The 127,427-nt window shown below is 39.0% G+C and overlaps 6 protein-coding genes and 1 long non-coding RNA gene across 10 annotated transcripts; 3 read left to right on the top strand and 4 right to left on the bottom strand.

The window, feature by feature from the left end:
- The first annotated feature begins 45,756 nt into the window (after positions 1 to 45,756).
- On the top strand, positions 45,757 to 55,799 carry LOC139943880 (developmentally-regulated GTP-binding protein 2-like). Its single transcript, XM_071940756.1, has 13 exons — positions 45,757 to 45,894; positions 49,315 to 49,403; positions 49,702 to 49,773; positions 50,133 to 50,222; positions 50,679 to 50,739; positions 51,359 to 51,449; positions 51,767 to 51,839; positions 52,032 to 52,122; positions 52,546 to 52,643; positions 53,104 to 53,269; positions 53,635 to 53,693; positions 54,205 to 54,258; positions 54,874 to 55,799. Exons 1-13 carry the CDS (start codon positions 45,831 to 45,833, stop codon positions 54,958 to 54,960), a joined length of 1,095 nt encoding a protein of 364 aa, XP_071796857.1. The 5' UTR covers positions 45,757 to 45,830; the 3' UTR covers positions 54,961 to 55,799.
- Positions 55,800 to 56,540: 741 nt separating this feature from the next.
- Positions 56,541 to 73,901, bottom strand: LOC139943881 (transmembrane protein 11, mitochondrial-like). The gene is made up of 2 exons (XM_071940757.1): positions 73,868 to 73,901; positions 56,541 to 60,308 (listed from the first exon to the last, which is right to left on the bottom strand). The coding sequence occupies exons 1-2, from the start codon at positions 73,882 to 73,884 to the stop codon at positions 59,795 to 59,797; spliced, it is 531 nt and encodes a 176-aa protein (XP_071796858.1). The 5' UTR covers positions 73,885 to 73,901; the 3' UTR covers positions 56,541 to 59,794.
- LOC139944091 (uncharacterized) lies at positions 63,504 to 67,821 on the bottom strand. The gene is made up of 9 exons (XM_071941047.1): positions 67,605 to 67,821; positions 67,213 to 67,383; positions 66,761 to 66,786; positions 66,562 to 66,666; positions 66,266 to 66,398; positions 65,762 to 65,829; positions 65,513 to 65,605; positions 64,944 to 65,148; positions 63,504 to 64,623 (listed from the first exon to the last, which is right to left on the bottom strand). The coding sequence occupies exons 1-9, from the start codon at positions 67,804 to 67,806 to the stop codon at positions 64,487 to 64,489; spliced, it is 1,140 nt and encodes a 379-aa protein (XP_071797148.1). The 5' UTR covers positions 67,807 to 67,821; the 3' UTR covers positions 63,504 to 64,486.
- Positions 68,311 to 72,753, top strand: LOC139944241 (uncharacterized). 2 transcript variants are annotated; one of them, XM_071941215.1, is made up of 4 exons: positions 68,311 to 68,952; positions 69,568 to 69,672; positions 69,805 to 69,903; positions 70,293 to 72,753. In XM_071941215.1, exons 1-4 carry the CDS (start codon positions 68,620 to 68,622, stop codon positions 72,540 to 72,542), a joined length of 2,787 nt encoding a protein of 928 aa, XP_071797316.1. In that variant the 5' UTR covers positions 68,311 to 68,619; the 3' UTR covers positions 72,543 to 72,753. The 2 variants fall into 2 exon arrangements, with proteins under 2 accessions (XP_071797316.1, XP_071797317.1); XM_071941216.1 differs by having other exon boundaries at positions 70,298 to 70,471.
- A 409-nt stretch (positions 73,902 to 74,310) lies between the features above and the next one.
- LOC139943887 (TOM1-like protein 2) lies at positions 74,311 to 99,953 on the bottom strand. 2 transcript variants are annotated; one of them, XM_071940766.1, is made up of 15 exons: positions 99,894 to 99,953; positions 97,404 to 97,488; positions 93,823 to 93,901; positions 92,752 to 93,033; positions 92,278 to 92,328; positions 91,371 to 91,751; positions 90,677 to 90,755; positions 90,054 to 90,196; positions 87,856 to 88,033; positions 86,448 to 86,571; positions 85,746 to 85,860; positions 84,845 to 84,874; positions 82,914 to 82,973; positions 82,070 to 82,139; positions 74,311 to 78,394 (listed from the first exon to the last, which is right to left on the bottom strand). In XM_071940766.1, exons 1-15 carry the CDS (start codon positions 99,943 to 99,945, stop codon positions 78,273 to 78,275), a joined length of 1,851 nt encoding a protein of 616 aa, XP_071796867.1. In that variant the 5' UTR covers positions 99,946 to 99,953; the 3' UTR covers positions 74,311 to 78,272. The 2 variants fall into 2 exon arrangements, with proteins under 2 accessions (XP_071796867.1, XP_071796868.1); XM_071940767.1 differs by lacking the exon at positions 84,845 to 84,874.
- Positions 99,954 to 100,126: 173 nt separating this feature from the next.
- LOC139944358 (dynein regulatory complex subunit 3-like) lies at positions 100,127 to 111,233 on the top strand. Of its 2 annotated transcripts, none has more exons than XM_071941361.1 (12): positions 100,127 to 100,215; positions 101,272 to 101,474; positions 102,131 to 102,247; positions 102,763 to 102,929; positions 103,461 to 103,607; positions 104,091 to 104,210; positions 104,869 to 104,981; positions 106,016 to 106,190; positions 106,963 to 107,094; positions 107,986 to 108,056; positions 108,483 to 108,606; positions 109,395 to 111,232. In XM_071941361.1, exons 2-12 carry the CDS (start codon positions 101,315 to 101,317, stop codon positions 109,638 to 109,640), a joined length of 1,572 nt encoding a protein of 523 aa, XP_071797462.1. In that variant the 5' UTR covers positions 100,127 to 100,215; positions 101,272 to 101,314; the 3' UTR covers positions 109,641 to 111,232. The 2 variants fall into 2 exon arrangements, with proteins under 2 accessions (XP_071797462.1, XP_071797463.1); XM_071941362.1 differs by lacking the exon at positions 100,127 to 100,215 and adding an exon at positions 100,461 to 100,599 and having other exon boundaries at positions 109,395 to 111,233.
- A 501-nt stretch (positions 111,234 to 111,734) lies between these two features.
- Positions 111,735 to 116,122, bottom strand: LOC139944359 (uncharacterized). The gene is made up of 4 exons (XR_011786948.1): positions 115,983 to 116,122; positions 115,238 to 115,319; positions 114,505 to 114,631; positions 111,735 to 113,786 (listed from the first exon to the last, which is right to left on the bottom strand). It is a non-coding gene; the product is annotated as an uncharacterized lncRNA (long non-coding RNA).
- Between the last annotated feature and the right edge of the window lie 11,305 nt (positions 116,123 to 127,427).

The raw sequence follows: 127,427 nt of genomic DNA on the forward strand, positions 1-127,427 counted from the left end.
AAACACAAGTTACAACTGGCCAATTCGACCCCAAATAATTGATCAATCTAAATAAGTTTAGCACCATTCGATAGATATGATCAAGGGCTTTGCTCTCGTGTCAAACTTAATGTTGTGGGGATTTTCAAAGCGAGGCTAGAGGTCAGCGAGTGGACCCGACACACACCCCTAAATTCGGGGAATTTAATGCATAATTTACACGGCGCGTGGTGATGAATGGAAAAAAAATATATTCATTGAAAAGAAAGCCCGGACTTTTAAAAACTGTCAGCTATGCTCTTGAATAATTCTGGAACTAAAAATGCTAGAGAGACGCGGTTTGTACCCAAGTCATCCTTGCATGTCCCTGCATCTGAATTTCAAAGTTTTAGGGCAGCTTCCATACTTCTTGATAGCGAAAATGACATGTAGGCGGCTGTGCCCCGAAGCTAACTCAACAAGCCTACCTATGGGATTTTTGTGCACAGAAAATTTAATGCATGATTTACACGGCGCGTGGTGATAAATGGAAAAAAAATATATTCATTGAAAAGAAAGCCCGGACTTTTAAAAACTGTCAGCTATGCTCTTGAATAATTCTGGAACTAAAAATGCTAGAGAGACGCGGTTTGTACCTGATTTATCCTTGCATGTCCCTGCATCCGAATTTCAAAGTTTTAGGGCGCCTTCCATACTTCTTGATAGCGAAAATGACATGTAGGGGGCTGTGCCCCGAAGCTAACTCAACAAGCCTACATATGGGATTTTTGTGCACAGAAAAAAACACAAGTTACAACTGGCCAATTCGACCCCAAATACTTGATCAATCTAAATAAGTTTTGCACCATTCGATAGATATGATCAAGGGCTTTCCTCTCGTGTCAAACCTAATGTTGTGGGGATTTTCAAAGCGAGGCTAGAGGTCAGCGAGTGGACCCGACACACCCCCAAATTCGGGGAATTTAATGCATGATTTACACGGCGCGTGGTGATTTAATGGAAAAAAATATATATTCATTGAAAAGAAAGCCCGGACTTTTAAAAACTGTCAGCTATGCTCTTGAATAATTCTGGAACTAAAAATGCTAGAGAGACGCGGTTTGTACCCAAGTCATCCTTGCATGTCCCTGCATTCGAATTTCAAAGTTTTAGGGCGGCTTCCATACTTCTTGATAGCGAAAATGACATGTAAGCGGCTGTGCCCCGAAGCTAACTCAACAAGCCTCCCTATGGGATTTTTGTGCACAGAAAAAAACACAAGTTACAACTGGCCAATTCGACCCCAAATAATTGATCAATCTAAATAAGTTTAGCACCATTCGATAGATATGATCAAGGGCTTTCCTCTCGTGTCAAACTTAATGTTGTGGGGATTTTCGAACCGAGGCTAGAGGTCAGCGAGTGGACCCGACACACACCCCTAAATTCGGGGAATTTAATGCATGATTTACACGGCGCGTGGTGATTTAATGGAAAAAAATATATATTCATTGAAAAGAAAGCCCGGACTTTTAAAAACTGTCAGCTATGCTCTTGAATAATTCTGGAACTAAAAATGCTAGAGAGACGCGGTTTGTACCTGATTTATCCTTGCTTGTCCCTGCATCCGAATTTCAAAGTTTTAGGGCGCCTTCCATACTTCTTGATAGCGAAAATGACATGTAGGGGGCTGTGCCCCGAAGCTAACTCAACAAGCCTACCTATGGGATTTTTGTGCACAGAAAAAAACACAAGTTACAACTGGCCAATTCGACCCCAAATAATTGATCAATCTAAATAAGTTTAGCACCATTCGATAGATATGATCAAGGGCTTTCCTCTCGTGTCAAACTTAATGTTGTGGGGATTTTCAAAGCGAGGCTAGAGGTCAGCGAGTGGACCCGACACACACCCCTAAATTCGGGGAATTTAATGCATGATTTACACGGCGCGTCGTGATTTAATGGAAAAATATATATTCATTGAAAAGAAAGCCCGGACTTTTAAAAACTGTCAGCTATGCTCTTGAATAATTCTGGAACTAAAAATGCTAGAGAGACGCGGTTTGTACCTGAGTCATCCTTGCATGTCCCTGCATCCGAATTTCAAAGTTTTAGGGCGCCTTCCATACTTCTTGATAGCGAAAATGACATGTAAGCGGCTGTTTTCCGAAGCTAACGCAACAAGCCCCCCTATGGGATTTTTTGTGCACAGAAAAAACCACAAGTTACAACTGGCCAATTCGACCCCAAATACTTGATCAATCTAAATAAGTTTAGCACCATTCGATAGATATGATCAAGGGCTTTCCTCTCATATCAAACTTAATGTTGTGGGGATTTTCAAAGCGAGGCTAGAGGTCAGCGAGTGGACCCGACACACACCCCTAAATTCGGGGAATTTAATGCATGATTTACACGGCGCGTGGTGATAAATGGAAAAAAAATACATTCATTGAAAAGAAAGCCCGGACTTTTAAAAACTGTCAGCTATGCTCTTGAATAATTATGGAACTAAAAATGCTAGAGAGACGCGGTTTGTACCCAAGTCATCCTTGCATGTCCCTGCATCCGAATTTTAAAGTTTTAGGGCGGCTTCCATACTTCTTGATAGCGAAAATGACATGTAGGCGGCTGTGCTCCGAAGCTAACTCAACAAGCCTACCTATGGGATTTTGTGTACACAGAAAAAAACACAAGTTACAACTGGCCAATTCGACCCCAAATACTTGATCAATCTAAATAAGTTTAGCACCATTCGATAGATATGATCAAGGGCTTTCCTCTCGTGTCAAACTTAATGTTGTGGGGATTTTCAAAGCGAGGCTAGAGGTCAGCGAGTGGACCCGACACACACCCCTAAATTCGGGGAATTTAATGCATGATTTACACGGCGCGTGGTGATTTAATGGAAAAATATATATTCATTGAAAAGAAAGCCCGGACTTTTAAAAACTGTCAGCTATGCTCTTGAATAATTCTGGAACTAAAAATGCTAGAGAGACGCGGTTTGTACCTGACTCATCCTTGCATGTCCCCGCATCCGAATTTTAAAGTTTTAGGGCGCCTTCCATACTTCTTGATAGCGAAAATGACATGTAAGCGGCTGTGCTCCGAAGCTAACGCAACAAGCCCCCCTATGGGATTTTTTGTGCACAGAAAAAACCACAAGTTACAACTGGCCAATTCGACCCCAAATACTTGATCAATCTAAATAAGTTTAGCACCATTCGATAGATATGATCAAGGGCTTTCCTCTCGTGTCAAACTTAATGTTGTGGGGATTTTCAAAGCGAGGCTAGAGGTCAGCGAGTGGACCCGACACACACCCCTAAATTCGGGGAATTTAATGCATGATTTACACGGCGCGTGGTGATTTAATGGAAAAATATATATTCATTGAAAAGAAAGCCCGGACTTTTAAAAACTGTCAGCTATGCTCTTGAATAATTCTGGAACTAAAAATGCTAGAGAGACGCGGTTTGTACCTGACTCATCCTTGCATGTCCCCGCATCCGAATTTTAAAGTTTTAGGGCGCCTTCCATACTTCTTGATAGCGAAAATGACATGTAAGCGGCTGTGCTCCGAAGCTAACGCAACAAGCCCCCCTATGGGATTTTTTGTGCACAGAAAAAACCACAAGTTACAACTGGCCAATTCGACCCCAAATACTTGATCAATCTAAATAAGTTTAGCACCATTCGATAGATATGATCAAGGGCTTTCCTCTCATATCAAACTTAACGTTGTGGGGATTTTCAAAGCGAGGCTAGAGGTCAGCGAGTGGACCCGACACACACCCCTAAATTCGGGGAATTTAATGCATGATTTACACGGCGCGTGGTGAAAAATGGAAAAAAAAATACATTCATTGAAAAGAAAGCCCGGACTTTTAAAAACTGTCAGCTATGCTCTTGAATAATTATGGAACTAAAAATGCTAGAGAGACGCGGTTTGTACCCAAGTCATCCTTGCATGTCCCTGCATCCGAATTTTAAAGTTTTAGGGCGGCTTCCATACTTCTTGATAGCGAAAATGACATGTAGGCGGCTTTGCTCCGAAGCTAACTCAACAAGCCTCCCTATGGGATTTTTGTGAACAGAAAAAAACACAAGTCACAACTGGCCAATTCGACCCCAAATAATTGATCAATCTAAATAAGTTTAGCACCATTAAATAGATATGATCAAGGGCTTTCCTCTCATATCAAACTTAATGTTGTGGGGATTTTCAAAGCGAGGCTAGAGGTCAGCGAGTGGACCCGACACACACCACTAAATTCGGGGAATTTAATGCATGATTTACACGGCGCGTGGTGATAAATGGAAAAAAAATATATTCATTGAAAAGAAAGCCCGGACTTTTAAAAACTGTCAGCTATGCTCTTGAATAATTCTGGAACTAAAAATGCTAGAGAGACGCGGTTTGTACCTGAGTCATCCTTGCATGTCCCTGCATCTGAATTTCAAAGTTTTAGGGCGGCTTCCATACTTCTTGATAGCGAAAATGACATGTAAGCGGCTGTTTTCCGAAGCTAACGCAACAAGCCCCCCTATGGGATTTTTTGTGCACAGAAAAAACCACAAGTTACAACTGGCCAATTCGACCCCAAATACTTGATCAATCTAAATAAGTTTAGCACCATTCGATAGATATGATCAAGGGCTTTTCTCTCATATCAAACTTAATGTTGTGGGGATTTTCAAAGCGAGGCTAGAGGTCAGCGAGTGGACCCGACACACACCCCTAAATTCGGGGAATTTAATGCATGATTTACACGGCGCGTGGTGAAAAATGGAAAAAAAATATATATTCATTGAAAAGAAAGCCCGGACTTTTAAAAACTGTCAGCTGTGCTCTTGAATAATTCTGGAACTAAAAATGCTAGAGAGACGCGGTTTGTACCCAAGTCATCCTTGCATGTCCCTGCATCCGAATTTCAAAGTTTTAGGGCGGCTTCCATACTTCTTGATAGCGAAAATGACATGTAGGCGGCTGTGCCCGAAGCTAACTCAACAAGCCTACCTATGGGATTTTTGTGAACAGAAAAAAACACAAGTTACAACTGGCCAATTCGACCCCAAATACTTGATCAATCTAAATAAGTTTAGCACCATTCGATAGATATGATCAAGGGCTTTGCTCTCGTGTCAAACTTAATGTTGTGGGGATTTTCAAAGCGAGGCTAGAGGTCAGCGAGTGGACCCGACACACACCCCTAAATTCGGGGAATTTAATGCATGATTTACACGGCGCGTGGTGATTTAATGGAAAAAAATATATTCATTGAAAAGAAAGCCCGGACTTTTAAAAACTGTCAGCTATGCTCTTGAATAATTCTGGAACTAAAAATGCTAGAGAGACGCGGTTTGTACCCAAGTCATCCTTGCATGTCCCTGCATCCGAATTTCAAAGTTTTAGGGCGCCTTCCATACTTCTTGATAGCGAAAATGACATGTAGGCGGCTGTGCCCCGAAGCTAACTCAACAAGCCTACCTATGGGATTTTTGTGCACAGAAAAAAACACAAGTTACAACTGGCCAATTCGACCCCAAATAATTGATCAATCTAAATAAGTTTAGCACCATTCGATAGATATGATCAAGGGCTTTGCTCTCGTGTCAAACTTAATGTTGTGGGGATTTTCAAAGCGAGGCTAGAGGTCAGCGAGTGGACCCGACACACACCCCTAAATTCGGGGAATTTAATGCATAATTTACACGGCGCGTGGTGATGAATGGAAAAAAAATATATTCATTGAAAAGAAAGCCCGGACTTTTAAAAACTGTCAGCTATGCTCTTGAATAATTCTGGAACTAAAAATGCTAGAGAGACGCGGTTTGTACCCAAGTCATCCTTGCATGTCCCTGCATCTGAATTTCAAAGTTTTAGGGCAGCTTCCATACTTCTTGATAGCGAAAATGACATGTAGGCGGCTGTGCCCCGAAGCTAACTCAACAAGCCTACCTATGGGATTTTTGTGCACAGAAAATTTAATGCATGATTTACACGGCGCGTGGTGATAAATGGAAAAAAAATATATTCATTGAAAAGAAAGCCCGGACTTTTAAAAACTGTCAGCTATGCTCTTGAATAATTCTGGAACTAAAAATGCTAGAGAGACGCGGTTTGTACCTGATTTATCCTTGCATGTCCCTGCATCCGAATTTCAAAGTTTTAGGGCGCCTTCCATACTTCTTGATAGCGAAAATGACATGTAGGGGGCTGTGCCCCGAAGCTAACTCAACAAGCCTACATATGGGATTTTTGTGCACAGAAAAAAACACAAGTTACAACTGGCCAATTCGACCCCAAATACTTGATCAATCTAAATAAGTTTTGCACCATTCGATAGATATGATCAAGGGCTTTCCTCTCGTGTCAAACCTAATGTTGTGGGGATTTTCAAAGCGAGGCTAGAGGTCAGCGAGTGGACCCGACACACCCCCAAATTCGGGGAATTTAATGCATGATTTACACGGCGCGTGGTGATTTAATGGAAAAAAATATATATTCATTGAAAAGAAAGCCCGGACTTTTAAAAACTGTCAGCTATGCTCTTGAATAATTCTGGAACTAAAAATGCTAGAGAGACGCGGTTTGTACCCAAGTCATCCTTGCATGTCCCTGCATTCGAATTTCAAAGTTTTAGGGCGGCTTCCATACTTCTTGATAGCGAAAATGACATGTAAGCGGCTGTGCCCCGAAGCTAACTCAACAAGCCTCCCTATGGGATTTTTGTGCACAGAAAAAAACACAAGTTACAACTGGCCAATTCGACCCCAAATAATTGATCAATCTAAATAAGTTTAGCACCATTCGATAGATATGATCAAGGGCTTTCCTCTCGTGTCAAACTTAATGTTGTGGGGATTTTCGAACCGAGGCTAGAGGTCAGCGAGTGGACCCGACACACACCCCTAAATTCGGGGAATTTAATGCATGATTTACACGGCGCGTGGTGATTTAATGGAAAAAAATATATATTCATTGAAAAGAAAGCCCGGACTTTTAAAAACTGTCAGCTATGCTCTTGAATAATTCTGGAACTAAAAATGCTAGAGAGACGCGGTTTGTACCTGATTTATCCTTGCTTGTCCCTGCATCCGAATTTCAAAGTTTTAGGGCGCCTTCCATACTTCTTGATAGCGAAAATGACATGTAGGGGGCTGTGCCCCGAAGCTAACTCAACAAGCCTACCTATGGGATTTTTGTGCACAGAAAAAAACACAAGTTACAACTGGCCAATTCGACCCCAAATAATTGATCAATCTAAATAAGTTTAGCACCATTCGATAGATATGATCAAGGGCTTTCCTCTCGTGTCAAACTTAATGTTGTGGGGATTTTCAAAGCGAGGCTAGAGGTCAGCGAGTGGACCCGACACACACCCCTAAATTCGGGGAATTTAATGCATGATTTACACGGCGCGTCGTGATTTAATGGAAAAATATATATTCATTGAAAAGAAAGCCCGGACTTTTAAAAACTGTCAGCTATGCTCTTGAATAATTCTGGAACTAAAAATGCTAGAGAGACGCGGTTTGTACCTGAGTCATCCTTGCATGTCCCTGCATCCGAATTTCAAAGTTTTAGGGCGCCTTCCATACTTCTTGATAGCGAAAATGACATGTAAGCGGCTGTTTTCCGAAGCTAACGCAACAAGCCCCCCTATGGGATTTTTTGTGCACAGAAAAAACCACAAGTTACAACTGGCCAATTCGACCCCAAATACTTGATCAATCTAAATAAGTTTAGCACCATTCGATAGATATGATCAAGGGCTTTCCTCTCATATCAAACTTAATGTTGTGGGGATTTTCAAAGCGAGGCTAGAGGTCAGCGAGTGGACCCGACACACACCCCTAAATTCGGGGAATTTAATGCATGATTTACACGGCGCGTGGTGATAAATGGAAAAAAAAATACATTCATTGAAAAGAAAGCCCGGACTTTTAAAAACTGTCAGCTATGCTCTTGAATAATTATGGAACTAAAAATGCTAGAGAGACGCGGTTTGTACCCAAGTCATCCTTGCATGTCCCTGCATCCGAATTTTAAAGTTTTAGGGCGGCTTCCATACTTCTTGATAGCGAAAATGACATGTAGGCGGCTGTGCTCCGAAGCTAACTCAACAAGCCTACCTATGGGATTTTGTGTACACAGAAAAAAACACAAGTTACAACTGGCCAATTCGACCCCAAATACTTGATCAATCTAAATAAGTTTAGCACCATTCGATAGATATGATCAAGGGCTTTCCTCTCGTGTCAAACTTAATGTTGTGGGGATTTTCAAAGCGAGGCTAGAGGTCAGCGAGTGGACCCGACACACACCCCTAAATTCGGGGAATTTAATGCATGATTTACACGGCGCGTGGTGATTTAATGGAAAAATATATATTCATTGAAAAGAAAGCCCGGACTTTTAAAAACTGTCAGCTATGCTCTTGAATAATTCTGGAACTAAAAATGCTAGAGAGACGCGGTTTGTACCTGACTCATCCTTGCATGTCCCCGCATCCGAATTTTAAAGTTTTAGGGCGCCTTCCATACTTCTTGATAGCGAAAATGACATGTAAGCGGCTGTGCTCCGAAGCTAACGCAACAAGCCCCCCTATGGGATTTTTTGTGCACAGAAAAAACCACAAGTTACAACTGGCCAATTCGACCCCAAATACTTGATCAATCTAAATAAGTTTAGCACCATTCGATAGATATGATCAAGGGCTTTCCTCTCATATCAAACTTAACGTTGTGGGGATTTTCAAAGCGAGGCTAGAGGTCAGCGAGTGGACCCGACACACACCCCTAAATTCGGGGAATTTAATGCATGATTTACACGGCGCGTGGTGAAAAATGGAAAAAAAAATACATTCATTGAAAAGAAAGCCCGGACTTTTAAAAACTGTCAGCTATGCTCTTGAATAATTATGGAACTAAAAATGCTAGAGAGACGCGGTTTGTACCCAAGTCATCCTTGCATGTCCCTGCATCCGAATTTTAAAGTTTTAGGGCGGCTTCCATACTTCTTGATAGCGAAAATGACATGTAGGCGGCTTTGCTCCGAAGCTAACTCAACAAGCCTCCCTATGGGATTTTTGTGAACAGAAAAAAACACAAGTCACAACTGGCCAATTCGACCCCAAATAATTGATCAATCTAAATAAGTTTAGCACCATTAAATAGATATGATCAAGGGCTTTCCTCTCATATCAAACTTAATGTTGTGGGGATTTTCAAAGCGAGGCTAGAGGTCAGCGAGTGGACCCGACACACACCACTAAATTCGGGGAATTTAATGCATGATTTACACGGCGCGTGGTGATAAATGGAAAAAAAATATATTCATTGAAAAGAAAGCCCGGACTTTTAAAAACTGTCAGCTATGCTCTTGAATAATTCTGGAACTAAAAATGCTAGAGAGACGCGGTTTGTACCTGAGTCATCCTTGCATGTCCCTGCATCTGAATTTCAAAGTTTTAGGGCGGCTTCCATACTTCTTGATAGCGAAAATGACATGTAAGCGGCTGTTTTCCGAAGCTAACGCAACAAGCCCCCCTATGGGATTTTTTGTGCACAGAAAAAACCACAAGTTACAACTGGCCAATTCGACCCCAAATACTTGATCAATCTAAATAAGTTTAGCACCATTCGATAGATATGATCAAGGGCTTTTCTCTCATATCAAACTTAATGTTGTGGGGATTTTCAAAGCGAGGCTAGAGGTCAGCGAGTGGACCCGACACACACCCCTAAATTCGGGGAATTTAATGCATGATTTACACGGCGCGTGGTGAAAAATGGAAAAAAAATATATATTCATTGAAAAGAAAGCCCGGACTTTTAAAAACTGTCAGCTGTGCTCTTGAATAATTCTGGAACTAAAAATGCTAGAGAGACGCGGTTTGTACCCAAGTCATCCTTGCATGTCCCTGCATCCGAATTTCAAAGTTTTAGGGCGGCTTCCATACTTCTTGATAGCGAAAATGACATGTAGGCGGCTGTGCCCGAAGCTAACTCAACAAGCCTACCTATGGGATTTTTGTGAACAGAAAAAAACACAAGTTACAACTGGCCAATTCGACCCCAAATACTTGATCAATCTAAATAAGTTTAGCACCATTCGATAGATATGATCAAGGGCTTTGCTCTCGTGTCAAACTTAATGTTGTGGGGATTTTCAAAGCGAGGCTAGAGGTCAGCGAGTGGACCCGACACACACCCCTAAATTCGGGGAATTTAATGCATGATTTACACGGCGCGTGGTGATTTAATGGAAAAAAAATATATTCATTGAAAAGAAAGCCCGGACTTTTAAAAACTGTCAGCTATGCTCTTGAATAATTCTGGAACTAAAAATGCTAGAGAGACGCGGTTTGTACCCAAGTCATCCTTGCATGTCCCTGCATCCGAATTTCAAAGTTTTAGGGCGCCTTCCATACTTCTTGATAGCGAAAATGACATGTAGGCGGCTGTGCCCCGAAGCTAACTCAACAAGCCTACCTATGGGATTTTTGTGCACAGAAAAAAACACAAGTTACAACTGGCCAATTCGACCCCAAATAATTGATCAATCTAAATAAGTTTAGCACCATTCGATAGATATGATCAAGGGCTTTGCTCTCGTGTCAAACTTAATGTTGTGGGGATTTTCAAAGCGAGGCTAGAGGTCAGCGAGTGGACCCGACACACACCCCTAAATTCGGGGAATTTAATGCATAATTTACACGGCGCGTGGTGATGAATGGAAAAAAAATATATTCATTGAAAAGAAAGCCCGGACTTTTAAAAACTGTCAGCTATGCTCTTGAATAATTCTGGAACTAAAAATGCTAGAGAGACGCGGTTTGTACCCAAGTCATCCTTGCATGTCCCTGCATCTGAATTTCAAAGTTTTAGGGCAGCTTCCATACTTCTTGATAGCGAAAATGACATGTAGGCGGCTGTGCCCCGAAGCTAACTCAACAAGCCTACCTATGGGATTTTTGTGCACAGAAAATTTAATGCATGATTTACACGGCGCGTGGTGATAAATGGAAAAAAATATATATTCATTGAAAAGAAAGCCCGGACTTTTAAAAACTGTCAGCTATGCTCTTGAATAATTCTGGAACTAAAAATGCTAGAGAGACGCGGTTTGTACCTGATTTATCCTTGCATGTCCCTGCATCCGAATTTCAAAGTTTTAGGGCGCCTTCCATACTTCTTGATAGCGAAAATGACATGTAGGGGGCTGTGCCCCGAAGCTAACTCAACAAGCCTACATATGGGATTTTTGTGCACAGAAAAAAACACAAGTTACAACTGGCCAATTCGACCCCAAATACTTGATCAATCTAAATAAGTTTTGCACCATTCGATAGATATGATCAAGGGCTTTCCTCTCGTGTCAAACCTAATGTTGTGGGGATTTTCAAAGCGAGGCTAGAGGTCAGCGAGTGGACCCGACACACCCCCAAATTCGGGGAATTTAATGCATGATTTACACGGCGCGTGGTGATAAATGGAAAAAAAAATACATTCATTGAAAAGAAAGCCCGGACTTTTAAAAACTGTCAGCTATGCTCTTGAATAATTCTGGAACTAAAAATGCTAGAGAGACGCGGTTTGTACCCAAGTCATCCTTGCATGTCCCTGCATCCGAATTTTAAAGTTTTAGGGCGGCTTCCATACTTCTTGATAGCGAAAATGACATGTAGGCGGCTGTGCTCCGAAGCTAACTCAACAAGCCTACCTATGGGATTTTGTGTACACAGAAAAAAACACAAGTTACAACTGGCCAATTCGACCCCAAATACTTGATCAATCTAAATAAGTTTAGCACCATTCGATAGATATGATCAAGGGCTTTCCTCTCGTGTCAAACTTAATGTTGTGGGGATTTTCAAAGCGAGGCTAGAGGTCAGCGAGTGGACCCGACACACACCCCTAAATTCGGGGAATTTAATGCATGATTTACACGGCGCGTGGTGATTTAATGGAAAAATATATATTCATTGAAAAGAAAGCCCGGACTTTTAAAAACTGTCAGCTATGCTCTTGAATAATTCTGGAACTAAAAATGCTAGAGAGACGCGGTTTGTACCTGAGTCATCCTTGCATGTCCCTGCATCCGAATTTCAAAGTTTTAGGGCGCCTTCCATACTTCTTGATAGCGAAAATGACATGTAAGCGGCTGTTTTCCGAAGCTAACGCAACAAGCCCCCCTATGGGATTTTTTGTGCACAGAAAAAACCACAAGTTACAACTGGCCAATTCGACCCCAAATACTTGATCAATCTAAATAAGTTTAGCACCATTCGATAGATATGATCAAGGGCTTTCCTCTCATATCAAACTTAATGTTGTGGGGATTTTCAAAGCGAGGCTAGAGGTCAGCGAGTGGACCCGACACACACCCCTAAATTCGGGGAATTTAATGATGATTTACACGGCGCGTGGTGATAAATGGAAAAAAAAATACATTCATTGAAAAGAAAGCCCGGACTTTTAAAAACTGTCAGCTATGCTCTTGAATAATTCTGGAACTAAAAATGCTAGAGAGACGCGGTTTGTACCTGACTCATCCTTGCATGTCCCCGCATCCGAATTTTAAAGTTTTAGGGCGCCTTCCATACTTCTTGATAGCGAAAATGACATGTAAGCGGCTGTGCTCCGAAGCTAACGCAACAAGCCCCCCTATGGGATTTTTTGTGCACAGAAAAAACCACAAGTTACAACTGGCCAATTCGACCCCAAATACTTGATCAATCTAAATAAGTTTAGCACCATTCGATAGATATGATCAAGGGCTTTCCTCTCATATCAAACTTAACGTTGTGGGGATTTTCAAAGCGAGGCTAGAGGTCAGCGAGTGGACCCGACACACACCCCTAAATTCGGGGAATTTAATGCATAATTTACACGGCGCGTGGTGATGAATGGAAAAAAAATATATTCATTGAAAAGAAAGCCCGGACTTTTAAAAACTGTCAGCTATGCTCTTGAATAATTCTGGAACTAAAAATGCTAGAGAGACGCGGTTTGTACCCAAGTCATCCTTGCATGTCCCTGCATCTGAATTTCAAAGTTTTAGGGCAGCTTCCATACTTCTTGATAGCGAAAATGACATGTAGGCGGCTGTGCCCCGAAGCTAACTCAACAAGCCTACCTATGGGATTTTTGTGCACAGAAAATTTAATGCATGATTTACACGGCGCGTGGTGATAAATGGAAAAAAAATATATTCATTGAAAAGAAAGCCCGGACTTTTAAAAACTGTCAGCTATGCTCTTGAATAATTCTGGAACTAAAAATGCTAGAGAGACGCGGTTTGTACCTGATTTATCCTTGCATGTCCCTGCATCCGAATTTCAAAGTTTTAGGGCGCCTTCCATACTTCTTGATAGCGAAAATGACATGTAGGGGGCTGTGCCCCGAAGCTAACTCAACAAGCCTACATATGGGATTTTTGTGCACAGAAAAAAACACAAGTTACAACTGGCCAATTCGACCCCAAATACTTGATCAATCTAAATAAGTTTTGCACCATTCGATAGATATGATCAAGGGCTTTCCTCTCGTGTCAAACCTAATGTTGTGGGGATTTTCAAAGCGAGGCTAGAGGTCAGCGAGTGGACCCGACACACCCCCAAATTCGGGGAATTTAATGCATGATTTACACGGCGCGTGGTGATTTAATGGAAAAAAATATATATTCATTGAAAAGAAAGCCCGGACTTTTAAAAACTGTCAGCTATGCTCTTGAATAATTCTGGAACTAAAAATGCTAGAGAGACGCGGTTTGTACCCAAGTCATCCTTGCATGTCCCTGCATCCGAATTTTAAAGTTTTAGGGCGGCTTCCATACTTCTTGATAGCGAAAATGACATGTAGGCGGCTTTGCTCCGAAGCTAACTCAACAAGCCTCCCTATGGGATTTTTGTGAACAGAAAAAAACACAAGTCACAACTGGCCAATTCGACCCCAAATAATTGATCAATCTAAATAAGTTTAGCACCATTAAATAGATATGATCAAGGGCTTTCCTCTCATATCAAACTTAATGTTGTGGGGATTTTCAAAGCGAGGCTAGAGGTCAGCGAGTGGACCCGACACACACCACTAAATTCGGGGAATTTAATGCATGATTTACACGGCGCGTGGTGATAAATGGAAAAAAAATATATTCATTGAAAAGAAAGCCCGGACTTTTAAAAACTGTCAGCTATGCTCTTGAATAATTCTGGAACTAAAAATGCTAGAGAGACGCGGTTTGTACCTGAGTCATCCTTGCATGTCCCTGCATCTGAATTTCAAAGTTTTAGGGCGGCTTCCATACTTCTTGATAGCGAAAATGACATGTAAGCGGCTGTTTTCCGAAGCTAACGCAACAAGCCCCCCTATGGGATTTTTTGTGCACAGAAAAAACCACAAGTTACAACTGGCCAATTCGACCCCAAATACTTGATCAATCTAAATAAGTTTAGCACCATTCGATAGATATGATCAAGGGCTTTTCTCTCATATCAAACTTAATGTTGTGGGGATTTTCAAAGCGAGGCTAGAGGTCAGCGAGTGGACCCGACACACACCCCTAAATTCGGGGAATTTAATGCATGATTTACACGGCGCGTGGTGAAAAATGGAAAAAAAATATATATTCATTGAAAAGAAAGCCCGGACTTTTAAAAACTGTCAGCTGTGCTCTTGAATAATTCTGGAACTAAAAATGCTAGAGAGACGCGGTTTGTACCCAAGTCATCCTTGCATGTCCCTGCATCCGAATTTCAAAGTTTTAGGGCGGCTTCCATACTTCTTGATAGCGAAAATGACATGTAGGCGGCTGTGCCCGAAGCTAACTCAACAAGCCTACCTATGGGATTTTTGTGAACAGAAAAAAACACAAGTTACAACTGGCCAATTCGACCCCAAATACTTGATCAATCTAAATAAGTTTAGCACCATTCGATAGATATGATCAAGGGCTTTGCTCTCGTGTCAAACTTAATGTTGTGGGGATTTTCAAAGCGAGGCTAGAGGTCAGCGAGTGGACCCGACACACACCCCTAAATTCGGGGAATTTAATGCATGATTTACACGGCGCGTGGTGATTTAATGGAAAAAAAATATATTCATTGAAAAGAAAGCCCGGACTTTTAAAAACTGTCAGCTATGCTCTTGAATAATTCTGGAACTAAAAATGCTAGAGAGACGCGGTTTGTACCCAAGTCATCCTTGCATGTCCCTGCATCCGAATTTCAAAGTTTTAGGGCGCCTTCCATACTTCTTGATAGCGAAAATGACATGTAGGCGGCTGTGCCCCGAAGCTAACTCAACAAGCCTACCTATGGGATTTTTGTGCACAGAAAAAAACACAAGTTACAACTGGCCAATTCGACCCCAAATAATTGATCAATCTAAATAAGTTTAGCACCATTCGATAGATATGATCAAGGGCTTTGCTCTCGTGTCAAACTTAATGTTGTGGGGATTTTCAAAGCGAGGCTAGAGGTCAGCGAGTGGACCCGACACACACCCCTAAATTCGGGGAATTTAATGCATAATTTACACGGCGCGTGGTGATGAATGGAAAAAAAATATATTCATTGAAAAGAAAGCCCGGACTTTTAAAAACTGTCAGCTATGCTCTTGAATAATTCTGGAACTAAAAATGCTAGAGAGACGCGGTTTGTACCCAAGTCATCCTTGCATGTCCCTGCATCTGAATTTCAAAGTTTTAGGGCAGCTTCCATACTTCTTGATAGCGAAAATGACATGTAGGCGGCTGTGCCCCGAAGCTAACTCAACAAGCCTACCTATGGGATTTTTGTGCACAGAAAATTTAATGCATGATTTACACGGCGCGTGGTGATAAATGGAAAAAAAATATATTCATTGAAAAGAAAGCCCGGACTTTTAAAAACTGTCAGCTATGCTCTTGAATAATTCTGGAACTAAAAATGCTAGAGAGACGCGGTTTGTACCTGATTTATCCTTGCATGTCCCTGCATCCGAATTTCAAAGTTTTAGGGCGCCTTCCATACTTCTTGATAGCGAAAATGACATGTAGGGGGCTGTGCCCCGAAGCTAACTCAACAAGCCTACATATGGGATTTTTGTGCACAGAAAAAAACACAAGTTACAACTGGCCAATTCGACCCCAAATACTTGATCAATCTAAATAAGTTTTGCACCATTCGATAGATATGATCAAGGGCTTTCCTCTCGTGTCAAACCTAATGTTGTGGGGATTTTCAAAGCGAGGCTAGAGGTCAGCGAGTGGACCCGACACACCCCCAAATTCGGGGAATTTAATGCATGATTTACACGGCGCGTGGTGATTTAATGGAAAAAAATATATATTCATTGAAAAGAAAGCCCGGACTTTTAAAAACTGTCAGCTATGCTCTTGAATAATTCTGGAACTAAAAATGCTAGAGAGACGCGGTTTGTACCCAAGTCATCCTTGCATGTCCCTGCATTCGAATTTCAAAGTTTTAGGGCGGCTTCCATACTTCTTGATAGCGAAAATGACATGTAAGCGGCTGTGCCCCGAAGCAAACTCAACAAGCCTCCCTATGGGATTTTTGTGCACAGAAAAAAACACAAGTTACAACTGGCCAATTCGACCCCAAATAATTGATCAATCTAAATAAGTTTAGCACCATTCGATAGATATGATCAAGGGCTTTCCTCTCGTGTCAAACTTAATGTTGTGGGGATTTTCGAACCGAGGCTAGAGGTCAGCGAGTGGACCCGACACACACCCCTAAATTCGGGGAATTTAATGCATGATTTACACGGCGCGTGGTGATTTAATGGAAAAAAATATATATTCATTGAAAAGAAAGCCCGGACTTTTAAAAACTGTCAGCTATGCTCTTGAATAATTCTGGAACTAAAAATGCTAGAGAGACGCGGTTTGTACCTGAGTCATCCTTGCATGTCCCTGCATCCGAATTTCAAAGTTTTAGGGCGCCTTCCATACTTCTTGATAGCGAAAATGACATGTAAGCGGCTGTTTTCCGAAGCTAACGCAACAAGCCCCCCTATGGGATTTTTTGTGCACAGAAAAAACCACAAGTTACAACTGGCCAATTCGACCCCAAATACTTGATCAATCTAAATAAGTTTAGCACCATTCGATAGATATGATCAAGGGCTTTCCTCTCATATCAAACTTAATGTTGTGGGGATTTTCAAAGCGAGGCTAGAGGTCAGCGAGTGGACCCGACACACACCCCTAAATTCGGGGAATTTAATGCATGATTTACACGGCGCGTGGTGATAAATGGAAAAAAAAATACATTCATTGAAAAGAAAGCCCGGACTTTTAAAAACTGTCAGCTATGCTCTTGAATAATTCTGGAACTAAAAATGCTAGAGAGACGCGGTTTGTACCCAAGTCATCCTTGCATGTCCCTGCATCCGAATTTTAAAGTTTTAGGGCGGCTTCCATACTTCTTGATAGCGAAAATGACATGTAGGCGGCTGTGCTCTGAAGCTAACTCAACAAGCCTACCTATGGGATTTTGTGTACACAGAAAAAAACACAAGTTACAACTGGCCAATTCGACCCCAAATACTTGATCAATCTAAATAAGTTTAGCACCATTCGATAGATATGATCAAGGGCTTTCCTCTCGTGTCAAACTTAATGTTGTGGGGATTTTCAAAGCGAGGCTAGAGGTCAGCGAGTGGACCCGACACACACCCCTAAATTCGGGGAATTTAATGCATGATTTACACGGCGCGTGGTGATTTAATGGAAAAATATATATTCATTGAAAAGAAAGCCCGGACTTTTAAAAACTGTCAGCTATGCTCTTGAATAATTCTGGAACTAAAAATGCTAGAGAGACGCGGTTTGTACCTGAGTCATCCTTGCATGTCCCTGCATCCGAATTTCAAAGTTTTAGGGCGCCTTCCATACTTCTTGATAGCGAAAATGACATGTAAGCGGCTGTTTTCCGAAGCTAACGCAACAAGCCCCCCTATGGGATTTTTTGTGCACAGAAAAAACCACAAGTTACAACTGGCCAATTCGACCCCAAATACTTGATCAATCTAAATAAGTTTAGCACCATTCAATAGATATGATCAAGGGCTTTCCTCTCATATCAAACTTAATGTTGTGGGGATTTTCAAAGCGAGGCTAGAGGTCAGCGAGTGGACCCGACACACACCCCTAAATTCGGGGAATTTAATGATGATTTACACGGCGCGTGGTGATAAATGGAAAAAAAAATACATTCATTGAAAAGAAAGCCCGGACTTTTAAAAACTGTCAGCTATGCTCTTGAATAATTCTGGAACTAAAAATGCTAGAGAGACGCGGTTTGTACCTGACTCATCCTTGCATGTCCCCGCATCCGAATTTTAAAGTTTTAGGGCGCCTTCCATACTTCTTGATAGCGAAAATGACATGTAAGCGGCTGTGCTCCGAAGCTAACGCAACAAGCCCCCCTATGGGATTTTTTGTGCACAGAAAAAACCACAAGTTACAACTGGCCAATTCGACCCCAAATACTTGATCAATCTAAATAAGTTTAGCACCATTCGATAGATATGATCAAGGGCTTTCCTCTCATATCAAACTTAACGTTGTGGGGATTTTCAAAGCGAGGCTAGAGGTCAGCGAGTGGACCCGACACACACCCCTAAATTCGGGGAATTTAATGCATGATTTACACGGCGCGTGGTGATTTAATGGAAAAAAATATATATTCATTGAAAAGAAAGCCCGGACTTTTAAAAACTGTCAGCTATGCTCTTGAATAATTCTGGAACTAAAAATGCTAGAGAGACGCGGTTTGTACCTGAGTCATCCTTGCATGTCCCTGCATCCGAATTTCAAAGTTTTAGGGCGCCTTCCATACTTCTTGATAGCGAAAATGACATGTAAGCGGCTGTTTTCCGAAGCTAACGCAACAAGCCCCCCTATGGGATTTTTTGTGCACAGAAAAAACCACAAGTTACAACTGGCCAATTCGACCCCAAATACTTGATCAATCTAAATAAGTTTAGCACCATTCGATAGATATGATCAAGGGCTTTCCTCTCATATCAAACTTAATGTTGTGGGGATTTTCAAAGCGAGGCTAGAGGTCAGCGAGTGGACCCGACACACACCCCTAAATTCGGGGAATTTAATGCATGATTTACACGGCGCGTGGTGATAAATGGAAAAAAAAATACATTCATTGAAAAGAAAGCCCGGACTTTTAAAAACTGTCAGCTATGCTCTTGAATAATTCTGGAACTAAAAATGCTAGAGAGACGCGGTTTGTACCCAAGTCATCCTTGCATGTCCCTGCATCCGAATTTTAAAGTTTTAGGGCGGCTTCCATACTTCTTGATAGCGAAAATGACATGTAGGCGGCTGTGCTCTGAAGCTAACTCAACAAGCCTACCTATGGGATTTTGTGTACACAGAAAAAAACACAAGTTACAACTGGCCAATTCGACCCCAAATACTTGATCAATCTAAATAAGTTTAGCACCATTCGATAGATATGATCAAGGGCTTTCCTCTCGTGTCAAACTTAATGTTGTGGGGATTTTCAAAGCGAGGCTAGAGGTCAGCGAGTGGACCCGACACACACCCCTAAATTCGGGGAATTTAATGCATGATTTACACGGCGCGTGGTGATTTAATGGAAAAATATATATTCATTGAAAAGAAAGCCCGGACTTTTAAAAACTGTCAGCTATGCTCTTGAATAATTCTGGAACTAAAAATGCTAGAGAGACGCGGTTTGTACCTGAGTCATCCTTGCATGTCCCTGCATCCGAATTTCAAAGTTTTAGGGCGCCTTCCATACTTCTTGATAGCGAAAATGACATGTAAGCGGCTGTTTTCCGAAGCTAACGCAACAAGCCCCCCTATGGGATTTTTTGTGCACAGAAAAAACCACAAGTTACAACTGGCCAATTCGACCCCAAATACTTGATCAATCTAAATAAGTTTAGCACCATTCGATAGATATGATCAAGGGCTTTCCTCTCATATCAAACTTAATGTTGTGGGGATTTTCAAAGCGAGGCTAGAGGTCAGCGAGTGGACCCGACACACACCCCTAAATTCGGGGAATTTAATGATGATTTACACGGCGCGTGGTGATAAATGGAAAAAAAAATACATTCATTGAAAAGAAAGCCCGGACTTTTAAAAACTGTCAGCTATGCTCTTGAATAATTCTGGAACTAAAAATGCTAGAGAGACGCGGTTTGTACCTGACTCATCCTTGCATGTCCCCGCATCCGAATTTTAAAGTTTTAGGGCGCCTTCCATACTTCTTGATAGCGAAAATGACATGTAAGCGGCTGTGCTCCGAAGCTAACGCAACAAGCCCCCCTATGGGATTTTTTGTGCACAGAAAAAACCACAAGTTACAACTGGCCAATTCGACCCCAAATACTTGATCAATCTAAATAAGTTTAGCACCATTCGATAGATATGATCAAGGGCTTTCCTCTCATATCAAACTTAACGTTGTGGGGATTTTCAAAGCGAGGCTAGAGGTCAGCGAGTGGACCCGACACACACCCCTAAATTCGGGGAATTTAATGCATGATTTACACGGCGCGTGGTGAAAAATGGAAAAAAAAATACATTCATTGAAAAGAAAGCCCGGACTTTTAAAAACTGTCAGCTATGCTCTTGAATAATTATGGAACTAAAAATGCTAGAGAGACGCGGTTTGTACCCAAGTCATCCTTGCATGTCCCTGCATCCGAATTTTAAAGTTTTAGGGCGGCTTCCATACTTCTTGATAGCGAAAATGACATGTAGGCGGCTTTGCTCCGAAGCTAACTCAACAAGCCTCCCTATGGGATTTTTGTGAACAGAAAAAAACACAAGTCACAACTGGCCAATTCGACCCCAAATAATTGATCAATCTAAATAAGTTTAGCACCATTAAATAGATATGATCAAGGGCTTTCCTCTCATATCAAACTTAATGTTGTGGGGATTTTCAAAGCGAGGCTAGAGGTCAGCGAGTGGACCCGACACACACCACTAAATTCGGGGAATTTAATGCATGATTTACACGGCGCGTGGTGATAAATGGAAAAAAAATATATTCATTGAAAAGAAAGCCCGGACTTTTAAAAACTGTCAGCTATGCTCTTGAATAATTCTGGAACTAAAAATGCTAGAGAGACGCGGTTTGTACCTGAGTCATCCTTGCATGTCCCTGCATCTGAATTTCAAAGTTTTAGGGCGGCTTCCATACTTCTTGATAGCGAAAATGACATGTAAGCGGCTGTTTTCCGAAGCTAACGCAACAAGCCCCCCTATGGGATTTTTTGTGCACAGAAAAAACCACAAGTTACAACTGGCCAATTCGACCCCAAATACTTGATCAATCTAAATAAGTTTAGCACCATTCGATAGATATGATCAAGGGCTTTCCTCTCATATCAAACTTAATGTTGTGGGGATTTTCAAAGCGAGGCTAGAGGTCAGCGAGTGGACCCGACACACACCCCTAAATTCGGGGAATTTAATGCATGATTTACACGGCGCGTGGTGAAAAATGGAAAAAAAATATATATTCATTGAAAAGAAAGCCCGGACTTTTAAAAACTGTCAGCTGTGCTCTTGAATAATTCTGGAACTAAAAATGCTAGAGAGACGCGGTTTGTACCCAAGTCATCCTTGCATGTCCCTGCATCCGAATTTCAAAGTTTTAGGGCGGCTTCCATACTTCTTGATAGCGAAAATGACATGTAGGCGGCTGTGCCCGAAGCTAACTCAACAAGCCTACCTATGGGATTTTTGTGCACAGAACAAAAAACACAAGTTACAACTGGCCAATTCGACCCCACATAATTGATCAATCTAAATAAGTTTAGCACCATTCGATAGATATGATCAAGGGCTTTGCTCTCGTGTCAAACTTAATGTTGTGGGGATTTTCAAAGCGAGGGTAGAGGTCAGCGAGTGGACCCGACACACACCCCTAAATTCGGGGAATTTAATGCATAATTTACACGGCGCGTGGTGATAAATGGTAAAAAAATATATTCATTGAAAAGAAAGCCCGGACTTTTAAAAACTGTCAGCTATGCTCTTGAATAATTCTGGAACTAAAAATGCTAGAGAGACGCGGTTTGTACCCAAGTCATCCTTGCATGTCCCTGCATCTGAATTTCAAAGTTTTAGGGCAGCTTCCATACTTCTTGATAACGAAAATGACATGTAGGCGGCTGTGCCCCGAAGCTAACTCAACAAGCCTACCTATGGGATTTTTGTGCACAGAAAATTTAATGCATGATTTACACGGCGCGTGGTGATAAATGGAAAAAAAATATATTCATTGAAAAGAAAGCCCGGACTTTTAAAAACTGTCAGCTATGCTCCTGAATAATTCTGGAACTAAAAATGCTAGAGAGACGCGGTTTGTACCTGATTTATCCTTGCATGTCCCTGCATCCGAATTTCAAAGTTTTAGGGCGCCTTCCATACTTCTTGATAGCGTAAATGACATGTAGGGGGCTGTGCCCCGAAGCTAACTCAACAAGCCTACATATGGGATTTTTGTGCACAGAAAAAAACACAAGTTACAACTGGCCAATTCGACCCCAAATACTTGATCAATCTAAATAAGTTTTGCACCATTCGATAGATATGATCAAGGGCTTTCCTCTCGTGTCAAACTTAATGTTGTGGGGATTTTCAAAGCGAGGCTAGAGGTCAGCGAGTGGACCCGACACACACCCCTAAATTCGGGGAATTTAATGCATGATTTACACGGCGCGTGGTGATTTAATGGAAAAAAATATATATTCATTGAAAAGAAAGCCCGGACTTTTAAAAACTGTCAGCTATGCTCTTGAATAATTCTGGAACTAAAAATGCTAGAGAGACGCGGTTTGTACCCAAGTCATCCTTGCATGTCCCTGCATTCGAATTTCAAAGTTTTAGGGCGGCTTCCATACTTCTTGATAGCGAAAATGACATGTAAGCGGCTGTGCCCCGAAGCTAACTCAACAAGCCTCCCTATGGGATTTTTGTGCACAGAAAAAAACACAAGTTACAACTGGCCAATTCGACCCCAAATAATTGATCAATCTAAATAAGTTTAGCACCATTCGATAGATATGATCAAGGGCTTTCCTCTCGTGTCAAACTTAATGTTGTGGGGATTTTCGAACCGAGGCTAGAGGTCAGCGAGTGGACCCGACACACACCCCTAAATTCGGGGAATTTAATGCATGATTTACACGGTGCGTGGTGATTTAATGGAAAAAAATATATATTCATTGAAAAGAAAGCCCGGACTTTTAAAAACTGTCAGCTATGCTCTTGAATAATTCTGGAACTAAAAATGCTAGAGAGACGCGGTTTGTACCTGATTTATCCTTGCTTGTCCCTGCATCCGAATTTCAAAGTTTTAGGGCGCCTTCCATACTTCTTGATAGCGAAAATGACATGTAGGGGGCTGTGCCCCGAAGCTAACTCAACAAGCCTACCTATGGGATTTTTGTGCACAGAAAAAAACACAAGTTACAACTGGCCAATTCGACCCCAAATAATTGATCAATCTAAATAAGTTTAGCACCATTCGATAGATATGATCAAGGGCTTTCCTCTCGTGTCAAACTTAATGTTGTGGGAATTTTCAAAGCGAGGCTAGAGGTCAGCGAGTGGACCCGACACACACCCCTAAATTCGGGGAATTTAATGCATGATTTACACGGCGCGTGGTGATTTAATGGAAAAATATATATTCATTGAAAAGAAAGCCCGGACTTTTAAAAACTGTCAGCTATGCTCTTGAATAATTCTGGAACTAAAAATGCTAGAGAGACGCGGTTTGTACCCGAGTCATCCTTGCATGTCCCTGCATCCGAATTTCAAAGTTTTAGGGCGCCTTCCATACTTCTTGATAGCGAAAATGACATGTAAGCGGCTGTTTTCCGAAGCTAACGCAACAAGCCCCCCTATGGGATTTTTTGTGCACAGAAAAAACCACAAGTTACAACTGGCCAATTCGACCCCAAATACTTGATCAATCTAAATAAGTTTAGCACCATTCGATAGATATGATCAAGGGCTTTCCTCTCATATCAAACTTAATGTTGTGGGGATTTTCAAAGCGAGGCTAGAGGTCAGCGAGTGGACCCGACACACACCCCTAAATTCGGGGAATTTAATGCATGATTTACACGGCGCGTGGTGATAAATGGGAAAAAAAATACATTCATTGAAAAGAAAGCCCGGACTTTTAAAAACTGTCAGCTATGCTCTTGAATAATTCTGGAACTAAAAATGCTAGAGAGACGCGGTTTGTACCCAAGTCATCCTTGCATGTCCCTGCATCCGAATTTTAAAGTTTTAGGGCGGCTTCCATACTTCTTGATAGCGAAAATGACATGTAGGCGGCTGTGCTCCGAAGCTAACTCAACAAGCCTACCTATGGGATTTTGTGTACACAGAAAAAAACACAAGTTACAACTGGCCAATTCGACCCCAAATACTTGATCAATCTAAATAAGTTTAGCACCATTCGATAGATATGATCAAGGGCTTTCCTCTCGTGTCAAACTTAATGTTGTGGGGATTTTCAAAGCGAGGCTAGAGGTCAGCGAGTGGACCCGACACACACCCCTAAATTCGGGGAATTTAATGCATGATTTACACGGCGCGTGGTGATTTAATGGAAAAATATATATTCATTGAAAAGAAAGCCCGGACTTTTAAAAACTGTCAGCTATGCTCTTGAATAATTCTGGAACTAAAAATGCTAGAGAGACGCGGTTTGTACCTGAGTCATCCTTGCATGTCCCTGCATCCGAATTTCAAAGTTTTAGGGCGCCTTCCATACTTCTTGATAGCGAAAATGACATGTAAGCGGCTGTTTTCCAAAGCTAACGCAACAAGCCCCCCTATGGGATTTTTTGTGCACAGAAAAAACCACAAGTTACAACTGGCCAATTCGACCCCAAATACTTGATCAATCTAAATAAGTTTAGCACCATTCGATAGATATGATCAAGGGCTTTCCTCTCATATCAAACTTAATGTTGTGGGGATTTTCAAAGCGAGGCTAGAGGTCAGCGAGTGGACCCGACACACACCCCTAATTTCGGGGAATTTAATGCATGATTTACACGGCGCGTGGTGATAAATGGAAAAAAAAATACATTCATTGAAAAGAAAGCCCGGACTTTTAAAAACTGTCAGCTATGCTCTTGAATAATTCTGGAACTAAAAATGCTAGAGAGGCGCGGTTTGTACCTGACTCATCCTTGCATGTCCCTGCAACCGAATTTTAAAGTTTTAGGGCGGCTTCCATACTTCTTGATAGCGAAAATGACATGTAGGCGGCTGTGCTCCGAAGCTAACTCAACAAGCCTCCCTATGGGATTTTTGTGAACAGAAAAAACCACAAGTCACAACTGGCCAATTCGACCCCAAATACTTGATCAATCTAAATAAGTTTAGCACCATTCGATAGATATGATCAAGGGCTTTTCTTCTCATATCAAACTTAATGTTGTGGGGATTTTCAAAGCGAGGCTAGAGGTCAGCGAGTGGACCCGACACACACCACTAAATTCGGGGAATTTAATGCATGATTTACACGGCGCGTGGTGATAAATGGAAAAAAAATATATTCATTGAAAAGAAAGCCCGGACTTTTAAAAACTGTCAGCTATGCTCTTGAATAATTCTGGAACTAAAAATGCTAGAGAGACGCGGTTTGTACCCAAGTCATCCTTGCATGTCCCTGCATCCGAATTTCAAAGTTTTAGGGCGCCTTTCCATACTTCTTGATAGCGAAAATGACATGTAGGCGGCTGTGCCCCGAAGCTAACTCAACAAGCCTACTTATGGGATTTTTGTGCACAGAAAAAAACACAAGTTACAACTGGCCAATTCGACCCCAAATAATTGATCAATCTAAATAAGTTTAGCACCATTCGATAGATATGATCAAGGGCTTTCCTCTCGTGTCAAACTTAATGTTGTGGGGATTTTCAAAGCGAGGCTAGAGGTCAGCGAGTGGACCCGACACACACCCCTAAATTCGGGGAATTTAATGCATGATTTACACGGCGCGTGGTGATTTAATGGAAAAAAAAATATATTCATTGAAAAGAAAGCCCGGACTTTTAAAAACTGTCAGCTATGCTCTTGAATAATTCTGGAACTAAAAATGCTAGAGAGACGCGGTTTGTACCCAAGTCATCCTTGCATGTCCCTGCATCCGAATTTCAAAGTTTTAGGGCGGCTTCCATACTTCTTGATAGCGAAAATGACATGTAAGCGGCTGTGCCCCGAAGCTAACTCAACAAGCCTCCCTATGGGATTTTTGTGCACAGAAAAAAACACAAGTTACAACTGGCCAATTCGACCCCAAATAATTGATCAATCTAAATAAGTTTAGCACCATTCGATAGATATGATCAAGGGCTTTCCTCTCGTGTCAAACTTAATGTTGTGGGGATTTTCGAACCGAGGCTAGAGGTCAGCGAGTGGACCCGACACACACCCCTAAATTCGGGGAATTTAATGCATGATTTACACGGCGCGTGGTGATTTAATGGAAAAAAATATATATTCATTGAAAAGAAAGCCCGGACTTTTAAAAACTGTCAGCTATGCTCTTGAATAATTCTGGAACTAAAAATGCTAGAGAGACGCGGTTTGTACCTGATTTATCCTTGCTTGTCCCTGCATCCGAATTTCAAAGTTTTAGGGCGCCTTCCATACTTCTTGATAGCGATAATGACATGTAGGGGGCTGTGCCCCGAAGCTAACTCAACAAGCCTACCTATGGGATTTTTGTGCACAGAAAAAAACACAAGTTACAACTGGCCAATTCGACCCCAAATAATTGATCAATCTAAATAAGTTTAGCACCATTCGATAGATATGATCAAGGGCTTTCCTCTGGTGTCAAACTTAATGTTGTGGGGATTTTCAAAGCGAGGCTAGAGGTCAGCGAGTGGACCCGACACACACCCCTAAATTCGGGGAATTTAATGCATGATTTACACGGCGCGTGGTGATAAATGGGAAAAAAATATATTCATTGAAAAGATAGCCCGGACTTTTAAAAACTGTCAGCTCTGTCTTGAATAATTCTGGAACTAAAAATGCTAGAGAGACGCGGTTTGTGTACCCAAGTCATCCTTGTATGTCCCTGCATCCGAATTTCAAAGTTTTAGGGCGCCTTCCATACTTCTTGATAGCGAACATGACATGTAGGCGGCGGTGCCCCGAAGCTAACTCAACAAGCCTACCTATAAGATTTCTGTGCACAGAAAAAAACCCAAGTTACAACTGGCCAATTCGACCCCAAACAATTGATCAATCTAAATAAGTTTAGCACCATTCGATAGATATGATCAAGGGCTTTCCACTCGTGTCAAACTTAATGTTGTGGGGATTTTCAAAGCGAGGCTAGAGGTCTGCGAGTGCACCCGACACACACCCCTAAATTCAGGGAATTTAATGCATGATTTACACGGCGCGTGGTGATTTAATGGAAAAAATATATTCATTGAAAAGAAAGCCCGGACTTTTAAAAACGGTCAGCTATGCTCTTGAATTATTCTGGAACTAAAAACGATAGAGAGACGCAGTTTGTACCTGCGTCATTCTGGCATGTCCCCCAATTCAGATTTCAAAGTTTTAGAGCGGCTTCCAGACTTCTTGATACCGAAAATTAAAAGTAGGCGGCTGTGCTCCGAAACATTTTTGTGCACAGAGAAAATCAAAAGTACAACGGGTCAATTTGACCCAAAATCATTGCTCAATCTAAACAAGTTTAGCACCATTGGATGGACAATTTCAAGGGCTTTCCTCTCGTACAAAAATTACTGCTATGGGGATTTTCAAAGTGAAGCTAGAGGTCAGGGAGTAGACCCAACACACACCGTAAATTGTGGATATTTAATGCATGATACAAACGGCATGTGGTGATTATTGGAGAAAACAAATATATGCGTTGAAAAAAAGCCCGGACTTATAAAAACTTTCAGCTATACTTTTGAATTATTCTGGACCTAAAAACGATAGAGAGACGCAGTTTGTACCTGCGTCATTCTGGCATGTCCCCCAATTCAGATTTCAAAGTTTTAGAGCGGCTTCCAGACTTCTTGATACCGAAAATTAAAAGTAGGCGGCGTGCTCCGAAACATTTTTGTGCACAGAGAAAATCAAAAGTACAACGGGTCAATTTGACCCAAAATCATTGCTCAATCTAAACAAGTTTAGCACCATTGGATGGACAATTTCAAGGGCTTTCCTCTCGTACAAAAATTACTGCTATGGGGATTTTCAAAGTGAAGCTAGAGGCCAGTAAGTGGACCCGACACACACCGTAAATTGTGGATATTTAATGCATGATACACACGGCATGTGGTGATTATTGGAGAAAACAAATATATGCGTTGAAAAAAAGCCCGGACTTATAAAAACTTTCAGCTATACTTTTGAATTATTCTGGAACTAAAAACGATAGAGAGACGCAGTTTGTACCTGCCTCATTCTGGCATGTCCCCCAATTCAGATTTCAAAGTTTTAGAGCGGCTTCCAGACTACTTGATACCGAAAATTAAAAGTAGGCGGCTGTGCTCCGAAACATTTTTGTGCACAGAGAAAATCAAAAGTACAACGGGTCAATTTGACCCAAAATCATTGCTCAATCTAAACAAGTTTAGCACCATTGGATGGACAATTTCAAGGGCTTTCCTCTCGTACAAAAATTACTGCTATGGGGATTTTCAAAGTGAAGCTAGAGGCCAGGGAGTAGACCCGACACACACCGTAAATTGTGGATATTTAATGCATGATACACACGGCATGTGGTGATTATTGGAGAAAACAAATATATGCGTTGAAAAAAAGCCCGGACTTATAAAAACTTTCAGCTATACTTTTGAATTATTCTGGACCTAAAAACGATAGAGAGACGCAGTTTGTACCTGCGTCATTCTGGCATGTCCCCCAATTCAGATTTCAAAGTTTTAGAGCGGCTTCCAGACTTCTTGATACCGAAAATTAAAAGTAGGCGGCTGTGCTCCGAAACATTTTTGTGCACAGAGAAAATCAAAAGTACAACGGGTCAATTTGACCCAAAATCATTGCTCAATCTAAACAAGTTTAGCACCATTGGATGGACAATTTCAAGGGCTTTCCTCTCGTACAAAAATTACTGCTATGGGGATTTTCAAAGTGAAGCTAGAGGCCAGGGAGTAGACCCGACACACACCGTAAATTGTGGATATTTAATGCATGATACAAACGGCATGTGGTGATTATTGGAGAAAACAAATATATGCGTTGAAAAAAAGCCCGGACTTATAAAAACTTTCAGCTATACTTTTGAATTATTCGTAACTAAAAACGATAGAGAGACGCAGTTTGTACCTGCCTCATTCTGGCATGTCCCCCAATTCAGATTTCAAAGTTTTAGAGCGGCTTCCAGACTTCTTGATACCGAAAATTAAAAGTAGGCGGCTGTGCTCCGAAACATTTTTGTGCACAGAGAAAATCAAAAGTACAACGGGTCAATTTGACCCAAAATCATTGCTCAATCTAAACAAGTTTAGCACCATTGGATGGACAATTTCAAGGGCTTTCCTCTCGTACAAAAATTACTGCTATGGGGATTTTCAAAGTGAAGCTAGAGGCCAGGGAGTAAATCCGACACACACCGTAAACTGTGGATATTTAATGCATGATACACACGGCATGTGGTGATTATTGGAGAAAACAAATATATGCGTTGAAAAAAAGCTCGGACTTATAAAAACTTTCAGCTATACTTTTGAATTATTCTGGAACTAAAAACGATAGAGAGACGCAGTTTGTACTTGCGTAATTCTGGCATGTCCCCCAATTCAGATTTCAAAGTTTTAGAGCGGCTTCCAGACTTCTTGATACCGAAAATTAAAAGTAGGCGGCTGTGCTCCGAAACATTTTTGTGCACAGAGAAAATCAAAAGTACAACGGGTCAATTTGACCCAAAATCATTGCTCAATCTAAACAAGTTTAGCACCATTGGATGGACAATTTCAAGGGCTTTCCTCTCGTACAAAAATTACTGCTATGGGGATTTTCAAAGTGAAGCTAGAGGCCAGGGAGTAGACCCGACACACACCGTAAATTGTGGATATTTAATGCATGATACAAACGGCATGTGGTGATTATTGGAGAAAACAAATATATGCGTTGAAAAAAAGCCCGGACTTATAAAAACTTTCAGCTATACTTTTGAATTATTCGTAACTAAAAACGATAGAGAGACGCAGTTTGTACCTGCGTCATTCTGGCATGTCCCCCAATTCAGATTTCAAAGTTTTAGAGCGGCTTCCAGACTTCTTGATACCGAAAATTAAAAGTAGGCGGCTGTGCTCCGAAACATTTTTGTGCACAGAGAAAATCAAAAGTACAACGGGTCAATTTGACCCAAAATCATTGCTCAATCTAAACAAGTTTAGCACCATTGGATGGACAATTTCAAGGGCTTTCCTCTCGTACAAAAATTACTGCTATGGGGATTTTCAAAGTGAAGCTAGAGGCCAGGGAGTAGACCCGACACACACCGTAAACTGTGGATATTTAATGCATGATACACACGGCATGTGGTGATTATTGGAGGAAACAAATATATGCGTTGAAAAAAAGCTCGGACTTATAAAAACTTTCAGCTATACTTTTGAATTATTCTGGAACTAAAAACGATAGAGAGACGCAGTTTGTACCTGCGTAATTCTGGCATGTCCCCCAATTCAGATTTCAAAGTTTTAGAGCGGCTTCCAGACTTCTTGATACCGAAAATTAAAAGTAGGCGGCTGTGCTCCGAAACATTTTTGTGCACAGAGAAAATCAAAAGTACAACGGGTCAATTTGACCCAAAATCATTGCTCAATCTAAACAAGTTTAGCACCATTGGATGGACAATTTCAAGGGCTTTCCTCTCGTACAAAAATTACTGCTATGGGGATTTTCAAAGTGAAGCTAGAGGCCAGGGAGTAAATCCGACACACACCGTAAACTGTGGATATTTAATGCATGATACACACGGCATGTGGTGATTATTGGAGAAAACAAATATATGCGTTGAAAAAAAGCTCGGACTTATAAAAACTTTCAGCTATACTTTTGAATTATTCTGGAACTAAAAACGATAGAGAGACGCAGTTTGTACCTGCGTAATTCTGGCATGTCCCCCAATTCAGATTTCAAAGTTTTAGAGCGGCTTCCAGACTTCTTGATACCGAAAATTAAAAGTAGGCGGCTGTGCTCCGAAACATTTTTGTGCACAGAGAAAATCAAAAGTACAACGGGTCAATTTGACCCAAAATCATTGCTCAATCTAAACAAGTTTAGCACCATTGGATGGACAATTTCAAGGGCTTTCCTCTCGTACAAAATTACTGCTATGGGGATTTTCAAAGTGAAGCTAGAGGCCAGGGAGTAGACCCGACACACACCGTAAATTGTGGATATTTAATGTTTAGAAATTGACGTACACTGTGCGTGTATACAACGAATACAAACACACGGCGCAGTCTGGAATCCAACCAAAAATAATAGTCATTAAAACAATAGGCCCGGACAATTAAAAACTTTCAGCAATGCTCTGGATTAACTCTGAAACTAACAATGCTAGAGAGGTGCAGTTTGTACTTTAGTCATCCTGGTCCGTGGTGCTCAAAAAAACGTCCGAGCAAGCCTACTCAAAATGACGGGGTCGAATATTGCTACCCGGACGTCAACATGAGCCATTCTGGAGAGAAATTCAAAAATTCAAAGTACAAAGGCTCTTATCACCCTCAAGAAGTTACCCGATCCACATACACTATACACCAAAGGAGAGCCCCACTCGAGGGCTACAAGTTCATGTTTGTTTTGTGATTGTGGCACAAGTCTGTGCGACATGGGCGGCGAAAGAGTTACCCCTCACCCCCAGGGACAACAATGCCCAAAGTGTAAATTTCTCTGGAAATAATGATACCACACGGAGGCCCTTATCATACCCAAGACAATTGTAGATTGGCACATACTATACACCACCGGAGAGCCCTAATCAAGGGCTACAATTTCATTTCTTTGTTTGATTTTTTTGGCCTACACCTAGCCGATGCAAGCCGACAATAGAGGGAGCTATTTCGGTCAATTTTGGGCAAGGTTGTCAGCTCATGGCAGGGACAAATCTGGCGAAAATGATCGGCATTACAAGTTCGCTGTGCACTTGACCATAACTCCTGAACTTGGCATGCTAGAGAGAAAATTTGGGTACCTGCGTGTGGCTTGAATATTGCCGAGTCCGATGATCAACTTCCGGGGAGACGGCAATAAGTCCGTGGTGCTCAAAAAGACGTCCGAGCAAGCCTACTCAAAATGACGGGGTCGAATATTGCTACCCGGACGTCAACATTAGCCATTCTGGAGAGAAATTCAAAGTACAAAGGCTCTTATCACCCTCAAGAAATCTGCCGATCCACACATACTATACACCAAAGGAGAGCCCCACTCAAGGGCTACATTTTATAATTGTTTTGTGTATGTGGAACAAGTCTGCGCGACAAGGGCGGTGAAAGAGCAACCCCTCACCAAAAAAGACAACAATGCCCAAAGTGTAAGTTTCTCTGGAAATAATGACACCGCACAGATGCCCTGTTCATACCCAAGACAATTGATTTTTGTGGCCTACACCTAGCCGATGCAAGCCGACAATAGAGGGAGCTTTTTTCGGTCAATTTTGGGCATGGTTGTCAGCTCATGGCAGGGAAAAATGTGGCAAAAATTGTAGGGAAAACAAGTTCGCTGTGCACTTGATCATATCTCCTGAATTTGGCATGCTAGAGAAAAAATGTGGGTACCTGTGTGTGGCTTAGATATTGCCGAGTCCGATGATTAAATTCCGGGGAGCCCGCAACGAGTCCGTGGTGCTCAAAAAGACGTCCGAGAAAGCCTACTCAAAAGTTCTTATCACCCTCAAGAAATCGCCCGATCCACACATACTATACACCACAGGAGAGCCCCACTCGAGGGCTACAACTTCATGTTTGTTTTGTGTATATGGCACAAGTCTGTGCGACATGGGCGGCGATAGAGCTACCCCTCACCACCAGGGACACATTGCCCAAAGTGTAAGTTTCTCTGGAAATAATGACAATACACGAAGGCCCTTTTCATACCCAAGACAATTTTAAATTGGCACATACTATACAACACCGGAGAGCCCTAATCAAGGGCTACAATTTCATGTCTTTGTTTGATTTATGTGGCCTAGACCTAGCCAATGCAAGCCGACAATAGAGGGAGCTATTTTCGGTCAATTTGGGGTAAGGTTGTCAGCTCATGGCAGGGAAAAATCTGGCGAAAAAGGTCGGCATAACAAGTTCGCAGTGCACTTGACCATAACTTTTGAACTTGGCATGTTATTGAGAAAATGTTGGTACCTGTGTGTGGCTTGGATATTGCCGAATCCGATGATTAACTTCCGGGGAGCCCGCCTCGAGTCCCTGGTGCTCAAATAGACGTCCGAGAAAGCCTACTCAAAATGACAGGGTCGAAGATTGCTACCCGGACGGCAACATTAGCCATTCTGGAGAGAAGATCAAAAGTACAAAGGCTCTTATCACCCTCAAGAAATCTGTCGATCCACACATACTATACACCACAGGAGAGCCCCACTCGAGGGCTACATGTTCATATTTGTTTTGTGTATACGGCACAAGTCTGTGCGACATGGGCGGCGATAGAGCTACCCCTCACCCCCAGGGACAACAATGCCCAAAGTGTAAGTTTCTCTGGAAATAATGACAATACACGGAGGCCCTTTTCATACCCAAGACAATTTTAAATTGGCACATACTATACACCACTGGAGAGCCCGCCTCGAGTCCCTGGTGCTCAAAAAGACGTCCGAGAAAGCCTACTCAAAATTACGGGGTCGAATATTGCTACCCGGACGCCAACAGAAGCCACTCTGGAGAGAAATTCAAAGTACAAAGGTTCTTATCACCCTCAAGAAATCATCCGATCCACACATACTACACCAAAGGTGAGCCCCACTCGAGGTCGACAAAATTATGTTTGTTTTGTGTATGTGGAACAAGTCTGCGCGACAAGGGCGGCGAAAGAGCAACCCCTCACCCCAAAAGATAACAATGCCCAAAGTGTAAGTTTCTCTGGAAATAATGACAACTCAAGGAGGCCCTTATCATACCCAAGACAATTTTAAATTGGCACATACTATACACCACTGGAGAGCCCTAATCAAGGGCTACATTTCATGTCTTCGTTTGATTTTTGTGGCCTAGACCTAGCCGATGCAAGACGACAATAGAGGGAGCTATTTTCGGTCAAATTTGAGCAAGGTTGTTAGCTCATGGCAGGGAAAAATCTGGCGAAAATGGTAGGCATAACAAGTTCGCTGTGCACTTGACCATAACTTCTGAACTTGGCATGCTAGAGAGAAATTGTGGGTACCTGTGTGTGGCTTGAATATAGCCGAGTCCGATGATCAACTTTCGGGGAGCCCGCAACGAGTCCGTGGTGCGCAAAAAGACGTCCGAGCAAGCCTACTCAAAATTACGGGGTCGAATACTGCTACCCGGACGTCAACATTTGCCATTCTGGAGAGAAATTCAAAGTAAAAGGCTCTTATCACCCTCAAGAAATCAGCTGATCCACACATAATATACACCAAAGGAGAGCCCCACTCGAGGGCTACAAGTTCATGTTTGTTCTGTGTATGTGGAACAAGTCTGCGTGACAAGGCTGGCGAAAGAGCAACCCCTCACCCCAAAAGACAACAATGCCCAAAGAGTAAGTTTCTCTGGAAATAATGACACCACACGGAGGCCCTTTTCATACCTAAATTTTTTTAGATAGGCACATACTATACACCACCCGGAGAGCCCTAATCAAGGGCTACAATGTCATGTCTTTGTTTGATGTCTGTGTCCTACACCTAGGGAGTTTTTGTGCACATAGCTGTCGGAGAGAAAAACAAAATGTACAACGGGTAATTTCGATCCCAGTATCATGCTCAATCTTCAAAATTTTACCACAACAGGATTGCCATGTTCAATGGCTTTCCTCTCGTACAAAACTTAATGCTCTGACGATTTTTAAGGTGGGGCCAGATGCGACGGCGCGAGCAGGCACCCATTAGAAATTTACGTACACTGTGCGTGTATACAACGTATACAAAGACACGGCGCAGTCAGGATTCCAACCAACAATAAGGGGGTCATTCAAAAAATAGGCCCGGACATTTAAAAACTTTCAGCAACGCTCTGGAATAACTTTGGAACAAAAAATGCTAGGGAGATGCAGTTTGTACCTTAGTCATCCTGGCATGTTCCTGCGTCCATCTTTTAAAGGTTTAGGGCGACTTGCACACTTCTTGATAGAAAAAAACTCAAGTAGGCGGGGTTGCTCAGAAACGATTTCAACAACCTCCACTATGGGAGTTTTGTGCACAGAGCTGTCGGAGAAAAAAAAATGTACAACGGGTAATTTCGATCCCAGTATCATGCCCAATCTCCAAAATTTTAACCACCACATGATTGCCATGTTCAAGGGCTTTCCTCTCGTATAAAACTTAATGCTCTGACGATTTTTTAAGGCGGGGCCAGATGCGACGGTGCGAGCAGGCACCCATTAGAAATTAACGTACCTGTGCGTGTATACAACGCAAAGACACGGCGCAGTCAGGATTCCAACCAATAATCATAGTCATTCAAAAAATTGGCCCGGACAATTAAAAACTTTCAGCAACGCTCTGGAATAACTCTGGAAAAAAATGCTAGAGAGATGCAGTTTGTACCTTAGTCATCCTGGCATGTCTCTGCATCCATTTCTTAATTGTATAGGTCGACTTGCACACTTCTTGCTAGCAAAAAGCTCAAGTAGGCGGTGTTGCTCAGGAACGAATTCAACAACCTCCACTATGGGAGTTTTGTGCACAGAGCTGTCGGAGAGAAAAAACAAAATTCACAACGCGTAATTTCGATCCCAGTATCATGCTAAATCTTCAAAAAATTACCACCACAGGATTGCCATGTTCAAGGGCTTTTCTCTAGTACAAAACTTTATGCTCTGACGATTTTTTAAGGCGGGGCCAGATGCGACGGCGTGAGCAGGCACCCATTAGAAATTTACGTACACTGTGCGTGTATACAATGTATACAAACACACGGCTCAGTCAGGAATCCAACCAAAAATAATAGTCACTCAAAAATAGGCCCGGACAATTAAAAACTTTCAGCATTGCTCTGGAATAACTATGGAACTAAAATGCTAGAGAAATGCAGTTTGTACCTTAGTCATCCTGGCATGCCCCTGCATCAATTTTTTAAAGGTTTAGGTCGACTTGCACACTTCTTGATAGCAAAAAGCTCAAGTAAGCGGGTTTGCTCAGAAATGATTCCTACAACCTCCCAAACCTCAGTAATTTACGTAGTCTAACAATACTCGGAAAAGAATCCGTTTTTGTAGTAGAAACCTTTAAATATCAAACAGCAAATTGTGATTTCAGTCAATATCACAACACTCAACTATTGAAAAAGGGTTTCATTTTCAGTTAAAAGTGTTATTTATCGAAAATACATCTCATTATGGCCAATCGGTACTAGTTTTCCCATTATTATGCAGATTTAATTTCTACATCCACTATAGATCACTTGATCACATGTGAACATTGGTAGCGTAATCTGTATACACTTCATATTGAAGCGGCGCAGCCATGTAAATGGAGAGAAAACGCTTAAAGGCCCTGGACACTATTAGTTATTACTCAAAATAGTTGTTCGCACAAAAAACCTACTTGGTATACGGACAATGGAGAGCTGTTGATAGTAGAAAAAAAATGTGGGAAACGGTTTCATCTGAAGTAAATGGTCGTTTTTTAGCAATAAGTAAATTCACAGTAAAATAAACTATTTTAATTGATTTCGAGACCTCACGCATGAAAAACCCTGATATAATTGCAGTGCGAGAGGGATAGATTTAACTTGAATTTCCCAATCTCATTTTTATTCCCGACTTCATTAAACAAATTCTTCAAGTCAAACACAGCACAGCATAACGTATTGACTATTAATTTGTTGTTGTTAAATAACATTTCCGAGCGTGTGTAAAGCGGAGGGCCTGGTAGTAAGGTACTTATTTAAAATGCCCGGTATGTTTTTTTAACATGCCGGGCATTACTTCCAAGTTGCCTGTGGCAAGAGCAAGACCTGCCGATATGAAGCAGAGGTCGTCCCATTAAAATGGAAACAGGTAGCCCAAAGGCCAAACTCGATTCAAAGTACACAGTTAAACGAATTTTAAAAATTACACCAACATGTTACAAAGTTATTTCAAAAATACAGCAGACCCAATACAAGAGCCAAAAGGCTACAGCGGTGTACAGTAAATTAAAAAGAATTAGGCAAAATAAAACTCTATTTAGGGCGGATAAATTGGTGGCGAGGTGCAGAAAAATATCAAAGAGTTCAACGAAATGTTTTCGTCTGTGGTGTGAAATGAGTTCATATAACAAAAAATAAATTGATGTATGGTTATAATAAAAATCACTTGTCAGTTTCGCAAGGTCCTTAAACATTTTGGATGAAGGTTGGTGCTATGTACAAGGCGTCTTGCCTTTTTTAGATAAAAACTTACCTTGCCAGCCTTACATACATCACCCCTGTAGTCTGGTCACACGTGTAATGCCCATACCCGTCGACCCGTAGAGAACAATCGGGCTGCAGTCCGAGTTGTAATAGTTAATATAACAATATACCTTCAACTAGAACACAAAGCTGTTGAGAAGTGGCGCTTGAACCTGTTTTTATTTCAGCATTCCGTCAAACAGATGTTAAGTCTCTGTTCACCTGCTCTGTTCATGTATGTTTGTTCCCGTAAAACAAATCGCCTGGTGCTTGATGATGGCGTGGTAACCCTCTCCTCTCTCACTGTGTATTCATTGTCGTCTTGGAATTTCGGGAATTCTATGGAAAATGTACGATTGGCGTGCCTCTATACACGAGACGAGGGGAAGAGGGGAGCTCCCTCTTCCACATATCGGGCAGTAAAACAAATGCGAGACTTAGATGACTTTGAATGAGATTTGACAAAATAACAGCAGACTGTTTTCCGCCGATACTTGTTGAACCCTACCATAAAGTACTCATGTGAAAAATGGTTTAACATTGTGCAGAATGGTTTCTTCAAATGAAATAATTGCGTTACTTTCTTCAAATAAATTCATACAGAAATCATGTATGCAATTGTAGCATCCCCGCAACCGTCCGATGTGAGTCGACGTTTGCAACAATGACCAAGTCTCACCCGCAACTGCCTCTTTGGCAATTACCAATAACATGTTGACTATTAAATTGTTGTTGTTCAATAACATTTCCGAGCGTGTGTAAAACGGAGGGCCTGGTAGTAAGGCACTTATTTAAAATGCCCGGTGTGTATTTTTAACATGCCGAGAATTTAACTACTTCCAAGTTGCCTGTGGTAATAGCAAGACCTGCCGATATGTAGCAGAGGGTGTCCCCCAAATGTTCCCATCAAACACCAGTAATCATTTTGTACAAACGAAATGTATCCTCTGACAAATTCCGGAGATTCCTGACAAACTCCCTGAACACCGCAGAGTCGCTGACACAATAGCCCACCACAATAGTTGTCTAAAATGGCTCTCTTTTAGCATCGATTTTATCATAGTTGCCATTTAGACCGATGATAAAGAAGAGCCATCGCCCCAACAATGTGGTCTATTTCACACAAAATATTAAGCACCGGACGCTAAGCACGGGCTCAACAGTGACATGAAGGTGAAACAGAGTTCAACAAATTCAGATGTACATTAAGAAGTCTGAAGAAATGCGTACTACTCTTGGAAACTCTTTTGGACAACTGTCCATATCCTGCTACCAATCGACCAATTGCTCTACGCAATGTTTACATGTGATCACGTGCCCTATAGTGGGTAAAGAAAAACACCGCTAAACAGTAAATACATGGAAAGACTTGTACCGATGGATCACAATTGGCTGTATTTTCAATAAATAACACTTTTAACTCAAAACGGATCCCTTTTTATAAAGTTAAATATTGTGACGTTTATTTGTAGCACATTTGCTGTTTGATGTTTCCAGTATTCTACTTCAAAAGAGGTTTATTTTGAGAGTAGGTTTAGACTACGTTAATTACTGAGGTTTGAGCGAGCTCCTAACGCGCCGTTGCGTTGTGCACGGCGTGAAGTTGGGATGTGATAATGGAGATCGCGAAGTTGTCTGACTCATAGCTGACAGCTACCCCTTCCAATAAAATATTTTGAGGGTGAAAATAAAGTGATTTGCAGCTTCATAATGAGATTTTTTAGTGAAATTGTTGGCAGGAAAATCATAAGAATAGGGGCAATGTAAAAACCACACTTTCCGTGCACAAACACATGCCATCGTGTGAACTTCTCTTGGAATTTCCTTTTTTGGTGGAACTTTGTTTACCCATGCTGGCATTGTTTAGCCATCGGTAAGCGCGGCATCCCGCTAGTATTGATTATGACCATGAAAACACCAGTTTTTAAGTACCAACACTGTAGCGCAGTGCGTAAAGTGCTGGGACTGTTTCAGCAACTCGGATCATCCGGTCCGGGTTCTAATACCGTCTGTCTCTAATATTGATTCAAGGCTTTTGCTGCCCCTGATGGGACAGTGTGATTGGGATCTGCCTTGTTTTCTCCCCTAAAGGGACAGGGCCCGCGTAGTGGCTAGGATTCGAGACGGGGGGGATGTGCTCTGGGTCGGATGCAAGTCCTGAAGGGTTCTATATGGCAATGGGGAGGGGCCAGTGTGTGCCATTAACTGAACCGGCGCCTGAATGCCTAACACTTCCGGAGCGTAACCTTTTACATTTTTCCACCAGACTAAATAATTGGTATGATTAAATTTCTTGATTTAGTTTTTTTTTCCAAATATCTCTTATATCGTTGCGGTAAGCGCTGACAAACCATAGGGTTTAAACTGCCTACAGCTACAGGGAAACCTCGGTAGTCTAGTTGGTAACACACTGCTCTAGAATTGCTAGGGTCCTGGGTTCGAATCCCACCCGAGTAACATGCCCGTTATACTTTTTTCACAGGACTCGGGAAAGTACTGAGTAAACACACATCGGTGTATGGGTAAAAGCCAACATTATTTTTTCGTTATATATTAATTTATTTATTTATTTATTTACTTATTTATTATTGTTGTTATTATTATTCATCACGCATACTGGTATGACTGGTATCTGATCTCAACTGGTGTTCCAACATTTGTTGTGTTTCACTTTTAATGAAGACGGGAATAAATCTGAGATTGGGAAAATCAAAATCTATCTATCTCTCTCGCAAGACGCGCTACAATTCTAGATGTGGTTTTCACTTTGATACACACTTTTGTCCCCAATAAGTTCTGAATTTGCAGTGCGCCGTGTTTGTTTACATCCAATACCCATGGGTCACGTGACGCATGGAGCGCAATCTGTCTATTGTTCACGCAATTTTGCTATAAAGGGAATAATTATCTCATTCGAGTAAATTGTAGGCCCTATACCATTTCTTTCAAACGAATGCTAAACAATTACATTACAAAAACAACAAGGACAGCAGTGCGCGGCAGCAAAACCAACAACAGTGTTAGCACAGCGGCTGCGTCAGCAGCACTTTAAAACAACAATAACAACATGTACAAAAATACCCAGAAATTGCCACACTGAAGAAAAACAAAGTTTCTAGACTAATATAAATTTGGTTTTACAGATAATTGAGTTATGATAAAAAACAGCTATTTATTATGTCGTGTTTTGACAGTTTTAGCCTACTCTTCCGATTTCATCTAAACTTTGGCTTCGGCATGTTGTGTCTGAAACATTTTTTTTTAAGTTCAATGTTTCCTTATCAGAATAAAAACATAAGCTCATAAAAAAAATGTGTACTTATCCGAAACACTTTCTACAAGCATATTCTCAAAAATATTTTTAACCGTTGTTTTTATTTATTAATTGTGTCCCACCACTAGGCAGTATCCAAACATGTACGTGATACTTGAGCTTATGGAGTTCGCATTAAAAAGCAGTGTCACTTTGCACAATGAACATCCGGGCCCTCTTTCATGGCTCTGCTTACGGTTGAATTTCGCGCTTGCGATTACCATTCACCGCTTGCACTGCAAGCAACGAATTTTAAGCACAGGATTCCAAGTATTAAACGTGGAGCACGCACACACACAAGCCGAATTTCCCCGCTAACCTTTGAAATACGCTTGAACTTAGTGCACAATTCGCTGCACCGATTATGTGACAAGCGGTGATAAAGCAATGCGTCACTTAACAACTTGATGACCAAAGTTCTTTAAACACAAGACTAGCTACAAATAATGTCAGTGTTTACAAAAAGAAAAATATAACCTATTTACTACTAGCTCAGTAGGGATTCAGAAAATCAACATGCAGAATTTATTTTCAGGTTACATTTACAATTGATAGCATTTAGAGCACATCATTCCATTGAACAATGTAAACAATATTATTATTATTGTTAATTTTTGAAATTATCAAACAAAGGCAATATGTATCTTGTATCTCAGTGCAGTCGCTGTTTCGTTTTTGCCAACGTGTTTGTAAAACTCGTGACGAACACACTTGACCCTAAAACATTCGATGCTACTAAAGAAATAAAGAAATAAGAATTACAGACCACGTCTCAAAATATATTGCGAAGTACGCATTGTAACGCCCCTTATCATAGTAACAAACCACAAGCATTTGGTTAAAGGAACACGTTGCCTTGGATCGGACGAGTTGGTCTTTAAAGCGTTTGTGACCGTTTTTTTTATAAAATACATATGGTTGGAAAGATGTCTTAAAAGTAGAATACAATGATCTACACAAGTTTGCCTCGAAATTGCGTGGTTTTCCTTTTACTCTGCGAAATAACACGGTCGGCCATTTATGGGAGTCACAACTTTGACTCCCATAAATGGCCGAGCGTGTAAGTGTGGGGATCATTATATTCTACTTTTACAACATCTTTTCACCCATATGCATTTTTATAACAAAAAAAAAGGTTACAAACGCTTTTCAAAGACCACCTCGGCCGATCTAAGGAAACGTGTTCCTTTAACGTACTCTTCATTTATGGCTTTTGGCAAGTGTCGAGCTTTAAAGGAACGTTATAGAATTGGTAAGAAACAAAAATAGTGATGATCACAGATTCACATAAAACTTACACGGTCTAATGATGATGATGATAGTTGAAAATATCCATTGAAACATATCTGTCTGAAATGTCATATTTAATGAGAAATACATAATCTAACTTAGCGTTTTGAGTTTACCGCTCAGTGAGCGTTTTATTCCTTTTTATTTTGGCATCGATGCAATGCAAAATTTGTAATCGGTTTTTAACTTTTCTCTCGTGACCCAGTTGGCCGATCGATCTCAAACTTCTACAGGTTTGTTAGTTTATGTATATGATGGATTACATAAAGTGCTTACACAGCCATCAACTGTTTTGTTAGCAAAAAAAACAGTTCTGTAATGTTTCTGTAAGAGAGACAATAGACCGATTGCGCTCTGTCTGTCACGTGACCTATAGTTGGTATTAGATGTAAACAAACACGGCGTACTGCATGTAAACGTGCGTTAGGATGGCATGATTACTGTAACAATTGTGTGTTCAACAAACCCTAAATTCTCGAAATCACTGGAGAGTATTTACGACCTTACCCGTGGCTGAACAAGGCCATTAATGGTTTGAACCAACAGACCAACAGCTAGGAAATTCCACGAGAACGTTCACACGATGTAGTCTGTATGTGCACGGCGCAAAGTCCACGGCGCATGAGCTTACTCAAACCTCAGTAACATTCGTAGTCTAACAATACTCTCAAAATTATCATTTTTATGTAGTAGAAAACTCAGTGAAATATCAAACAGCAAATTGTGATTTAAATCAATATCACAACATTCAACTTTTGAACAAGGGCTTCGTTTTCAGGTAAAATGGTTATGTATGTCTTTATTGTGTAGATTTAACTTTCTATACCCACTATAGATCACATGTGAACATTGATATAGCGCAATCGGTCTATTCCACATACTAAAGCGGCGCGGCATTGTAAATGGGGAGAAAACGTTTAAAGACACTGGACACTATAAGTTATTACTCAAAATAGTTGTTAGCACAAAAACTTACTTGGTAACGAACTGTTGATAGTATAACAAAATGTGAAAAACGGTTCCACCTGAAGTAAATTTAGTTTTTCAGCAATCACTGCGTGTTTTCGTCATCATCAAAAGTTTATATTTGTTGTCGACATGAAATTGTTCCTTTGTACACAAACAGACAAGAGTCATGTTTTTTTTTTTATCAAGTTTCCCAAAACTAATAATTTAACCATTGCGAATTTTAATATCAATGGCTCCCTTTTTGATCTTTAAACAAGAAGGATACTATTCTATACACAAAGAAGACAAGAGTTACCTACGAGATTTACTACAAAAACTGACCAGCCTTCGTATTGCGGGGTTGCTCATGCTAACCTTCAAAAATCCACCACTACCGGATTGCCATGTCCAAGGGCTTTCCTCGGTGTTGCTCAGAAACGATTTCAACAACCTCCACTGTGGGAGTTTTGTGCACAGAGCTGTCGGAGAGAAAAACAAAAAAAGTACAACGGGTAAATTCGATCCCAGTATCATGCTCAATCTTCACAAATTTAGGGCTTTCCTCTCATACAAAACTTTATGCTCTGGCGATTTTTAAGGCGGGGCCAGATGCGACGGCGTTAGCAGGCACCCATTAGAAATTGACGTACACTGTGCGTATATAAAACGTATACAAAGATACGGCGCAGTCAGGATTTCAACCAACAATAAGGGGGTCATTCAAAAAATAGGCCTGGGCAATTAAAAACTTTCAGAAACGCTCTGGAATAACTCTGGAACAAAAAATGCTTGGGAGATGCAGTTTGCACCGTAGTCATCCTGGCATGTTCCTGCGTCCATTTTTTAATGGTTTAGGGCGACTTGCACACTTCTTGATAGAAAAAAAGCTCAAGAAGGCGGGGTTGCTCAGAAACGATTTCAACAACCTCAACTATTGGAGTTTTGTGAACAGAGCTGTCGGAGAGAAAAAAAAATGTACAACGGGTAATTTCGATCCCAGTATCATGCTCAATCTCCAAAGTTTTACCACCACAGGATTGCCATGTTCTAGGGCTTTCCTCTCGTACAAAACTTAATGCTTGACGATTTTTAAGGCGGGGCCAGATGCGACGGCGCGAGCAGGCACCCATTAGAAATTGACGTACACTGTGCGTGTATACAACGTATACAAAGACACGGCGCAGTCAGGATTCCAACCAACAATAAGGGGGTCATTCAAAAAATAGGCCCGGGGTCGATTTCACAAAGAGTTAAGACTAGTCCTAACTTAGGACTAGTCCTAGGAGATATACAAATTGCATGGATAGTCCTAAGTTAGGACGAGTAACTGGTCCTAACTCGAGATAAGACTAGTCCTAACTCTTTGTGAAATCCACCCCCGGACAATTAAAAACTATCAGCAACGCACTGGAATAACTCTGGAACAAAAAATGCTAGGGAGATGCAGTTTGTACCTTAGTCATCCTGGCATGTTCCTGCGTCCATTTTTTAAAGGTTTAGAGCGACTTGCACACTTCTTGATGGCAAAAAGCTCAAGTAGGCGGGTTTGCTCAGAAACGATTTCAACAACCTCCACTGTGGGAGTTTTGTGCACAGAGCTGTCGGAGAGCGATAGCAAGCCACAATGAACATTGGTGCTACGCCCTGGATCCGAATGCTAGCCAATTGCCTCATCACAGTCGGGCTCTAAGTTTACTTCTTTCGCTGGCAATGAGAGTATTTTTGATAGCTAGAAAAACTCCTCCATCTCTCGCCGTCTCTGTCTTCCCTGAATACCTGGTATTTTGAAGGGAATATTTCGCCATCGGTGATGGTGGTATTTAACCATAATTCGGTCCCGACGGCTATATCAGGATCTTCAGTTTTAATTCCAGCAAGACTTGGAAGCCATCAAGTTTAGATCGAACACTTTGGCAATTCACATTCAAGATCTTCTAAGGGGTATTTTTGGGGATTTCTGGTTGTGTCTCTTGACTCTTGGATTAGTGTTGGTGTTCAATTTTGGACTTGAGCTCGAAGGTGGTTGGAAGTATTCTTGATCTGACAAGCTGAGTCCGGAGGTGTTCGTATTTAATGTGTCGAACAAATTTGAAGTTGTTATGCTTTGCAGGCTGTCAAACAGGGAAGATGCGAAGTTGGGCAGACCACATCCACAGCAGATCCATATGTATATGTATGAAGAATGGCTCTCAAGAGCATTAATTTCGTTGTTCATGTTGATGCAGTCTTTATGGTACCATATGGTACATTCCATATAGTAGACAATATTAATGAAACGGAGGGCGCACTTGTTGGGTTCCTACACTACAGTAAGTTTTGCGTGCACCTTCACAGGGGAAACTTTAGGCCCATGGTGTTACATACATCTGGATCTGGATCGATACTGCAATCAATCTTACACTGTAGGGATGTATAGGTAGCAGGTGTGAGGTGCTGGGGACCTTAATTTATATTATAATGCGCTCTACTTTTTATATTTAACAGGTTTAAGTTGTGTAGGCTTTTTGTGAATGTATCAGGTGAGGGAGCTTCTCTCACAGCAGCTGGGAGGAGGTTCCATTCTGCTGTACCGCCCTCATGTGCTCAAGATAGTCAAGTCGGATTGCTTATCAATGACTGCACTGTGCACCTGCTGGAGGCCAAGCGGCATGTGTGTAAATTCTTAGTGATAAATTGGTCTCAAATTACGGATAAACATGGGGATTTTAGAGAAGATCGGGGAAATAGAGCGGGAGATTGGCCGTACTCAAAAAAACAAGGGTAGGTTTTTGTTTTCTCTGACTCTGAGTCTATGAAATCAAAGGTATTCGTTTTGTGGAGCATTAAAAGTAACACTGCATCAGTTTCGTGAAAATGTATAAAAAAGGTCAACATGTAGCGAGTCTGTCAAAATGGCAGTTTTGTAAAACGTATCTGTTTGTGTGTGAAAAGTAGCTGTGAATAACTCGCCAATTGATAACGTTAACCTTGTCCAAATCAAACAAGGATTCAGTTTTTCAGAAGAATAAAGATAAATGAATCCATAGAAAACAAAATATCTTGGAAAAAGCTGCAGTAAAATTGTGAAAAATTAAGTATACCTTTGCGTTTTTGGGACCAGATATTGACGCGTCTAAATTTCTGAACGTCCATTTTGCCGACTGCCACAAGAAGTATATTTTCAAGAATACTGGAGGGTGCTCTGTCTTTCGAGATAATGTGAGAAACCAAAGTACATGATGTAGAATTTTTTCAGCTTTCCAACGGTACTATTTTGAAATAATTCACACATGTATGTGTAAATAAAAATAAAAACACATGAAATACGGACATATTATGTCGATTTTTCTCCTGAAAATGCTTCAAAATGTCATATTTATAGGTCATTACAGTTCTTTGACAGAACTCTATTTGAAAGATTATACTCTGAACTGGGTGTCTATGCACTTTTTTTTGTTTTATTAACTATCGCAAACAAGCGAAAAGAAAATTTATAGAGAAGGTTCTTCAAAAAAAACCATCGAAATCGGGTCGATGGTTGAACACAGTGCGGCAGTCTGCGTACTCAGACACATAGTCTTGGTTCCAAGACCATTGGTGTTGCGCGATCACACACAGCCAACGTTCGATCTATGCACGCACGGCAAAAACTGTACACGCTCGTGATGAATGAACGTAGCGGGCGCACCGTTTCTCTGATTTCCGGATCCAACCAAGATTATCCGACACACCGTGTCTGCGCAAATTGCCATTTCAATGGTCGTGTCCCCTGACTTAAAAATGCCTTATCAGCAAGCGTTGCCGCGTGAGTGTGGACACCAGTCTTTGAAAGATTGCGCAATTCGCTGATACACAACCAGACCGAATAAGAAACAACGGGCGGCGACGTCCGCCCCGAGATTTTTTGGTTTTAATAATTCAGAATCGGAGAGGGTTAAAACAAATTACGTTCTGATGGCCTTTTTTATCTTCATTCCATTGTTCGAGGTTACATACATGTTTTAAACTTAACTTTTGTTACTATTTGTTTAATAAGATAGAAGGAAAAAAAAGAAGAAAAAAAAATAATAATAATAATAATAATAAGTTTTTTGTGCGGAATTTGAAGACATTATTTGGCAATGTTTATTTTAACTTTCCAAAATGAAAAAAAGGGCTTAAAATTTGAGTCATAATAAACAGAGAAGTAAACAAAATTACTCTAATGAATTGATACTATTTTTAATAAAATACTTGGTAACTATTTTTACACAAAAAATTACCACACAAATTCCCATATTTCTTTATTAGCATTTGTTTATTGGCATAAAGTGCAGTTTTCAAAGGCCAAGGTAGCGGTCAATTGTGCAGCTTATGTCTTAGAAACTGACTTGCTTGAATCTTCAAGACTTGAGTACCTGAAATGGGAAAAAAGAGATATATTCACGCTTCATGTATTTGAATTTGTTTACCTTTTTTTAAATACATAATTAGGCTTTAAAAAATGTAAACGAGACACAATTATCACCTATTTTCCCATTGATGTGAATACCGAGATCAATTTTGTCAAATTTATTATGTCTGGTATGCTCTAATGAATAAATCAGGAGCAGTTTCCACACTCTTTTAATCAGTAAGAAATTGACAGACTCAAAACGCACTTTGCCATGTTTAAATGAGCATAGCTTCTCCATTATACAAGCTATTGAAATAAAATAAACACCATTGATTTGCTTTCGTCGTCCTCTTTCCAATGGTATAAAACTTGTTGAGGTTATGTGAAAAAAGGCAAATTTTGCCGGACTCCCTACAACATGACAAAATGGGATGTGTAGGGCCTATTATGCTTTACTCATATGGATGTGAAATAACGTCAATATGATTAACTCTCTCCGCTCCTTGAGGGGCTAGGAGGGCAGCCCCTCAGAATCAGGAATATCCCCACTTGTGTGGGATGTGGCCACGGATAGCTGAATCAGCTAGCATTTGCAGCTTAGCTAGCCTTTGGTTTTTATGGCCGACACGAGCACAAGCATGACAGGTGTCAATTCAAAAATAAAGTGGGGCTAAAAACATCAAATCAGGAAGTGCGATGATCTTTCGAATAGAGAAACCTATGCATGTTTTACATGAAAATATCATCAAACTAGTTGTGTTAAAAATTAAAAAGCAAACTTCCATCGTTTTGATATAAATATGGGGTCCCATTAAATACCAACAACTCAAGACCCCTCAAGTGCACTTTAACAGAACATTTGAACGTAAGTCAACCGTTAAATATATGCACAAGAGTCATATGCACCCAAATCACCTTCAAACTCTTGAATAAATTGTATTTTTAACTGTAAAAAAGGTGTTTTTTACCCCAAATTAAGTAACGAACGGAAGTATCCGCCATGTTGTCTTTTGACAGACTTGGACGATTCCATTACACCGCAGGGGTGATTAAATATGCCAGATGATTATTACCATTTTTTGTGCATCTCATGGAGTTTAACAAATATTATATTTAAACCTCCCATTTTAACTTCGAATTCCAGAGTGGCGGCTTAGTTACTTACTAAAAAAGAATAAAAAGGCAGCTCAAAGTTCAAACCAAAACTTTAAAAAAGTACAACTCGGCCCTCAGAAATTTTCCCTGCCCCCTGCAGTGTAATAGAATCGTCCAAGTACGTCGAACGACAACATGGCGAATATTTCCGTTCATTTCTAAATCGGGGTAAAAAACACATTTTTTTACAGTTAAAATACAATTTTTTCAACAGTTTGAAGATGATTCAGAAGCTCTGTGTGTGATCACGCGTGAAAGACACTGTATGTAGCACTATGGTCATCTCTCACGACAATGTATAGAGTGCTATGCGGTATGTTCTGACCTTTGATCCACCATTCTTGGTTTATCATCTAAAGGTGGCAGATACAGCGCCCTCTTGCTTCATTTTAGTTCTCTGGAACAAGAGGGTCCTACTTGTATACAAGCTGACCGTTGATATTTCTCAGATTTCTCAGCGCTCAGAGGGTTATCAATTATTTAGCATCCTTCACCACAACCTGAGATAATAATGTAAAACAATTATTCAGGCCAAAAAAATGGCCAACAAAATTGTTCAAAAATACTTTTTTAAATGTCTTGGTTTTTTTTAATCTGTATTCATAAATCGAAACCCCTCTTAACCTCTAGTTATAATTATGTTTGTATTGTTATTTTTGTTTTCACCCAAGCCACTGAATACCATCTTGGGCTACTGAAGGCTAAACTTGCAAAGTATAGGTCACAACTCTTGGAACCTACAACAAAAAGCGGGGCAAAGGTAAGAGACTTGATTCCCTTGAACCAACAGGACTAAGTGAAACTTCCTTTCAAGCCCATTTTAGTTTCTCTTTTCATAGATGTTTTTGCGACCTAAATTTGATTGAAATATTTATGGGAGTATACTCCAGAGGAGGTTTCTGCACAGTATAGGAAGATGATGATGTTCAATGAAATTGGCTTTTAATCTGTGACTAAAAATATTTTATCTAAATTGAGAGAAAATATGGATTAAACCTTTGTCTTCAAATAATTCTTCCTGATATGATACTTTTTGGTTTTAATTTTTTCAACTTTAGGGTGAGGGGTTCGATGTGATGAAATCAGGAGATGCTCGTGTGGCTCTTATTGGTTTTCCATCAGTAGGAAAGGTAAATACATGTAGTGTGTATTTAGTGTGTTATAGACTGGTCCCCTGTCTTAACCTGGCTTTATATGTTTACGCAAGTATGTCAGATTTAACTGTAAATCTCCAGAACCATGAATGCCATGTGATATGAATGCAAGGTCGAAGTTGATTATGGACTAAAAGGCAGATCTCAGGTGAAGATCACGAGGAAAGTCGGTACTCCGTTGGCTGTATATGATCATATCGTTTCTTTATTTGGTCTTGACATTCAAGTCTTTTACTGTAACTCCTAAATAGAAATGTTTGTCAACCGAATTGATATCAGTTTGGATGCAGTTTTTAACACTTGATTAATTGTTGTCTTTGATCTCTCTACAACAGTCTACACTTCTGAACACCCTCACAAAGACGCACAGCGAGTCGGCATCCTATGCTTTCACCACGCTGACCTGTATACCTGGGGTCATTGATGTGAGTTTCAGGCCTGTATTTCCTTCAATTTTTAAAGGGCAAGGTCACCAAGGCATTTTCCCCTTGGTGATGGGCACCCTTAGAGGGAATTGTAAACTTCTTCTGGAGTATTTCAAGGGCACAAGGCGATGACCAGGGCAGGCCTGTATGCATTGGTTTTGAAAGGGCAAGGGCACCAAAGCATTATTTTCTTTTGTAAAGGGCACCCTTTGAGGAGATTGTAAATTTCTACTGGAGCATTTCAGGGGAACAAAGGAGATAACCAGGGGGCATCAAGGCTTTCGCCTTCATTGCCTATGTGAAGTATCAGGCCTATAGTTTATCTCACATTTCAGGGAACGATTTGGTCAAGTAATTTTGCACAGTGAAATATTAAGGATTAGCAAGTTTTGTGCGCACTGAAGCCTAATTATTGACTACCAAGTGTTTTTGATTGTTTTTATTGCCTTGACCCAGTACAACGGAGCCAACATTCAACTCCTTGATCTGCCTGGAATCATAGAGGGAGCTTCACAAGGTAAGGCACGTTGTGGTGAAATACTTTTTGTTTTGTTTTGTTCTGGAATCAAACCTGCTCTATAAGCGATAAAGTGAACATGGTTCTTTAACATCCCGTCCAACGGACTAAAAAGCAATAGCGGTTAAAGGCACTGGACGCTATTGGTTACTCAAAATAATTGTTAGCATAAAAACTTACTTTGTAACAAGCAGTTGGGAGCTGTTGATAGTGTAAAATAATGTGAGAAACGGCTCCCACTGAAGTAGCGTAGTTTTTGAGAAAGAAGTAACTTTCCACTAAAGTATTTGTAATTGATTTCAAGACCTCAGAATTAGATTTTGAGGTCCTGAAATCAAGCATCCTAAAGCACACAACTTTTTGTGGGTGTTTTTTTCATCCATTAGTATCTTGCAACTTTGGCGACCAATTGAGTTCAAATTTTCACAGGTTTGTTATTTTATGTTGAGATACACCAAGTGAGAAGACTGGTCTTTGACAATTACCAAAGGTGTCCATTGTCTGTAAAAGATCGACACTTGAATTGCACTCTGCTGATCAGAAACACCAGAGTTGAGTCCAGTGTGCTTGAACGCTCGGCCATGACATGAACTATTTTGTTTGCTTTTCTTGTCCAAAGGAAAGGGTAGAGGTAGACAGGTCATCGCGGTTGCTAGGACGGCCGATCTGGTTGTCATGATGCTGGATGCAAATAAGGGGGATGTTCAAAGGTAACTTTATGAATATTCATAATAGCTTGATGATGTTATTAAGAGATAAAATAATTATGTAAAAAGTAATTAAAGGTTAACAATTTGTGGGAGGGTGTTGTGAGCACATTGCTTGGTGCGTCACTTTTTCAGAACTTCCCTCAATGAATGTGAGCATTTTTGCTGTATATAATCTTGTGATGTTTATACATTTCTATGTTATTATTATTTTGCTTAGTATTTTCATTACATCTTGATTGTTTTCCCCCCATGCATTTTCAAGTGTCCCTTATTGAAAGGTTTACATAAAAATGTATCTCTCCATTTTTTTTCATCAGAGAACTGTTAACAAAAGAGTTGGAAAGTGTTGGTCTGAGACTGAATAAACCTAAACCGAATATATATTACAAGGTAAGATTTGTAGTACCTCTGACATTCCAAGGATGTTATTGATGAGCTACAAACCACAATCCAATTACTCTTAAACACATATCTTGGTGCAAATTTTACAGAGCTGCTTTCTGGTTGATTTTGTGCATTGGCGCTTACAGTGGACTTGCGCCTTGGTGTTGGTGTAACCTTTTGATCATTTTGTATTTGCAGGTTAAAAAAGCCGGTGGGCTATCATTTAACTCGACGTTGACGCTCACTAAGTGCAACGAGAAACTTATCCAGTTGATTCTTCACGAGTATAGTATCCTTTGCAAATTACTATGTATCAAACACAAGAAATGGTTGTTGGGTATGGGGTGCGTTGGGGAAGGGTTAATGTCATATGATCATAGTACAGACTCCGATACTAGAGTAGTCCATATCACACCCTAAACCGAACCTAATAATGTTTTTATCATACCATAAAACACTTTTATCCCGACTGTGGAAACAAAACAAGGAGAACACATAAATGAAATTTCAATGCAGGAACTGGCTTGTTTACCTGATACCGAAACACCATGTTTGTTAATACAACTTACAAAGTTGCTACGCAACTATACTTTTGCGCATGTAAGGGTATGCAACGGGTTTAGGGGGTATGATGCAGGATTTATCAGGTCATTGATTAGAATTGCCGAATTGTTTGATAAATGTGGTTATCATTCCTTAGTGCCCTTCTCAGAGATTTTCAACGCTGAGGTATTGTTCAGAGATGACTGCACTGCAGATGAGTTCATAGATGTAATATCAGCCAATAGAATACATCTGCCTTGTCTTTATGTGAGTATCTGATACAGAGCATTAAAGAAAGTTACAACTGTTACACTTCTTCAGTACAAATGCAAAGTGCATTCATAAATGATGCATATTACACCTGTTTCAGAGAGGCGAACCGGAGTCGCGCCAAACTAAATTCTGATTTAAGTACATGAAAAGATTTGGTTTTAGATATGACCTTGTCATGAGATGCATCTAATGTAAATGTTATGATAAGAATACCTGTCTCCAGTCTTAAACAAACATTTATTTTATAGCTCGACCTAAAGTTGCTCCAGTAATCTCTTTGGTTCTGCTAGACTCTGGCACGCCTGTCTGAAGCGAGTGTAACTTTCCAACTTCTGGTAATTCATGATTGCAGTCAGTGATTTTAACCCCACTCCTCCAAAAGAAAAATCTGTTCAATTAGCCAATTGTAACTAACATTGATCCCCCTCCTCCCTACGCTTCTAATTACATGTAGGTATACAACAAGATTGATCAGACATCTATTGAGGAGATAGATCGTATTGCTCGTCAACCCAACAGCCTCGTACTCAGCTGCGAGCTGAAGCTCAATCTAGACTTCCTCTTGGAGACAGTGTGGGACTACCTCGGGCTGATCTGTATCTACACGAAGAGGCGTGGAGGTGAGATATCAGTGTTGTACCCTTGGTGGGCAGTACCGGGTCGGGCATGTCCAAAACACACCAATTTCACCCAGCACTCTCAGCAAAATACACTGTGCTGCTCAGCACATATTTCCCCCAGATTGCACATCAGCAATGATGTCCCCAGTATCTAAACATGAATAATTTTGTTGAACCACTCGCCCCTTGATATACTTAATTTAAAGCTTACTTAGATTTAAAGCCTACCACTAAAATTGCTATAGCTACAACACTGATGATTTGGATGGTAAAGAAGAGGACTCAGAAAGATGCACTCCTTTTTTTATCAACATCTATCGTTGTAACTTCTCATTCTCTTGACTTTGATTTTTTTTTTCATGCAGAGCGACCTGATTTTGAGGGCGGCATCATTATGAGGAGAGGCTGCACCGTTGAGCATGTGGTGAGAATATAATTGCTAACTTAAATTTTGAATAGTTTATTTGCCTTGGGATGAATGCACTCTTTAACCCTAACATAGGCCTTGAACTTTGCTCTTGAAGGGGCACAGCAATAGCACCCCGCACTAATGACATTACTTTTGCCCTAAAAAACCCACGCCACACCACCTATGCGAGCCCTGCAGCATCGACCAACAAAATGAAACTAGTAGTGTAGTTAGTCGCTGGTAAACTTACATTTTGGACGTATGCGCGCATGAGTAAAATTTGACCTTTTTGTCTAGTGAGATCCAGGTACTTGGCTTTCATTTTGGACATTAGTGCAGAATACTTTTTTTTTCGCACTTCTATAGGGAAAATGTAGGTTTGTACTGGAGCCTTGATGCAGAAGGCACTACAGCCGAAGCATAGGGCATATTGTTTTGGGCTTGCTTATGCTAAATGTCTTCCCCATTTATCAGGAAATCCACCTGTTTTTCTAATGCTGTTGGTATTTATGTTGTTTACCTACAGTGCCATGCCATTCATAGAACACTAGTAAGCAACTTCAAGTATGCTCTTGTTTGGGTAAGTCATTCTGTAAAAGTTTAACAAGTATGGGCTGCAGCTTTCCGATGGAATATTTTGTGGGAAAAGGCATTACCAAACTACATCAAAACTGACAAGACTGAAATTCAGTTAAATCTCTGCTGCAAACCCATTTATTCAATTAGTCCTCAATTGTTTCTGCTGCTGTACATGTTAATGCTTCATAAATTTATTAGATTTGTATTCCTGGCATTTTGTATTGATTTTTCTTGTTAAACGCTTCGAGACCATTTAGTGTGAAGCACTATATAAAAGCTGTGTATTATTATTATTGTTGTAATGTACAAAGTGTAGAAATGAAACAAAAAGTTGTCAACATAGAGTACGTACTGATGAACATTCACTTGGTGTTTCACAAGTTTACAAAATCAAAAATTTTCAAAAGTAAAAATTGTCTACTGTGTCAAATGATACCAGTGCTCTCCTATTAATAGTGGTGTACTGGCTAGATGCCAGTAAAACACCCAATGACTAGTCAAAATTCTGTTTATAATAAGAATTACAACATTTGTTCGGACCAATTTGCTAGTTGCCAGAGTCTGTACACTGTCCAAGGTATTTATTAATAAGTCTTCTGATCATTATGACCTACAGGGAAGCAGTGTCAAATACAGTCCACAGCGAGTTGGTCTTCAGCATTCACTCTGCCAGCAAGACGTCATACAGATCGTCAAAAAGTAAAGAGGACAGCTTAATGACGCTGTTATTACCAGTCCGCGAAATGCTTAAAGCCATGCCCAACTGTTGGGCTAGTCTTTGCTCAATTCTGAAGTGAATACTTTATGTATCAATTTACACATTCACAACACACACAAGTTCCGCTTGACCTTGCAAAGAAAAGTCTTATTTTACATTGGAGTCATTTTACATCATTAATTGTACAGCCAGTAGCTGGTTAATCTTAAAAAAAATTATCATAAAATTATGAATAAATGTATTAATTAACTGTGCTTCCTTTTGAGTTTTTTTTTTTTTTTTATGCATTTCTGGAGAAAAAAAGAAACAGCTCTCAAAAATGCTTTTTACATCTCACAAATTTGTAGATGTTGTGTTATCCACAGTCACCTGAGGTTATAAGATGTTGTGATTATGATTTTATGGGAACTCATTCGTGTTGAAAGAGCAACAAAGCTAACACTGAATTTATTTAATACATGTATGCCACACAGTTGGTTCTGACTGACACCCAAACAGAATGTATTAACATAATAGGTAGACCCCCCCCCAACATATTCCTTGGCTTCACTAGACTAGAATCTTTATGAGAAAGAGCTCTATACAATGTTCAACTTGTAAATTGTTTTTTTATTTGAAATCAAAATATTAAAGAAGATCTCATTTAATTTTTGAATAAGACACTGCTCTAGAATTGCAAGGGTCGTGGGTTCGAATCCAAGCCGAGTAAATATGCCTGTGATATTTTTTCACAGGATTAGGGGGAAAGTCCGGAGTATACAGTGCTTACACACATTCGTGTAGGTGTAAACACCAAAAATAAATATTCTTTATCCCGATGCAAATTTAACATTTTATAAGATCTCGTTTGTTTTAAGGTTAGCATATTCTTATACTCAATACACCGATCCAGTAGACTCCGCCCACAGTGCACGTGTGAGCCAGAACATAGGAGACTCCACTGCCATTCTACACAACTATGTAACGCGCACCAATATACGCACACGCATGTCAGACTTTTGGTTGCGCAATCAGGGTTGTGATTGGTCAATTTGCAATGGGGGTGGGGGCGGGGATCTTAATGGATCGGTCTCTTGTAAAAATACCAGACTCACATCTGAACACAATTTCTTTCTATTGAAAACTATTACACAGTCATGACAGTGACTTACACTCAACTGAAAAACACAGACCACTGGACTTATCTGATCATTAGTTTAGTGGCCATAGGCTAAAATCACTGGCCTCGGGAAGCAGTCGAGTGTGAAGTTTGAGCCCGAGTTTATTAAACATACAGTTGTCAAAGACACTTAATGTAGAGTGATCATACATGTACATGTATCTCTGTTCTGAAAAACATTATTTTGATTTGTGTGCAGACATAACTGATATTAATGAAGAGTATTGGAAAAATAAACAAAGCATTAACCAAGTATTTCATTGCATTGTTTGTTGTTTATTTTGTTCTATCCAACACACAATTTAAGTCAGTACAATTTTGTTTTTAAAAAAACAGTTACGATCAACCAGTGTTTTAACTGGGAAACTTCCAACAGGATTATTTTGTATTTACAAATCATCAACTTCTTTTCTAATATTAACTTTTTTTTGCATTAAATGCACACACGTTTTGGGGAAAACCTTTAAAGGAAAGTAAATCAAACCTAGTACATTCAATGGTTGGCAACACAAACCATTGCCTTCTTTGACTTGGGCCCAAACTTCATAAAACCCTATAAGCATGAAAGCTTGCTCAGCACCAGCCAAGCACCAGCCAAGCATCAGCCCTTTATGCTTTGTTTTTGAAAGGGCAAGGTCATCGAGACATTTTCCTCCTACGGAGGGCACCCTATCAGGAAATGGTAAAATTGTACTAAAGCATTTCAAGGGCACCAAGGCAATAACAAGGGGGCATGAAGGCAATCGCCTTCATTGCATCCGTGAAATATAAGGCAAGCACAGCTTTGCTAACCCTAGTCACAACTCCTTTTACAGAGTAAGCGCAAACTGTCTGTGGTAGCACAACGAAATGCTTACCATTTTTCTGCTAAGCAAAAGGAAGCATGTTCCCAGTCAACAGATTGTACATGTGGCATGCTATGTTGTGTGGTAATCTTAGGGTTAGGATAACTTTGTGTGTTAAAGACAGTGGACACTATTGGTAATTGTCAAAGACTAGCCTTCACAGTTGGTGTATCTCAACATATAAAATAACAAACCTGTGAAAATTTGAGCTCAATCGGTCATCGAACTTGCGAGATAATAATGAAAGAAAAAACACCCTTGTCACACGAAGTTGTGTGCGTTTACATGGTTGATTTCAAGACCTCAGGTTCTAAACCTGAGGTCTCGAATCAAACTCGTTGAAAATTACTTCATGCTCGAAAACTATGGCACTTCAGAGGGAGCCGTTTCTCACAATGATTTATACCATCAACCTCTCCCCATTACTCATCACCAAGAAAGGTTTTATGATAATAAATATTTTGAGGAATAACCAATAGTGTCCACTGCCTTTAAGCTGATTTTCGTGCCTAAGTAGCTCTATGAAGTTGGTCTCTGATCTGGAAATTAACCAATGTTAAAATCTTAATCAAATTACACATTTGATTGGTGCCATTGTATAAGTAATTTGTATCAAATAAAGTTGTGGCTCTCAAAAATGGGGCAGAGAATAAAAATGCCCGAATTACTGATGGTTTTTTGTATTAGAGACTATTTTGCATGGTGAAACAATTCAATGTGTTCTCTTTATTTAGGCCTACTCTATCGGTAATTAAAGCTTACTCAATTAATTAAATACTAGAGTTATTTAAAACAGCAGTCACTCTCATAATAAACCAATATCCTTCAGAATCTTTCGATAAGATTGTTAACTTTGGTTTTAACCTTATATGTGTACACTGATGTGTTAGCACTGTATTCAGTACTTTCGATAAGATTGTTAATTTTGGTTTTAACCATGTGTACACTGATGTGTTAGCACTGTATTCAGTACTTTTCTGAGTTCTGTGAAAACAAATCAAAGGAGTATTACTCGCTTAAATACCGAGTAAACAATGCTAACACACATCGGTGTATAAGGTTAAACAATGCTAACACACATCGGTGTACAAGGTTAAACAATGCTAACACACATCTGTGTATAAGGTTAAACCAAATTTAATGTTCTTAATCCCAGATGCAAATTTTACATCCATTATGTTGATCTGATGCATGAAACCATGTAGCCTATGCATGGCCATGTTATACATTGATTTTGGACAGAATCACAGTAAAGATTTTGGAGGATCTGTGAGTCAGTAGATTGCATTGCGTTGGTTAATGACAAGTGATAATGTAATTGAATAGAGGTAAAAGATTTGCCAAGCATTTCATCAGCACACGCAATCTAGGAATAGGAAAAAATTACAGTCACAGTATCATATCCAGTGTTGTAGCTTTGGTGGGCAGTGCTGTGCGGGCCTGCCCAGGACTCACACTTTTGCCCAGCACTCTGAGAAAACTACATTTTGCCACCCTGCACAGATTTCAAAATATTCTCCACTGTGAATTGATCTAAAACACAGTTTATGATAAGAAATATCAAATGTCACAGAGAAAGAACACAGTCAAACATGTCAAAAGGCCATTCAATGTTCAGCATGGCCACATAACATGAACAGTTTAGAAACTTGTCTTCACTTTAGCAATAATGGCCCAATTATTAAACATTTTTTTTTATTTATCCAAAGTCGCCTTTGGTGGACTAAAATTAGTCTACATGTAGCTACAACCCTGATCACTCACAGACACAGGGCTCAATTTTAACACTGGGCCGCAAACCTGTTTCTCAATTGAATAATAATTGACTACCTCATTGTGAAGAAATAGAGTCTGATAAATATCTTTTGATTCTGGCAGGTATGGAAGTACACAGTTCACACATACATTTGTAGGAAAAGTGAGATAGATCTTCTCTTAGTGCTTGTTCAACTCATTTTGGTTCTGTTTGTGTAAAATAATTTCTAGTTGGTCCAATAAAAATATTGAGCTACAATCAGCCTTGTAGATATTCCCCCAACTTTGTGCCCTGCAAAAAGCATGTGCCGGATTTTGTTTTTTGTAGATTGTTTTTTGTTTTTATCGTTTCCTGGTTATTTGTTCACATGGCTAATGGAACCTTATCCCTGGCTTTTAATTACTTTAAAGCCAGGCTCATACTTCATGTCAATGCAAACAATTTGGTGTCACAACCCTGTATCGGCAGTAAACATGGTAAAGGTATTGCAAGAGTTTTGCACATTTCAACTTAAACAAACTGTTTGTTGTGAACCACTGCTAGGGGAGAACTTTGCAAAATTCAAAACAAACAACATTTACACTGACACTAACAAATCATGTCACTTTCGAATCATTGAAGAACACAAATTTTTTTCAGTGATAAGCCTGGGCGACTAATGAAATTTACAACTCTACTAGTTGCGCTTCAAATAGTCCTGTTTTTGACACTACTTGTGACTTATGTTTAATTCCCAAAATGCACAGTCGCAACGTCGACACTTAGTCGCTAAAGCTTGTTAGTCAGTGAAACAAACAAGATTATAGTACAAACTTTTGTTGGAATTCCACCATGTCTGAAGAATTCTGCATTCACATCATTACTTCAAACTTTACATTCACTTTTTTAGTACAATTACATCTTTCAAAAACTCGTCAGTAGAATTTACAACACTTTCTGGCAAGTCTGAATGCCACAGGAAAAACACACAAGTTACATGTATTCATAAAGTTTTGAGGTTTGAACTTAGAGCACTCAATTCATAAAAATTTCCTATGGTTAAATTAAATTCTCAAGTCATCATTGGGCACACAAGTGATAGAATTTATAGGTGAGACATATAGCGGCTAGTCCAGCTATAACATTGTGCAGTGTTTTGCGGTATTTATCCTCCCTTCGAACCAAGACCACTGGTGTCGCTGTTGTTAGTGTGTGTAGTGGCAGCCGAGCTAGACTCCTAGTGTCGTATTCCACCTGGTACTTGCAGCACGGGTCAAACTGCCAGGAGATTCCGTACAAGGTAGCGCACGCCACGCTTACCGTTCCGAAGGGAATGCTTACAAAGTTTGTGACTTTACTCGGCAGCATCCAAGGGCTGACTAAGCACGCTACTCCAGCAAGGACGGCCGTCTTGTGGAGGCAGTTGCCCACCGTGATCCAGCGAGCTGTCTCATCACCAAGCCTGGAGGGTTCAATGATGATGATACTACGGCAAGACTCAAGAGCCTGCTCTAGTTCATATTCAAACTGTTCCTGGGCGTCTCCATTGTCGTATATCTCATGGATGATAGCGCAATCAGTTGGCAATGTTTCTCTGAATGAAAAAGGACATTGTAAATATGGTAAGCGCTGCATGACACAAAGACTAACGACAAAGCACAAGGCCAGGTCACACTCACAGGTGGTGGGTACCGCATCATACATGTACCAATACTTGTTCTCTTTTAATGCCAGGGCAAGATGCAAAATACATAGCAGCTTAAAAAAAAAGAATATTGAATGGGCTAGTCAGTAAAATTATGTGTTGTACTAATTCATAAGCCTACATTTTTAATATTTGTTTCCCTTGTCAATGACATATTCGTAAGTTTGATTTCCACCAATCATTGAATCAACAATAGTGCCAATGCAATGGCAATTAATCTTTCCAACTTCTGAAGTCTACTTAGAACTTGCTGATGTTTAGAGGGCCTTACTTTACAATAGTGTCATTCCGTGTCAAATCACCCAATGGGTTAAACCCTACCCTCTTCAAATTTGCTCAAATTTGGTTTATGGGGTAATCGTGGCTCAACAAGCTCAAATTTCAAATTTCAGCTCCATCCGATAAACGGTTTTCGCGCTACGGCATGCTCTTTCTTGTTGATTTCGTCAAAATGCGCCTGACCTCTGACATTCAAACGACGATGAATCGGTAACCTTAGGGTCAAATTGGTTGAAATTGGTGTCTTTGGAAAGAAAATTGTGTAAGCTTTCCAAATATGTCTTCTTCTTTTTTGTAGGAACATGTTTAGGTATGATAACCTTTTGACCTCTACTTTGACCTTGAATTTGACCTTGTGGATCACGTGACCCGGCGATGAACTTCGGTGAAAATTTACCCCTATACGTTTTATAGAAAAATTAGAAATACAATAGTTTTGACTTGCCTTCAGGCTCCACTCAAAGTTGCCCTACTTGCCTATTTCTATGCAAAGTAATGTACATGTACATATACATACCTGTTCATACGCATGTATATCAAGCAAGGCTATTTTTATGGTCCCCAAGCAAAATCATGACATACATACGTATGGCCATGTATCAAATGTACATGTACTTTGCACAGGAAAAGTGAAGTAGGACAACTTTGAGTGGAGCTTGAAAGCAAGCCAAAAATATTGTATCTCTAAATTTTTGATATTGTGGAGAAAACATGTATATATAAGGGTACATTTTCACCGAAGTTCGGGTCAAATTCAAGGTCAAATTCAAGGTCAAAGTAGAGGTCAAAAGGTTATCATACCTAAACATGTTCCTAAAAAAGAAATAAAGACATATTTGGACAGCTTACACAATTTCCTTTCCAAAGACACCAATTTCAACCAATTTGACCCAAAGGTTACCGATTTATGGTCAGTTGAATGTCAGAGGTCAGGCGCATTTTGACCGAAATCAACAAGAAAGAGCATGCCGTAGCGCGAAAACCGTTTATCGGATGGAGCTGACATTTAAAATTTGAGCTTGTTGAGCCACGATTACCACATAATTTTATAAACCAAATATGAGCAAATTTGAAGAGGGTAGGGTTTAAAATTGCCTTTTTTTTTGGGGGGGGGGGGGGGGGTAATTTGACACGGAATGACCCAATACTTGTGCTTAATATAATCTCTATGATTGATGACAATTATATCGTAGGAGGTCCTGTTTTTGAGGTGTCCCTAAAATCATGGCAAATCATTTACCTCTCTGTGCGCGATGTAAACAGTCCCTAGATAAAAATTGTGTGGTTTTATTTGCCAAGCAAAGAGTCTCCTCTCCCTTGACCAAAACTTAGAAACACGTAAGGCTCCACTGGATATTTGCACTTGTAAATGCAAAAAGTTTGGTATTTTAGGCATTTCTACAAGGTACAAAAATATGTCATAATGTTGAGGCCTTATAAGAATATTTGCCCACCGAAAAAGTTTCATCAAACACTATTTTAATTCACAATTCATGATGATCAAATCATGTGACTGAATATTTTGCTGAGCATTCTGGAAAAAAATACAGAGGCTTAAAGAAGCCATGTGCCTTATATTATATCATTTTTCTAATATTTTTTGGAGATTTTATTTTTCACCCTCCGATCAATATTATTATTAATATTAAAATTTAAACGATCAGCTTGTTGATTCAATTATCACTGTTTATTTATACGCTTTATTATAAATTTTAAGAGAAAAAAAAGGGGAAAAAAATAAATAAAAATCAGATTTGAAAGGCAATGATTATTCACACTTTTTATTAAATTATTTATTTTTGTTATTTTTTTCAAATTACCATGGTAATTTTAAATATTCAGTTAAAAATATTTTGAATAAAACGAAGACAACAGAGACAACACAGAGTCTCAAAGAACACTTGTAGTCACTGTAGACGTTTCTTCCATGTATGGCTTCACCGGGAAACCATGCTTTCGTGTTTGCCGTGAAAACAGGAAAAACTCAAAACAAATGGGGCCAGTTGAAGTCATCGAAGATCGGTGTGTAGTGTGAACATTTCAATGTCCATCAAGTTTTAATATTATATGTTTGCATACTTCATAATTAACAAAAGAAGGTACCCTTACAAAAAAGTACCATGGTAAAACCATGGTAAATTTTACCATGGTAATACCATGGTACAAATCGATGGTAATTTGGACACAACCATGGTAGTACCATGGTAGTACCATGGTACTGTACCATAGTTATATCATGGTTTTACCATGATACGGTTTAACATGGTTTTACCATGGTAAACTGTACCATGGTAAAACCATGGTACAATTTACCATGGTATAACCATGGTATATTGTACCATGGTTCTACCATGGTACAGTTTACCATGGTAAAACCATGGTTGTACCATGGTACATTGTGCCATGGTTATACCATGGTAGCTGTACCTTGTACCATGGTTTTACCATGGTACCTTGTTCCATGGTTTTACCATGGTACCTTGAACCATGGTGATACCATGGTACCTTGTACCATGGTTGTACCATGGTACATCTTACCATGGTTATACCATGGTACTTTGTATCATGGTTGTACCATGGTACAAGATACCATGGTACAAGAATGGTACGAGATACCATGATAAAACCATGGTAAGATGTACCATGGTACAACCATGACACAACCATGGTACAAGATACCTGTGATAAAATGGGTACATTAAACCATGGTAGAACTGTATTTACATCTGTCCGCATGCAACTTCCTATAGCCACACACTGAAAATAAATGGAACGTTAAAACTTGTTAAGATTATAGTCAAACATTTATTTAGTACATCAAGTTACTTCATTTAATTTTGTACATGTTACTTCATTGTAATGACTTACTGACAACACGGTTTGATAACTGATATAGATTGTAAGTGTCAATGAATTCCATAGTTGATTTGGCAAGCAAACACAAGTCTTTTTAAAAGACACAAACTATCCTATTAGTAAAGCTCTCTTTTAAACATGGTTATTAGTTGCAGTTCCCAAGTTAAGTAAACAATGTATTCCGTTTTCGTTCTTAAAATGTTTGAGCCAGCATCGGCGAAACATGGAATTTCATCTCACTTTCCAATGGGATAAAGTCAAGTGTATGAAAATGACAAATAATGGTAAAACCAATCGATCGGGCTATCTCCAGTAGTCGAAAAGTGCAACAATTAAATCAACTGAAAATATGATACTAAAACAATGTTAGACAAAAAGATTATCAACAATTTAAAAAAAACTCTCATTTTGGCACAGAATTCTGAAGGTTACAAATTGCTTACAAATAGTTTTGTTACAAAGTATCGTCGTGAAAATAATAATAATAAAAGACCTTACTTTCTTAATTGCCGTGACACAAATATTAGATAAAAAGGTATTTTTTGTTCATGTTGAATACAACACAACAGGTTTTGCATAGTTTCATAATGGGAACACTTTACTTTAGCATAAAGCCATACAGAAGAATGCTGTGTATGTTCCAAAGAACTTTCCCTTTTACTGATACGGCAATCATAGGTTAGTGAAAATTTGATTAACTCGATTACTAATATTTTTTGATATATATTAAAGGCACTGGACATTTTTGGTAATCAGTAGTAGTAGTTTTTGAGAAGGCGGTAATTTCTCACTAAAAAAAATAAATCTGAAAAAGACGTAAGGCCTGAAGCCCTTTATTCAGGCATCTGAAAGCACACACAATTTTACCGAATGTTATCGGTGCAAAGTTTCAAATCCTACTTAAGAGATGCCTCTGATCTACTGGTGAGGTGTTACTGATCTGGATCTGGCTGCTCAGGTGCAGTGGCAAGTTTCTTCTTTTGTAGCTTCCCCTCATTGCTCAGTTTATTGGTCATCACTAACCTTATTGACTCCGCACTTGCATCCTTGAACTTGTTCGTGACATATGCTGTGAAAAAATAATAAAGTAATTTTGCTGTAAACTGACATTCTTTTGCAGTAACTTAATCAGGAAATCAATGAATCAAAACCATCTGCTTGTTTTTGAGAAGCATTCCTTCCATTAAGTGAATTAAATGCAAACGCGCCACTTTTGTATTTACAGTAAATTCTGCAGCTAAACTCTTTGCGCAAAGATTAACAAGCGCAATACGCATGAGAAAAACACATTTTGCACCATGCAATATAGGAAATATATCAGAGTTGTTGCCAAGGATCATCAAATCGGAAATTGGGATTCAAGAAGATAATGAGTTAGTAGTTGCGTACCTAATATTGCATCAACCTTGTTTGTGTTCAAGGCCGGCTTTGAAACGCCCCTTGTATTCTTGCTGCCCGTCAGGGAGTGGGAGGCAAGCATCTCTCGGCCGAACAAAAGCACCATCAAGTCAGATGTCAACTTGCGGGGATCAGATGAGTTGCATCTTGCTAGCAGCTTTCTCTTTACTCTCACATTGGAGCTCAAGTTAACCTGCTGAATTAAGATATTTAAAACACTTCTGTAATACTTATGACCTTGTAACAACTTGTAGGTAAAATAACCTTCAAAGAACATCTGGTTTTAATACCAGCTAACGTTTCAATCAGTATGCTCTGATCATATATTTAGAAAAATGCTTGACTCTGATGATGAACACTGCTTAATTATTGTGGGTGATGATCATCTTAAACAATTCCAATCCAGCTGAAGGCCTCAAATAACATTATTCAAAGATGAGAACCAACTCTATTTAAAAGAAAAATCTTACTTGAAAAGACCAAACCAAGGATGTAAAAGAAAAATCTTTGCAGTGTAGCACTTTATGAATTGAAACAAATAATAGTATAATAATGCTTACTTCATCTTCATCCTCAAGATCCATCAGTGAAGGAGCTTCATGTATCACAACTCTTTCCGGTCCAACCGCTGCTGCAGGAAGGTTGAGATTGTTCTGTGCAAAAATAATTTGTATAGGAAGGATATAAAAGAGTTCAATGTCCAGGTAGAAAACGAAATTTCTGGGGGGGGGGGGGGGGGGGCTACAAACAAGTTTATAAACATAAGTATTTTGTCTAACTTGTTGTAAATTTCAAGAAAATGTTTTTACCTTAGGTGCCCTCTTTCTTTGCATTTCTGCCATGAACGTCTTGAATGTCTGTATAAAGTCAGGAATACCTGTAAAATTGATAAATATTATACAAAAATTCATGAATTTTGAAACTATATAGATAAACATGTAAGACCGCAATCCCACAAGATCCATAATTAAGAGATCTGACCACAGAAATGGATTAATCGCAGACAGGAACTGCGGTCGTTTCCACTCAGGTACATGAATGATTGCGTATTGATGCACCTTTTGTGAACAAAAGTAAATCAAAAATTCACTAATGAAAGGTCACTCAAGTGTGCAGTCCCTTTCTGGCATAGACGGGATGCACGACCTCAATTTGCGGGGTCCGATCTCGCTTTGTTTTCATTTCCCACATGACGTTGATCATCTATTAATTATTGCAATCTGCAATCCACACTGACACCAACTTTTGCTATCCCTATAAAAATAAAGGATAACTATGGGTCCTACAAAAACACAAAGAAATGGTAGGCAAACCTTTAAAAAACATTAACTGGTTCTGGAGTCTCTCTTTTTCGCTACGCTCCTTCTTCAACTCTCGTTGAAGTCCCGCAATGATGCTTTTGTAATCTTTCTCATCATCGGGAGATATCTCGGCAGCTTCCTGATCCTGCAGCCATGAAAATAATACCATTCATGATGTAAGTCTTGGTTTTTACACTACAGGAGTTCACTATGCTGTACACACCCCATTTTATCCTCAAGCAAAAAGGTTCACACAAAATAGAACAAATATTCTGACAAAAAATAAAGCAAACATGCCTGTAACATACCTCAATATTGTAAGAAGTTGACTGCATCTGTTGTCGCAGTTCCCGTGCAAGCATTGTGCCTTGCTGCACTGTGCCGCTGTCATTTGAGGACCTTTTTTTCTTGGCCTAAAGAAGAAAACAATTATATAATTTACATACATTTACTTGAAGTTTGTTTTGAGAGACCACCCTACCATTCAATTCATAGAGTAACACACACCGAGAAAAGCCATGGCCAGGATGGCCCTTATAATATGAATAAACAATTTTTCATCATTGTATTACATTTGTATATTTTCAAGAAAAAAACAACTCGCAACCTTAGTCCTTACACTACCGCTACACAGTCCTTAGTTTGCAAATGTTGCTAATTTGTTGCAACTATATAGTACTTAAACTTGCAGTGCAGACATCAACAACATTTTTTTATGTGCATTTTTTTTAACTCGCCTAATTCTGCAGATTGTGCGGTTGGTGGTGCTGCAAATTGAGGATTTGGGGTTTTGTTTAAATTTTTGTAATATGGAAATAAAATCATATTAAAATGTACAAGTGTTTCGCTCATGGTCATGGAGTCATGCAAAATAACCTTACTATAATACTACTGGATTTGTTGTTAGTAGAGCACAAACATTTATGAGCATATAGCCTATGTTTTATTTTTTAACAAACCTTCTGTTTCTTCTTCTTCTTCCGAATCGGACTCGGAACTGCTTGATGATGGCACCCTTGTCCTAGTTGAGGGGTACTTCCTTCGCTTTCCCCTACCCCTTTCAAAATCGGTTTCTATGGATTCCCCCTTGACCAGCTTGTTCCTCTTCTCAATCAACTTGAGTTTGGAATCTGAAATTAGAATTGGAGGAAAAAAACAACCGTTCAAAATCAAACAATATCAAGTGAGGATTTTAAAATTAAAGTTGACATTTATAAAATATAGATCACTATTTTCAATAACCAATTGACAGCAAACTGGCACCATCCGGCATGATTTTTTTTTTTTTTTTAACAAAATATTCTAGGCCGAGGTCTAAACTATGTTTTTTTTAAACTAATATTTTACTCACCATTTATAGCAAGAACAATTGCCTTGTAGGAATCGTGCTTCGCCGTTCCGCCGTGGCCCGAGATCGGCCACAAAACCGTCACCATTTCCTTTTCAGTTATCACACAAGGAAGATCTTTTTGCTCAACATTTGTTATCCAGCTGACTTCACCCACCTCAACACTGGCGTCGTCCGTAAACTCAAAAAGTGCATACTTCTTCATTATAATATTGAATACCAGATAAAAAAGGATCAAAGTTCAATTTATTTGAATGACAATAAAAACTCCGGTCGCGAGCTATAGAGTGTAGAGGTCGTCTCCTGCTGCTCTGCTGCTGACGTCGACGTTCATTCAAACTGCCGATGACGTGGCAAAAAACGGATAGATGTGCGCATGATCGTGCAACGTCATCATACCCCGACTCTTATTGGATAAAAACGTATCACGTGATCGTGCCAAAAACTACACTTTTTTGCCTAAAATTATCGAATGTTCTCTAAAAAATGTATATGTAGATGACTGAATACGTTACAATCATTGCTGATGTTGTTTACGGTATTTTGTAATATTCTACAAACAAATAAATAATAGCTGGCGTGCATCACTCCTTGCATGCGTGTTGTACATGTATGTACAACCTTGTTTCCATGACTTACCAAGCCCTAGGTGTGCAAACACAAGAGGGGTCGATCGGTAGAATGTCAGACAACTCGTCCGTCGCACAACTCGACCGTTCGGTCAACTGGAAGTCTTAGATGGTTTGAGACAGCTCGACCGTGCGGAAAACTGGGGAGTTCAGAAAACTCGACTTTGGGACAGCTCGACGGATAGCCAAGACAAATCGACGGCCGGTTGAATGGTCGACCTCTGTTTACTTACAATACACGTATTTCCGCCGAGTTGTCCGAATGGTAGAATCGTAGGAACGGTCGAGTTGTCTGACGGACGTGTTGTCTGAACGAATCAGACCCAAACGGATACCCGCCGTCTGAACACCGATCAGGTAAGCAACCCGGATCGCATACCGAAACGAAGATGGATGGTGACGGACAACGCCGCCGTCTTCCGTATAAACGATTTTTGGAAGAAGAAGATCTAACAATTCCTCGAGCAACTATTATTAGGAGACAGTTAGATCAATCTCAAGACGAATATGAAACATCTTCTGACGAAAATTTGGATCATCGTGACGGGGAAATTGATGTGCTGGACCAACCACCAGCACCAGCAATGCCATTGCCAGAGCGCGAGCTGAATCAGCAGAAGAGCTCTTCAGACCACCATTCCATTGACGAAGGCGAAGCACATGATCATGGCCTTGCTATCATCATGCTCAACAATAACGAAGTCCACCAAAATTTGGATGAGGTTAGTATTTATAAATTATGTTTTTTTGTTGCAAACATTCGAACTCGAAGCTTGTAAAATTTAAATGGGGCATTTTTTATTAAATTATTTTATTTCAATTCGATTTTCATTGTTTTTTTTTTGTTTTTTTTTTGTTTTTTGGTTTTTTTTTTGGGGGGGACCCCAAAAACAAATAGGCCTATTCACACTCACAGCAGTACTTCTAGAAACTATAACTATAAGGCTTATAGTTTCTAGAAGTATATCCATAGAATAGATGACATTTCTAAAAAAAATCGTACACACTACAACCACGCATCCGTTCGAAACTCTGCATCCGCCATTCTAAAGAGTTCCTAGCTAGACACACAATGAATAAAGTGAACAAAGTTTCATGAAGTAAAAATATTCCATGAAGTAAAAATATTTTAAGAAATTGTAGTTTTTTCCGCAGGGTATGGGACCTTTACCCTGGACCCGGTCAGGTTGAATGCAATGGAGGAGTCCAACCTGGGCTAGTGTAAGAACCAGACTAAGATTTGTAAAGTTTAGAGTTTAGGAGTAAAATTTCGAAATCAGAAAAACTAGTTGAGGGATTTTATTAACCATTAAATTTTTTTTTTTATAAATTTGTAGGATGAATACTTCCCACTGTCTGATTCTGAAGATCTCAACTTTGGTAATGATGGCAACATTGGCACTGCAGAAGCAAGGGAACAAGACATGGAAGGCAGTGATCAGGTAAATATTTTCTTATCAATAATGCCCCAATTTATAATAAATACACCATTCTAAGTTGGTCATATACTTTTAATATTATTGCATGGAGTAGTTTGTGATTGATGACAGCCATGTCACTTTATTGTTCAATAGGAGGAAGAACCTTTTCCAGTGTCTGATTCTGATAGCGATAACGATATATATGCTGACCCTGCTGTACACGAAGAACACGTGGATGGTGGTCATGAGCAGGTAAGGGAACATTTACAGGTGAATTTCTAATATTAATAAAAATTTATGATGTTTGAAATGGGCTTCAACTTTTGTTATTTATACTAATTATAGGTTGGAAACTAATCTCATTATTAGTTGTAATGGTTTGGGAAATCATTGTGGGCATAAAACCAAGGCATGTGCCATTAAGTCTGGTCTCTGTGCACCGGAATTATGTAATGCGCAACATTACAGAATATTAATGTTCTTCCTCCACTTCCGGGTAGCGCATGCCCCCACACTAGTGAAACGTGAACATCAACTCTGTTGTTCATGTTGGGACCATGTATATACATATATGTGTACTGCTGTTTAATACTAGGTTAGTAAATCTTAAATAACAATAATAATTTTTTATTATGTTGCAGAATAGACGCACACTGCATGTGGAAAATGGTGATCAGCCTATATCCTCTGAAGGGACTGACTTGAACAGGATGGATAGTCTTCTGGCTGTACTGACCTATGCTGTGAAACACCATATTTCAGGGGTTGCGCTACAAGACCTTATAGATTTAATTAATATGCACTGTCCAAACAGCTTGCCAACCTCCAAGTATCTTTTCGGTAATAGCTTCACAGGATATAAAGGTGTTACAGAATTTCATTTTTACTGTTCTTGTCAGGTATATTTAGGTTCAGATGATAGTTGTCCAGATCATTGTCAGCACTGTAACAAAGCTTTTGATAAAGATACAAGTTTGAAGAATGGAAATTTTTTCATGGTTATGCCTCTTTTTTCCCAACTAAAGCATGTTATGGAAACAGATGGGCTTGGTTCATTGTTAATGAATCGAGTCCACACTACAGACGGAAATAATATATGTGATATCCAAGATGGTGCAATGTATCGGAAGCTTGTTGATGATGGTCTCTTATCTGACAACAAAAATATTTCTTTGTTGTGGAACACTGATGGTGTGCCTATTTTTAAGTCATCTAAGTTTAGCATTTGGCCAGTTCTGTGTTCAATTAATGAACTGCCAATGAAACTGCGCAGAGAGAATGTTCTACTGACGGCTCTTTGGTTTGGAGATAAAAAGCCTGATATGAACATATTCTTAAAACCATTCATTGATGAGTGCAACAGCTTATCATCTACAGGATTTGTGTGGAAATTGAATAACAATGTGGTAGTTTCCCGAGTATTTTGTCTTGTTTGCACTGTAGATACAGTTGCAAGACCGATGTTGCAGAAATTCATTCAGTTTAATGGATTTTACGGCTGTGGTTTTTGTAAACATAAAGGTGATTATGTAACAAACAGTATGAAATATCTTTATAAGCACCCTCAACCTCCACTGCGTGAAGAAAAAGAGACAAAGCGTGCTAGTATACTTGCTGATGAATCTCGAAGAAGTATTGATGGAGTGAAAGGAGTCAGCATTCTGTCATTTCTGACTTACTTTAACATAATCTCCAGTTTTATTCCAGATTATATGCATGCAGTTTGTTTGGGAACAGTGAGAAGGATTGTTGCCATGTGGCTTAATCCATCAAATAGTTCAAACGAGTGGTATCTGGGTAGACGCAGCGCAGATATATGCGCAAGGCTAAAGTTTATACAAGCTACCAAAGAAATAACAAGATTGCCAAGATCCCTGTCTGAATTGAAATTTTGGAAGGCCAATGAATGGCGGTCATTTTTGTTGTATTCTCCATTGATACTTAAGGATATTTTACCTGCTAAATATTTGGCACATTGGTCGATGCTTGCATGTGCAATTTTTCATTTAAACACATGCAAAATATCAAAACAAACTCTGCAATGGTGTGATTTTCTTCTCCACAAATTTGTTCTTTATATGGAACCATTGTATGGCGCAACACAAGCAACATTTAATGTTCACTTATTGCTGCACATGTCCGACAGTGTCAATAACTGGGGACCATTGTGGGGTACATCTGCTTTTATGTTTGAAGATTTTAACGGTTGCTTGAAAACGATGTTTTCAGGAACAAGATACGTGCCTCAACAAATTTTTCAATCCATTTGTAGGTTTCAAGATATAAAAAGAAATGCGCCACTAATTTCATCTGAACGAACTGCATGTTATGTTTCAAGGCTTCTGGGTGGTCCACGTTTCATAAAAAATGTTCTAAAAATTGTGAGGGGTGATACAACCTTGGTATGCCTTGGACTGCCTAAAACTTTGTACGTGACCCAGTCTTTTAGATATGCTATTGAAACTTTGCTGGGGCAGCATTTAATTACTGCTAATGTGAATTGCTATGATAGATTCATATTGCAAAATGCACTGCTTACATCAAGAAGTTACTCAAGTAAATTCAGGCGTAACAATTCTATTATAGATGTCAGAGGGATGTTAGCCGAGATTGTGGGTCTTATTTCATTTAAGAACCATGTATGTGGAGCTGGTATTGACTGTGATTGTCTACAACATGTTATGTTGTTAGTTCAAGAGTTGGAAATTGAACAAACCTTAAGAAATGAGTTTGATGATGAGCTTGGATGCCAGGTTGGTTTTATTCATGCTATTTCTAGAGGTGCCTATGTTGCACTGCATAGCGATGTGCAAATTAGGAAGGCGATGCTGGTAAAAGTGGAAAACACTGATTATGTTATTAAGCTCCCGAATACATGTGAAGGTGACTAAATTCAACTATCAACTTGTTTATAAATTAAATGCTTTATATGATTAATCTGTCCACACTCGACTGTATGGTCATTCTGTACATGTACTTTAAAAGTTACATTTCTATGAACTGAATGTATTTGATTAAATAGATGTAATTAATTTTGTAACTCCCTCAGGAATGCTTATTTTTGGGAAAATCAATGGTTGTGAGTTTAAGGAGTAATAAATGATGAAACAATGTAATTTGACTTTCGCTGTGTGCTGCTTTTTATTGATTGTACTTGTAAAAATAATATGGAGTTTTATTTTGGGTACACTGTCTAAACACTAACTTTAGGCCAGTTAATTTAACATTATTCCTCGTTTACGTTTTATCACATAGTTATACATGGCATTACCATGATGAAAACATTTTATTGCCATAGATGTACCATAGATACCATCGATTTGCCATAACAACCATGATAAAACCATGGTACAACCATGGTATAACCATAGGAGTACCACCTATGAGAACACCACCATGGTTTTACCATGGATTAACCATGGTAACCATCATTAAACCATAGGTGTACCATAGATACCATCGATTTACCATGACAACCACGATAAAACCATGGTAAAACCATGGTATAACCATTGGAGTACCACCTATGAGAACACTACCATGGTTTTACCATGGATTAACCATGGTAACCATCATAAAACCATGGTTACCATGGTAAAACCATGGTACTTTTTTACAAGGGTAATTAGGGCATCGGTTGATATAAGGCATCATTATTTTTTTCCCAATTCTAAGAAAAAGGCATAATAGCGTGAAAACTGGTAAGGGGAGGATACTGAAATTTAGTTAGTGTTCTAATAAATTAAAATGGTTCAACTTCAAAAAGGTAATGTTGTACATGTATTGTGTGGCCAGTGCAGTAGCACTAGCAGTGGTGCAACTTCTAGTTCTACCACTAAAAAGAAGTAATTATGAAGGCACCTGACGACCCTAAATATTGTACATGAGAAACCTGGTCGGTTTAACAGAAGGAGCAGGTTTTGTTCAGGGATACGTAGGCCTAATATTATAATGAATGTCTAATTTATATTCTGTCTGGACTAACTCAGCCAGTTTCCAAATCAGCTGTCCATGGACCGAGCAAGCCGGTTGTGCAACAAAACAAGTTAACAACCTGCCTTTATTTTAATTACTTTCACGAACTACTCCGCACATTAAAAAATGAAGTAAAAACTGTTACATGCTGCACCAACTTTCAAGTTACAAATAAACTAAGTTATTTGATGACTTATCTATAAAAAATTACGTAAAAGCATCAGATTTTGTATCGACTTACCTTTCAGATTCGGCCATCTTGCCGTGATCGAATATGCTTAACTCACACCGAGTCAATAGAGGGCGCTCGACCACGAGCTCCTTTTTTTAACCTGACGCTCCTCCTCTCTAGCTGCATGCCCCCCCCCCATAAAAAAGAAGGGTGGGCGGAGTTTAGCAAAAGAAAGGGCCAATTAAGTTTTTGTTTTAAAATGATGGTAGCCAAAAGTTTGTTTAGGTTGCGAAATCACTTAGGAGCCTTCAAACAAAAGAGAAATAAACCTGTAGGTCCTTTCTCCCCTGGTCTACTACACGGCTGCACGGGTGGCGGGTGTCCCTCCAATCTCCAATTTATGAGATATATAAATTGTACAAAATGTAATCAGACTGTAACACGACAAAAAGTAATACAAAACTTATTCAATGCATTGACCAAAGACAAATGACTAAGTATACAACTCCAGATTCATGTTTTTAGTATTACTTGTATTTGCATTTATTTTACACAACTGGTTTTGTTGATTAAAGCATGACTCAAGCATTTAAATTTTCGTTATTTAGTTAAAAAATTGCTACATCATATAAATCAACCAAAAGGTATTACCCATACTTGAATAAAGAGAATTGACAAACAACTTTCAAGTGGTTAGCTTTGAGAAATCAGTAAATATGGCTTGGTCAAAGATCAACAAGATTAGCTCTTTGTCTTAACAGCACTCCATTAAGTTAGAATCATCCAAGTCCCAGAGCATTCCAGTAACAGAGTTCCCAATATTAAAATTTCAGAAGCCATACTTTTCAAAATGAAAGGCAGCCTGGTGGCCAGTCACTGAAAAAGTAAAGGGCAACTTGACCAGTAACTGAAAAAGTGAAAGATAGAACTATGGCTGTCGTACCTCAAAAAGAAAGATAATATTAACATTTCATAATAATACATTTTCCCAATGGATATCAGGTGCAGGTCAAGGAAGGAAAAGGGATATGGGGAACAAGCTGCGGTTTTATAGAAAAAAAAACATGAATACAAAACAGTAGTTGCTTAAATATATAGTCAAGGCTCGAGTATATTAATAAGCAATGGTGACATAAACAGATATATTTTAAATACAGGTTAACCTGTACGAACAAACGGATGATCTTCACCGCTTTACATTTACTTGGGTTGTTGCAAGTAACCATTACAGTTTTTCGCAAGATTTCTTGTTAGGTGAAACTAGGAAAAAATGATGGAATGCGATTATTGTTCATATCATTATTTCACATGTCAATTATCATAAAACAGGCGTGAAACTTTCTAATTGCCCAAAATGCATTATGGTTTAACACTTAATTTTTGTAATGTATTTTTTTCCAGTTTTTTATGCTACTGTTTTGAAAAGAAAATGTTCCTCATGATAAAGCGGCTTATGAAACTGTACAAGTTGCTTGAGGGACAATGATCCGTACACAGCAAGTCAGTTTGACATGAATACACAATTTGCAGACAGTGACTATGACATATTATGAGGATAAGAAGTTACACCAAAGTTATGTTGAAGTAAGGCCGAGACACACTGCAGCGATGGCGAAAACGATAACGATCACGACGCAAAGATAATGCATTCTATTAGTAAAGTGTCATGGCCGAGTGGTTAAGAGCATCGCTACACCAGGGTGTGGGTTCGAATCCCGGTCGTGACACTTGTGTCCTTAAGCAAGATACTTTACTATAATTGCTTCTCTTCACCCAGTGGTACAAATGGGTACCTGCGAGTGTAGAGGTTGATATTGTGAATGAAAAAGCCTTTGGAGCGATATAAACTGTTGCCCAGGTATACTCCCAAGGGAGCTGAGAAACATTGAAAAGGTATGTTATTGGCCCTATGACCAGGGCACTAATGTAAAGCGCATTGATACAGGTATTGTGAAATAGGCTACATGTATATAAGAATTGTTAGAATTAAAATTAAATGCTCCACCCAGAATACGCACATGCTTGTTCAACCAATAGAATGTGTTCTCATTGCTTCGTAATCGTTTTCGTTGCAGTGTGACTCGGCCATAACAGTCCAACTTAGGCCTCGCCTAACTATAACTTGGTCTGTCCCAACATTAGCTTATACTGTCACAGGCCTAGATCTATGCTGGGGCGTACCTTCATTTGAAAAGCATGGATTCGGCAAGACCCAACACACAACTATAATTCCATTTATAGAGACAAGCGATCAGCTAATAAGTTTGTATATGATCGGAACAAGTTCAATTCTTAAGAGTCACCATTTATAATCACAGCAAATGCCCAGTTTCAGGGCTAAATTTCATCATACAGCATGTAAGTAGACATTTTCTGCTTTTGCCATAAAGCATGTAAGCAGACATTTTCTGCTTATGAAGTGGTAATGATCCAAATTTAATTAACACTGCTAACCTTAGGCAAAGCAAAAGGCATGCCAACTTACCTGCTGTTTCTGTAAGCAGATAATACACGTGCTACAGTTTCAAATATTCACAATCATTTGTGAGATACACTTTTGCTTACATTTTTATGCTACAGGAAGCACATTATTTGGCTCACTGGAAAACAGCTTTATAACTGCAGAATTTTGTGCTTAACTTACATAGTATACCATGTTGTTGTTTTTTGAGAGGGCTGTTAATGCATAATTATGTGGTAGGTAAGCATGGATCAGAGCCATAAGAATGGACCCGGGTCTTTGAATAAGTTCCAATTGTCAACGATATATTTATGTCAATTTAGTAAATTAATGCTGTCACTCTTTCCTTTGTCAAGACTACTTGTCAAAATAGTTAATCTCTGCAAAAATATAGCATTAAAAAAACACAGATAACTGAGAAAATTTGAGTTGTGAAAAAAAGAGAATTTATACCTTGTTCCTAAAGTCAAACAATTATATAAAAAATAATATTTTATAATATAACATACAATAAATGTAATTTTTATAACCATTCTTTTTGGACTATCTAATAAAATGTTTCAAAATATATTTGAGATCATGCAATGTGTTGAAATTATGAATTCTAAATATAAATATTTGAAATAAACTGTCATTACAAATATTTTCAATGCTTTTATTTTAAGAGAACACTCTTGTTGTGCATCGCAAATAATAAAGAAAACAAATTTTGTGTGTAAAATCCGTTTACAATTGACTTAAATCAACAGAAGCATTTCTGTGTAAATCACTCGCGAATAAAATGAAAATAAAAATGACAAACTTCGAATTGCATTTATCATGTAAACAGCCATGGCGAACCAGCAGGCCCCAAAAACAATGTACATAAAACTTTTGATTTGATGGAACAAAATACCTTGAAAACAATTTCTGTGACCAAATTTTGGTACACATTTTCTGAAAAAATAACAATTAAGACGCTACACCCTGTCTCACTGCCATGGTTATTATCGGTCTCCTCCTGTTGTTCAAGGAGGAGTTTACCTAACATTAAAATGTTGCTATTAACTATGGCATTATGAACACCAACGTCTAGTTTGCTAAAAAAAAAAATCACCACAAAAACTTTGATCTGTTTGCAAGTTTGTGTAATGCTTCATTTGTCTACTGTTTCAGTTTTCTCCACTTTTAACACCATTCCCTACTTCAGAGAAGTCCCCAGTTAAGGCATGTGTTTTTCATATGATCAATACATTCTACATAAATAAGAATGTAACCGGCCAATTCATTCTAAGCTTTGAATCATGAGACATTGTCTGCTAGTTCACTATCAAGTAAAGAAACCACAAGGGTCATTAATCTGGAGGTTGTTGGTTCAAGTTCCTCTCCAGTAAATTTTACTTTGTTCAAACCCAAACAACTTTGTTTTTGGGGGCTGATTTTCCCCCCTTCTGGAAACCCCTATTTCTGCTTCAGAATACATCTCATCTGTGCTTAGCTAAATTTGTCATCTTAGAAGCTATCCGAGTACATGTATGTCTCAAAGATTTTAACAGTAGATCTTCAACCTAATGAAAATGTTTACACAGTGTACACAACAACCAGGGTGGACCACGGCTTTCAAGATTTAAACGGAAAAGAAATGCAGTCCATAATTTTTGCAAGTTAGAAAAATTAAACAGTTTTTACAAGCCTGCTCAGATTTTAGAATTTTTTCTTTCTAGGTTTTTCCCTCATATATCATTTTAACTAATTAGTATATTACAACACTAAATACAAAGACTTTAGTTTTGTTTTATCCATTCATGCAGGGCAAATATAATTGTTAAACAATTTTACAACTGCATGATGTCTTTTAAAACAGAGAATTACTTATTCATTTTGTTTAAATATGTACACATAATTTCTTTTACATAAATGCACATTTTCATTATGTACATTCTATTTTTGTCCAACGTCTATCACCCCTCAAAACCAAACAATAAAAAAACACTACCCTCTTTCTGAATAGTTGGATCCAACTTCAAGCGATCCCTATAAGGCAAACATGGTGTTATCGGTCTCCTCCATTTTCGTCTGGCGAGATGTGTTGTTGTGATTGGGTGGAGGGAGGGTATCAGCTGCTTTGGCTCGGGTCTCAAGAAATTGGTCAAATTCTGCAAATACAGGAAATAAACACAGATAGCTTTTTTAGTATAAAGGATGTTATCATCAAATCTCTAGAGTTATTGGAATGAATGAACAGAAAATTGAAAAATGTATTTTTTTTTTGCTTTTCAGTTAAAACCACTCAGAAGTTTTAAACAATGTTTTCTTTGAGTAAAATACAAGCACAAATCATTATTATTATTATTCCATTGAATTCATCTGTTAATTTATCAGGTTAAAACAACATTCAAAGAACAAAGTTTAACATAAAATGCAACAGATTAAAGAATAATAAAAAGTTGACTTAAATGTTAAACATCAAAACAATTGCCATAATAGATGTTAAATTTGCATCGGGGATAAAGAATATTAATTTTGGTTTTTACCCATACACCGATGTGTGTTAGCACTGTATACTCAGTACTTTCCCGAGTCCTGTGAAAAAATATCACAGGCATGTTACTCGGGTGGGATTCGAACCCACGACCCTTGCAATTCTAGAGCAGTGTCTTACCAACTAGACTACCGAGGTTGCCCGGCAGCTAGAGGCAGTTCGAATCCTATGTTTTGGCAGCGGGTACCGCAACGATATAATAGATGTTAAATTTGCATCGGGGATAAAGAATATTAAAAACAATTGCCATTTGAAGGATCACAAATGGTGCACTGAAAAACTATTTAGCTGCATTCTTAGTAAGCGCAGGCAAATAGTGCTACATGTCAAAGTCAGGACTATTGATTGCTCAGTCGGGTCGGGACTACCGTTATTCAACTTCTCGGTAAATCGTTATTTATCTACCGGGATAAAAAAAAGGGGAAAAAAAGATGTACAGTATGTGATACATGTAAGTTATGTGGAAGTTTCAGTTAAGTAGTTGTCAAGAAAAAAGGTGAAAATCACAGAGCAATGTTTTCAGGAGATTTGCGTGAATGTGTTGTACATGTACATGCTAAAATAATTTTTGTCTCACTGTGACATAAATTATTTGAGTGAAACTGTTTTTGTTTTCTCAAAAACTGCAGCACCTACGATGTGTTGCAAAACACGATGTGACAAAAATAAAAATCCAACAAGATAGCACCACTATAATTTCCCATGGCTGATGGCTCACATGTGCCTGAGAGCTTAAGGGGGACATTTTCATTAAGAGACTGACACACGATCTGTCTCAAATTGTCAAATTTAAAAAGGCACATAAATAATACAATTATTCTTGACTCAATAAAAACTTGTAGTTTTCAGACATTTCTCTCAAAGGAATCCTCCTTATTTAACTGATTTATTTTCCAGGATTTAAATTAATGTCAGTTCTGCAACACTTATTGTTGCCTAACCTATCCTTCAATGGGAGATAACAATAAACAGACTAAGGAAAGTTGAGAAAAAGCCTAAAATATCCTAGGAGGAGAAACACAGTCAATAACCATGATGGTTAAGGAAATACCCGAACCATCTTAAAAGAAAAAACACAGTTAACCTATCTTTTATTATTCGTAAAAAAGAATGCTTGAGGAAATGCATAAACCATCCTAGGAGAAAAAAACACATAGTAAACATGTCTTTTTTCTTCCTATGATGGTTGAGGCATTTCCTTAACCATCCTGGGATTTAAAAAATGTAGCAACTGCATTTTTCCTCCTAGGATGGTTGAGGTATTTCCTTACCCATCCTAGGAATAAAATACAGTTAACATGTCTTTTTTATTCCTAAGATGGTTAAGGAAATGCCTCAACCATCATAGGAAGAAAACAGAAGTTAACATGTGTTTTTTATTCCTAAGACAGTTAAGGAAATGCCTCAACCATACACATACATACATACATATAGGGCATTTATATAGCGCCACTACGTCAAGAACGCAGCACATTAGATAAGATATAGAGAATGTTTGATACACTTCTTAAATGTTCGAAGAGAGTCGGATTTCCTGATTGAGGGGGAGAGTGCATTCCAGGTGTGTGGAGCAAAATGTGAGAATGTGCGACTTGAGGCCGACTTAAGAAGCTTGATTGAGTTAGGTTCCATGAGGCAAGTAGGAACACCATCCTATGAGGAACACACAGTTGTCATGTAAGTGTGTTTTTGTTTCCAGGACAGTAAAGGATATGCCTCACCTACATGAATGCTAAGACTTTGAAGTTTTTATAAGCAAATAATATTGGATTATTTAACAGTGTCAGTTTAAAGTAAATCTTTAGGCTTGAAGGGCTGAAGTCTTTCTTCCAGATTCAAATACTTTACTGAGCAATAACCTCTTTTATCAAATCCTATGTGACTTCAGAGGGAGTCTTTTCTCACAATGTGTAAGACCATCAACAGCTCTACATTGCTTATTACCAAATAACTTGTATGCTAATGTAGTATATATTTCAAGAGCTTTGTAAGCCTAACTTCTGGAGTGTGTGGATATCGGAAAAAAAAGAGTGTAGGGACACCGGTAAAAAGTATGGACGGCTGGTTCTTGGGAAAAAAAAGTAAACATTTTTGTTTAAATGGTCAAGCTGTCCCAGTCCGCTTATCAAGTGAATCGATTATCGTATTTTGTCGTCCACTTTGAGGCATTCTCTAGACATGCTGTCAAAGCCCTGTCCCCTCTTCAGCACAGCGTAACATGTCATGGGAGATTAAATGGCAAAGTCTTCCCTTAACAGACACTCTGAATATGTTTCAGATTAGATGACTCTGAGCCTTATAGGGGTCTAATATTTTGGGCCTCCTTAAAGCTACACGTTTTTTTAAATCAGCGTTGATAGATGAAAGTTTTAAGACAGTTCGCCATCAATAACTGAAGTTTTCTTTGTACTACACAACCAAAACTTATCCAGCACACCCACTAAACATGTACATTCATGATGCTTGTATTGCCTTTTTGTTGAGTTAAATTAAAAAACATCTTAAAAAAATGCATTTTTCTGCTCGGTACTCACTGTTGTTTTTCTGTCGCATCGCACGGTTTTTGACTTCTTAATATGCTCAACTCTTTATTTTTTTGTCACCAAGCGCTGCACATGCGGGCACCAGCCTACTCGCTTGCCGAACTGCTGAGCCACAACCGAGTTGGACTAAACCATTCTGTAAAAGGGGTGTTGCGCGGCTTTGCAAGTTCAATCATCAATCGTCCTGACTGTTTGTTGGTGAACCAATGGGAGACGTTGAAACACTAGGTGGCAGCAGACTTACCAGTAAAATTTCCAGTGTATACGTAGTTCTGAGGATGCGCACATTACCAAGAACAATTGATTTACCACGTTCAGCACATTGAACATCTGCACAAAGGGCTGTTTTTGCAAGCTTTCGTTTTCATTACAAATTTACCTGAACTTGTTAGTTCTGAGGATGCACACATTACCAAGAACAATTGATTTACCTGGTAAGTCTGCTGCCATCTAGCGTCCTGAAAGTCCCTGATTGTGTAGCTCATGACTAATCAACATAATTTACTTATGAAACACAATCAGACGTCAGTGACAAATCCTTTTAAAATCTTGAATTATATTATATTGCCTAGTGTCAAAGTCGAGTAGTAAATTTAACTAGTCGCCCAGAATTAGACCTAAGTAAGATTAGGCGATATTACTGACAACCGCAAGTCAAACTTTCATCTGAAGACAGTATCGTTGAAATACTGTCACATTGGCACAAAGGGCTGTTTTTCCAGCTTACGTTTTGATTACAAATTTACCTGAACTTGTTATCCCTCCATCAGGTTGGGCATTGGTATTCTGAGCTGCAAGACCATCATTTTCTTTATCCTGTAAATAAAAAATAAAACATACTAGTTATAACAAAAATGTAAAAGGTCTCACTTAAGCTTGTATTTGGCCACCATTGTCTCGATAGTCTGAGAAATTCAATTATAAGTGGTAACTTGTGATCAAGCATGCCATTGTACCAGACAATATTCAAATCTAACATGCACATGGCTTATTGGTAGGTCGGCTATTGTTTTTCTAGTACCCTTTCTTCATTTCCCCCCAAGAAACACGACTGAAAATATTTCTTCCAAAAAAAACAGTTAACGGCCTGTCTTTTCGACCCTACATGTACATTGAAGCAAAGTCTTTCCCAAAGACACTGCGAGGGTCAAAACGTCAGGCAATTAACCATTTTTTGCATTTATAGTTGGTAATCAACTGATATTTTATCGCACAAGGAGCCTCACTGAGTGATGGATATGACCGCTATATAAGAAGCCACTAATATTATTAAGGAGTTTCAAAACAGCTAATTCAAGGCTTCTGACAATGACTAGAGCAAGCTACTCGAAACGTTGAGACCAATTCAAGAACTGACTCCGCGCTAGTGCAGTTAATTACGATCCTACATGTATCTAGGCTAAAGTAGTAGTCCCAGCCAATTTTTCTATATCTTCTGCCTAGAACGGTTCTTTTCAGAACTGAGAATTCGCCTGAACATCCGATAAATCTACTCCGCGGTAGTAGAATAAAAAAAGACAGTTCTCTGAGCTAAGAACAAACTCTACACCAAATATGTATTAATCAAATTTTCTAGAATATATTTCTTACCAGGTCTGTTGCATTCAGCCACTTCTCCATCTCATCCACATCAACACCAGGCGGCAATCCCTGTAAACAAAAAAGCAGTTTCCCAAATTATATTCAAACTTACCACCAAACGGCATTTGATAATCCATGCATTTGAGTCACACAGACTATGCTTTCATTTTTTGTATTTTTTAGCACTTTGTATCAAATTTGTAAAAAGCGCAATATAAATGTTTATACCATTATCATTATTATTATTATGAAAACTACTTAGTAATCAAGTACTGCTATTTATTCTATTGACAGGTTTTGTGAAAACTCTTCTAAAATGTTAACTAAACTTTTGTCTATTGGTTATGTTTGTATGCCTACCCCCATCATGCAAGGTTCTAACCTCCCCCATATTAAGTTTTCCCTTGTATTTAACTGCCTTAAACCCAATTCATGCTTCCTTCAGATGAAAAGTGAATTGTGAGGTCACAGACTTACATTTCAGAACAATTCAACTGTGCTGAACTGCTGCAAAACATGCGCAGCAAAACAGAGCTGTGGCGCCAAATTAGCTTTGCACTAGGGTTATACAAAAAGTATGAACTGGAGCGCCTTTAGTAGCATTCCACCCCGCCTGTGGAACTCTCTGCCTTAACATCTCAAGGATACACATGACATCTCATGATTCCAACAGTCTCTCAAAACCCATTACTTCAGATTAGCCTATAAAGATAGCGAATGAAATTTTCTTCTTGTTCTTGACCAGCGCCTTTAAAATGCTGTAATATTATTATTATTATTATTATTATGATGATTATTATTAATAAAATAAACCTGAACCTGACTTTGAACATGCAAAGTTGATTAACAGCCTGGAAAAAACAAAGAAAGGACTCAGGGCATTGGTAAAACCCCCACCTCCAATGTACACTCAGTTCATCATTCACTAATACCAAGATCAAAGTAAAGTATTTAGTCTAACACAGCAAAGCAGGTAAAAACTACCTATGCACACAAATACAACACCAAAACCGAACACCACTAATTAATAAGTAAACATGAACAAGTCATTGATGCTGGTCCAATGTAAGCACATGCAACACACCAACACAGTTTGAAATAAGGTTTTTATGGTGAATTGTTGATGGGGAAACAAGTACAAAGTGAATGTGTTATGTTACTGCAGTGTATTTTCAAAAGGCTAGGCTGAATCTGTTATTGAGCGCTGGTTAAGCACTCAGTTTCCCATACACGCGCATGCTAAAAAAGACACTTACAATTTTAGGAGATGGGTGGTCAGAATTTGATAATGCTAAGGGCGGGGGTGGGGGGGGGTCCAGGGTGAGAAGCCATTGGCTGGCTGCATGCTCAGCATTTCAAGGATCTCCTGTTAAGCCAAGTTCATACTTTTGTTGATGCAATAATCCGTACACATATTTTTTCCAACTGTGACACAAACTATTTGCTTCGCACCAAACTTTCACAGGAAGTTTGAACAGGGCTTTAGAGACCTGAGTTTGCAGAAGAAACAAGGTTTTCATGGGAAATGTAAACTGAAGTAAAGAGGATTCAAAACCAGACAGCAAACCAAAAGCATGCTTAAGCACAGTGTTAGGCAGAGGGGTGTTTGGGTGTCTTTTGGACACCATGTTTTAAATTTGGACACCCTGCGTTATCTGTCATTTACATGTAAATGTATTGTAATAAGTAAACAAATTGGACACACAGCTTTTAAATTTCCAGCAGATTTGGACACCCTTTTACCAAAACCATGTGTTCAAGCCGGTCCAACACTTCTTTGATTTAGTACAAACAGCATGTTTATATATTTTCAAAGCATCTAAATGCAGGATTAAACAGCCACAATTGTCAGTAAATAGATTTTCAAAGGATAAAAAAAAACAGCAATCCTGGGATAAGTTTGCGGTTTTTGCAGCAAAGCACAGACAGTCCATGCTTACCTCTTCAGTTAATGCATCAGGATCAATCTCCTGATACGAGCATGAACAAGTATCAGACATGATGAATGAGAACGTCATTTTAAAAACGATACCAAATAAAACAACAGAAAAATGAATGAACATTCACAATCAAGTCATATTCCTTTCGTGGGGATGTGACAAGTAAATGTATATATTGCAAATGATAACTCAAAATTTAAACAATTATAAAATGAATAATGAAAATAAGGAGCCTGCATATCAGGTCAACTTCTTTGAAAGTGACTTGATTTTGGTACGTGAGTGATTAAAAAATGAACACATCAGGGCCCAATTTCATAAAGCTGTTTAGCAGAAAATAATGATTCACAAATTTCTTTGCTGAGCAAAAAATACTAGTGGGGCACCAGTCGCAAAAATATTAACTTTAATGGAATGTTGGCTGGTAAACCTTTTTCTGCTTAGCAAGATTTTCCGTGCTAGGCAGTTTTTTGTGCCTACTGGCTACAATGTATATGAAATTGGGCCCAAAACAATTTAAAACACTTGGAATTTGCTTAATCCTCCTGAGTGTGACATGCAATGTGCAACGTTGATGAGATCAAAAACTGTACCAAGTGCGCCGTACTTTTTACCGAGTGAGGGCGCTCTAAATAGTATCTTTATCACTTTAGGGTGTATACGCAATTTGTCCTAGACAGTTTTAATCGGCGTTCTGTCTCTTCGTTGGTTTAGAGGTAAGTTGTAACAGCTCCTTTAAAGGTTTTATTGTCCATAATGGATGTCTGTGGTGATAATGTCTTCCAGTCTTTAATAATTGTTTTGGGTATGAATGAATGATAACCTTGGAAGTGATACAAATATGTTTGAAAACGCCCTCACACGGCACATTGTGAATGGAATGAAATTTGCTGAAACTCACCTGAGTTGGTTGGGCCACTGGGGCAGCTGAAAACGGATTGGCTCTTGCGTTGACCAGATTCCCCATCGTGACTCCTGATTGGTCCAAATTCAAAATGTCTTGATATGTACTGCCACTGAAGTAGGGATGTAGATCATCATGTAAGAGATAGTAACAATGACCGATTTACAATTTGTTTCTCAAGGATGTGGGCGAGAACAGTTAATGAAGAAAAAGGTCTTAAAGGCACTGGACACCTTTGGTAATTGTCAAAGACTAGAACTCTCACTTGGTGTATCCCAACATATGCATAAAATAACAAATCTGTGAAAATTTTGACTCAATTGGTAAGTTGCAAGAGAATAGTGAAAGAAAAAGCACCCTTGTTGCACAAATTTGTGTGCTTTCAGAGTCCTATAAAAGGCTTCAGGCCTGAAGTCTTTCTCAGATTCAAATGATTGAGTGGAAAAATACCTCAATTTCTCAAAAATAAGGTTCCTTTAAATAATGTTTTATACTATCAGTAGCTCATAATGTTTTATACTATCAGTAGCTCTCCATTTCTGGACACAAGGTAAGTTTTTATGCTAACAACTATTTTGAGTAATTACCTATAGTGTCCAATGCCTTCAAACTGCTATACAGATGAAGTGTTCCGGTAGGGAGCAAGTTCCAGCATACACCCCAAATATGAACCCTAACCCACATACTTAGTGTACTAACCTTTTCCTGCTGTCTGTGTAGGTAGTCTGTCTACTCTGTGCAAACATATCAAACTCATCCGAGGGCACCGCTGGCGTCGAGTTGATCTGATTTAACGTCTGACTCACATTCCCACCAGCTAAGTCTGGTTAGCAGCAGGAGAAATTTAAAAAGTCACAACCAAATTAGATTTCAGGTAATTTCATAACACATGAAATACCTTAGGAAGAAACTATAAATAATAAGTAAAATTGTGGGTAAAACCATGTGTAAATCTCTTTTGAGGGAGTGTTGGCTCTGAGGAGAGCCGGTTTGGTCTCAATGATTCAAACAGTATACTCTGCTCGTCTTCACGAAACCTTACACATGGGTGTACCCGCAAGTTTACTATTTGTTTATAGTTTCTTCCTGTTCATCCACAACACACAAAGCTTCAAAATATGCTTACATGAAAGACCATGTTTACACAAGTATATTATTTCACAAGTTGACAAAAAATAAATCAAAACAGAATCATGCACACCAATACTGATGCACACATTAAAATCAAATTTGCACAAGGTCTACACCATCTACTGTAAGAGTAAGTTTTATAGAATTCTTCAAGAAAATTTAAAGGTTTTATGCATGATTGCTAGAGCTTAGTCAAGTCACGAACAGTGTTCATGTTTCATGTGATCAACCATATACTTCAAAAACTATGAAAATTTGGGCTTAATCAGGTGTGTGAGTCAGGAGTAAATAGTGCAGAAATATGCACAATTCTTAGCGTGTAAACAACTTTATCCTTTCAGGTATAGTTTCTCAAATATGACTTCATTTCAGAGCAAAACATTTCACAGCAAAACTTTCCTAGTATGAACTTCATAGTCAGTAAAGCTCGGTTCATACTTCCTGCGATTGCGAAGCAAATTTTGACGTCACAGCCCTGTTTTCGCAGCGAATGATTTGCAGGAGTTGAGCACAAGTCAACTGATGCGAATTATTCCTAGCGAATTTGTGATGTCAAAATTCGTTTTGCATTTGCATGAAGTGCGAACCAGGCCTTAGCTTTCAGACTAAAACCAAACAAGATGTGTTCTATCCTTCATGTCCTTACCAATACAGTATTATACCTGCATGTACAGTTGTAATGTCAAATGACAATTGCTATGTCAAATGGTTCGGGGCAAGCCTTTGCATAGTAACCTTCAGATGAGCAAACCCTGTGACACATCCATTCAGAATTGTGTATGGGTGTTCATCATCTCTTACATAAAGTCTACGCAAAAGCTTGCCCTTAATCATGTAACACAGCAATTGTCTCAATAGTCAAGCATGTCTCAATAGTCAAGCATGCATTGTACCAGACAATACTCAAATCTAACATGCAAATGGCTTATTGAACCAAAATTTCAAAAAAATAAGAACAAAACCAAACAGCCCTCACCGAGATTAGAAAATTGCTGTGACATGTCCCCAGATGATGTGACTGGGGCAGGTTGAGCATAAGCATTGGGTACAGGAGGCTCATCAGCACCAAAGTCAATCAGGGTGGGCTGGGCTGCAGAGAGGGGTGGAGGGGCGGAGTTTGCGGGGTAGGGCGGAGGAACACTGCTGACACCATTCTGGGGGAAATGAATTCCAAATACAAAAGGGTGAACCGAGTAAATGATAACGGCACCAGTGCGGTACGAGTACATAAAGGGTGCGTTTGATTAGCTAACAGGAGTTGTTCGATTAGCCATTACGCAATACTCTTGTCTGCCCCGGTTTCAGCCACTACAAACCCAGCTCACCAGAGGGTCTCTGGTGACTACCACGCGTACATGTATATTATACCCCCGGTACACTTGGGGAAGCTAATAAAACGCACCAATTGAGTCCCTGCGCAATCATGAAGGTCAAAGGTCAAGGTCAAAATTCAAGGCTAAACTTTAAGTTTGTTCGTATCCCATTGAATCTACATGCATACTAATAAGCTTGGGCGATTTATTTTATTCACGATATATCGCCGACAATATATCGCGGTATTCGATATAATCGCGATTAATTAAATTTGACATCATCAGTCATCAAACTCCATGTGAAGATTGTAGAAGAGACAGTCATAGCATTAGAGAGGTGTTCTAATGACATATTCTTCTGGTTTTACTCCAAACCTATGGGGTGCAAGATGTCTCAGCTAGGAAATACATCGTGATATTGCGATATTTAATCGATATATCGCGATATATCGATATTTCGATTAAAACCAAATCAATCCGATATCGAAATCGTTTGCAAAATAAAATCGCCATATTCGATAATATCGTGATATCGCCCAAGCTTACATACTAATCTATGTACCTTATGCGCATACATAAAGTCAATTTAGTAGGACGCCCTCGCCAAGGGGGTCAAAAGGAGGCTGATCATTTGACAACTTACAAACAATATATGCATGTGGTTTAAACGTTAGTGTAGTTCAAACAATAGTATGAACCACGAGTGTAGAAATGAATAATAGCAAACTTCACTACCGTAGGCTACAGGTGACCTTTGACATTCAAGCTTTTGAACAAGGGCTCACGAAAACTCTCCAAACCAAAGGGCATTTTTAAAAAGCAGTGAGCGGGTCTGGAGTTTCAAAGAACCCATCAAGACCAAAATAAAATTTGACAATGCGTGATAAAAGCAAATTACAAAACGTCTACAAGTTTTATTGATAATTGAGGAACGTTTATGTCTGTGCTTTAACTATGACTCTCATCATACACTCATGTAGGTGTTAATCTCAGGCCTGTACTTCAGGGAGTCAACAAAGGCGATTGCCTCGATGCCCCCTGGTCATTGCCTTGCTATAGTAGAAATTTTCTCATGGGTGCCCTTAACCAAGAAGAAAATGCCTTGGTGCCCTTGCCCTTTCAATAACGAAGCATACAGGCCTGTAATCTCATCACCATACCTGGATATACAGCAGGGTATTGTTCACAGTATAATGGAGCATTCTTGTTAAAGAGAAAAACAAACCATCAGCATTAAACAGGGATGAGATTGGACAAATGTGACAATTCCTGAAAAATGGCTTTCATTTCATTTATGCAAAAAATAGTTAATGGCCTGACGTTTCGCCCCTAGCAGAGTCAATCTCGAGGCTAAATGACAACACGAACAGGTAACTAATTTCATTTCATCTGGTTATGAAGCCAAGGACTCTCAGAATTAAGCGAACTCAATCACTGTACCAGCCAAGAACGGAATGGACAAAGACAAGGAAGGAAACTTTAGTCTTAAATGTGGGAGGAAATCCCCAGACTGAAAACCCAATCCACATAGTGCCCCCAGTGTGATTCGAACCGGGGTCCTAGAGGTGGAAGATGAATAATTTCATATGCAAATTTGTGTGCATTGTTATATTCTACTTTTAAAACATCTTTTTAACCACATGCATTTCATACCAAACGATTTCAAATGCTTTTCATAGACAAAAGCCTAATCCAAGGCAACATGTCCCTTTAACAGATTTTTCAATTTCAGGCTATTTAATCACATTTTTTCTAATTTTTCCAAGAGCAGAAATATATTGAAATAAGACTAGGAAGAATACTTTGTTTCAGAAGTATGAGTGTTTAAGCCAGGATAAAATATAAAAAAAGTCAAGCTTACAGGTTGTGGTGCTGGTGTTGGTTGCGGCATCTGAGTGACTCCCATCTGGGGTTGTGGGTTTGCCTGGCTCTGTCTGTAGCGCTCAAAGCGATCAAAGCGAACAAATACATTGTTCAGATCATCATTGACCCTCAGAAGTTCACCTGAGTGAGAAAATTTCCAACATTTTTGTTCAATAAATCTTTGACTTAATTAGCAGTGTCAATTGCCCACCATTTATACAACAAAGAATCCTGCCATAGCTCAAAGGGAAGTTTAAGGGAAGGTATCTGTTTGGTAATCTCGCATAAAATTAATGTCAACACATTATTGGTTAGAAGCAGCAGCTTCCGGTAGTATAAAGCATTTTGAAAAACATTTCACTTAAAAGGAATGTGGTTATGTAAAATGGTATCAGTTTTTCTGCCCCAAATTTAAATCTGAGTCAGATTGTGTATTCCTAACAGGGATTATTCTACCTGCATGGACATATTCAAAATCTGAAAAATACAACCACCTTCTAAATAATCACACGTTTATTGTATACAACTACATTTATATACGATTAAACCAATCGAATGGTTGCCTTTAAAACACTTAAAGATAACAAAGGGAAAATTCAAGAATGAGAATTTATGACGTACCTGTGACTTCTTCATTGCTGATGGAGCTAATAAGTTCAACCACTCTTCCCTGCATAGCTCGGCAAGTTTTGTTCACGTCCTGAGGAAACATGTGAATGAAACGTGCTAAACCAAATCCCAGGTGCGGCATAAATATTCATATAACACAACGTTGAGACACAATTGTTCAAACAATTCAAAGCTAAGGAACAAATATTCTCAGTTAAAGTTGAGACACAAATAATAATAAATAATAATGGCAATTTATATCGGGCCCATCCATGAAACATGCTCCTGGCGCCGAACAATTAAAAAGAAAACCATTAAAATGCATGCCACTATAAAATAAAACCACAGAGAAAAAACAGTTAATACAAGTTTTACCACAACTCAAGGTTGAAACGCACACAATTCAAGTATTATAAGGTCAAGGTACTTTTATTATTAGAAGGGCACCGCAATGACAGAAATGTATACCTAAAGAATTAAAACTGACCCTATTGGTTGGCAAACGCCATTAATAGAGATGTGCACTAAGCAGACGCATACACATGTCGGCGTCACGCCATCATCCACATGCTTAATGTTCCTCCATTTTGCCAACCAAAGTGTAAGTGCGCACGGACATGTGCTTTTTACATATTTCATAGGAAGGGTCTATCATCTCATTTGCCTCTGCGAAGTATATTAACAAAAATTTGAGGAGTCTGCTTACCAGGAGAAGCTGCAGGTCACCAGATTCTTCTTTGCCAGGCACCATCTCAGTCAACATCTCAGACATGACCTTGACATTACCCAGGACGACTTCAAGGTCCCGTTTGAGTTTGGCAAGCTGCTCTGGGGTCAGACCAACTGGGGCTGCCGTAGGGGGAGCCTGCATGTTCATTGGTGCAGCGATGGGCCCAGTGTTGAGTGGTGGCTGTTGAGGAAAGGGGGTCGTAAACTGCTGTTGCATCTGTGGGTGCATCCCCTGCATCTGGGGCTGCATCTGCGGTTGCATCTGCATCTGCGGCATCTGCTGCTGTTGCATCTGCGGCTGCATCTGCTGCTGTTGCATCTGCGGCTGCATCTGCGGCTGCATCTGCGGTTGAGAGGGCTGTACAAAAGCAATCAATAACATAATCAGAACACAATCTTGCCAGTATGTCATGCCTGTCTTTTTTGTTCTGTTTCCTCACAAATATTGGATTTCCTTATTGAAGCCATTGCCAGTCTTCATTGTGAGATAAACATGGTATTGAAGGCAATGGACACAATAGGTAATTACTCAAAATAATTGTTAGCATACAAACTTGCATGGTAATTAAGCAATGAACAAGTGTTCATACATTGTGACAAATGACTCCCTGTAAAGTAAGGTAGCTTATGAAAAAAAAGGTAATTTCTCAATCAAATAATAAAAGGCTTCATTATGCACCTGAAAGCACACAAGTTGTGCAACAAAGGTGTTTTTCTTTCATTATTTTCTTGCAACAAAGATTATCAATGGAGCTTAAATTTTCACAGGCTTATTATGTTAAGCATTATGTTGAAATACACCAAGTAAGAGTAGTGGTCTTTGACAATTACCAAACCTGTCCAGTCCCTTTAAAGCTTGTTTAGACACTTATGAACGGACTTACCTGTCTAGTTGGAGATTGGCGTCTGACTGCAGGGTCAACTTCAGGTGTTCCCTGGATAATAGATAAGAAAATACTACTGTAAACAGGGTGCAAGAGGTTCTTTGAACAAAAGGCATTCCAAGGGCTACAAATATACACTGGACCGCTAGCCCGAGGCTAGTGATTTGAGTCCCGGGCCAATAACCAGACTAGTCTGATGGTCTTGTGTTTTTCAATAAGCCATTCCTGAGTTAGATTTGAATAATGTCTGGTACAATGACTTGCTTATAGTAACAATGTACATGTACCACTTGAATTCCTCAGACTATAGAGACAGTTGCTATACGTCAAAGCATCGTGCCCAATGACACAAGTGTCAAGACAGGGATACGAACCAACACTCTGATGACTTAACCACCAGAACTTGAATTTGATGAACTTAACCACTCGCCCTTGACACCTTGGGATGGATGGAGTAAACAATGACCCACTCACCCTCTGAGGGGTCACAATAGGTGACAACTCATCAAGATTTGTCGCCGGGAACTCGATCCCCTTCTGCTTGAGCTCCTCATACACCTTGACCACGCCCTGGAGGTCCGGCTTGCTGCGGAAGGCATCTGCCCATGATTGGATGATGCTTAGGATTTTCTCCTGGACCACCGTGGGCGGGTTCATGTTGGGCTGGATGATCTTCACTAGCTCCTTGACGAACTCTTGCTTGCAGACGGGAATGTGGAAACGGTGGCCGCAGTTCTTGACGCATGTCTCCAAGACCTATGTAGGAAACGAGTCACATACATATACATTTCAATCTAATTGAATAATGTGAAGTGCAGCTGGCTAACTACTAATTTAATTGTTAACTCCCCAGGGAACTGAGAAAGATTAGAGGAATGTTATAAGCCCAAGGACCAGAGCACTAATGTAAAGCGTATTGAGACGTTTAATGTGGTTCTTTACCATGAATTATCCTTCTGATGGGACATATGTAACCGCAAGTTCTGGTACAATGTTTGTAAAAGAACCCAAAACACTTAGGAGTAAAGAGTAGGGCTCTACCCCTAAGCACCCTAGGTTTCCTCAGGCTTGTGAGTAACACACTATGCACCATTTATGAGTAAAGCCATCCATCCATCCATAAAGCCATCCATTAGGCCCTATTGCATTTCGTAACAATAAAACCAATTCTTATGTAGGGCCTATTCATTTTACATTCTTGCCCTGACCATTGGGCCTATAACATTCCTTTAATGTTTCTTAGCTCACCGGGGAGTATACAACCCTGGGCTGCTGTGGCCCTCTAAAGGCCTTTTCTCATACACATTATAATCTTTTACCCTCACACTACCCATTTGTACCCCTGGGTGAAGAGAAGCAATTAATCTTGCTCAAGACTGCAATTCAAACACACACTCCAATGACTCAACCATCAGAACTTGAATTTGATGCCCTAAACCACTCGCACTAATATCACATGTGCTTGGCTGGCGCGTAAGTACTCCAGCAATGTGAGCGATAAAATAGTGACAACCTATAAGGGTCTATAGGCCCCAAATTACTTACCGTGAGCGAAAACATGACTTCTTTCCAGTTTTTGTTCCCAATCAATCTCTTCTTGATGGCCTTGACAGCATCTTTGGGCCTGCATAAAAATTTGTTTTAAACCAATAATTCTTTTTATTATAACCAGCAAAAATAATTTCACAAGGCTACTACTGCTCAGCACAAACAATCGCAGAACAGAGACAGAACACTAGCCAACTACATCAGTCATGTACAACACACATGTGAATGTAGCACTAAGTGATTTATAGTTCCATTGTAAAGCATAGCTAAAGGCTGTAGACGAACATTGTGTAGTACATACAGACCAATCTTTTGTTGGCTTGTCATGCTTGTAGGCACTATTGCCATTACTGGGACAATGAAAAACAGTTGTCTGTGGAATTTGTTTTATGTGAATTATGTTGTCTTGCTCAATGATTTACACAATTTCTCTGACAGGACAACATTCGTACATGTAGACCTTTACGCAATACACCCACCCATTGCACAAGCACTAACTATTAATTTGATCACTAGCTACATGTAGACCAACATGCACCTCATTCAACTCCAAACATGCGCACACCGAGTATTTGCGATAAGGTACAAAATGTATATGACTTACGCCTAACAATTAGGGAATAACAGTGCGAGTACCCAGTCTTCACTGCGTGGTAATGACCGGGTTGGTGGCTGGCGCTGTTAACGGACCGAGCCGGAGGCGAGGTCCGTTAACAGCGCCAGCCACCAACCAAGGTCATTACCACGCAGTGAAGACCGGGTACGAACACTGTTATTCACATTAATAAATACCTTTTTTAGCGAATTAAACGGCTAAAATTGTCCAAATTTTGTGACTTTTCTCTCGGCGGTACTTCCAGACATGTTCAGGGGCCATATTTGAGCTTTTGATGGTTCCCATCTCTTTCGTGCGTTAATCACATTACTGATCTTTGAGACCAGTGACTCTTTTAAATAATGATCTGTTCAGCGCCTTCACTGGGGTCAAAGGAGGCAAATGATTGGACGATAGCTGTTCCTTGTGCATTAAAACGCGCACATGAGCTCGGCGTCAGTTTATACGCGCGCACATGTTACACGCGCGCACTCAAAATTGATACATTTTCAGCGCGCGTACGCGTAAGTGCGCGAAGTTGCAATGAAACTTACAGGGATATAAATAAGCGTGCGATACAGTGCAACGCGCAAGGTTTACACAATGTGTGCTGATTTAGTGGCCACTTATTCGTTATTTTCCAAAGCCGGTCTTTATACCACCGTTAACACTCTTACACGTGACTGGGTTTTGACCAATCAGAGACTTGAAACCGTCCAAGGTATTTATTAATGTAGAATAATGACCATAAATATTGAACAGAAGCTGAATTCGAAAACAACACTGTTATTTCATATTGGCTCGGTGCTACTTGAATGTTCCAATAGAAATTTAGAAATTCCTCATAGAGGTGCACTTTATCAAAGAGAAAATGCCTTGGTGCCCCTTGCATGCCTTGCCCATCAGGTCTGAACGGTGCAGACATAGACCGGGGAACCCAGTTAAGAGACATGATAGACACTGAAACTGCATGGTCATGTTTAACATGTTACATCAGCATGGTTTTGTTCTTTTGGTCAGAATTTCAGTATTCACTTCCTGTTTCATTACAAACGTTTAGGCCCCTAACAAGTATGATCTTAATATGTTGTCCTGTCAGGGTCATTGTGTATTATGGTTGTCCGAGACAACTAATTCAAATAAAATGTATAAAAGACGCTTGTTTTTCAAAAAAGTCTTTGTGTACAAAACCTGAACTACATTGTATTCAGTAGCATTTTTACTAAAAGACAATGGACAGTACACTATTGGTAAACGTCAAAGACCAAAAATATTCTCTCGAAAACTACATTACTTTTTTTTTTTTAATGCAAGTTGCCTGACACACAAGGCCTGAAGGCCACTTCAAGGTTACAATTGCCATTGCCGTGATGCCCTCAAAATTACCAACAATTCACGGCAATATATTGCCGTGCCCTTTTTATCCAACTGCCGTCGGTTGCCTTTTATTAAATTGTAAAATTTACAAGCATATATTAAATGTCAAAAGACTCGTTTCGAAAGACGCAATTAGGCGAGAAAAAACAATCTTTTCGCTGTTGTCAAACATTTAAAAAATCTACCCGAGTTGATTTCGCTAACACTACAGTCACACTATACACATAAAAGACGTACGCATAAGATCCTGGCCCCAAGTAAGATCGACAAGAAAATTGGCTTACCGTTGGTGCCCGTAACATCATGATATTAATTTTAGTAAAATCGGTTCACAGGTCCCCACGTTGCAACCTACGTAGCAGCTTAGTGCACACTGCATTGCACTGCATTGAAAAAACCCTAAAATTAAACCGCCGGTGTCCACGCGTGACGGTGTGTGTTGAAGTGCACGTTCAATGGTACCCGTACAGTAGAAGTTGGCCAACACACATACACATGAACAAGATGGCGGCGCACCATCTGTGTGTTTAGTAGCAAGTTTGACAGTACCTCACGTGCGTTTGTTGATGCACGGCTCGATGCCTCCATGATGTGGGCGATCGACGAAGAGTGATTTAAAATGAAGTTAGTGTCACTTTCATCACGAAGTGCAGCGTGGAATCAGAAAATCATTAGGTAACGTAAAGCATGCGTATAGCAAATAAATGAAGATGATGATTTGTACAGCATTTAAGTGCTAATTAATTTTCGTCATCGAGAGGAAGCACAAAGTTTTAGCCTCAACTTTTGTCTTGCATGTAGTTTCTCACCTGTCTTGGTAAATTAAGTTTTTGCCATGGTGCCCCCCAAATTCAACAAAATTGCCGTGGTGCCCTTTTTACACTTACAAAATTGCTGTGATGCCCTTCAAACTCTAGAAAAAGCAAGGCAATTATTGCCGTGCCCATTTTGAACACGAAGTTCGAGGCATGAGGGTTAATCCCTTTACAGTCCATACGGATGTAGGCTTGGCTATCATCAATTCGAAGTCTGGCCGGTAGAGCAGAAAGCACTACATGTACCTCCCCAATTTTATGTAGCAAGTGTCACGACCTGGATCCGAACCCACACCCTGCTGATCAAACACCAGTGCTTGAATCCGGTGCTTTTCACCGCTCGGCCATGACACTGCCAAAGAGGGACTTCAGAGGGAGCCGTTTCCCACAATGTTTTATAATATGTTTTATACTATCAACATCTCCCCATTAGTTTACAAAGTAACTTTTTATGCTAATAATTATTTTTAGAAATTACCAATAGTGTCCAATGACTTTCATGTAAGGTTTTAATAACAGTCTATTTTGCAAACATTGCTTTCCACTCATAAGATTACATTGCAAAAGGCAGAATAAATTTAATAACAATGATTGCAGGCCTTAAACTTCACTCTTGAAGGGACACAGCAGTTTCCCTCTGGTTAGGGGGAACCTCTACATGTATGAGGAAAATGTAAATTTGTACAGGAACCTTGCACATGGCACCACAATAATAGCACAGGGCATCCACAATTGCTGTGGGTGATGGGTTATTTTGAGGCCTATGATTAAAATACTGCATTATTACTTACCCTTCCTCGGTTTCATTGATGATGTCACAGATCTCCATGTTGAGGCCCCAATCCTCGGAGGCCAGGCCCTCCGAGGTGGCCTTCTCTAGAAACAAAAACAGAAAACAAAGAATCGTCAACAATGAGACCTGTCCATTTCAACTTCTAATTGCCTTCAAAAAGTTGGCATTAGGAATTTGCTCCTTAGTCCTTGTTCTTTCGGAGCGTTGTCCATAGATGCACAAAAATCACATAATGTAGTGTGAACTACATTACTAACTATTGCAAATTGAGGTCTGTATGTAGACTGAGGGGCAAGGGAGGGTACATGTACATATACCAAGTCCTAGAGTAGTACATGTAGATGTATATAGAACTACATGTATGGGTTATTTCTTTTACATGTATCATCTCCACCTGTACTTCTAGAAACTATAAGGCTCCCCCATAAGCCTTATAATAGGACTCTAATATTTTGGACCTCCTTAAAGCTATACGTTTTTTAAATCGGCGTTGATAGATGAAAGTTTTACGACCGTTCGCCATCAATACGTAACTAAAACTTCCTTTGTACTACACACACCCAAAACTTATCACACACACTCAATATACATTCATGATGCTTGTATTACCTTTTTGTTGAGTTAAATTAAAAAACATCTTAAAAAAAGCAATTTTCTGCTCGGCACTCACTGCTGCATTGCACGTTTTGGGACTTCTCAAAATAAGTTCAACACTTTATAATTTTTGGTCACCGGTACTGTACACGCGGGCACCAGCCTACTCGCTTGCCGAACTGCCGTGCCACGAACAAGTTGGACTACACCTATTTGTTAAAGGGGTGTTTACGCGGAAGCCCGGCCACTTACAATAAAATACCCACTGTTCACGCATATAGGATTATAGCGCACGTGCACTGCTGGTTAACACCCCTTCTGCAGGATGGTTTAGTTCTACATGTACTTCTACGACTCGGTAATACGAAGGATAAGGGGGAGGGGCATGACGTGCTTGTGCATGGTACACCTTCTGCCCCCTATCATGCATAATAACAAATTCCCCAAACATGCCAAAAGCAGTCACTGCTGACTAACTCTCAGCGCCATTCCTGGTTTAATCCATATCATATAAATACTAACTAAAAAGAAAGTTGTACGTGGCTACCTATCCTGGTGTCAGGTGTTTTCAGTAGGATAATAGGAAAATTGTTCTCAATCAAAAACTAAATACTTTTTTTTCAAATCATCTATCCAATTTTTTAACAATAACCATTTCACTTCATGGTGTGTTGAAATTTTTAAAGTTTTGGTTTTACGTTGCGAGAGACAGTCCGCCATTAACAGTGCTTATAAATGCATGCACGACATTGGAGCAACGTCATATGTTTTCACACCTTTCATTGGTTGGTATTTTATTGAATATTCAGAAGCTAGTATGTTTGCAAAATAAATCAAAAATATTATTCCATTACTACTTAACAAATTTAATTACATTTTTGTCCTAAGGAATTATGGCTACTATATTAAAATCCAGAGATATCATAAGACATGAAAGTAAAACACCCCACCCCTCCTTGATGCACTCACACTTCATAACAAATCCTTTTCCCCCATTTCAGACCAGTAATGTTTAGTTTCAGGAGATAAGAAACCAATCAATGATATTTTCTTTTAAATGTAGACTTAATATTTATTACGCTTATCGGAGTTTATTACAGTATGCAGTAAATCAACAACAAAAAATTGTTGTCATTTTCACTTAAAATATTTTAATATTTTCCCCACATAGTGCGCACCATAGAATCCCAAATAGTAACCACCTCACGTGATCCATCTAGTGACTAAAGCAGAATGGATCTCAATCTAGCAGGTAGTAATTTTGTTTTGAACTTTCGAGGTTGGATGATGTTTCTTTGACTCATTTGAATGTTGGCATAATAATGCACTAGTGATTAGTACCAACAATCAATCATTTTATAAATGTTTGAGCATAACCAACGACAGGAAACTTTATTCTCAGCATGATTATAGCCTGATGAAAATCAGGTAAATCAGTAAACTAATGCTAAATTTATTTTAGTCTGATCATGGTATGGATGGAGGAAGCATGGAGGAATAAATTAGATTTTATTTCTAATTTATTCCTCCATGGAGGAAGGGAAGGGAAGGGAATTTATAACAACATCAAAATTAAGGTTTTAAGTTAGGTTGAAAGAGGATATGACGTGAAATTTCAGTCTTTGTCGATGTGGCCTTCACGGAATGATGTTGAGTCAGATTAAATATTTACATCACAATAGAAATGAACACAAACTTAGTTGTTTAACAATAATGTGACTTTTTTTTAACCTTCACAAAAATATTCACCTCAATCCTGTTTACAAATTGTTAGTAGAAATTGTCGCACAATGTCAAATTTTGTTAAAATTCCAGGTGTGGGTACTTGAATGCTTAAAGATTCAACTCAATGACTTTTCGCCATAAATAACCTTCTATTTAGAGTAAAACTCACCTATTCTTTGCCCGACGGGCGTTGCAAACGGATTGCTCCCAAAAAACGACATCTTGGATTTTGAGACTGGTGCGCATACACTAAATACGTTTCAAATGCACTGGGAATGGTGCACTACAAAGTTTATGAGCGGGTACCAACGAGTGATCTCAAAACAGACTGATTGCGAGTACGTAATAAGCTATTTATAGAGTAATTTAAATACAGTTTGACCTTTGTCCTTCGAGTTGAACTCTGGGTAGTGTTCCTTGACAACTGATTCAGTGTGTGGGATTCTGCAACTTTTGCTGTGTTTTGACGTGGGATTTCTCTTCATTCTGAGGTGAATCTGAACAATTAACTTTACTGAATTTCTTTAGAGGTATTCAGGACTGATTTATTATCATTTGCTCTGTCATTGTGATCTGAAAAATAGGTTTACCCAGCCAGCAGTTGCAGTTTGCCAGCGGTAAAAATCTCAGGAATCCAAATTGAATGGAAATTTGAATTTAATTGATAGCACTGACATGACTGAGCGATACCCACACTTAACAGACAGGGGGGATCACCGGTAGGGGATGGGATGTGTTGCCCTGGGGCAGGGGTAGAGTAGGAGTAGGACTAGTGTCCTCGTATGCAAAACGGAGGATTCCAACCTGCCTGCCAGCCTCTCTGGGCCGGACATGCTGGAAGTCCCTAACCTGGGCCAACCAGTGTAGTAAACTAGGTTTGTTTTTTTAGGTAGTAGCAATTAAAATGTTCTTACGTAAGAAGGAGAAGTTTTAAAATGTGACCTTCGTGTCATGTTCATTCATTCAATTGACATTGTATTGTTGTCATCAAGTTCAAGCATTCAGTTTCAACATTTGTTTTTTTCAAACACCTGCTGTATCATTGCAGTATGCGAACTCTTTGAGTTTTACTTTGTTTGAGCTAATTAGAAACTCTGTTCGGCATGGATGTTCCGATGCTAGTTGCAGATGGCAACGCATGTTCAAACTTAACCAATTTGCCCTGCGAACAGGATGCTGTATGTTCTATAGAGTATCCTTGAAGATCACTAAAATTTAATCAAACTTTATAATTAATCCTGCAACACAGACTCATCAAGAATGTTGCTGGGGATAAGCCTGTTTTCTTAATAAACTTCGTAAAAATTAGCTTTCAAAACATACATTTTTGTCATTTTCCTTATCAAACTACAACATTTAGGAAATATGAGAAGTGAACTGCATCCAACAGCTCCAACACTTTTAGACGACCAACCAACAAAGCTATTAAGTTTGATCCAGGTCCCACAATGAGTCATCTTTCATGTCATTTTCAACATCAAACGTACAACTAAGGTAGCCTAATAAACTGTTTTAATAATTTATAAAAGAACTTTTTCCTTCAACAGTTTAAAGACGTTAAGAAGACAAACCAACAAATTGTTGCCAACAATGAGTCGTCTCTATGACACTGTGGAGCCCGCTGTCATTGATGAAGACATGCTACAAAAGGCAGTAGAGGAGCAAGGACCCAAGGATGAAGCTGGACGAATCGCTAAACAGGAAGGCATCGACTTCACAGATGTGACACAGCTCAGACTTGACTTCAAAAGTGAGTTTCGAAAAGGAGCAAACAGAAGTGACCTGGTTGTAGTTGTTGTACATTGCAGGGCATTCTCTAGCAGGCAAGAATACACTACTATTATATGTCATATGAGCAATTTTACAGCTGGATTGTAATTACTCTTTCAATAAAATCAATAATTGTAAAAAAAACTACTGGATATGTTATGATGTTTTTTAGATCAATCAAACGATGATGTTTTTTGCGGATCAATCAAACGTGCAGGCCTGATACTTTCCGTAGGCAGCAAAGACTAATGCCTTCATGCACCTTGAAACCTTGGTCATTGCTGTGGTGCCCTTAAAATACTACAGTCAAATTTTACAATTTCCTCATACACCTCTCTTAATATCTATGCATGAGTGCGTTACAATTCAAACCCAAAACCAGGCCATAGGCGCAGCCACTGCAACTGCTGGCAGGTGTGCGCCTATAGCCTCATGTTGGGTAAGAATTATGATGTCATGCATGCGTATAGGGTGCCCTCTTGGACATTTTGGAAAAGTGTGATGTCACAATACAAATATGGTATGTAATACTGACATACATGTAAGATGCATTTTAGTGTGATGTGAAATCGAGCCCTGGGTCAGAAGCTAATCGAGTGCACCCTATTTATCTTTGTATTTATTGACCATCCGCAGATATTTTGAAGGTGGATAATCTCTGGCAGTTCAACAACCTGGTCAAACTTCAGTTGGATAATAATATCATCGAGAGAATTGAGGGCCTGAAAACACTGTCAAACCTGGTGTGGCTTGGTGAGTGTACATTCCTACAATAGCTACAAATCTTGGAATCATGTTTTATGCAAGTATAATTTTACCCTCAGGTTGTCTTTAGGCCGAGACTGATTTTTAGACCAAGGCTGAACTCGATTCTTACAACACTGCTGTCTGTGTCTCGACATAATAGTTATAATAATGGAGACTTACATGAACGTGTATAATGCGCCATGTCTGTCACAAAGTGACACTCCTGACGCAGAAAACCCTATTTTAGCTGACATCTGGGAATCATTTACTGTACAAAATATGTGAAACAGCTTCAAAGAGATGGGGTTTGAGTTCATTCTTGGAAGAGAGATAGGAAGTCTCTCTTCTCAGTTTGATGGGTAGTGAGTTTCATAGGGAAGGACTAGACCTAGAGAAAGATTTGTTTTCCTCAGGAGTCATGTGAGAGGGGCACTTAAAGAAGATTTGTGTCAGAGGAACGGAGGCTACGGTGCGGTTCATAGCATCACATACTCGTAATCCAACTTGAATTTTTTCTGCAGATTTGTCCTTCAACAACATTGAGGTGATTGATGGACTTGACCATTTGCCGAAGCTGGAAGATTTGACACTCTACAACAATAGAATCAGTTCACTGGAGAATATGGACCAGCTCACAAGACTACATGTCTTCTCCATAGGAAACAACAACCTTGGTAATCTGGAAAATGTACGTATTGAGTATCAACATCCATAATATACCTAAGAGGGCTTTAATCAAACACACACACATTGATATTTCACCCAAAAAGGTCTAACATCAACCACAATCATTGACATTTGTCGCCACTAAAGAATGGCCTACGGTCTGTTTTTTTCTGAAGGAGAGTACATGATCCAAGATGTGCAAATCATTATAGACCGTTTCATTAACCAGGCGATACTGGCATGAAAAAGCCGTTGCAAAAGCATTTTCAGCCTTGTCCAAGAATTTGTTTGTGGTTTTATATCACTTGGGACTCATCCTGCTTAAGGTGGGTTTTGTGAAATCGATCCTAGGATTGGTCTAACAAAGGACTTGCCAAAATCCTAGGATTTATCCTAAGTTAGAAACAATTTTTTTGTGAAATCGGCCCAAGGTAATTTGGGTGTGGTTGAGCAATGCTAAACGATAGACAAGTGTTTGTGTGTCATTTTGTAAAAATTTGTGTTCAATAACATTCAATTGACAAGCTTTTAAAAACTTCTTGACACTTTGCAGCTGGTCTACTTGAGGAAGTTTAAGAATCTGCAGACGCTGAACCTCGGTGGCAATCCATTCTGCGAAGATGACAACTACAAGCCTTTTGTCGTTGCGCATGTACCTACACTCGTCTATCTAGACTTCAGATTGATTGATCAAAATACGGTAACTTTCTAAATCTTTCATTCTCTCAGTATGGCTGACAAAAAATATTTGTAAAATGAAAAATAAAGATCACACCGCCACACAGTTTTAGAATGGAAAGAGGACTCTTTAGGGTGCTAATGTGACCTATTCTTTAGGGAGTGGTTGCCATTTGCAAAAAATGAATAAACACCTGATGTACATGTATCAGGGAGATGAGTAAGATTAAAGGAATGCTTTTGACTCAATAAACAGGGCACAAATGTGGAGCACAATGATACAGGTATTATGAAATGTGCTAGAGAAGAAGTTCAAACCGAAATGTAAATGTTTTACAGTGGAAAGCACACATTGGGTTGATAAGGTAAAATGTTTTGTTAAATCATAACTTGATGACATCACTCACAGACACCTGGTCTTTGTAGTTGACAAAAACTGAATGGCTTGTTATAACTATTATTAGTTTAAGTTATTGACAGAAGTGTTTGATTTGCTCCAATCTAGAGGACGGCAGCCATGGAACAGTATCGCTATGCCATTGAGGAGCTAGTGGCTGATGAGACGGCAATAGAAAACAAACGTATCACACAAGAGGAGAGAGACAAATTATTCTCAAGGCAGAAGGTGGGTTGTCCTTTTATATATGATTCCAAGAACTTTCCAAGTCCATTGATAATGACGTGTAAACTCCTCTTCTTTTTGTCCTCCCAAAACGAACAAGAAGTTCAAGAATTTGTTGTCTAGAAATGACAAGAATAACGGCCTGCCTTTTCACACTTAGACCCTGTCTGCTCCTGGTCTGTCCCCGAACACCCTGCCCTGGCAAATGCCTGTGAACACACAATTGTGGTTTCTCATTATTAACTTCACTGTCCTGGAGTGAATTCTTAATCGATAAATCTTAGTTCTTTGTAAAATCGGGCTCAGGGGTCGATTTCAAAAAAAAATTAGGACTAGTCCTAAAGTAGGACTAGTCCTAGAACATACTCAAAAGTTAGGGTTGTCCTAAGTTAGGAAGAGTAGCTCGTCCCAACTTGAGATAGAGACTAGTCTAAACTCTTTGTGAAATCAAGCCCTGGGGTGGATTTCACGAGTTAAGACTAGTCTTATCTCGTGTTAGGACGAGTTACTCATAATAGTTTGTAATCTCTCCTAGGACTAGTCCTAAGCTAGGACTAGTCCTTAATATTTGTGAAATTGACCCTAGGTCCTTTTTCTTCTTCAGTGCAGTGAATCTCCTACACTGAATTCATGATTTACTTGTAATGTTTCTTTACTGCAGGATGCCTATGTAGAGAATCTCGATGGGCCACATCTATTTGACAGCATGTTCACTGATGACCCAGAGGCTCCCAAGCTAGGAGCTCTTCCAGGCGTTGATGAACTGCTTGTTGTATATCCTTTGATAACTTTATACCATAATAAAATTAACAAAAATTCTCATACTGGCTTGTTACATATCGCGCATATCCGTCACTCAGTAACGCTCAAGGTGCCTGCAAGGTATGTTGGACTATGTTTGAATTATGAGACCTTTCTCTTTTTACATAGCACCATGTAATGGTTTACAAGGTCCTGTGGCACAATATGCTGCCAATCAAACCACGAACATTGGGATGAACTCCCTTCTCTTTTCGTAAAGTGCACTGGGGAGAACGTGCATTACACAACACACAAGACCAACAGCTTTACGTCCCATCCAAAGGACAATGCATTGAACCCACACTCCCCTGATCAGAAACACCAGAGTTTTAATCCGATGCTCTTAACTGTTAGGCCATAACACGCCAGGTAATCTCTCTTCTGCTGCTGTACAGATTGTACCGTAAACTTGGGTGTGATGCCTGGTTATACAGCAGTTACAGGTTGAATGTCTTCTGACTTACACCCCCAAACAAATATGCTGACAACATTTTGTTTGTTTGTTTGTTTGTTTGTTTAGATGATCTTCCCATCAAGGGAACTCGGCAAACTCCCACAAGGGGATATAAACACCAAGCTGGCAACAACCAATCTCTCTCATACCAACATTGGTTTAACGTCTATGGTTATGAATTGCACAAATCAAGAAATTGAGATTCAGTAACTAGATGACAATGTTTATTCTAGTCATTGTGATATCAGGAAGACAGCCAACATAAGGGCTAGATATCTATGTCGGTAGAGGCCGCCTGTTCAAGTCCAGTTCTAGTTAATTTTCTTTGTTGAACCCAAAGCAACTTAAATTGAGGAATTAGGTGCTAGCTGACTTCCTGGTTTATCTTCTGTATGGACAACTGTAATCAGAAACTAGTTACCAATCAAAATGTTTAAGCATAAACTAGTTTAAATTAAATGGTTAATGAGGAAGTTACCAACCAAATTAGTGCATGGAAAACTTGTTACTTGTTTTCATTTTTCCAAGACTTTCTCCTTGACTCTTGCTTCACGTTCAAAGAGAAGATGGTCGCTATCTGCAAACAGGTCTTCGAGCTCGGCCTACAGGAGCATGCCAAGAGGCAGAGAGAGGTGGATGAATTCTATGCCTGCGTCAAGGAGGCTAAGGTGGAGAACAAAGATATGGGCATCGTTAAGATAGAGCAGTTCAATAAATACAAGAAAAAGGTACAGTGGCTCAACTGGATATAAACTTCACTTCCTATGGGTTGCAATATAAACTACATACTGTAAGAACAATGAAACAAGCTAAATTGAGATTGGCTGGACACACTGCCTGAATAAATGACAATAGATGAACAACAAGAAACATGGATTGGCAACTAAGGAAAAGGAAAAGGAAAATAGATAGACAGAGAATGAAGAAGATGGAGGGATGACATGGACCCAAACTGCAAAAAATAGAAATGAATGGCATTTACATGAGGAGACCTACGTCTTAGAAAAGAACTGTATTACTTCCAGGGAGCCGTTTCTCATAATGTTTTATACTATAAACAGCTCTTCATAGAGTGTCATGGCTGAGTGGTTAAGAGCATGTTCTGGTGCAGTCACCAGAGTGTGGGTTTGAATCCCGGTCGTGACACTTGTGTCCTTGAGCAAGATACTTTACTATAATTGCTACTCTTCACCTAGGGGTAAATAGGTACCTGTGAGGGTAGAGGTTGATATTGTGTATTAAAAAGCCACAAGCGCCTTATAGGCAGCTCAGGGCTGTATTCTCCCCAGGGAGCTGAGAAACATTAAAAAGGGATGTTATTGGCCTTATGACCAGGGCACTAATGTAAAGCGCATTGATACGGTTATTGTGAAAAGCGCCTTAAAAGAATTTGTTATTACTATTATTATTCATTGCTTGTTATCCAAGTAAGTTTTTATGCTAAAAGTTATTTTTAGTCATTACCAATAGTCTCCAGTGCCTTCAATGCTTTGATTTCAGGTGTTTGGTGACTTTGCTGTCATCACCGATCCCAAGATGCTAGAGAATAAGGTGCAGGAGTTCAACAATGAGGTGACTAAGCTCTGGGATAACCTGATGGGCTTTGAGCTTCAGTTAGTGGACCAGCTAGAGGTAATGAGAGACGTTAAACCTTCTGACTGGCACCCTCGAACACAGACATTGACAAAATAGGGACACCTCCAACATAGGGCTAGATATCTCAGTTGATAGAGCGCCGGCACGTTCATCTGCAGGTTGTTGGTTCGAACCCCACTCTAGTCAATTCTTTGTTCAACCCCAAAGAACTTTATGAAATTTAGATGAAGAATTAGATTCTCTAAAGACAGTTGGAAGATTTTTCCAAATCATTGGCCCAGCGACACTGAATACCTCTTGACCAAGAACTTTTTTTGCTTGATGAACATTCAAGCGAGTGATGTCAAGTGTGGACCGAAGAAATCGTGGAGGAGTGTAATGTAACGAGGAGTGGATTTGTTTATGCATTTAGAAACAAAAAGCAATCATAAAATGAAATTGTTGCGTATGAGGGGTTGTATCCGCTGCTGAAACATTTGATTCAAACTGCCTCTAGTCACTGGGCTAGCTCGATGGTGTAGTGGTTACTTCAAAGCTGACTTCAAAAACTAAAATTTTTTTTAATTTGATCAAATGTTTCGCCAGATTAAGAAGCCTGTTATACTAAGTTTTTTCATTTGTTGTTTCTGATTTCTTAACAAAATTTAGAACCTAAACATTTGCCAATTTATAACAACTGGTTTAGACTTATGTCTAGCCACATCACTTTTGCCGATAGAGCCTTCTCAGTATATGGACCCAAACTCTGAAATAAAACTTCCAAATCACAGTAGGGGCACATCCTCCTTCAACGCATTCAGGACACTTCTGAAGTCCCATTGGTTCAGGAGGCCTACCCACCAATTACATGTACTTATTAATTTCTTCCGGATTTTGATTGATTGATTGATTGATTTTAATTTCTGCATTATTTCTTCTTTACATTAGGACACCATCAGAGATTTTGAGAGAGCAATGGCAGACATGGTGGCCATCTTTGTAGAGCAGGTTCAAGGACTATATCCTTTCGAAAAATGTCTTCCTTTTAAGGGGCAAGGTGGTGTCAAAACAAGCAAACATTGTTTTTCAGTAAAATAAAAACAACTCATTCGTATTCACTCACCAAAGTTCAAAGTTAGAGGAAGTTTGGATGTGCACCATGGTTAACTAAAGGTTTACTATTTTGGCTCAAACCCAGGCTGGTCGACCATTGGTTTACTACTGTGGTCGACCATTTGGAACCAGCCTCATGACCATGGTTTTTTCACTGGTCCAAATAGCCTGTTCCCTGCTAACATGTATAAAGCGCGTAGGGGAACCGGTGACACTATAGCGAAAACGCAGAAGGCAATGTTGTGTTGAATACCGTGGTGGCGATGGTTGACTAGGCCTCCAAACGATTTAAGTAAAAAGCAATTTTTTTTACCTCCTTGACTTCAAAGCACAATATCCCAGATACGTGACTTGGAGAATATCCATCATGAGCGCATCTTGGAGATTGCCATTATCACCCTGGAGAAATATGTCAAGAATGAACTGGACGACGAGATACCTGAAGAGCTCAGACTGGTAAGTCTTTGATCCTGACTCCTTATATTTGTATTAAAGGCACTGTACACATGTTTGGTAATAAGCCACTGGCGAGTTAGATTTGAATAATGTCTGGTACAATGACTCGCTTAGTTACGATGTACCGCTTACATTTGAATTCTTCGGACTAACGAGACGGTTGCTACGGCACGTGATTTAGGGCAAGCTTTTGCATAGTTATAAAGAGACGGTCAACACCCATACACAATTCTGAATGGATGTGGGTATAGCACAATGGTACCAGGGTTAATTGCTCATCCTGGAGGTTGCTATGCAAAAGCTTGCCCCTACAATCACGTGGCATAGCAATTGTCTTGATAGTCCGAGGAGTTCAAATGTAAAGGGTGCATTGTAAGCAAGTCATTGTACCAGACATTATTCAAATTTACCTTGTAAATGGCTTATTGTCAAAGACCAGTATCCTTGCTTGGTGTATCCGTACATTGGTTTTCGAACTGCAAGAAAATAATGAAGCACTTGAGGACTTTAATACACCCTTAGGGGGCTGATAAAGTACTACATAAGAACCTACAATCCTGGCCATATCTCAATGGGCCCCCGCACCAAGGCCCCCGTGCACCCTTTCAATGTTGGCTTCCCTTGCGAGTTATGCGCAACATTGAGTGGGGGGAGGGGGGGGGGGAAGAGAATGTTTATTGTCACAGGGGAAGTGAACAGGGAATGTTTATAGTAACGTTGCGAGTGGGAGGCCCAAGCAGCTTGGCCAGAAGTAAAATAAATTGATATTACTTTTATAAAATTTGCAGTTGTTGGTTGACAAGGATACCATCACCAATGCCGTCAGCGCCTCGCACGACACCCACATGTTAAAGATCGACAATCGTGAAGACGACATAATCCAGAGGGCCAACGGTTGGTTGGCTGCACTCATGGAGCGCATCCACCAGGAGGAAGAAGTCACAAGGAACAGGGATCGAGTCAAGGAGATCAACAACTTCATTGATCACCTGAGGGATGACTTGGATAATTTGGACCTTCAGACCGGGATATAAAGGGGTGTTTTTGTTGCTGTCAGCAGAGGAGGGGGAGATAAAGGGGAGTAAATATAACCACTTGGGTACCATCAGAAAGAGTTATTTAGTCCCTGTCAACCATTTTGATTCATTTTCATTTGGGTAATTTGGGCCCTCAGACTGGGATATGAGGGGTGGGTTGTGGGTGTCAGAGGAGGGGAGGTATAGGGGAGTAAAGGTCCACTTGGATACCTTTAGGAAGAATTCTTAAGTCCACATCAATGGTTCTGATTTGTTAATACAACTTCATTTGGATAACTTGGACCTTCAGACTGGGATATGAGGAGTGGTGTTTTTGGTGTCGGAAGAGGAGGGGGAGGTATTGAGGAGTAATTAAACAGTAACCACTGGATACCATCAGAAAGATTTCTTTAGTTCCACCAGTAGTCGAGCATTCTCCTAAAGACGAGCAGAGTGTACTGTTTGAAACGTCTTTTCAGAGCCAACACTCCCGCAAAAGAGATTTACACATGGTTTTAACCCAGATCTACTATTTGTTTATGGTTTCATTTGGATAATTTGGACCTTCAAACTTGGTTATGAGGGTAGTGTATTTGGTGTCAGAGGAGGGGAGGTTTATGGGGTCAAATGTCTGTTTGGGTACGACAGAAAGAGTTCTTTAGTTCCTGTCAAAGATTTTGATTACAACTTCAGATATTTGTAGGTTAATTCAGGCTCTGGTATCCAATTGACATCGAACTTGCAATTGAATGTGTTCACTCTTTCATGTAACTTTAAAACAAGTTGGCTTAATGGTGCAGAATTCGAGTCATTCCAACATTCTTATTTTCAAGGAAATGTATGACTAATCTAGTGCCAACCTTCTCTGAATTATAGAGGGACTCACTGGCACTTTCATTAGAGAAGGTACATGTATGTGTTTGGTAATCGCTCTGTAAGTTAATGGCGATAAAAACTTAGTTGGTTAGAAGTTCAGCAGCTTTCCATAGTATAAAACATTTTGAGAAATCTATCACTTCAAAGTTATGTGGTTGTGTTTTTACGCCCAAAAATGAAAAAAGCATTACTGCAGTGATGTTTCTCAAATTGTGTCTTCCTAGAGATTATTGTTTCTGCCTGGAATTAATCCGCTCCGAATATGACAGTTGCACTTGTTACTGTTATTGTATAAAAATCTTCATTTATATAAGATTAAAACAAGTTTTTTTTCCAGACGTTTGCTTTTGTTTCACCTGCTTCTTGCCTTTCTGGTGAAAAGATTGGTCTCTGACAAAAATAAAACTAACCGGTCAAACTTTTTATACACGAACAAGAAAAGACTACAGGCCTACTAGCACCGTTTTTAAATTTGCTTCCACCAACTTTAGGAGTCTCCTGTTGGGGTTTGGTTTTGGTTTGCTAGGAGTGTTTTTAAAACAACTTCCGTCCATTTTGATACTCCATTTCCGTCCATGTTTAAGGATAACTGAGTTTAAATTCTTTGTCTGATTCATGTAGAATACCATACTTGTAAATATTTGTATATAAATGCATCCTGTGACATTTGTGTGTATATTTTACTGCAAAAACTGTACTGAACTTAAATACCGCCCATCCAATGCGAATTTGAGATACTATGATTATGTTTATAATTCTGATTCAAATGTGTTGCTTCATGATAATAAAAAAATATCATATGATAATAAACACAAGGATCTGTTATTTACTTCATGTTGTCTGTGCCAACATAAGATTAATAAGTTTTGTTGATACAATATTTGGGGTTAACAGCAAACAGAGAGGACTTTGTATTATACATTTCTTAAAATAGTTTTCCGCTCAATTTCAACAAAAGTACATTAACCTTTAACACCCGGCTCATGAAAATTGGTTTCAAATTTGTTTTCCGTTGAATCAACGTTAAACAGTCCGAGCGAATATTCACGTAGAAGAATACTCGCTTTAGGAACACAATACGCAATCTGAGAGGCGTTACCACGGTAAAGCATTTTTGTATGTTAATTTTGTGGATAAAAGTGATATCTTTTCCGATAAAAACCGTATCACTTCCAAGTAAAATGTTTCTCAAAATATATTGTACTAATCGCAGCTGCTGTAGGTTCACGAGTCATTACCGAACCATACAATCTCTTCAAATGCCTATAAATGAAATAGAATGACTCTAAATAATTATGTGTGTTTGGGTTCATTAGATTGAGACTAAGGAAAGAGCGTTAAAATACGTACTTGACTTGTTTAAACTGTTGATCATGAAAATGAAATTGAGAACTTGTGACATAGGGTTGATGTTTTTGTCAGTTTTTTTTAAACCTTTATCTTAACCAAGTCAAGGGGGAAGACATTGTGTTTTCTTTTGAGATAAGTTCCTAGGTTTTGTTTTTTTTACCCGAAAAGGTCAAATTTTAATGAAAATTCTGAAAATGACAAAAACTTGTCTTGAAAAAAGAGGTACTTTATTTTAAGGGAATATGTAATAATATTTTTTTCATCAAAGAATGAGTGAAAAGTACACTTTAAGTCCACAATTATGGAATGCAGATTTAGAGATTTAACTTTAAACAGAAACTTTAAAATTTTGTGGAATTTATTTGTGGTATCCATAAAGGTTAAATATTCTTTTATCTTCGAGCAAACCTTAATCCTTGATTCTGGTTGGTCAAACCATAGCAACAAGAGTGCGATGTTATAAGTTATCACACAAGTGCGAGTGGAAAAATATAGCGCTTCTGCGTCCCATATCCAACGAGGCCGAAGGCCAAGTTGGATATGGGATGCAGATGCGCTCTTCCGTATTTCCAAGAGCGCGCGTGTGATCACGTATTTATCTTCAAGCAAACTTGGCGCAAAACATAGAAGACAAGACACAGGTAGTGATATTAGCCGTGCAATATAGGTTTTTATCACCACTCCATTCTGCAAATCTGTTTGGAGGATTAGCGTGTATTTGAAGATAAACACCAGCATATGGCCCATGTCACACTGTTATATCCTGCTGTTCTATTTCTGTATTGCACAATTTTAAGCTTTGGGTAAAGTTTGCACGCAGATAAATTTGTTATCACACATGCGCTCATGGAATACCAACAAATATATAGCATGTCTGTGTTAGCATCGGGGATAATGCATATTTCGCAGCTATTTCATTTTATCACAGCTATATTTGATAAGTTCTCTATAGTATTGCTCTGTGAATTTTGAAATAGATTTAAAGCCAAATGTTAACTTTACTTTTGCTGCCGGATTGCTTTGTTAGAACCACAAAGACATTCTGAATAATGACAATGTACTTGTATTTTTTAGTGTTCAAGTTGTTTATTGAAAGATCAGCGGTATAAATAACAATCAGGAATATAAATTTATATACAAAATCGATAGATTTTCCAATACTCTTGTAAATTTTACATATTAACCACTTCCTTATAAAATTACCCCTTTTACCACATTATCTCGTTTAGAAGCACTGAGCCTGACAAATTATTTTGCTGAACTCCTTTAGCCTTTTTGCAATCATGCTTTTCTGTATAATTTTCAGGCCAGACAGACATAGCAGATTTTGCTGACTTCGTCAAAGTATTTTGGGAATATAAAGTTAACAACAAGGAGCAGTTTATTTCCTTGAATTTCCTTGTACGATCAGGGTACTACAAGTTAAATTGAATTTGTATGAGCTTTTACGTTCGCATGGAATAGACCCCTTGCAAAGGCCACTGTAGCTGAGGTAAAAAAATTGAAACATGCCCTACTCAGTCTTCAGACAACAGTGAGGACTCGTTTCAACTTGTGATGTCATAATGCTTGCATGATCGCTCCCTTGAATCTGTGTGAATGTTTTCTTCCATAACAATTGTACAATCCTTAGAATAATACAATGCATTACCCTAACTTTATTTTCCAACGAAAACGATGAGCAAATAAAACAGCTTGCAAACAAAATTGCGTTCAAATGTTTTTGTTTGTTACATATCCTTCTTGTGCCAACAATCTTAATCCCTAATAACCTTGGATTGGCAAAGAGATTGCAGATATTCCACAGAAGTTTTACACCTGTCTTTGCTATTAGTTCCATAGCTAGGTCTGTTATCTCGTCAAGATTACGGTTTGTTGTTATCTCGTCAAGATTACGGTTTGTCTCTTCCAGTGTTGTACCTTCAGGAGCTTACATCCCTGTCAAAGAAATCAAAACAATGGGTTGTTGATGATTATATGTCTTCAGGCTACTCATTTAAGGGGAAGTTCAGCTTAAAAAACAATTTTGTAGAAGGATTGTGATTGGTAAAGGTTGATAAGTATTTGCAACTAAATGGCTTCAAAGTTTATCAACCTTTACCCATCACAATCCTTCTACAACAACAACAAATAGTTAGAATTGTTACTAGTGCATTTTTAACCATGTCCTTCTTGTGTAATGCGGCTGACCATTTTTTACAACGATCTAACATCCAGAGCAAAAAGCCCACAACATTTCTAATATCATAAATTCAAAGCCTTGGGAGTCAAGTACAAATCAGTCTATAAACTTGTGAAAAGAATATCTCATACAGATTACTCGCACCAAGATCAAGAAATGACACAGAAAAGTGTAACGCAACTGACCATGTTCTTTACAAGTTATTTCTCAGGCATCTCGTTAAACTTATACAACACTATTTTACTTTAAAAAAAATAATCTGGGGCCCCAATTTTACAAAGCACAGATTTGTTTTCATTAGCAGAATTACTGTACATTTACCACTGCTGTGGCTGGTACTCCACTTATTTCTTGCTTAGCAAAGGAAGTTACTAAGCATAATTTTCTGCTAAACAGCTTATGTGATTGGGCAATGATCAGCTGAAAAGTTGCATGCTTGATTTCATCTTTGTACATGACTAAAAACAAACTTACCATCATCATCCCATGGTCTCTTTATGCCGGTTGGCATTCCATAGGGATCCAAGCCAACTCCCCTGAAGGTCTGCCAGTAGCAGGCTGAGAAACACAGCCATGCCTCCATTCAATGCCCATGAATCACCTAAAAACAAGAAAATAATAATAATATAGGACTTATCTGGACTATCTGCATAATATGTTTAAGTTAACCCACTTGATTAAAGATTAATTAAGCAACAAAGGTACAACATAAAAACTACCTCAGTAATTTGTACAATTATTACTTTTTCGATCAGGCCTTATAAAACTAATTCAATCTCCAAAACAGAGTTTCAAAAATGGACTACACATCAAGAAAGTATTTTCAACGATCAGCCAGTTCAACACCATAATTTCTGTTTATTTTGCCATCTCTTGATAACGGGTAAGATTACGACAGTCTAGCAGTAGGCCCCTATTGTTTACAAAATCTGGCAGGGTTTGAGGTTCTACAAATTCTAAACATTTTCTATTGACAAAGTAGAAAAGTGTTCAAATGTGATATATTATTGTTTTTCAAGGAGGTATTTTTAGTCAAAAACATTGAAGCGTTACTAACAAATACAATTTTAACTCAGGAGGCTTTTCTCTCTCGAAACAGAATTTGAAGTGGGGTTCTGTCAGTTGTCATAAATCACAAGTTCTTCATCACTTTTATCAGGTTTTCAAGACAACAGCAAAGAGACAAATTTCTCTGACACATTCTTACCTCCTTACTTTGCATTGTAATGTTTAAAGCACAACACTTCAGTTGGCCCAGCCCCAGGCTTGTATTTCTATCTTCCCAATCCCTGTAGCAAGAAGGTAAAATTATTTAAATAAAAAAATATGCTGATTGAACAGACCTTTGTTCACACACAGAGTGACCTTGTAAATGTACATTCCAGGGTCTTTCTGGCAGGCAAGGTACGTACTGCACTGGTCATCTTTATTATTGGGGATTATTTTAATTTTGTGTGAAAACTTTCACATTTTTTAAGTTTTGAGATGTGCCACCTTTCTTATAACGAATCTATGAATAAAATTGGTGTAAAGCATTGCCAAACATAAACTGTAAACTGCAATTTCTTTATTCATATGCATAACAATTAAATACCAATCCACCTGTTTAGCCACCCGTTTGATGTTTATGCACACAAAAATGTCACCTGCTACAATCAAAATTTATTTTAAGAACAAGAGTATTTTTGCAAGGTTTATTTCTTGCTCTATGGTTTAATGTCTTTCTTCGTGTTGTTATTGACATTATTGATTCCCTGAACCATGGAGCAATTAAATTAGCCCGAACCATTATACGAGGGTGGTACATCAATCCATTATTGACATTAACATCTGAATACACCTGTCACCTGTCCGCTACACCTGACATCCCTGAACTGAACACTCTCTCAATCGCACAACGTGTAAAATTTTATAAAAAGTAACTGTTAACATGTGTAAACTAGGTCACTTACCCGGGAAAAATCACCAGAACATCCATTGAGAGAGTTCCCAGACAAACGGGCTCTCTTTGACTTCGATTCTTGTGACATGGTAGCAAAATCCAGTCAAAATTTCTTCTCCCGAGCCAAGTTGTAAGCAGCTTTGCAACAACAGTGCCAGGGCGCCCCCAGTTTCTGTCAGGTCGGCGGGTCGCTGTTGTTTACATAAACTGAGGTCAAAGTTCGCTGGCCGAGCGCATTGCATCAAAGGTTGCACGGGTTTCATGTGTTATCATTTCCACCTGATTTCCCACTTTGTTTCCCGGACTAGTGTCAGTTTGCCTCTAAAAAGTATGGCTATATGCCACTACCAAATTAACAAACTTCAAGCAAACAAGCAAACTGCGGCTGATGGAAAGAACACTCTACTTTGATATCATAGTCACGTGCTCAATTAGTACATAACACTGGTCACCAAACAACTTACTTGCTACTAACTTTAAAATAAACAGGAAACCAGTCAAGAGCAGCGCTTACAATTGTTTTTGATACGGTTATTAATAGCTTAGCATGTGACCATCGTGAGGATATTTGCATAACGCATTCTTAATCAACCAATCAGATAGCCGGTTTGTCACACTGTTGACCAATGGCGAGCCTTGAAATGGTTCTAAAATTTTAGCAGACGGCATTCTCCACTCCTCGTGGGTTGTGAAGGGGTCGGTATCCCTTCGCATTAAGGGAAAATAGGTTAATTTGTTTCAGATTTCAAAAGAAAAATAAAACAATTAAACAAAAAGTTATCCTCTTTGAGCCATTAATCGAATATTTTGCAAGAATAATAGAAGTTTTGTTGGACAAAGTTGAAATTTTAAGAATTTTTAGTGACGCGCAAGGATATAAATTAGAGTGAACCGCCGGCGCCCAGAAGAAAAACGCAAAAGTGACTCGCGCTTTTTTTCAGTAGCAGTGAGATTTTAATGCAGAACTGACTTTATTAAAATTCTGTGAGAATTTCTTCACATGAATTTTCCTTTTCTCACGCTATTTGTCGTCTTTATTCTCATACATTGACCGGAAACGTTTGCTGATGGAACTGGCGTCTTTTTCATCTCGGCGGAGGACAATATATCCGGGAAAATTTGCACTGAAGGCAGTAATTTCTCACGGGACCAAGCTCACAATGAAACCATGGAAATTTTATAGGCGTGAAGGCTCATATCATTGGAACACAGCAGAGAATTTTGGTGAGTTTGTAAAGCGTTGTAAACTGCAAGTGAATTACAAAAATGCCCGAGAGAAACCGGAGGAATTTGGGGTATGTATGCTAGTACTAGTAAATGCGAAGGGAACATTACTCCTGAGAATTTTTTTTAAACTATCTTATAAAAATGAGTGTGTCTGTGCTGCGGTAACTCAGCACAAAACATCCCTGACCCTTTGGGTCTGTCTAGCCTACTAAAACATATCACAAAATTCTTAATTTCATCTGTGTCAGTGTTATGAAGGTATTTGTGGTCTAGACATGTAAATGGCTGAAGTTAATCCAATTACAAAACAGAACTTGAATGTAGCGGTAGAGGCTCACTACACAAAAGGAAACTGTATAACATGAACTATTGTGTGAAACACCTGTCTCATTCCGGAGTTGACAATGAAATAGAGGTCATGACCCAACAGTGCGTCAATGCATCTATTCGACAACAAGGTTGAGTTAATCCACATTCTCCTCAATATTCCACTGATTGAGTGGAAATAAACTGAACTGAACTGAATTAAGCTGACATTAAAAACAAACTTGGCAGTTTTAAAAACTTTTAAGCTTATTCGCAGAGGAAGCCAACTCTTCGGAAAAAGAACCAATTCAAAGCTGTTCAAATATTTTGAAAAGAGTAATAAATTTCTCTTCACAAGCAACGGACAATGAAATGGTGCAAATACCCAAAACAAACATCAACAACAACATTACATGAAACATTACAGAACAAAAACAAACAACAGACATAAACTGCTCAACAACTAATAACAAAATAAATAGGTTTGAAATTAAAAACGTTTAGTATCATAAGTTTGTTAACAATTAATATAAACTTTAGTGTATATTTTCAAGTTTTTATGAATGATAGACCTAGATGGATGAAGTGAAAATGTTTTAGTGAATGGAAGTATGCATGAGTTTTAAAATCTTAGAGATGTACCCATACAAAGAAAGATTAGTGCTTTCTGTGTGTTGTTTCTTTTGGCATGAGGATTAGTTATCCTCTATTTGGCTGTAGCCCATGCCAGTCCCTCAATGAGGACAAGTGGATGTGTTGTGGCAACACTGCAAGATGTGTACTTTGTCTTGTCTCTTATTTTCTGATGGCCTTATTGAGGAATTCTTAATCCTGATCATCATAATATTGGTCAATACAAATCACCTCAATCAATGGAGCTGTTGTCATGTCAAACTTTGTGGTCTCCTTAGAAGATGTATATTCAATTAAATTGAAGTAATTTCAGAGAGATATAATCTCAATTGTGTTAGGGTCTTGAGAATTAATGGTTAATGACTCGCATGTTTTTAAACCATGGCAGTGTAGGTTTTTAATCTTTGTATCATGTGTATGCTGATCTGTATGCTCATGTGAGGAATTCTTAATCCTCAAAATTGGTCAATACAAATAATTAATTAGAGCTGTTGTAGTTTTTAAAATCTTTGTAATCTCCCTAGAAGACGTGTTTACAAGATAGTGAGGTCATGGAGATATCATCTCTCTTGTGTTGGGGTTTTGAGACATCATTGGTCCATGTAGGTTTTAAAGTTAGGGTTCACATAATTCATGGTTGATAAGTTATAGGTTTTTCTTTGTATCTAGGGTATCTGATCTCCTTCTATTGGCTCATCTGAGAGTCCTTAATCCTCTGCCTCAGAATGTGTCAATTAATCTTCTCGATTGAGCTGTTTGGGGTAAATTGTAGTAGGGTCATATAAATATAATCTCACTTGTGTTAGGGCTCTGAGAAATCATAATTGATGAGCTGTATCTCTTCCTGCCCATATCAGCCCATGAATCCTAATCCTCTTAATTGGTCAATGCAAATAATATCCTCTTAATTAGAGCTGTTAAATTTCAAAACTTTGCGGTTTATAATCTCCTTTGTGTTAGGTTTCTGAGAAATTACTGTTTTGGGGTCTTTGTATCAAGTGTAGCCTATCTGATCTCTTCCTGCCTATATTGGCTCATCTGAGGAATCCTTAATCTCCAATACTTGTCAATACAAATAATCCCCTCCTAAAGTAGGGTCATATAAATAAAATCTCACTTGTGTTAGGGTTCTGAGAAATTATTTTGTTGGGGTAGATCTGTGTATCAAGTGTATCTGATCTCTTCCTGCCTATATTGGCTCATCTGAGGAATCCTTAATCCCCAGAGTTGGTCAGTCCAAACAATCTCCTCCTAATAGATGGAGCTGTGGTCTTGTTAACACACTTTGAGGTAAATTTAAGTAGGGTCATGGCATAAAATCTCACTTGTGTTCATGTTTAGGACTCTGAAAAATCCTGACTTGTAGGTTTAATCCTTGTATCACGTGTATATGTTGACTGATATCTTTCTGCATATATTGGCTCATCTGATGAATTATTATTCCTCACATCTGCATAAGGGATGATGTGTCAAACTATTCATCTTAAGATGCGCATCTTAAATCATGACCCATTTTTATGTACTTTAAGGCATATCGACCCATTTGTAGCCTACTAGGCATATGTATATGACCTAATGGACTTATGTATTTAGAAGGCACCCCAAATTTTCTATTGTAAGGCATATTCTCCTTGAATTTAAGGTTAAGGCCATCATCATTGTTATGGTGTAATAATATTAAGTCGCTGTTCATCTTCCGTCTTCTCTGTCACTTTCTTTGGCTACCTGGGGATTTATTATCCTCTGTGTTGTTGGTAGATTACCTTGGTCATTGGTGGAGAGTCAACACACTTTTTGGGGAATTCTTAGTCCTCATTGTTGCCAAATGTCAACCTACATATCGTGCTCTGTTGTTCGAAGTTCACAAGGCTCACCTTGGAACTTCTTAAATCTCAGTGGGGGGGGGGGCTAAATATGACTAAACAATGTTAGTTTTCTTTGATAACAGGTAATTATGGTATTTGTTATTGACTTGAATATCATTCATGTATTTGTAACCATGGTGATAGTTTTATGCATGGACTAAACTTGGTGTTAGTTTCCATCGTTGTCTTTCTTTCTATTGGCTTATTGAGGAATTCTTAGTCCTCGGTGTTTCAGCCAATATCATGAACCTCTTATTCCTCAGAAGGAGGCAACTTTTTATACCATCCCTTGAGCCATCTATTTGAAGGCAGGGTACTAATTTGGTAAAGCCAAAGTCCAGTATCCTCACTTGGTATAAAAATCATGTAAGTAATTTTGAAAGGATGTGAGTGTGATAGATGAGTTGATTAATGAAAGTGATGATAGAGGACTTTGAAAACAAATTAATTGCAAATAAATGTAGTTAAAAATAAGAATAATTTGTAACAATCATCAAACATAAACAACTTCAACCAAAACACTGCAGTCAAACATATTATGTACAAATAAACAGACCATTCAAAGCACCATTTCTTAGGGACTGAGACTTCTTCGATTTGAACATTTTCAAGGACTACTTCTTCATTTGAACAGTGGCTTCATCATTAGCCATGCCAAGGAAAAGATATTTTCTCAGGAACTGGATATCTAAAAAGCTACCTCTGACATTTTTGGAATGTACTGCACGAGAACAAGAGTGACCCAGATTGTGCGAAATTCTTTGGAACATGTGAGTCAACCAGGATTGTTTGAAACACCATGACTTTAATTCTCCATGCCCCAACACAAAACAATGTCTGCTGATTTTGGACTCTAAAAAACAATGTGATACTGTGCTTGTAGTGATCTGATTAAATTTTTGCCCTTTACTGATTAACAATTATCAGTACTTTCTCATTGTATTAAAATATGAATGTATGGTTGTATGGAAATCTGTTACTAATTTATATGGAAGTAAAAGAGGCAGTCTTTAAAACCATTTTAAGGCATTATGCTTTCTATGGGACAAACAACTTTTATATACAATGACATTTTGAGGATGAAAAGCCTCAAGTTGTCAAGATGTGTGCCAGCAACAATGTTACAGTGAACAGTCAGGATCAATTTAATGGAAAATCAATGTGAACTGAGCACTTTCAAGACAGTTTCGACAAGTTACCAAGGAGGAAAACCATCATCAAGTTTATCAAGATCATGTGCCAGCAAATGAAATGTGTCTATGGAAAAAAACGTGTCTGTGGAAATGTCTATGGAACTCATGTCTTTGGAAATGTCTATGGAATAAAGAGTGTTGTTGTGCCAGCATACAAATACGACAGTGAAAAAATGTTTCAATGGATTGGCAATTAATGAACTAAACTAAACTAAACTTTAAGGAGAGAACAGTGACTGTTACAAAACAACACAATGCAACATTCACAAACAATGGACACTCAGTCAAACAAACAAAAACACAAAACATCTCAACATCATTAGAATAGAACAAGTACATGTTAATTAATTGTTTTTTATTAATGTTAACTTATAAAATCAACTATTTTTACACATTTTAAAGGGAGGATGATGAATGAGTGATTGAAATAGTGTGGGTGTTTTGGTATGATTGAAATAGTGTGGGTGTATTGGTAGCTTCCAATACCGAGCATTGATGGAAGTAATGGGCCATCCCTTTTACTGTGTCCTCATTAGTGGGTCACCATCCTGCCTCCTAACCCCCCCCCCCCAACACACACACTTTCTTTCTTTTTGGTGGGTCATCTATCTAATCCCATGTTTTTCTATTTCAACTGATGGTTATCTCACTATCTTGATCAAATTTGAATTGGTGCATGTGTGGAATTGGCCAAAAAAAAACATCTTTACTATGTGTTAGGCCCAACATTATCCTAGAAGGACACATTGCAGGAAGCAGACCCAAAGGTGGACCTGAAAAAGGTGGTTTGAAGATACCAAGCGCTTCTGCGATGAGGCTGACGGGGCAGCAGTATGGCGTAAACTAACAACAGAGACCTATAGAGACGCGTAGTGGTTGGGAACCAATCTCTGGGACCTACCTCGGGAGGACAACTATAATGAATCAATGCAGGCCTATATGGACCCATCCATATATGGGCCTTGAATAAAAATTGAAAAGGTCTCATTTCAATATTTATTAGAGGCCTATATGGACCCATCTTTACTTAGCGGCCTATGGACACATCTTTACTTTGTATTATAAGGCCTATATGGACCCATCTTTACTACTGTATTAAAGCCCTATATACTCGCCTTTATTTGTATTAAGGCCCAGGGACCCACTTTTTTAAGGCATATGGGCCCATATGTAGGTATAAAGGCCTATGGGCCCATCGTTACTTGTAGAAAGATCTATTGTGTATAATTATTGATCCATCTTTTATGGCCTATGGACCCAACTTTATTATGGCATCCATATATAGCCCTTTAATAAACATTGAAAAGATATCTTTCCAATATTTATTAAAGGCCAATATGGACCCATCTTTACTACCGTAGTAAAGCCATATACACGTATACCCGCCTTTACTTGTATTAAGGCCTTTGACCCTATTTTTAAGGCATATGGGCATTATGTACTAAGGTCTATATATGGACCCATCTTTCAAGGCATATGTACCCTTCTTAAGGTATAAGCCCCTATGGACCCATCGTTACTAATGTATTAATGCCTATATGGACCCATTTTACTTGTTTTTAGGGCATATGGACCCATTTAAAGGCAAATGGACCCTTTACTATACCGACCCATTTTTAAGGCCTCTGTACCAATCTTTACTTGTGTTAAAGCCATTATACACTTTCGGTAAACAGTATTGTCCAAGTCCCACACTTCGTGTATCACAACTTATATATAAAATAACAATCCTGTGGAAATTTAGGCTCAATCGGACATCGGAGTCGGGAGAAAATAACGGGAAAACCCACTCCTGTTTTCGCGCGTTTCGCCGTGTCATGACATGTGTTTATAACAAATCCGTAATTCTCGTTAACGAGAATTTATATTGTTTTACCGTTTTCTCATAAAGTAAAGCATTTCATGGACTAATATTTCAAGAGAAGTCTTTCACCATTACCTTCTGTAAACCCAGTAAATTATTTGTAAATCTGTGAACTTTTTTTTTTTTTTTCTGTACCGAAAGGGTCCAATGGCTTTAAGGCCTATAATGACCCATCTTTGAGCCTTTAAGACCTATGGACCCGACTTGTGTTAAGGCTTATATGGACCTATCTATGTATTAACACCTATCGGCCCATCTTTTCAGAAATATGGACCCATCTTTACCTGTTTCCAGGCCTATATATATATATTGACCTATATTAACGTCTATCGACCCATCTTTCAGTGCAGATGGACCCATCTTTACTTGTATTAAGGCCTATAAGGACCTGTTTTTGACCTATGGACCCATATTTACTTGTTGTAAGGCCTATTATGTTTTGAGACATATTGATCCATCTGTTAAGGCATAATAATGGGCCCATCTTTACTATGTGTTATTAAGACCTAATGACTATTCTTTTAAGGCCTATGTGACCCATCTTTTAAGGCCTAGTGACCCATCTTTACTATGTATTAAGACCTATGGATCCAAATAAAGACCTACGGACCCGTCTTTAGGCCTAAGACCTATTGACCCATCTTTTAGGGCCTACGGACCCATCTCCAACATTAAGGCCCATTTGGACCCATCCTTTAAGGCCCATGTACCAATCTTTATTTAAGGCCCATGCCACCTTGAATATCTTCAAGTTGAGACCGTGTTTGTTCATCATACGTTGTGGTGGCATTGTAATTCTGTCTTTATTGTTTTTCTTTAAGGCCTATACGGACACGTTTTTGACCTATGGACCCATATTTACTTGTTGTAAGGCCTAATATGTTTTAAGACATATTGACCCATCTGTTAAGGCATAATACTGGGCCCATCATTACTATGTGTTAAAAGACCTAATGACTATTCTTTTAAGGCCTAGTGACCCATCTTAACTATGTTCAAGGCTTCATACTGACCAATATTAAAGGCCTAGGGACCAATCTTTACCATGTATTTAGACCTATTGACTCATCTTTTAAGACCTGTATTGACCCATCTTTACATATATTGAGACCTATTGATCCATCTTTTAAGGCAAATGGACCCATCTTAACCATGTGTTAGGCCCTGTATGGACCCATCTTTTAAGGCCTACCTAGTGACCCATCTTTACTATGTATTAAGACCTAATGACCCGTCTTTTAAGGCCTATGGACCCATCTTGACTATGTGTAAGACCTTATTTTCGCCTTACATGGACCCATATTTTAAGGACTAGACCTATATGGACTAGACCTATATGGACCAATCTTAACTATCTGTAAGGCCTTCTGTGGACCCATCTTTTAAGGCCTAGTGATCCATCTTTACTATGTATTAAGACCTATGGATCCAAATAAAGACCTGCGGACCCGTCTTCAGGCCTAAGACCTATATTGACCCATCTTTTAGGGCCTACGGACCCATCTCCAACATTAAGGCCCATTTGGACCCATCCTTTAAGACCCATGGACCAATCTTTATATAAGGCCCATGCCACCTTGAATATCTTAAAGTTGAGACCGTGTTTGTTCATCATACGTGTTTATTGCTTTCTGTCTTTATTGTTTTTCTGTGACTCCCTGAGGATTTCGTATTATATCCTCACGGTTGGTAGATTTAAATATTATGTTATTCAAAGTTTAATTGAGAAATGGTTGAGTAAGTCAACATACTTTTTTTTGTCTTATTATTTCTGTTGCATTCTTGAGGAATTCTTAGTCCTCAATGTTGTAAAATTTCCTTACTTTTTTATAACATACTATGTTTACCCTTGTTTTATCTCAAAAGGAAAGGTAATACACTTTATGCCGTATTGACCATAATGTGATGAGTAACTATGAGTAATATTTTTACGGCCTAGACCTATTTATGTACCAATCTTAACTTATATGGACCCATCTATGATCTATTAAGGCCTAGTGACCTATCTTTACTATGTATTAAGACCTATGGATCCATGTTTTAAGGCCTATGGACCCATCTTTACTATTAAGACCTATGGACCCATCTTATGGATCCATCTTCAACATTAAGGCCCATATGGACACAGATCCTTTAAGGCCCATGGACCCATCTTTGATTAAGGTCTATGCCACTTTGAATATCTTAAATTTGAGGCCATGTTTGTTCATCGTACATTGTGGTGGCATTGTAATTCTGTCTTTATTGTTTTTCTGTGACTCCCTGAGGATTTCTTATTATGTCCTCACTGTTGGTAGATTTAAATATTATGTTATTCAAAGTTTAATGGAGAAATGGTTGAGTAAGTCAACATACTTTTTTTGTCTTATTATTTCTGTTGCATTCTTGAGGAATTCTTAGTCCTCAATGTTGTAAAATTTCCTTACATTTTTATAACATACTATGTTTACCCTTGTTTTATCTCAAAAGGAAAGGTAATACACTTTATGCCGTATTGACCATAATGTGATGAGTAACTATGAGTAATATTTTTACGGCCTAGACCTATTTATGTACCAATCTTAACTTATATGGACCCACCTATGATCTATTAAGGCCTAGTGACCTATCTTTACTATGTATTAAGACCTATGGATCCATGTTTTAAGGCCTATGGACCCATCTTTACTATTAAGACCTATGGACCCATCTTATGGATCCATCTTCAACATTAAGGCCCATATGGACACAGATCCTTTAAGGCCCATGGACCCATCTTTGATTAAGGTCTATGCCACCTTGAATATCTTAAATTTGAGGCCATGTTTGTTCATCGTACATTGTGGTGGCATTGTAATTCTGTCTTTATTGTTTTTCTGTGACTCCCTGAGGATTTCTTATTATATCCTCACTGTTGGTAGATTTAAATATTATGTTATTCAAAGTTTAATGGAGAAATGGTTGAGTAAGTCAACATACTTTTTTTGTCTTATTACTTCTGTTGCATTCTTGAGGAATTCTTAGTCCTCAATGTTGTAAAATTTCCTTACATTTTTATAACATACTATGTTTACCCTTGTTTTATCTCAAAAAGAAAGGTAATACACTTTATGCCGTATTGACCATGATGTGATGTACCAATCTTAACTTATATGGACCCATCTATGATCTATTAAGGCCTAGTGACCTATCTTTACTATGTATTAAGACCTATGGATCCATGTTTTAAGGCCTATGGACCCATCTTATGGATCCATCTTCAACATTAAGGCCCATATGGACACAGATCCTTATGCTGTATTGACCATAATGTGATGAGTAACATAACATAGTGGTTGTATTTCAAGGAGCAATTTTTGTATCCAATCTCAGCCCTTCTGTCATCTGTGGCTCAAATGAGAACTTCTTAATTCTCAGAATTGGCTGAAACTCCAACTTCTCCAACTGATGTAATGCTGGTTTAACCTTGATCATCAATTTGTAACCATGGTGATAGTATTACGGAAAAAGAAACTTGGTGCTAGTTTCCTTTTTGTTTCTTTCCTTTGGCTTATTTTGAAGGATTCTTCATTTCTGAGTTTAAAAGTTAGGTCATTTTAACATACCATCCCTTTTGTGCCAACCCTTTAAAGGCAGGATACACTTTTGGTAATTGCCAAATACCAGTATCCTCACTTGGAGAAAAAAAACACTGTGAGTAATTTTGAAAGGATGTGAGTGAAGGTTCGAAAAGATTGATGCATTGATGAATGAAAGTGATAGACTAGGACTTAGGACTATGACTTAAAAACTAGTTGTTTGTAAATAAATGTAGGTTAAACATAAAAAAACATTTTGTAACAATCATGAAACATAAACAACTTGAACAAAAACACCTCAGTCATACATGTACAAATAAACAGACCATTCAAGGCACCATTTTTTAGGGACTGAGACTTCTTCGTTTCGGACATTTTCAGCAAAGTCTTCAATTGACAATGTCTTAAAATGAGCGATGCCACAGAAATTAAAAAACTGAAAGATGTTTTCTCAGGAATTGGAAACTCAAGAATGCGCTGCACACAAACATGGAGTGATGGAGTGTTGCGATTGTGCCAATATTCTTTTGGAACATGTGACTTGTTTGAAACAACTATTAAATTGAAGTCCTCCATATGCCCAAGAACAATGTCTGATGAGTTGTGACTCTAAAAACAATGTTATATTGTTCATTCATAATTAAATGAGTAGTAGTCATTCGATTGATCCTTTTTGCCTTTTGAACAAAAATATCAGTACTTAATCATTGTTTTAAAATTATATATGGATGTATGGAAATCTGTTACTTAATATTTTGGTAGTGGACATAAAAGAGACAATCTTTAAATTATTTTCAAGGCAAGATGCTT

Source organism: Asterias amurensis, chromosome 11 (assembly GCF_032118995.1).
Source record: "Asterias amurensis chromosome 11, ASM3211899v1".
Classification (NCBI taxonomy): Eukaryota; Metazoa; Echinodermata; class Asteroidea; order Forcipulatida; family Asteriidae; genus Asterias; species Asterias amurensis.

Excerpts from the sequence above, each read along its gene's own strand:
- LOC139943880 (XM_071940756.1), top strand. The coding sequence starts at position 45,831 with ATGGGGATTTTAGAGAAGATCGGGGAAATAGAGCGGGAGATTGGCCGT. Across the intron at positions 51,840-52,031 it reads AACCGAATATATATTACAAG|GTTAAAAAAGCCGGTGGGCT; the intron begins GTAAGATTTGTA and ends TTGTATTTGCAG. Across the intron at positions 53,694-54,204 it reads GCTGCACCGTTGAGCATGTG|TGCCATGCCATTCATAGAAC; the intron begins GTGAGAATATAA and ends GTTTACCTACAG.
- LOC139944091 (XM_071941047.1), bottom strand. The coding sequence starts at position 67,806 with ATGAAGAAGTATGCACTTTTTGAGTTTACGGACGACGCCAGTGTTGAG. Across the intron at positions 65,830-66,265 it reads CCAGTTAATGTTTTTTAAAG|GTATTCCTGACTTTATACAG; the intron begins GTTTGCCTACCA and ends TCAATTTTACAG. Across the intron at positions 65,606-65,761 it reads AAAGAAAGAGGGCACCTAAG|AACAATCTCAACCTTCCTGC; the intron begins GTAAAAACATTT and ends ATTTTTGCACAG.
- LOC139944241 (XM_071941215.1), top strand. The coding sequence starts at position 68,620 with ATGGATGGTGACGGACAACGCCGCCGTCTTCCGTATAAACGATTTTTG. Across the intron at positions 69,673-69,804 it reads ACATGGAAGGCAGTGATCAG|GAGGAAGAACCTTTTCCAGT; the intron begins GTAAATATTTTC and ends ATTGTTCAATAG. Across the intron at positions 69,904-70,292 it reads TGGATGGTGGTCATGAGCAG|AATAGACGCACACTGCATGT; the intron begins GTAAGGGAACAT and ends ATTATGTTGCAG.
- LOC139943887 (XM_071940766.1), bottom strand. The coding sequence starts at position 99,945 with ATGTCGTTTTTTGGGAGCAATCCGTTTGCAACGCCCGTCGGGCAAAGA. Across the intron at positions 93,034-93,822 it reads AAGTCATGTTTTCGCTCACG|GTCTTGGAGACATGCGTCAA; the intron begins GTAAGTAATTTG and ends TTTCCTACATAG. Across the intron at positions 91,752-92,277 it reads GCCAATCTCCAACTAGACAG|CCCTCTCAACCGCAGATGCA; the intron begins GTAAGTCCGTTC and ends GCTTTTGTACAG.
- LOC139944358 (XM_071941361.1), top strand. The coding sequence starts at position 101,315 with ATGAGTCGTCTCTATGACACTGTGGAGCCCGCTGTCATTGATGAAGAC. Across the intron at positions 106,191-106,962 it reads TCAATAAATACAAGAAAAAG|GTGTTTGGTGACTTTGCTGT; the intron begins GTACAGTGGCTC and ends CTTTGATTTCAG. Across the intron at positions 108,057-108,482 it reads GTAGAGCAGGTTCAAGGACT|AATATCCCAGATACGTGACT; the intron begins ATATCCTTTCGA and ends ACTTCAAAGCAC.